The 136,562-nt window shown below is 54.7% G+C and overlaps 10 protein-coding genes and 1 non-coding gene across 15 annotated transcripts; 7 read left to right on the top strand and 4 right to left on the bottom strand.

The window, feature by feature from the left end:
• Positions 1 to 13,722: 13,722 nt before the first annotated feature.
• On the bottom strand, positions 13,723 to 15,414 carry ZNF579 (zinc finger protein 579). Its single transcript, XM_065899619.1, has one exon. It carries the CDS (start codon positions 15,412 to 15,414, stop codon positions 13,723 to 13,725), a length of 1,692 nt encoding a protein of 563 aa, XP_065755691.1.
• Positions 15,415 to 24,760: 9,346 nt separating this feature from the next.
• On the bottom strand, positions 24,761 to 27,177 carry FIZ1 (FLT3 interacting zinc finger 1). The gene is made up of 2 exons (XM_065899471.1): positions 26,878 to 27,177; positions 24,761 to 25,960 (listed from the first exon to the last, which is right to left on the bottom strand). Exons 1-2 carry the CDS (start codon positions 27,175 to 27,177, stop codon positions 24,761 to 24,763), a joined length of 1,500 nt encoding a protein of 499 aa, XP_065755543.1.
• Positions 27,178 to 29,041: 1,864 nt separating this feature from the next.
• ZNF524 (zinc finger protein 524) lies at positions 29,042 to 32,285 on the top strand. Of its 2 annotated transcripts, none has more exons than XM_065899491.1 (2): positions 29,042 to 29,276; positions 31,230 to 32,285. In XM_065899491.1, the coding sequence occupies exon 2, from the start codon at positions 31,269 to 31,271 to the stop codon at positions 32,052 to 32,054; it is 786 nt and encodes a 261-aa protein (XP_065755563.1). In that variant the 5' UTR covers positions 29,042 to 29,276; positions 31,230 to 31,268; the 3' UTR covers positions 32,055 to 32,285. The 2 variants fall into 2 exon arrangements, with proteins under 2 accessions (XP_065755563.1, XP_065755564.1); XM_065899492.1 differs by having other exon boundaries at positions 29,271 to 29,650.
• An 8,108-nt stretch (positions 32,286 to 40,393) lies between these two features.
• ZNF865 (zinc finger protein 865) lies at positions 40,394 to 43,546 on the top strand. Its single transcript, XM_065899739.1, has one exon. It carries the CDS (start codon positions 40,394 to 40,396, stop codon positions 43,544 to 43,546), a length of 3,153 nt encoding a protein of 1,050 aa, XP_065755811.1.
• Positions 43,547 to 47,133: 3,587 nt separating this feature from the next.
• Positions 47,134 to 49,332, bottom strand: ZNF784 (zinc finger protein 784). The gene is made up of 2 exons (XM_065899628.1): positions 49,255 to 49,332; positions 47,134 to 48,024 (listed from the first exon to the last, which is right to left on the bottom strand). Exons 1-2 carry the CDS (start codon positions 49,330 to 49,332, stop codon positions 47,134 to 47,136), a joined length of 969 nt encoding a protein of 322 aa, XP_065755700.1.
• Positions 49,333 to 54,760: 5,428 nt separating this feature from the next.
• Positions 54,761 to 54,867, bottom strand: LOC136141587 (U6 spliceosomal RNA). The gene has a single exon (XR_010657760.1). It is a non-coding gene; the product is annotated as a U6 spliceosomal RNA (small nuclear RNA).
• A 19,237-nt stretch (positions 54,868 to 74,104) lies between these two features.
• ZNF580 (zinc finger protein 580) lies at positions 74,105 to 75,979 on the top strand. The gene is made up of 2 exons (XM_065899556.1): positions 74,105 to 74,325; positions 75,018 to 75,979. Exon 2 carries the CDS (start codon positions 75,030 to 75,032, stop codon positions 75,546 to 75,548), a length of 519 nt encoding a protein of 172 aa, XP_065755628.1. The 5' UTR covers positions 74,105 to 74,325; positions 75,018 to 75,029; the 3' UTR covers positions 75,549 to 75,979.
• A 1,056-nt stretch (positions 75,980 to 77,035) lies between these two features.
• Positions 77,036 to 77,629, top strand: ZNF581 (zinc finger protein 581). The gene has a single exon (XM_065899601.1). The coding sequence runs from the start codon at positions 77,036 to 77,038 to the stop codon at positions 77,627 to 77,629; it is 594 nt and encodes a 197-aa protein (XP_065755673.1).
• A 2,040-nt stretch (positions 77,630 to 79,669) lies between these two features.
• Positions 79,670 to 83,690, top strand: CCDC106 (coiled-coil domain containing 106). 2 transcript variants are annotated; one of them, XM_065899514.1, is made up of 6 exons: positions 79,670 to 79,746; positions 80,382 to 80,460; positions 80,592 to 80,699; positions 80,786 to 80,962; positions 82,080 to 82,292; positions 82,809 to 83,690. In XM_065899514.1, exons 2-6 carry the CDS (start codon positions 80,427 to 80,429, stop codon positions 83,123 to 83,125), a joined length of 849 nt encoding a protein of 282 aa, XP_065755586.1. In that variant the 5' UTR covers positions 79,670 to 79,746; positions 80,382 to 80,426; the 3' UTR covers positions 83,126 to 83,690. The 2 variants fall into 2 exon arrangements, with proteins under 2 accessions (XP_065755586.1, XP_065755587.1); XM_065899515.1 differs by lacking the exons at positions 79,670 to 79,746; positions 80,592 to 80,699 and having other exon boundaries at positions 80,427 to 80,460; positions 82,809 to 83,125.
• Positions 83,691 to 85,307: 1,617 nt separating this feature from the next.
• On the top strand, positions 85,308 to 100,911 carry U2AF2 (U2 small nuclear RNA auxiliary factor 2). Of its 2 annotated transcripts, none has more exons than XM_065898955.1 (12): positions 85,308 to 85,356; positions 89,144 to 89,279; positions 89,895 to 89,939; positions 90,230 to 90,333; positions 90,664 to 90,815; positions 92,137 to 92,253; positions 92,427 to 92,565; positions 96,753 to 96,832; positions 96,911 to 97,033; positions 97,332 to 97,418; positions 97,686 to 97,934; positions 100,777 to 100,911. In XM_065898955.1, exons 1-12 carry the CDS (start codon positions 85,308 to 85,310, stop codon positions 100,909 to 100,911), a joined length of 1,416 nt encoding a protein of 471 aa, XP_065755027.1. The 2 variants fall into 2 exon arrangements, with proteins under 2 accessions (XP_065755027.1, XP_065755026.1); XM_065898954.1 differs by having other exon boundaries at positions 97,332 to 97,430.
• A 4,358-nt stretch (positions 100,912 to 105,269) lies between these two features.
• Positions 105,270 to 115,069, top strand: EPN1 (epsin 1). Of its 2 annotated transcripts, XM_065898833.1 has the most exons (10): positions 105,270 to 105,497; positions 109,207 to 109,456; positions 110,654 to 110,778; positions 111,152 to 111,226; positions 111,781 to 111,864; positions 112,485 to 112,788; positions 113,142 to 113,252; positions 113,351 to 113,437; positions 114,520 to 114,777; positions 114,861 to 115,069. In XM_065898833.1, the coding sequence occupies exons 1-10, from the start codon at positions 105,270 to 105,272 to the stop codon at positions 115,067 to 115,069; spliced, it is 1,731 nt and encodes a 576-aa protein (XP_065754905.1). The 2 variants fall into 2 exon arrangements, with proteins under 2 accessions (XP_065754905.1, XP_065754906.1); XM_065898834.1 differs by lacking the exon at positions 111,152 to 111,226.
• The last annotated feature ends 21,493 nt before the right edge of the window (positions 115,070 to 136,562 follow it).

The raw sequence follows: 136,562 nt of genomic DNA, 5'->3' as shown, positions 1-136,562 counted from the left end.
ATCTTCCTGACACTCAGAGATATCCTTTGTCCCTCAGCTTCTCAATAGCATCCCCTGGCTCCTTGTTCGTTGCCTTTGGGAAGGAATCCAAGCTCCCCAGCCTGGCCTCTGAGCTCTCCCGCAGCTGACACCGGCCCCATCTTATCTGCTGCTACACCCATCTCACCTAACACCTCAGTCACAAGGAAGGACTCACAGTTCCTAGGGGCACCCTGGATTCTCTCTCCCTCTCCTTGGGAAATGTGCATAGGGTGAGGAGGTTGACGGATGGCCGAGTGAAGGCCGTGTGTCATGACTTCATAAATCCCGTGTGCTTAGCGATAATTATAGCTAGTACTTACTGAATTCTGTGTATTACCAGACCCTGTGCTAATCCTCGCTGCAGCGGGGAGAGGTAGATCCTATTATTAGCTCCGTTTTATAGTTGGGGAAAGGGAGGCTTGCCGAGATTCAATCTCTTGCCCAGTGTCCTGCTGGGGGTCACGGCAGAGTCGGGACTCACACGGGGACAGTTGGGCTCCACGCTTCACACTCTGGGCCTCTCTGCTGGGCTGTGTGTCTGCCGGCCAGGAGCTGGGGACACGTGTGTGTCTAGTGTGCTGACTGTTCTTGTTTCCAATCAAATGCAACACGCATTTCCTGCGGCCTGAGGTGAGCAAAGAGCAGCAGATAGATTCTGTCCTTGCCGGGAGGAATCTGGGAGGAGTCTGGAGGGTGTCGAGTACAGGGATGCAGGCAATTATGAGGCAGGGTGTTACCTGCTCTAACGGAGGTAACTCTGAAAGGTGCTGATGGGACAATGGGTGGAGGAGAAAGAGGCTTCTGAGCAGAAGCCAGTGGTGTCTGGGACTCAAACAGAAACAGATTAGTTAAGGGAATTCCCTGGCGGTCCAGTGGTTAAGACTCGTGCTTTCAACTGCCGTGGGCCCGGGGTTTGATCCTGGTCGGGGAACTAAGATCCCACAAGCCAGGCAGGGTGGCTAAAAAAAAACAAAAAGGAAAAGAAAAGAAAAGAAAAAACAGATTAGTTAAATTTAACTATGGAGCACCTGCCCGCTAGGGTGTATCCAACAGGGTTGCAGGTTCTGGGGACACATCAGAGAGCAAAGGGAACAACTCCCACCCTCAGAGGCAAATCTCAGAGATGGGGAGGGGATGAGTTGTCGCCCAGGGGATGGGTCACTGGCGGGGGGTGGGGGTGCGATGCCTAAAGGGTGTGGTGCTTCTTTTCGGGGTGATGGAAATGTTCTGAAAGTGATCGTGCTGATGGTCACACAACTCTGTGACGGCACCAAAAGCCCCCAAGTTGTACATTTTAAATGGGCATGTTGTGAGGTATGGGTATTATATCTCAATAAAGCTATAAAAAAAATCCCTGTCCCGGCAGAGCACACATTCTAATCAGAGGCCCCAGCGACCTGACGTATTGGACACCCAGATCATTTTAACACCCTCCCCCTCCTGTACGTAACAGAAAGATTTTCAGTCATTATCATGCATCCTTCTTGATTTGTGTTTTTTATTTCTCTTTTTAATTAATAAACTTATTTTTTGGAACTTTTAGGCTGACAACAAAATTGAGTGGAACGGGCCTTCCTTGGTGGTCCAGTGGTAAAGAATTGCCTTCCAATGCAGGGGACATGGGTTCGATCCCTGGTCAGGGAACTAAGATCCCACATGCCGCAGGGCAACAAAGCCTGCGCGCCACAACTACTGAGCTTGGGCGCCTCAACTAGAGGGCCCGTGTGCTGCAAACTACAGAGCCCACCTTCTCTGGAACCCATGGACCACAACTACAGAGCCCACATGCCCTGGAGCCTGCATGCCACAACTAGAGAAGAGAAAACCCTCATGCCACAACTAGAGAGAAGCTGGCGCATTGCCATGAAGACCCCATGCGCCTCCACGAAGTTCCCGCATGCTGCCACGAAGACCCGATGCAGCCAAAAATAAATAAATAAAATAAATAAATAAATAATAAATCTTAAAATAAAAATTGAGTGGAAGGTACAGAGATACACCCCCTCACCCCACCCATCATAGCCTCCCTGTTACCAACATCCCCATCAGTGGTACATTTGTTACAATCGATGAACCTATATTGATACCTCATTATCACCCAAAGCCCATAGTTGACATTAGGGCTCACTCCTGGTGTTGTACATTCTATGGGTTTGGACAAACGTATCATGACATGTATCCACCACTACAGTATCATACGGAGTATTTTTGCTGCCCTAAAAACCCTCAGTGCTCCCTGCCATCTCCTGGCAACCCCTGATCTTTTTACAGTCTCCATAGTTCTGTGTTTTCCAGAGTGTCATATAGTTGGAATCATACAGCACGTAGCCTTTTTAAGATTGGCCTCTTTCACTTAGCTGTATGCATTCAAGATTCCTCCATGTCTTTTCGTGACTTGATAGCTCATTTCTTTTTCGTTTTTAAATTTATTTATTTATTTGTTTGTTTTTGGCTGCGTTGGGTCTTTGTGGGCTTTCTCTAGTTGCGGCGAGCGGGGGCTGCTCTTCATTGAGGTGCGTGGGCTTCTCATTGCGGTGGCTTCTCTTGTTGCGGAGCATGGGCTCGCGGCACGCGGGCTCAGTAGTTGTGGCTCGCGGGCTCAGTAGTTGTGACTCACGAGCTCTAGAGTGCAGGCTCAGTAGTTGTGGCGCATGGGCTTAGTTGCTCCGTGGCATGTGGGATCTTCTCGGACCAGGGCTTGAACCTGTGTCCCCTGCATTGGCAGGCAGATTCTTAACCGCTGCGCCACCAGGGAAGCCCCCTCATTTCTTTTTGTCACTGAGTAATCTTCCATTGTGTGGATGTAGCACAGTTTATTTATCCATTCATCTCCTAACAGACACCTTGGTTGCTTCCAACTTTGGGCAGTTATACATAAAGCTGCTATAAACATCCATGTGCCGGTTTTTGTGTACATGAGTTTTTGACTTATTTGAGTGGATACCAAGGAGCACAATTGCTGGATCATATGGTAAGATGATGTTAAGTTTTGTAAGAAACTCTCCCATATATAACAAATAATTTATCATCCTTTTCTGGATTTGTTACATTTTAAATGTATATATATGTGTGTATTTAAATATATGTATTTATTTTTGGCTGCGTTGGGTTTTGGTTGCTGTGTGTGGGCTTTCTCTAGTTGTGCTGAGAGGGGGCTACTCTTCGTCGCAGTGCACGGGCTTCTCATTGCGGTGGCTTCTCTTGTTGTGGAGCACGGGCTCTACGTGCGCTGGCTACAGTAGTTGTGGCTCGTGGGCTCAGTAGTTGTGGCTCACAGGGTCTAGAGCTTAGGCTCAGTAGCTGTGACACATGGGCTTCGTTACTCCGCAGCATGTGGGATCTACCTGAACCAGGGAATGCGTCCCCTGCATTGGCAGGTGGATTCCCAACCACTGCGCCACCAGGGAAGCCCTAAGTATATGTATTTAAAACGTCATGGTAACATTTGCAGCAAATGCTCAGAACTTAGACCAACAAAAGATATTTTGCAGGGAAGCACTGACCTTGTTTTACCACTGACCTTGTTTGCAATCGCCCGTGTGTGGTAAAAGTGAAAAGCAGACCAAACCTTCAATGGGTTTTATTCTTGCTTTTATATCTTCTGGGTGCAATATTCCCTTACTACCTGCATCTAGGGCAGAACCCTTCCACAGTCCCCACCACGGAATGGCACTGAGGGGAGATTCCATTTGACACCAAGTGGATAGGCAGAAATTAGGAAGTAGGGAAATGGGGACCCTTAGGCAGCGCTGGGGGTGTGTGTAGACTGGTGTGTCCTTCGGGGGAGCGAGAGGGAAGACATTCCCAAGTGTGAGGACTCCCCTCCTGGTGAACACCCTGTGCTGGTAGCCTTCCGCTTGTCCATCTCTCTCCTCTCTGTCTGGGTCATTCCTGCTGACTGTGTTACCTGGGCTGCATCTGACTTCTTCTTGGGTTCAGCCACTGGAAGGTGTCATTAGGCTGTCGGCCAGAGGTGGGAGGAGTGCGGGACACGTGTTAGGGCTCCCAGGTCCCTCCTGGCCAGGCTGCCAGCGTGACAGTGGCACTGAGCTTGAGCAACTCGCTTCATCTTTCTGAGCCTCAGTTTCTCCCTCTGTCAAGTGGGAGTGAGGCGTGTTATAATCCTCCCTTCATTCACGTGTTGGACAATTATTTGCTGTGTATCTCTATCCCCACTTGAAAGACATGGAAAGAGGCTCAGAGAAAGAATTCGTCAGATGATTTAACAACAACAACAAAAAGTTAAGCACCTACTGTGTGCTAGGCTGTGCTCTAGGCTCTAGGAGCCCAGCGGGAAAACTCAGCCACAGTTTGCACCCTGGAAGATGACACATGTAGGTAGGGATGGTTTATGGGTTGAAGCCCTAACCCCCAACACCTCAGAACATGACCTTATTTGGAAACAGGGTCATTGCAGATGTAATTAGTTAAGAGGAGGTTGTACTGGAGAAGATGGGCCCTAATCCATTACTGCTGGTGCCCTTTCAGTAAGACGGCCAGGTGAAGACAGCAACACATGGAATAACACAATGTGACGAGGAAGGTGGCGATCAAAGTGATGCATCTACAAGCCAAGGAAGTCAAGGACTGTTGGTCAACCACCAGGAGCCAGAAGGAGGCAAGGAAGTCTCCCGTGCAGGCCTCCGACGGAGCACGGCCCTGCCCACACAGGATCTTGGACTTGCAGCCTCCAGAGCTGTGAGACAGTACATTTCTGTTGTTGTAAGCCACCTGGTTCATGGTACTCTGTTATGGCAGCCCTAGCAAACCAAATACAGATGGATAGACTTGAAGCAATTAAGTAATCAAAGAAACCAACTTACTTTGGCAGTGAGTGCCCTGAAGGAAACAAAACAGAGAGATTGTATTTGTTTTCTGTGCTGGTAACAAATTAGCACAAATGTAGCAGCTTAAAACAGCACCCGCAGGACTTCCCTGGTGGCGAAGTGGTTAAGAATCCACCTGCCAATGCAGGGGACGCGTGTTCGAGCCCTGGTCCGGGAAGATCCCACATGTTGTGGAGCAACTAAGCCCATGAGCCACCACTACTGAGCCCACGTGCTGCAACTACTGAAGCCCACACGCCTAGAGCCCGAGCTCCGCAACAAGGGAAGCCACCACAATGAGAAGCCCTCGCACTGGAACGAAGAGTAGCCCCCGCTTGCCGCAACTAGAGAAAGCCCGCACGCAGCAACGAAGACCGAATGCAAACACAGCACCTGCTATTAGCTCACAGTTGTGAGTCAGGAGCTTAGGCTGGCTTGACTGGGTTCTCTGCTTGGGGTAGACAAGGAGGTTCCCGCCTCCTTGCTGGCTGTGGGCAGAATCCGCTCTGTTTTCAGAGGCTGTCTGCATTCCTTGTCGTGGGATCCCCTCCACCTTCCAAGCCAGCAACGGAGAATCTCCCTCCTGTAGAACGCCCCACATGCTTTGAGTCTCTTTTTCCAGGAAGAGCCCCATCTCTTTTGGAGGGTCACATGATGAGGCAGGCCCACAGAAGACCCAGTTCCTATCTGAGATTTGGAACCTTCATTCCAGCTGCACTGTCCCTTCATAGCAGCACCTAAATCAGCGTCTGGCTGAATAACTGGGAAGAGGTGTGTATTCACCCAGGGAGCAGGGATCTTGGGGCCCTCTTACCTGGGCCTATGACAGGGGATCGCTAGAGAAACATGGCATGTAGGGTGGGCCTCCTGGAGGAGGGGTGAGGGGGTCATCCCAGGCAAAGAGGCTCGCCCGTCCCAGGCCACGAGGTGAGATAGCTGATCTGTGCTAGGAACCAGCAGAGTTGTTGAGGAGATGAAACCAGAAAACGCGTGTGAAGTGCCTGACACCAGCGAATGGGCAAGGTAATAAATAGTAGCTACACTTATCCCATTATTAGAAGTCTGGAGGCCGCCCAGCTCTCTCTCTCTCTCTCTCTTTCTTTGACCCTCCCTCTCCCGGTGACCTTGGGTGGGTCATGTCCCTGATTCCACATCGGGGTCCACCAACACCCCCCTCCCTCTTTGAGACGAAAGAGCTGGTTCGGGAGGAGGGCAAAGGAGGGCAGCTGGGGCTCGCGCAGCCGGGTGAGTGGCAGCAAATATTTATGGAGGCGTTTGGTGCCAGGCACAGTGCTGGGCGTGGCGAGATAAGGGGCTGTGGAGGGTGGGGACTTGGCCTCGGAGGCTGAATTCCAAACTGCCCGCCCAGGGGGCCAGGAACAGGGGGTAGAAACCGCTGTGGGGCTGGTGCCTGGGAAAGGTGGGTGTGGCTCTGCGTGGCTGGATGTCCACGGGCAGGTGGCTGTCCCCTTGGAGCCTCAGAGCCCCTCACGTGCTCAGGTCCCTAGCTTCTCTGGACCAAGTCTTCAAACCCTCCTCAAAAGCCCTCCTCGGTCACCCAGCTGAAGTCACATCTCCCATCACACGCTGGCCAGAAACTCCTGCTTGTTGCTCAGTACTGCTTCTCTCTCTCTATTTTTAGTTTTGGTTTTATTTTTTTACTGACGTATAGTTGATTTACAATGCTGTGTTAGTTTCAGGTGTACAACAAAGTGCTTCAGTTACACACACACACACACACACACACACACACATCTATTCTTTTTCAGATTCTTTTCCCTTATAGGTTATTACAAGATATTGAGCCCCCTGTGTTTGCTTCACTAGCTCTTGATGGCACCTGGCATCCAAACACAGGTGGGCTTCAAGGAAATACATAATGTGACATTGGACTATAATATAAACTATTTATATGAGATAATGTTGTAGTTGACTATCACCCAAAGTATAAAAGAAACGTCTGTGGATCCATACGGATACAAATAAATGATTGGGAATTCCCTGGCGGTCCAGGGGTTAGGGCTCCGAGCTTCCCCTGCAGGGGAGATAGTTTCCATCCCTGGCTGGGGAACTAAGGTCCCGCAAGATGCGTGGCGTGGCCAAAACGAAACAAAACACACACAGAAAACAAACAAATGATTGAATAGATAAATAAACAGGGTAAGGAGAAGGGACAGAATTCGCCAAAAGTGTATCTGGATACTTCCCCTCCAGAAGGGGGGGAGCTTTCTTCCCCTCCCCTCCATGTGGGCTGCAGCTCAGCGACTTGCTTACAAAGAGTAAGAGTCTGGAACGGGGAAGGGGCCACTGCACAGCGTGGAAACCACCAGGTGAGGCAGGTTAACGTCTTCAGTGGTAGTCACGTGGGTAAGGCGCAGCCTGGGAGCGCTGGGCACGTGGGCGTGGCCTTTCTTCCAGGGATTCCTCAAAATGGTCGGGATCATGAAAGACCAAGACAAGCCTGAAAGGTGACCACAGACCAGTGGAGATTCAGGAGGCAGGAAGTAAGGCCACGGTGGTGTCCTGGGTGGGATCCTGGGACAGAAAGCTATTAGGGACAGTGAGTAAAATCTGAGGAAAGGGTTGCATCTGCCAGTATTGGTTTCTTGGTTTGGGATGGGAGGGACATGATAACATTTGGGGAACCTGGGTCAGGGGCACACAGGATGGCTCTGACCATCGTAGCAACTTCTCTGTAAATCTAAAAACGATTCTAAAAGAAAAAGGTTGTTGAAGGAGAAAGGCAGGCAGGCATAAGAGGACCTCTGCTCCCACTCTCCACCAGTCTGTCCTCCAAACAGAAGCCAGAGGGAATCTGTTAAATCAGGAGAGGAATTTGTGCTACTCAGGTGTTCTGTATCTCTCAGAATTCATCAGATGGTAAGGTCTCAGGCATGCATTTCACGGAATTTAAATTTTATCAAGGACAAGAAGGTTCAATAAATATTTGATATCTTGTTATGTTATTCATGCTGAAGTATTTAGGGGAGATGTGGTCTAATGTTTGCAAATTGCTTTGAAATGAATTTTTAAAGGATAGACGGATGGGGACCATCTGTATTTCCACTCAGTTTTTCTGTGAACCTAAAACGGCTCTAGATAGTAAAATTTATTTATTTTAAAAAGATGGAGGACTTCCCTTGTGGCACAGTGGTTAAGAATCTGCCTGTCAATGCAGGGGACACGGGTTAGATCCCTGGTCCAGGAAGATCCCACATGCCATGGAGCAACTAAGCCCATGCGCCACAACTACTGAGCCTGCACTCTAGAGCCCATGAGCCACAACTACTGAAGCCCGCGCGCCTAGAGCCCGTGCTCTGCAACGAGAGAAGCCACTGCAATGAGAAGCCCGCGCACCGCAACGAAGAGTATCCCCCACTCGACGCAACTAGAGAACGCCCACGCACAGCAACTGAGACCCGACACAGCCAAAAATAAAAATTTTTTTAATTTTAAAAAGAGTTTGCATGCCACAACTAAGACCTGGCACAACCCAATAAATAAATAAATATTTTTTAAAAAAAGGGGGAAAAGGCAAGTCAAATTATGCCAGCCTCTTGATGAATCCCTTTGGGGCTCTGTCTGCATTTCTTTGCTTTTTTTTTTTTTTTTTTAAGATTTTTTTGGTGTGGACAATTTATTTTTTAAGTCTTTATTGAATCTGTTACAATATTGCTTCTGTTTTATGTTTTGTTTTATTTGGCCGTGTGACATGTGGGATCTTAGCTCCCCAACCAGGGATTAAACTTGCACCCCCTGCATTGGAAGGCAAAGTTTTAAACCACTGGACCGCCAGGGAAGTCCCTCTGTCTGCATTTCATTTGGAGAAGAAACCAGAGTCTTTGCGAGTTGCTACTGGATCTGGACCCCCATCCCCGCCTCCACTCAGGCTGGCCTCTCTGCCCCCTGAACATGCTGGTCACATTCCCACCTCAGGACCTGTGCATGCACTGTGCACCTCCCCTGGGACACATCCCCAGTTACCTGCGAGGCTCCCCCCTTTGGCTCCTGTTTGGACAGGCCTGCAGTTCCCACCCGACCCCCACCTCGTCCTGCATCACCCTGCTCCATAGCATCATCCCCTCCCAAGATGCTTCATCACTTACTTGCTCACTGTGTTTTCATGTCTGTCTCCGCCCACCAGGATGGATGCCCCACGTGGGGAGGGATTTGTGTCTGTTTCATTAGCCGGTGGACGATCAACACCTAGGACAGTGCCCAGCCCAGAGTGGGAGTTCGGTAAGTATTTGTTGAATTGATGTCCTAAGTATATTTGTTTATCTGTATCCCCTACCAGAATGTAACCTTGTTTGCTTGTCCACTGATGTGTCTCCTACCTGTAAGCACATGTTGCTCAATGAATGAATGAATGAATGAGTGATGAGTGAACAAGGTTAGGGTGAATCCTTGTATAAGGGGTTAAGAGCACAGGCTTTGGCATGGGTAACAACCCAGACTTTGATTGTGTCTGAAATTGGGGAGGGAAGATGCCGTCTTGGGGGACTGACCCCTTCATCTGTGGGATCTGACGTCATCCGCAGGTAGTGTCAGGACTGAACCGAACTGCAGACACCCAGCTTTAGCTGCAGAACTGCTTGATGTGTGACAAATGTCACACACACATTTGGTGACCGGAAGTGTCAGAGGTGAAGTAGTCCATGAGTAGTGTTGTAGGAGAGTAGAGAAGAAAACCAGAAGAGTTTTTCTTTGCATACCTGGAGTAGTCATATTCATAGGGCCAGAAAGTAGAAGGGTGGTTGCCGGGGGCCGGATGGAGGGGGAACAGAGAGTTATTATTGTTTAATGGGGACAGAGTTTCAGTTGGGGACAATGAAAATGTTCTGGAGATGGAGGATGGTAATGGTTACAGGACAATAGGAGTGTCCTTAATGCCACTGAACTGTACACATAAATGGTTAAAAAAGGTAAATTTTATGTTATGTTTTACCTCAATAAACAAAGAACTGGAAAATGAAAAAAAAAAAAAAAGAAGAGCACAGGCTTTGGGACCACAATGCCCGGGGTCTTATCCAGATCTGCTACTTACTAGCCGTGTGACCTTGGGCAAGTCATTTCACCTCTCTGTACTTGAGTTTCCTTCTCAGGAAAATGGAGCCCCCTTGGGAAGCCCTCATGCATTGCTGGTGGGATGGTAAGTGGAAAATAGTCTGACAGTTTCTTAAAAAGTTCATTGTAACCTTCCCACACACTATGGCAATTCCACTCCTGGGAATATGCCCAAGAGAAACAGAAGCATACGTCTACGGGAAGACTTGTACACACATGTTCGTAGCAGCACTATTTATAACAGCCGAAGAGTAGATACAGCCCAAACCCCCATTAACGATGCACTGATAAAAAAAAAATGCGGTCTGTCCATATAATGGAATATTATTCAGCCGTAAAAGTAATGACGTGCTCTTACAATTTACAACATGGATGGACCTTGAAGACATCACGTGAAAGAGGCCAGATACAAAAGGCCACATATTGTATGATCCATGTCTATGAAATGTCCAGAAAAGGCAGATCTCCAGAAAGTACTTTAGCGGCTGCCCGGAACTGCAGGTGGAAACGGGACGTGATGATTAATGAGCACGAGAGATCTTACTGGGGTGATGGAAATGTTCTAAAATTGGATTGTGGTGATAGCTGCACAGTCCTGTGAACTTACTAAAAATCATTGAATGGGACACTTAAAATGAGCGAATTCTGTGGAATGTAAGGGATACCTCAACAAAGCTGCTTAAGAAGAAGAAAACAGAGCTCATAATAGTATCTATCTAATGATGCGAAGATTAAGTGAGCTAATCCACGTAAATCCCCCCAGAAGGAGATGTAGGGTAAATGCTCAAGAAATGTATTTTGTATTATTATTAACAAGTGTGTTGAGATTGTCCGTGTAAGATGCTCACCACAGGGAAAGACAAGCAATAGGGTTAGATTCATGAACACCACTACTATTGCTTCATAATAATACAAATTACTTGGTTATGTTACCATTTCCTGTGCCTGTCCCACATACGTGGGCCTCAGTTTTCTTATCTGCAAAATGGGAGAACTGGGCTCCATCTCTAAGGCCCTTTTCTTGCCATAAGTTCTGTATTTTGTTCTAGGAATGTTTCTCTTCGGATGTGGCATGTCAAGGTTGAGGAAGCGTATGGGGTGGGGGAAGGTGGTGGGCAAATCTGTAGTGGCAGGGGTTGCCTTGGGGCTTGGAAACCAGGATGTGTGTGTGTGTGCGGGGGGAGCTGGAAAGGTGGGTTGTGTGGCTGGGAGCTGATTGTGAAGGTCACATGGGCCTGATGTTGTGTTCAGGGCATGGAGCTGGTCCAGCCTAGGTTCAAATCCTGTGTCCACCAGTTCCTAGCCATGGGATTTTGGACAAGAGACTTCCGCTCTGAGCGCTGTTTCCACCTCTGGAAAATGGTGAGGATGTTTCCCATCAAGAACTAGGATTCCCTGAGATCATATTTATAGCAACCTGGGAGAATAATAATAACAAAGCAACAACAGCAAAGACTTCCTCCCAGGTGCCAACCATTGTCTTCAGCTCTTTCCACAAAGTAACCTTTTTTTTTTTTGGCTACGCTGCCCGGCTTGTGGGATCTTAGTTCCCCGATCAGAGATCAAACCTGGGACCTCGGCAGTGAGAGTGCGGAGTCCTAACCACTGGATCGCCAGGGAATTCCCCAAAGTAACCCTTTAATGCGAAGGACTCAATTCATATTAGTGATCACAGAAGTAGGACAAGTGCCTTCTTAGCTTTAATCCTCAGTTTGCCCCTTCTATAAATGGGGCTATATAAACGTCTCCCTCAATGAGTTCTGTCCATGAGATTGTGCTGAAAAGTTTTCTGGCCCACATTGGGATGTGGTAATAGGGAGGCACTGAAGGTTCCTGGGCGTGGGGGGAGGTGGCTGGCCTGTGAAGAAAGCATAGCCCAGCCCCCCTTCTCCCCAACACCCAAGGTTAAGTTACAGATTCCTGTAGGATCTAGTGCATTGGAGAACTCAGCTCATTTGGAAATCCTAATTTATTTGTGCCAATATTTGATTCTTATCCGTCTTCCCCACTGGTCTGTAAGCTCCATGAGGGCAGGTGCTCAGCTGGTCTTTGCCCCCAGCATCCAGCACTGGGTGGTAGTGAACACAGGGCTGATCAAACAGGCTAGCACGTGTTGAGTGCTTCCTACGTGCCAGGCACCGTTCCAAGGGCTCGGCTAAGATGTGTCTCGTTACCTCTTGGACAGAGGGAATTCTGCAAAGCTCTGGGTGGTCATCATCTCCCCTCCCTGACTCTCAGCGGCCCTCTTTGCAGCTTCCCGCCCGCCCTCCCTCTGCCTGTGTTTCATCACACCAGGGAAGCAAACTTCCCTCCTGAGCCTCCAAGACAACTCGGTTTGTTGCCCTGGGAAACAAGCATGATGTCACCCCTCTCTGGCCTGGCCTTACAGGTGTCAGGGTACCTAAGTAGTTAGTGTCATTATCTGCATAGAGCAAGGGAGAGCTGGGGAAGGCAGGATGTCAACGGGAGGAAAGAGAAGTTTAAGGAGGATTGGCTTGGAGACATCCTCCCCCCCCCCGCCCCTGCCCCACTACTAGGACCTAAACAAATGGGTTAAACACACACACACACACACACACACCTGGAGGATATGTAGAAAACGACGCTCCCCAACCCACCACCAATTCCTTGCGGTTTCTCAAACATGTAGCACCCAACCACCTCACACGCAGCCTTTGCCCCTGCTCTTCCCGCCCCTCCACCTGTCTTTGAAGGTCAAAGGTCAGATGTCATCTCCCCAGAGGCCCCGCCCTCCCCACGGGCTCCCTTTTCACAGTGCCCTGTAGTTTTCTTGGAAGCCCCTTACCAATACCTGATGTTATGTTGCAGATTGGTTTATTACCTAGGGCAGCAAGGTCCAGTGGAACTTTTTGCGATGTGGAATGTTCTAGATCTGTGCTGTCCAACAGCGTAGCCACCAGCCACAGGGGGATACTGGGCACTTGAAACAGTGTGACCGAGGAACTGAACTTTTAATCTTATTTCATTTTAATGTAAATGTATTGATATTATTCTCAACTGGGAACAGCCGCCCGGGGCTATTAGCTAAACCGTATCAGGCTGTGCAGAGCTACAATTCCAGCCCCTCACAGTGTGGCTTTCTGTGGGGCCTAGCACTGCGTCTGGTAAATGATGAATGAACACAAGCAGGGATTCCACGTAGGGATCCCTGAAGATGCCCAGGGCAGATGGCAGCTTGCCTTCTTCCACTCCTGTTTCTTGTGAGTTTCCTGCTTGGCTGAGAGCCCCATGGTCCCTGATGTGCTTATCTGCATCCTTCCCGCTCTGAACCCAAGCTCCGAGCCTGGTGGACTCTTCAGCCCTTTCCACAGCCTGCTCACCCAGATGCCCTCAGCCAGCCCTCACTCCCACAGACAGCCCCACTCTCTCCAGTTCCACGAACTCACATTTATTCACAGACAGACAAAGGGACAGGGACAGACCTTTGCTCACTGGGGACCCCCCATAGGGTCTGGCAGTTCCAAAGAGGTGATGGTGTCCAGTGTGTGTAACAGGGGACAGCCAAGCCGGGGGCCCCCGCCTCAGTGTCCATCCCTCTGGCCAGTGTCCCCCACCTCCTGAATCAGCGTCCTGCCTTCAGAAGTGGGGTGAGCAGTTTCTAACCAGCATCAGGGGGGTCTGGGGGTGGGCGATGGTGAGGGAGGGGCGGCCCAGCCTCCTCCCTCCTTAGTGTTGAGGGCTAGAAGGGGAGGGGTGGGTACACAGAGGAGGTTCCTCTCCTTCAACTTCCCTCCTTCATATTGCAAACCGGGAGGTCAAACGGAGGGGCTGAGGATGGGTGTGTGGGTCAGGAGGCCAGGCCCCCCAATCCGCGCAGGTGAGCCTTGCTGTCAATCTCTTCTTCCTCCATCTCGAAGGCCGAGTGGTCTTGGCTGTCAAAACAGGAGGCGCTGAGGAAGACGGGGGGTGCCGGCGGCGGCCGAGGTGGGGTCCCCGGGGAGGGCGGCTCCTCCTTGATGTGTGCGATGGGCAGCGGAAGCCCTTCCTCCTCCTGGCCAGCGGGGGGCGGCGGGGGCGGCGGGGGCGACGGCGGGGCCTGGGCCTGGAGCGCCTGCTGCGCGGCGGCGGCCCTCTCCAGCTCAGCGCGGTGGCAGCGTTGGTGGCGCAGGAGGCTATAGGCGCGCGAGAAGCGCCGCGAGCAGTGCGGGCACGGGTGCGGGGCCGGACCGCCCGCGTGGACCTGCGCGTGGCGGGCCAGGTCGGCCAGCCGCTTGAACTCCCGCTGGCAGCGCACGCACTGGAAGGGCCGCGCCCCAGAGTGGGTTACCCCGTGCTGCCGCAAGTGCGCACGGCGCCGGAAACCTTTGCCGCACTCGGGGCACCAGAATCGGGGCTCCCCGGCGGGGGGCCGGGCCGGGGCGGCATCCCCTCCGTTCTGCCCGCCTTCTCCACCCTCCGAGGCGCCCCCACACTCTGCCCCTTCGCCCCCCTCGGGCCCCTTCCCTGAGGTCCGTCCGCCCGACACCTTGTCGTCCTTCTTGCCCGCCGCGGGCAGCGGGGCCAGGAGGCTGAGCGCGCCGTGGACGCGACGGTGCTGGCGGAGGTAGGAGGCGAGGCGGAAGGCCAGGCCACAGTCCGTGCACACGAAGGGACGGTCGGTGGAGTGGACCAGCCGGTGGCGGGACAGCGACCAGGGCCTGGCGAAGGCCTTGAGGCAGATGGAGCACTGGTGGCGCTTGGGGCGGGGCGGGGGCCCCCCTTCGCCCTCCTGTTCGCCCTCGGGGCGCAGGCACGGGTGCGCTTTGAGCTCGCCCTTGGTGGCGAAAGCTTCACGGCAGCGGAGGCACAGCAGCGTCCAGTCGGCCTGGAGCAGGACCTGCTTCTCCTCCTGCCGTCCGGCCGCCAGCGCCAGCTCGGCCCTCAGCTCCGCCGCCCCGGCCTCGGCCTCCTCCTCCTCCGACTCGCGGGGCTCCGCGCTCGTGGCGGCCGCCAGCGTGGCCGGCTCCCCCGCGGACCACGTCTCGGGCCGCGCCGCCGCCTCCGCCTCCTCCTCCGCGGCGCCCGCTGCTGCAGAGGTGGGCTGCTCGGCGCCCTTGTCCTGCGGGCTCCAGCCGGACCCGGCCGCCTCCTTGGCTGCCCTCTCGATGGCCAGCTCGACCCCGCCGCCCGCGTGCTCCTGGGCCAGGTGGCGCCTGAGCTGGGCAGGCTCAGGGAAGGTGCGAGGGCAGGCGGCGCAGCGCAGCGGGGGCTGCGGCCCGTGGCCACGCAGGTGGCGCGAGAGGTGGGCAGGCCGGCGGAAGGCCTTGGGGCATAGGGGGCAGGCATGGGGCCGCAGGCCCGAGTGGCTCAGCCGGTGCCGGGAGAGGTAGTAGGGGAAGCGGAAGAGGCGGCCACAGGTGGGGCAGGGCAGGGGCGCCCGAGGAGCTCCAGCGCCCCCCCTGCCACGGCCTCGGCCTCTACCACGGCCTCGGCCACGACCCCGGCCCCGGCCACGGTGAGGTGGGCTGCCCTGGGCTGGTGGAGGAGGCTGAGGATCCATGCCTGTAAAGAGATAGGGAAAAGGTGGAGATTTGGGGAGGCAGGGGGGTGCAGAGAGAGACAAGGAGACACAGAGAGGGTCAGATATTTAGCCGGGCAAGGGAAGGCGAGACAGACGAAAAAGGCCGAGATGAGAGGCAGAGACCAGGAGAAACAGAAAGGATGGTGAGAGGCAGAAACAGGAGAGAGAGATGGGGACACCCAGCAGAGACAGAGATGAAGAGAAAACAAAGAGATTTAGGCAGAGATGGTGCAAACACAGAGATCAGAGGAACCATGGCAGGGTGGAGGGAGGGAGAACAAGACAGAGACAGTAGAAGAGACAGAGGCAGACAAAGTCAGTGAACTGCTTTTCCTCCAGGGGCCCCACTGGAACGTATGGGGAGGGGCTGGGAAACAGCCCTTGGTGCCGGAGTGGAGGGGGTGGGATTCAAAATCGGGAGGCCCCGGAAATGGAGTGTGGGTGCCCAGTCGCCAGAGTCTGGGAGAGGCCGGGAGTAGGAGGGCTCAGACTCTTGGGCAGGGAGGGGGCTAGGGAGGGAGGGGGCGAGATCCCGGGCGCTGAGGTTGGGGGTGTGTGGGGGGTTGGGAGATGACCGGGGTCCAGCCCCTAGACTTCTGTACGTGGTGGGTATGGATTCCTGGGTCCCAGTGGTGGAGAGGGCTGGGGGGAGGGGGCTGAGCCCCCAAGACAAGGGAGAGGAGGGGGCTGGGGGCCCAGCTGCTCGAAATCTCCAGCGAGGAGGAGGCTGAGGGCCAGGGCCCTGGACCCCCCCCCCCCCCCACGTCCCCGAGGAAGGCTGCTGGGGGTCGGGAGCCCTAGGTCTCCAAGGGGGGGCCGCGGTCTCCCCGCTGGGCCCAGCCTTTGGTTCCCCGCAGGCATGATCTGCAGAACTGGGGCCGCGGGCCGAGGCCTTGCAGATTTCTGAGCCCGGGGCCTGGGGCTCGCCCCGATGACTGGGCGCCCGGCTCTTACCTCCGCCTCCTTTGCTCCTTTCTTCCGTCCCCGCGGCCGGCCGAGCGCGGATGGTGGTGGCAGGGAGGGAGGGCCCCGAGCGTGGTGGGGGGTGGAGGAGGCTGGGCTCGGTGTCACCGCCTAAGCCTTCCCCCCGGAAACCCGGCTTTTCGTCCGAGCCTGAGAGAGGAAAGACTGGCTGGGAAGCCGGAAGATGGTGGAGGAGGAGACCCAGGGGGGGGGGAGGGGGGCGCGGCTTGGACTCCTGGGTTCTGTAAGGGGAGGGGGCTGGGGCCCCGTCCTCTGGGCTCCCGAGGGAGGAGGGGGCTGGGTCCGGCCCCCCTTCTTACCCTCCCCAACAGACACACATATTCATTCATTCCTTCAACAAATACACATTTATCAGGTCCTGTCTGTGCCAGGCACTGTGTTGGGCGAGGGGGGTGGCCGGGAAAGGAGATGAATGAGGCAGTGACAGAGGCTTCAGGGAAAGTACCGGCAATCTGGACTAAAACCTGACAGCAGCCTTCACGTAGGTGCCTGAGCAAGCGACTTTCCCTTCTCTGAGCCTCAGTCTCCTCCTCTGTGATAAACCCCGCGTATATCCACTTGACCCTAAGAGACCAGTTACTCATTTTGCAGCATATAGTCACTCGATCCTAAGCCACCAATATTAACTGAGCACCTACTATGTTCTAGCTCTGTCCTTGGTGCTGGAGCTGCAGTGGCAAAGACAGAGGCCGCTGGACCCTGTCCATAGGGAGCTCAGGGTCTGGCCGAGGAGGCAGACAAACACAGATCCAATGGCCCTTCTGGAGAGTGTGCTCTAAAGCCAGAAGCAGGATGCAGTGGGATTACAGGGAGCAGAGACAACACTGAGTGAGAGTGATCCCTGAAGGCTTCCTGGAGGCAACGATGTTTCCGCTGAAACCTGCAGGATGAAAGCCGAGGGTTAGGAATGGGAAGCGGGAGGCAAATGGAAATGGGAGAGAAATATACCAACACAGACACTATTCTTCTGATAGTTCTACTCAGAAACATGCCACAAACGCTGTCTGTACCAGGTTAATCGTTGCAGTATTGTGCATGACTTCGAAAGACAGGAAATGAGCTACCTGCCCATCGGTCAGGGATTTGAGTGATAAATCGTGATTGATCTACCCAGCAGAACGCTATGTGTCCATAAAAACAAGAATGAAGAAGTTCACTTCCATGTAAAAACATGGAAAGGCTCCAAATGATAACGGAGAAAACACGGAAGGTGGAGCACAGCCTGCAGCCTGTTCTGTCTGCACTTACCAGCGGGTTGCCTCTGGGAGAACTGGAAGGAGAGAGAAGGAACTGGCAACATTCTAGCTCCCAGGCCTGAAACTTACTACGCTCTGCCCTTTTGTACTTTTGGAATTTGAAACCACGGGAATGTGTTTCATACTTAACAAAGTAAAGGAAAAAGAAACAAATGATGGGGGATAATAAAAATAAATACAATGAAAATAAATGATAGCTTACTCTTGTAAGTGCTTTACAAATACAAGCCCATTTGTTCCTCCTTACGTTAAGAAGTGTGTAACATTCTCCCATTTCACAGAGCAGTAAAGTGAGGTACTGAGAGGTTTCAAAGTAGTGAGTCTAAGTCTTTGCATTTCACAAAGAGATGGGAGAAATGATGGTGAGGAGCATGATTTTTCAAAACATCTGGTCAATAATACTACATTTTCAAGGACGTATACATATAGAGCAGAAGTCTAAACACATCCATGGAAACAGTAAGCACCAAATTTGGGGTAAGAGTTACCTTTGAGAAGGGAGAGGCAATCAGATCTTGGAGGGGGGGAGGTCTATGGAGTCAGGTGTACCTCTTATGTTTTAATAAAACTGGTAGTCAATATATGGGTGTGTGTGTGTATACTTTTTATTTGTTGAAATACATGTAACATAAAATTTACCATTTTAACCATTTTGAAGTGTACAACTCAGTGTCATTAAGTACATTCTCGAGGGGAATTCCCTGGCTGGGCAGTGGTTAGGACCCTGCGTTTCCACTGCAGGGGGCACGGGTTGGATCCCTGATAGGGGAACTAAGATCCCTCCTGCCATACAGGGCGGCCAAAAGCAAACAAAAACAAACAAACAAACAAAAATTCACTAGTTCCACTATCTAGTTCCAGAACTTTTTCATCACCCCAAACAGAAACCCGGATCCATTAATCTGTCATTCCCCATTCCCTTCTCCCCCCATCTCCTGGCAACCAATAATCGTCTTTCTGTCTCTTTGGGTTTGTCTTCTGTGGATGTTTCATATCAATTAAGTCATCTAGTATGAGGTCTTTTACGACTGGCTTCTTTCACTTAGCATAATGTTTTCAAGGTTCATCCACATTGTAGCGTGGGGCAGCACTTCGTTCCTTTTTGTGGCTGAATAATATTCCACTGTATGGGTATACTGTATTTTGTTTATCCATTCATTTGTTCATGGACCTTGGGTTGTATCTACCTTTTGGCTATTGTGAGCAGTACTGTTATGAACATTTGTTATGTATAAGTTTTTCTTTTAATGGCTGTTTTCAGTTCTTTTGCGTATATACCTAGGGTGTGTGAGTGTGTTATTATTTTATTATCTATATTTTGAAGCCTTAATATATATTTTTTCCTAAATGAAAGAAACGAATTCAGGAATGAGGTTGAGGGGAAAGAAGTTTCAGAGAGATCAGCGTGTTGTATGTGTGTGTAGGCGTGGGCGGAGGTGGGGATCATGTCCTGGGGGAGATTTGGGGCCTTGGATTGGGGCATCAAAGGCGGCCACTGTGGTGGAGAGAGGCCGGAGCTGCACGAGCAACTATGCCCGGCGTCCTAGTCCAGGCTGAATGCTGGACGCATTCCGAGTGTACTGAGAAGCCATTGAAAAGGTTTTAAGCTGGAGAGTCACATGATCCGATTAGTGTTTTAGAGAAATTCCTGTGGGACCCGCGAGGAGGCCCGGCCGGATGCAGGGGAGAGCAAGGCGGGGAGCAGGAAGGAGGCGGTGCCCGGGTCCAGGTGAGAGATGGGGGGCCTGGGCGGGGCCGGCCTCGGGCAGGGGGCGGGACCTGGCGCTGATTGGCTCAGGGCTGCCCTCCTGGATGCCATTCCCACCGCCTCCACCTCCTCATTGGCTTCCCTGCTTCGGCCCCCCGCCTCCCTCGCGTGCAGTCTCCAGCACCTAGAAATCACATCACTTCGCTCCTGCGCTGAACGCCGTCCCGTGGCTCTCACCTCTTCCTCCCCACCTTCCTCGTCTGCACCCCACGCCCTACCGTCTGAACCCTGGAAGCTCCCTTCACGGATTCCTGTCTTTCTCCCTCTGCTTCACTCTGCTCCATCCACACTGCCCTCTCTGCTCTTTCGGACTCAGGGCCTTTGCACACATGCAGTTCACTGCCTGGAATGTCCTTCTCCTAGCTTTCCATAATTTTTCCCGTACTTCCCTCATTTCTTACAGATCTCCCCACAGACACCTGTCCCGTTCAGGTTACCTAAAACAACCCTCCTGGGAATTCCCTGGCGGTCCAGTGGTTAGGACTCCGCGCTTCCACTGCAGGGGCCATGGGTTCCATCCCTGGTGGCGGAACTAAGATCCCACAAACTGCGCAGTACGGCCAATAAATAAATAAATAAAAATAAAATAGCCTTGGGCTTCCCTGGTGGCGCAGTGGTTGAGGGTCCGCCTGCCGATGCAGGGGACACGGGTTCATGCCCCGGTCCAGGAGGATCCCACATTCCGCGGAGCGGCTGGGCCCGTGAGCCATGACCGCTGAGCCTGCACGTCTGGAGCCTGTGCTCTGCAATGGGAGAGGCCACAACAGTGAGAGGCCCGCGTAACGCAAAAAAAAAAATAAATAAATAAATAAAATAAAATAGCCTTCCTGACACCCTCTAGTCCTTGCTCTGCCCTAATTTTCAACTTTGTACTTACTGCAAACATTAGGCTACTTTTCCTATTTTGCCTGTTTCCCCTTCCACATGGAATATAAATTCCCAGGGAGTTTATATGCCAGGCTTCGCCTGTGTAACTGCTCTACCCTCAGCAAGCCTCGCATATCAAGCAGTATTTGTGGGTGAATAAAGAGGGACGAAGGGTGAGGAGGAGTGAGGCGAACTCGGGCCTCAGGTTTTGGAGTGGGGGGCGCCCTGGAAGGGGAGAAGACTGACGTGGTGGGGAGATGCGAAGCGCATCACATCAGATGTGAGCGGGCGGTGCGGGTGGCTGGCTCCACCTGTCCGCATGTGAGAGTCAGCTCTGCCCACAGAGGCGTCGGAGTCGCCAGCGTCTGGCTAGTAACTGATGCTCTGGACCGGTTGAGATCACCCCCAGGGTAAAATCCTCCCCCTCTGCCTTCCAGCCTCAATTAGCACATTGATAAGATGCGGCCACGAGTTGGGGACGAGGTCCAGCCCACCACCTGGCACTGAGACACTCGGGAAAGGGGACGAGTCCCTATTGCTACCCTCTCAGAAGAGAAAGGATTGGAGTGGAGGTGAGGTAGGCAGGAGGTCCTTATTCATCACCCCACTGCCTGGCGGCCATCTCCATGACAACCCTGGCACTTTTCCAGGCCCTCAGCTCTGGAGGCCGAGCCAGTCTCCAAGTGGGCAGGTCTTGTCCCTGGGGGCGGCACCTATATCTAAGGAGGCGGGTCTTGTTTTTCCAACGCGAAGGATTCCCCCCCCCCCAAAGGGGTGAGTCTGATCCCCCTTCCTGTGTACTGGTGGCAGAGTGGAGAAGAATGTCTCCAAGGTTGAGCGTTCCCAGGGGCCGACCTGGAGCCTTTTCAAATGGGCAATTGTGGATCTCCAGGCAAAAATGTCTTCCTTGAATGCCAAACTCTTACTTGTTTGCCTCCAAACTTATCTCCCTCCTTTAAATGTTTTTCCTTGTGAAATATAAGACGTATAGATGAAAGGGGCACGATAAAAACGCACAAGTTAACAAATAATTATAAAATAATCACCAGATTAAGAAACGGAATGTTGGCAGCCACCCCACAGCCCATAGAAGGTTCCACCATGTCCCATCCCGAATTTAACCCATCCAACTCCACTGTTCTGAGTTTTATGAAAAAAAAAAAAAAGTTTTCCTTGCTCTTCCTGATGGCTCACATCCACAAGGCATCCTAAACAATATTACAGTTTAGTTTTGCTTGCTTAAATGTTATAGAAATGGAATGGTACTCTATGTACCTGGTTTCTTGCGTCCAGCTTCTTTGTAACTTTCATTCATGTAATTTTGTGCATCTGTACTCATTCGTTCTCTTGCTGTATAGTATTCTATGGCACAATATACCATCATTTATTTATCCACTGTATTGTTGATGAATGTCTTAATCTGTTGGGGCTACTATAACAAAATACCACAGACCAGGTGGCTTATAAGCAATAGAAATTTATCGTTCACACTTCTGGAAGCTGGGAAGTCCAAGATCAAGGTGCCAGCACGGTCACCTTCTGGTCAGGGTCCTCTTCCTTGTTCACAGGCGTTCCTTCTCGCTGTGCCCTTACCTGGTGGAAGGGGCTAGGGGTCTCTCTGATGCCTCTTCTATAAAGGCACTAATCCCATTCATGAGGGCTCCACTCTCTTGACTTAAGCACCTTCCAAAGGCTCCACCTCCAAGTACCATCACATTGGGCCTTAGGATTTCTTTTATTTATTTATTAATTTATTTATTTGTGGGCTGCGTTGGGTCTTGGTTGCTATGCGCGGGCTTTCTCCAGTTGCGGCGAGCAGGGGCTACTCTTTGTTGCGGTGCGCAGGCTTCTCATTGCTGTGGCTTCTCTTGTCGTGGAGCATGAGCTCTAGGTGCACGGGCTTCAGTAGTTGCAGCATGCGGGCTCAGTAGTTGCGGCGCACAGGCTCTAGAGCACAGGCTCAGTAGTTGTGGCGCACGGGCTTAGTTGCTCCGCGGCATGTGGGATCTTCCCGGACTAGGGCTCGAACCCATGTCCCCTGCATTGGCAGGCGGAGTCTTAACCACTGCGCCACCAGGGAAGTCCCGGCATTAGGATTTCGACATATGAATTTGGGGTGACACAAACATTCAGCCCAAACCAATGGACATTTGAGTTGTCCTGAGTTCAGGGCTGTACATTTTGCTGCTGTGAATGTTCTTATATGAGTCTCCTGGTGCAGGTGAACATGAGTTTCTCTAGGATTCGTGCCTATCTTTGTCATATGGACATCTTCAGCCTTATTAGAGCATGCCAATCTCCCAAGCGTCTCAAATTTAAGAATCTCAAGATGGAACTCCTGACCCCTCTAGCCTCCACCCGAACTTGTTCTCTCTCCGTTTTCTGGTCTTAATACAAAGCAGCACCACGCAACCAGTTCCCAGCCCCGCCCCCATTCCTCCCTTTCCATTACGCAGGCGCACACATAACACACGCTCTCACATTCCACCTCCAGAATCCATCTTGGGCTCACCTAGTTCTGTCCATCCCTCTGCTCCAGGTCCCCACCCCTCTCCTGGTGGACTGCAGTAGCCTCTGCTACATTCACTGCCCCCTCCAGTCCCTTTTCCACTCAGCAGACAGAGGGACCCTTGGAAAGTAAGAGTGGTCACATCCCTTCACACTTACAGTCTTGCTTGCCATTGCCCACAAAGCACAGTAAAATGCCCATCTTGGCCCACCAGGGTCTGTGTACCCTGACCCCTGCTTACCTCTCCACCTCATCTCACCCCTCCCTCCCCTCCTGGGCTCATCCAGGTGTCCACCTGGCCGGCCCCTCCTCGACCTTCTGGTCTCAAATCAAATGCGACCTCTGCAGAGAAGCAACCCCCCCCAACCTCCTCCCTGCTGGACCACCCCACCTAAGGTGGCACAGCCCAGCCACTCGTTTTCTTAAAGAGTTATTTTGTTCACTGTTGGATACCCAGAGGGGGTGACAGCACCTGGCACTGGGTACCGGAATGTAATCTAGCCCTTAGGAGACAATCTGAGGGGCCCGCCCATCCTTAGATGGGCGGATCCTAATCTAGGGGAAGGATCTAGCGGCTAAGGTACAAATTTGGTTGCCTGGGAGACAGAGTCTAAGGGGCGGGGCCTCTTCCTAGGGGTAGGACGTCTGTAAAGAGTTTGGTTTTCAGGGGGCGTGTCCTATGGGATTGAAGGTTTCTAGGGGGCATATCCGTCCGTTGGAGGTGGATTTTGTAGTTAAGATGCAGGGTTTCACTTAGATGAGATCGAAACCATCTCTGATATTAAGAGGGTCATGCACTGTCTAAAGGACTCGAAGTTTCTCAGGTGGAAGGAAAGATCTGCCTCTATTTAGGAGGCCTGTCCTAAATCAGAGGGGGAGGAATCCCCACCTACCTAAAGCCAAGGATCAGAAAATGAGACGGCAGTGGCTGACAGGACAAGGTTTATTGGGGTCCAGGAGACACTGGGGAGTGGGATAGGGGGCAAGGTCGAGGCTCACAGGGGGAAACCCCCTAGCCAAATCCCCCTTCCCCTTGGGGTTGGGAAGAACACAGAGACAAACTGACAGAGATGGAGAGAAAGACCGACAGGTGCTACAGCAGAGTGGGAGGGATACCCCAATGTCCCCCACCTCCCACTCATGAGTTCACATAATGCGGAATGACGTGGACCTGCCCACACGCTAGAGGAAGGGGAGGAGTGCCTGCCGTATGCATTCTAAGGAGGGTGGGGCGCAGGTGGCAACCTGGAGCAGCCCATTCCAGTGGACAGGGCGTGGGGGTATGTGTATCTGGATCAGTCCATCCCACTGGGCGCAGGAATTTTGAACCAGGCTATTCTAGTTTTTGGGGGTGGGGGAGATCATTAGGGTCGATCCATTCCTTAGTAGGGGAGGGAGACCTAATTGGGGAAGGGGTTGAGGGCAGGGGGCAACTACCCTGGTCCTCTTTCCGCATAGGGAATAAAGTCGGGGGAGGGGAGAGGCAGATTCCGGCTATATCCTTTATCTGGGGGCACCAGTGACTCTGGTGGGTAGCATTTGGAGGGGATCCAGGGAAATCCGGCGACATGGCTCCCCCCCATTCTCCGGATCAAGGTCGTCGGAATGATGGCTCTTAGGGAGAGGGCCAGTCTTCCCTTGGGGGAGGGGTGCCCATCTTTTATTGTTGGGCCCGCAAGATGAGAAGTACTCGTGGAGACCCATTTCTCATTCCTAGGTCCCGCAGCTTAGGAGCCTGTTGATTTGGGGGTGCTCAGCACGCATTCCGGGGGCCTGGAGCTGAGGAATCTCTCCGTTTATTCGCTGCCCCCCAGCTCAGGGGCCCGTGTCTGGGTCTGGAGGGCCGGGGCCTCCCTCGTGGTCCCTAGGTCCCTTGGCCCGGGCCCTGAGTCCAGCCCTCGGGAGGGGTGGTCTAGCGGAGGGGCGCACGGCCTGGCCACGTCAGTCCATGCCCCGGTGCAGCTTCAGGTGCCTGGAGAGGTTGCTGAGCGTGATGAAGCCCTTGCCGCAGATGTGGCAGGGGAAGGGCCGCTCGGTGCCGTGCAGCAGCCGGTGGCGCTTGAGGTAGCACTCGTGGCGGAAGAACTTGCCGCACTCCAGGCACGGGAACGGCTTCTCGCCCGTGTGCACCAGCACGTGCCGCTCCAGGTCCCGCGGCGAGCGGAACAGCTTCTCGCACTCGGAGCAGCCGAAGATCTTCTTGCCGCGGCCCGAGCCGGACGCAGGCTCCCCAGACGCGGGCTCCCTCTCTGGGGCGGGCGCCGCCGCCTCCTCCGCACCGCCGCCCTCGCCGTGGCTAGCGCGCCGGTGCTCCTCCAGGGCCGCCAGGGCCGCGTAGAGGGCCCCGCAGTGGCCGCAGCCGTAGGTCGCGGGGCGCGAGTGCGCCTCCAGGTGGCTGGCCAGCGCCGCCGCCGACGCGAAGAAGGTCCCGCAGTCGCACTGGTAGAGGGTGTCTTCCGACGGCTCGGCCGCGGCCGCGGGCGCAGGGGCCTCCCCGCCGCTCTCGGGGAGCAGGCCCCCCAGCTCGGGCACGCCGCCCCCGGCGCGGCCCAGGAGCAGCCTGCCGTCCCAGGCCGTCTGAGCCTCGCCCGCCTCCGCAGCGCCGCCCTCGCCGGCCGTCTCAGGCACGGCGCCAGCCCCGGAGACCCAGGCCTGGGCGGGGGGCGCGCCCGGCCCCTGCAGGTCGTGGGTCAGCTTGTGCCTCTCCAGCAGCGCGGGGGCGTTGAAGTCGCGCTCACAGCGCGGACACTTGAAGGGCTTCACGTCGGTGTGCGCAGCCCAGTGGGCTGCCAGCTCGCGGCCCTGGTCGAAGCGCCGCGCGCAAGCACCGCACGCGAACGGGGGCAGTGAGGCCGCCGCCGCGGCCGCCGCCTCCGCCAGCCCCCAGCTCCCCGGGCCCGCGCCTGCCCCCTCTGGGCCCTCTCCGCCGCCAGCCCCCGCGCCCCCGCACACCGAGCAGGGCCCCACGTTGCAGCAGACCGAGCACGGAGCGCTCAGGGCGGGCAGGCCTGGGCCGGGCTGCAGGGGGGACGGGAGCACCCCACGGTGCTGGCGCTTGAGGTGGCGGCCCAGGCTGGAGCGCGAGGAGAAGCGGAGCTCGCAGACTAGGCAGCAGTAGGGCTTCTCGCCAGTGTGGACGACCTGGGAGGGCAGGAGGAAGAGCCCAGCGTCAGGGCTGAGGGTCTAGCCCGCGGGACAGATTCTTGGCCTCCCAGAGAGATGCGGAGGAAGCTCCCTGCCAGGTCCACAGGGCCAAGATCTAGCTTCAACCCTCTCATTCTTGTTCTCTGCTTCCGGCCACGTTAGCATGCTTTTGGCCCCTCCAGCCTCAGGATCCTTGCACTTGTTGTTCCCTTTGCCTGGAATGCTGTTCCATGGTGGACTCCTGCTCTTCCTTCAGGCCTCAGCTCAAATATCACCTTGCCCTGACCTCCCCCCCCCCCCCACACCGTGTGGTAGCCCATAGCTCTCCCCTCTTTACTCCTACATATCAGATGGTTATTATTGATGTTGTTTTAACTTCCTTCCCAACGCTTCTCCTTTCCCAGATCATCCTTGCCTGTGTACCTGCTTTCTTGCTGATTGTCTACCTGGCTATGGACCACTCGCAATGGAATGTAAGCTCTCCGAAGGCGTGGACTTTATTGATTTCACCTTGGTATCCCAGGTGTTGGGAGCAGGAAAAAACATTCAATAGGTAATTGCTGAGTAAAGGAATTAAGTACATACGTGGTAAATCTATGTTTAAAAATGGTAACGGAATGATGAGCACAAAGTTGCAGACGCTGGCATATGAGAAGAGGCATGGGAGAGGGGAGGTGCATAGAGGTGGGGCAAATTTACTGTGAATGTTTTAGTTCCTGGGTTGGGTGGAGCCTGAAAGAGAAACAACTCATGCTTTGACCGGTCAGGGTGCTTCGATGAAGAGGGAAGGAGGGAGGGAGGGAGACAGAAATTTTCTTAGGGGCCAGCTCTCTGTTGCCCATAGTGGGTCCCCGGGGCTCCAAGAGCGAGTCCAGCCCAGGGAGGCCAGCTTGGGGCCGACCTGCAGGACTCACCTGGTGGTGCAGCAGGCCGGTGGAGTCTCGGAACCCCTTGGGGCAGGCGGAGCAGCGGTAGGGCCGCTCGCCGGTGTGCGAGCGCAGGTGGTTGGCCAGGTTGAAGCTGTGCTTGAAGCCTTTGCCGCAGCGCGGACACGCGTGAGGTTTGAGCGCGGTGTGCCGAGCGAAGTGGCGCCGCAGGTCCGAGCGGTAGCGGAAGCTCTTGCCACACTCACTGCAGTGAAACGGGACGCGGGGGGCAACGGCGGGCGGAGCCGGGGCAGGGACCGGGGGCGCTGGCAGCGGGGCGTCATCCATGGTGGCGTGGTGCGAGGGCAGTGGCGGGTGGGGGCTCTCTCTGGAGCGGGGAGACATGGAGTGGGGTGAGGGGGCCACGTCCCCATCACCTCCCCCTATCAGGCTCCTTGGACTCACAGACCTGTGAGGCCCGGCCTACTACCTTATAAGCCACGCCCATCTACCCAAGCCACATCTACTGCTCTTTAAGCCCCCCCCACTCTCCTACAACCCCTTCCACCACTCATCTATCTTCCCAATCACTTCCAAGTCACTTCTAAGCCACTGAATGCTTTTAAGCTCTCCCCTTCTTTGTGAATGAACTCCCGCCCCGCTCTAAGCCCCGCCGAGTGTGGTTAAACCCCACCCACTCGTGTTCAGGTCCCGGCTACCCCTTCCAAAGTCTCCATGTTGTTCCTGAAGCCTCTTATATTCCTTGATAAGCCCCTTCCCCTCCGAAAGCCACTCCCACTCTTTTTTGAAGATGAAAGTCATCTTCACATGAAGATTGACGACATTCTTAGCCAATGACAGTATGAAAATTTGGGGCTAAGCGCACCTGAGTCAACCTTCCAGGGAGACCAGGACTAGTCCTGGAACCTTGGATAAAGCCAACTGATTCTCTTTCCATCTGCAAAATAGGAATAATGGGAGGACCTACCTCATGGAGTGGTGGTGAGGACTAAGCAAACTTGTGGCCATGCGTGCGGCGTGCTTACTGACGCCTGTGCACAGCAAAGACTCAACAGGTAAGCTGTTTTGATTACCACTATCTGCAAAGTTCCTCCGAGTTTCCTCTTGAAGTCCCCCATCTCTTCCCCACTAAGATCCGCCTCCTAAACCCCACTCAAGTTTCCCTTTAAGTAAACCCCTTCCTTTCCAAGACCACCTGCCACTCTACCTCTCTTCCCATCTCAGCCCTTCCTCTCTGACACCCTCCCCATCGTAAGTCATTTCACCTGCAATATAAAGACTTGCTATTTCCACTACGACGCCCCAAATTACACGCTTAAACCCCACCCCCCTCACTATGTCCACCACTTCCTGAAAGCCACATCCCTAGACAAACTCCACCCCTTCTACTCTAAGCTCCTCCCACCTCCACACCGAACCCCTTTACCCCCTCAGCCCCAATTAGGACCCTTCAACCTAGGGCCCTCCTACCATTCTCACTGAGCCACGCCCCTTTGTCAAACCTCGCCCCTTTGCCTAAGCCCCTCCCACTTTCTACCCAAAGCCCCGCCCATTTCCACTCTAAACCACGCCCACCCATTGCTCCGCCCCAGCCACCACTAAGCCCCGCCTCCTCCCCACGCAGTCGCCCGCGGGACTGAGCCCCCCTCCCCAGTCAGCTCGAGGACCCAGGCCCCTGGAGTCGGCCTTTTGTACCCCTCCCCCCTGTCCCTAAAAGGTGCGGCCCCGGGCGCCCGGGGCGGGGGCAGGTCAGGCTAGACCCGCAGTCGGGCGAGTCCACCTTGCTCGTACGGAGCGGGGGTTCTGGAGCCCTGAGGCGGCCCCGGGAGGCCGGGAAAGTCAGTCGGCTTTCCTCTTTAATTACTTACACCTCCCTCTGGGCGCCGACATTTTGGGCAGCGGGGGTAGCGTCACTTCCACCCGGGGGGCCCCTCGACTTCCGCCTCGGCTCCCTTCTCCCCCGCACTCCCCCTTTCTCCCGCCTTCTTGGCTTCCCTCCTCCCCGCCGCCCTCCCCTCTCTCTCTTTCCCGTCCCTTTCCTAGCTACTGGAGGTTCGAGAAGCCAGGGTGGCGCCATCTTGGGTGAGGGCATGGAGAAGGGGCGGGGTTTAGGGTGGCCCCCGGCGCCATACAGGCTAAGGGCAACAAGCTCAGCGCGCGCGGCCTCCTCCCTGCGGTATCGATGCTGGCGGGTGTTAACATAGATGAGGGCTGACATGATTCCCTTTTCGCAGCCTCAGGCTCCTCCTGGGTAGGATGTAGAGTTGCATCAGGAGAAGAGAGAAATCGAAGTTCGCTGATCTGCGATAGAGATAGGATAGAGCAGGCTCCATCTTGTGCTTAGGCTTCCCGTGGGCTTTGAAGCTAATCAGGCGCCATGTTACTTACGGGAATGAGGGGCCATTTTCCCGCTCTTTATCCTTTCGGTACCTTTCTTTGATTGGGTCACCCGGCTGGGTGCTTTGTGGGAGGAAAGACATTTCTATGTGTTTGGGATGTGTTGGTGGGGTAATTTCCCGTTCGGGGCTAGCGAGGGCGACGGGTGCGCAGGCGCGGCTTGCCGACGGGCATATGACCGGCCCTTAGGACCCAGTGGGTCCTCTTTGTTCCCCGCGGGCGCGGGCCCGAAGGGGAGGGGGAGGGGAGGGAGGGGCCGACCGGCATCCGCTCCGAGGGGCGGGGCAGTCCCGCGCGCGCGCGCCGCCGAGGGGCAGGGCCCCCTCGCCCCCGCCCTTTCCCACGCGCCGGCCCCGCGCCCCCGCGCGCGCACACTCGCGAGTCCAGGCGACATGCAAATGAGGTACCCGAGAGGCGGGGGGCCCGGGTGGGGGGAGAGGAGCGGAGGGAGGGGAGGCCCGGGGCCGCGCGCTCCTGGAGCGCGCCCCCCACCTGCTTCTGCTCTTGCGCTCGCTGAAGCGCGCGCGCCGACCTCGCGCCCCGCGGAGCCGGCCCGCCTGGGCGCGCGCGCGCAGACCCCCTTCCTGGCGGCCCTCGCCGTCCGCGGCCCGGCGCCGTTCATTGGCCGCCGCCCCCGCAGGGCCCGCCCCGCGCAGTCGGTGCTCACGGGCGCGCGCCTACACCGGGGTGGAGGAGGGCGGGGGTCAGGGGCACCGTTCCAGAGTCCCGTGTTCTAGTCCAGGCAACCCCAACCGAGCGAGCCGTGTGATCATGGAAAAGTGGCTGCCGTTCTCTGGACCTTAATCTGTGTGCTTGTTCCAGTGGGGTGCAGTGGCACCTGTAACCCCTAATCCTAACTGCACCTGTGCTCTCCTCCCCCTCCACTTTATTACTCCCCAGTCCCATGGTCCCAGGCTTTGCTGCTGATGGTGGTGTTGGTGATGGTAGTTCATTTGGTGCTTACTGTATATATGCCGACCGACAGCCCTTCTGTATCCATTTTACAGAGATGGAAACTGGCTCAGATAGGCAAAGCCACTTGTTAATGAACGGGAGAGCTGGATTCAAGCGCAGGACTAAGCGACCTATGATGTCCCTTGGGTCCATTACTTCTCACTCCCTGGGCCATTGGGGTCCATGAGATCAAGTCTTGGCCCTGCCGCGTACCGCCAGAGGGAGCTGGGGCAACTGATTTCACTTTCCTGTGCCTTGGTTTCCCCACTTGCAAAATGGGCGTGATATACCCTTATTCAGAGAGTTGGTGTGAGCCTTAGCTGCTCACCGTGAAAATAAGAGCTAATATCTCCTAAGCACTTCCGTGTACTGAGCACTTTATGTGCGAGTAGGTGGAAGTATTCATCCTGTTTTGCAAAAGGCTTAGCTGACGCTCAGAGAGGTGAGCACCTTGCCCAAGGGCACTACACAGAGAGTAACAGACTCAGGAATCGAACCCAGAACCTCTGGCTCCAGAGCCCACACTCTTTAACAGCTCTGATATATGTCCACATCCACAACTTAGGGGCAAACATCACCTGAGACCAATCCCTTTCTTCTTCCAGTCCTGACCCCCCTTCTCTCCCTCTGTCACTTCTGTCAGAAGGAGGGACAAAAACATTTCTGAGCCCTCTGTAGCTCTTCTGTTTGATGGGTTCTCTGTTTTGAGGATCGAAATACTTGCCTGCACCCTCAGTTGGACTCTATCCTCCTTGGAAGATTTTTCTGTATTTTGGCTCAAGTTGACCCTGAATGTCTAGGAGGGGTTAGGGAGGTCTGGGAGACACCTGTGGGGCTCAGGGCAGTGCCTGTTTACCAACTGGTACAGGATTATCTTACTATTTTACCCACTAGTGTGGCTTTGTGCGTCCAAGTGAATGTTGGCCACGCCCAGGTCGACAGACTCGGACCCAGGGATGGCGAGGTTTTGGGGGACAAGGGCGCTCCATACCCACCTGCACTGACGGCTACCCCTTCTCTCCTCTTAGCCCGGCTCCAGTGCCCAGACCCAAGCCCCCCACTGCTCAATGGACACGCCCAGCCCAGACCCGTGGCCTTCGCCTTTGCCCGGGGAAGAAGAGAAACCTCTGGCCTTACCTCCTTCTGTTCCCCGGGGCCGCCGAGGCCGACGTCCCGGGGGGGCCACCTCCTCGAATCGGACTCTTAAGGCCTCCCTCCCTCGCAAGCGGGGCCGCCCCCCCAAGTCGGGGCAGGAGCCCCCACTGGCACAGGGGGTGACAGCCCCGGTGGGCAGCGGCGGTGGCAGTGACCTCCTGTTGATCGATGATCAGGGTGTGCCCTACACAGTCTCTGAAGGGTCAGTAGCAGGCGGGCCCGAGAGCTCTGGCCCTAAGAAGGCCCCGCACTTCTGCCCGGTGTGCCTTCGGGCCTTCCCCTACCTCTCCGACCTGGAGCGCCACAGTATCTCACACTCAGAGCTGAAGCCGCACGAGTGCAAGGACTGCGGCAAGACCTTCAAGCGATCCAGCCACCTGCGGCGGCACTGCAACATCCATGCCGGCCTTCGGCCCTTCCGCTGCCCGCTCTGCCCCCGCCGCTTCCGAGAGGCGGGCGAGCTGGCCCACCACCACCGCGTCCACTCCGGGGAGCGCCCCTACCAGTGTCCCGTCTGCCGGCTGCGCTTCACCGAGGCCAACACGCTCCGGCGCCATGCCAGGCGCAAGCACCCCGAGGCCATGGAGGCACCCCTGGGTCCTCGGGACCCGGGACCTGAACCACCGTGGGACGACGAGGGTATCCCGGCCACGGCAGGGGCCGATGAGGAGGAGCTGGAGGGGAAAGAGCTGGCTTGACCCCCACCCCCGGCCACTGCTCCCCAGGCCAGGTTTAGAGCTGGGCGCTCAGCTGGCACTGAACCTGGGCAGGGAAACTGGGACACATTCTTGTCTGGTAGTCTTCCTGTTGTGGGAGAAGGTCGAGGGTGAGGACGTCCACTTCCGGGTCCTGCAGCCTTCTGCCACCCTCCCTCGGACTGACAGGCCTGTGGAGGCAGGGGCTGTGGAAATAAATATCTGCCTACTGGCTTCCTGTGTGTGTTCCGTGATGATCCCAGGGCTGGCGCCCCTCTTCTCCTCCCTTCAAATGTTCTTCCCCGCTGCACCACCCCCTTGTCATGTGCCTCGTTAGCTTGGCGCTAAAGACTGGCTTGGGGGAAGATTTTGACGCTTCTCCCATCTCCAGTGGACCTCAAAGCACTCCCTCTAAAGATCCACTCTTAACATTGAACCTTCTGTGCAAACGTGACTCTAGGTGCCCCGCCAACCCCCGGCGCCGTTCTAACCAGATTCCCGGAAATTCTGCAGCCACCACTTTGGCCCATCTCTGTCCTGGCACTGTTTGCAGAGAAACACTGAGTTGAGGGTTGTGTGCGGCAGTAACAACTTTGGTAGGGCCGGAGGGGCGGGGCTAAGGACTCATGAGGCGGGGCTGAGGCTGAGGGGCGAGGCTTGTAGGGCAGTTAGGTGAGAACTGTGGGCGGGGCTGGCTGAGAGCTGGCTTGGGGCTTAAGGAGGTGTAAGGGTTGACGGGCAGAAATTGAGAGCATTTAGAGGGAATGGATAGCGTTTATCTGAGGGGAGGGGTTTCAAGGGGAAACTGCAGGAGAGCAAGGTGTTAGGAGAGGTAGGACTTGAACTGTTAAGATGCTGAGCGGTGGGTATGACTGCTATGCAGGCCAAGGGGAGAAAAGGGGGTACCTAAGAGGAGTAACGAAGGAAAGCCCCTGAGGGAGGGGGCGCTTAGGAGGAAGAGCTGAATAGAATCGGGCTTAGCTGCTTGAGGTGGGGCCGAGTTAGGGGCGAGGTTTACAGAGAGTATACGGGAGGGACCGTGTAAGGTGTGGTAAAGCTGTGGTTCGAAACTTCAGCCTGCATCAGAATCACCTGAAGGGTATTTTAAAACCCAGGTCCTTAGGCCCTACCCCCAGGGTCTCTGATTCAGGAAGTCAGAGGCAGGGGGATCTGAGAATTTACTTTTCTAACAAATTCCCTGGTGATGCCAATACTGCTGGTCTCCAAACCATACTTTGAGACCCACTGACTTCAGAGAACGCTTTGGAAGTTCGAGGCAGAATTAATTTAGCGTGAAAGTCATGAGAAAGGTGGGACTTAAATGCTATGGACGGAAGGGGCGGGGCTTAGACGCAGGGGCGCGGTTCTGCCTAAGGAGCTCTGAGAGGAGGGGCTTATGAGGGAGAGCTGGAGTTCTAGAGATTAGGGGATTGGAGGCGGGGAAGAACAGGGTAAACTTTACGGGGCTGGGTCGAGGAGGACGGATTCTGAGACGACGGGTGGGGATTATGATAATTAACATCTGAAATAGGCGTGATTCGGGGACCAGGGCGGGGCTTAAATGTGAAATTTACATGAGGGGCGTGGCTTAACCGGATGTCCGGAGGATGTGGGCGGTGTCCTAAGAAGAGGCGGGCGCACAGGACGCAGGCGCACTATGCTCAGCTCGCCCACAGGAAGCGGCCGGGTCTTCCCCCGCCCGCTGTCCCGTGCCAACGCGCAGGCGCACTTCCCCTTCCCGGTCGCCGCCGCCGCCTCCTTTTTCCGCTGCTCCACGCCGGCGCCGCGGAGACGGGCGCGATTTCCGCTTCCGGGCGGACGGGCAGGCGGGCGGCGCGGGGCTGCCGGGGAGGGGGAGGGGGCGGCACTTCCGGTCGGGCCCTCGGGTCTCCCCGGAGCGGCGGCGCCTCCTCCGCCTCCTCGGCTTCCTCCCGGCGGAGACCCCGGCGCCGGTGAGTGACGGGGCTCGTGGCCCGGGGTCCCGGGGGCAACGTGGGCGGGGGGCCCCGCCCTGGCCCGCCCTGGTCCCCAGAACGTTCCCATCAGTGCTTCTCCCGCCGAGCCCGCGCCAGGGGCCCCCCAGTGACTGCTCCCCCAAAAGGCTACTCCAGATATCTCCCCATTAATGCCCCCATGTAGGACAGCTGCCAGAGCGCCCTCATTCGTGGCGATGCCCCCAACTGCTGCCAGGGCCCCCCACTGAGGCTTTCTCATAGGATCTCTTCTACATACCCCCCCACCCCGTCATTGCTTCCTCCAGGACAGCCCCCAAAATGCCACCGGCATTGCCCGTCCCCATGCAGGGCAGCTGCCCGTGAACCCTCCCTTTAGTATCCCCTGTAGGTTGCCTCCAAAGAGTGTGGCATTTGTGCTTTACAGCAGATCTGTCTCCCATTATTTCTGTCTACACACAACAGCCCCCAAAGCTCCTAACCAGCGCCCCCCCCAAAACGCCCCCTTCATTAGTGTAAAAATACTTTGCATTCTGGTCAGTGGCCAAGAATGCCTTCTTTCATTCTCCAATTCCCCCCCCAATAATTCCCCTTGAGAATAATCCTTTCAATCACCGACACCCCTCACCCGCCCCCCCCATAAACAGCTCCGTCTAGAGTTGTGCTCTCACACCCACATCCTCTCCCCCTTTAGGTAGAAATGGCTGCCAGTTTAGCCCCAGGCTCCCATGAAACACTCTCACCCCACCCTCCTCCGGGTCAGCTCCTGTCTGCCGTGCTCCCACAGAGCAGTGCCCTACGTGAGGCTTTACCTCTCAGGATGCTGTCTTCCCCTGCCCCTGGCAGCTCTCATCCTGACCTTCCACTTCTCACTCCCTTCTCCTGGACTCCCTGAGGAAGACTCCCAGCTCCACTAGGGCATGACTTTTTTCCCTAGACATTCATTCATTCGCTCTTTACAGAATGAATATACACTGTTCTAGGTCTAGGACGTACATCCATGAAAGAGAGAGACACACACAGTCTTTGTTTTGTGGGTCTTTACAGTCTAGTTGAGGAGACAGATCAAAAGCAAGCAAACAAACAAGACCAATGCTGTTTTCTGGGTTTTCTGAGTCTTATTCACTTATTCACTGAAGTTTCACTTCAGAGGTGAAACCTGAATTAGCAGAGGCAACTTCGCCATGTAAAGATGTGGGTGAACTGTTCCAGGCATCCAGGCAGAGGAAGAGCACGTGCAAAGGCCCTGAGGTGGCCATGATCGTGATGATCAGAGGGGCGGCAGGGGAGGCCAGTGAGGTTGGAGCAGAGGAATTGAAGGGAAGAACGAGGGGAGAGAAGGTTTGATCTCATAGGGCCTTAGAAGTGAGGGCATTGTGATCACTCACCTGGCCTTTGTCAGCTCTACAGAGCCCAGAATGTTCTACATTTGTTCATTCTTTCTTTTGTTCAACAACTGTTTGATGAACACCTATACACACTGGGGATGCAGCAGAGAACAAAACAGACAAAATCCCCTGTCTTGGTGGAGTGTATATGCCAGTTCATGGGGCACAAAATTAAAAAGCAAACTACAAATGTTTGTGTGAAGAAAATACAGTAGGATAAGGGCATAGAGTTACAGGGGCTGTGGTGTCAGAGGGCGTGGCAGGAAGGCCTCTTTCAAGAGATTCCTGTGATCCTCTTGTCACCCCCCCCAGAAAGCCACACACCAGAAAGTTACACCTGTGTGTAAACTCCTCTCTTGGACAGCTGTGGCCCACCAGGGGGCTGCCTTACTGCTCCCCTCCCCCGAGAGTGAAATGGTTACAAGGATGAGCCCTGGATCCCACCAGCCGTCGTATCTCTGAGCAAACTATTCCCTATTTCCCAGGCTTCATTCATTCACTTATTTAACAAATACTTGAGACAGGCCCTGTTCTAGGTCCTGGGGATAGAGCAGTGAACAAAACAGGTACAAAATCTTGACTGCTTGGACCCCGCCTCCTAGAGTGGGAGCCCAACAGCAAGAAGACAGACACAGACCATATGGTTTGTCAGATGATGCTGACAGGACAGGAGAGAGAGGAAGGAGGCTGGGGTGAGCAGGAATGTTGGTTTGAGTGACAGGTTACAGTGGTCTTGGAGCACCTCACTGAGAAGACAGCATCTGAGCAAAGACGTGGAGGAGGTGGGGGAGTGAGAGCCTTCCAGGCAGAAGCAACAGCCAGTGCAAAGGCCCTGGGGCAGGAATAGAGCTGGCACATTGGTGGAGCAGCCAGGAAGCTGCTGGAGCTGTGGAGGTCATCTCTGACGCGCTTTAAGATGGTGTCACTGAAGGTTTTGAGTGGAGGAGTGACAGTGACATGGTTTGGCCTTAGTCCTCCTGTCTACTAAATGTGAACAGTAGTAATGCTTATCAGATGAGTCTGTTGTGAGGTCTGCTTGAGACAAGCCACATAAGACACCTAGTGCGGTGCTGGTTAGCATTCAGTAAATGCCAGCGGCTAGTCCTGGGGCTGAGTGCCAGGGAAGTGGATAGGGCAAAGTATCTTTCCAGTATAAGGTGGAGAGAGGGCTCTCCTTTATTTTGGAGAGAGAAATACGCGAAGACAGCATGGGAATTCCCTGGCGGTCCAGTGGTTAGGACTCCACTGCTGTGGGCCCGGGTTCGATCCCTGGTTGGAGCTAAGATCCCACAAGCCATGCAGTGCGTCCAAAAATAAAAAAGGAAAGACAGGATGTTGTAGGGGTAACAGCGCGTACTCTGGAACCCCACTGCTTGCCTTCAACTCATGGCCTTGCCACTTGTTAGTGGTATGACTTTAGGAGATTAATTGACCTCTCTGGCCTTCAGTCTCTTCCTCTGTAAAATGGGGTTAATAATCCTAACCGTCTTCTAGGGTTATTGGGAAGATGCATTGAGTCGACACATGTAAAGAATTTAGGAGGGTACTGGACATGTAAAAAGCACTTGGTTCAGTGTTACGTGTTACTACTATTGTTATTACAGACTAGAGTTTCATCACAAGGCAGCTTTGTTGTACCAGAATGGCCCACAGGTCCTGGCATCAGAGAGACCTGGAATCTAATACTTGCTTTCCCCTCCACTGGCTACATGACCTTAGGGAAATGACCCCCACTTCTCCTCAGTTTCCCTACGTATAAAATGGGTCCAACATGGTACAGCACTATTATGAGGCATCAAGGTGATGGTACGTGTGAAACTGGTCAAACAATAAACACGAGTTGTCATGATTGTGATTGCGGTTGCTGTGGGACTCCGGCCCCTTGGGAGGGGTTCCCCCCATCACACCACTCTGTGCATGAAATCCATGGCACATCTTCCCTTAGAAAGATAGCAGTTTGAGGCTTGGGTCCCCTGAGAAAGGAAATGTCTCTCATTTACCATTGGAAATAGTTGTGAGCCTGAGCAGTTGTGTCCCCCAGGAACACCCACTGTGCCTCTCCCAGCAGCAGTCCTTCAGCATCTGCCCGCCTGCCCTTGGGGCCCTCTTCGTAACCTCACTTCCACCGAAATTCATTCTCCTGGGAACACCCTGCCAGTATCAGCTCCATCTCCACTAAATGTCCCCCTTCCTCCCTCAGGTAGTTCTGGCCAGCATAGTCTCATCCCGTCATTCATTCAACAAATACGTATCAGTAGACATCTACAGCTATAAATTTATCTCTGAGCACAGCTTTAGCTGCATTGCCTGTTTTGGTATTTTGCTTTTCCATTTCTTGTTCATCTAATTTTCCTTGTGATTTCATTGTAGACCCCCTGGTGATTTGGGAGGGCGCTGTTTAATTCCCACATTTCAACAAATATTTATCAAGTACCCACACTGTGCCAGGTGCTGTGCTAGGTGCTAGGGGCCCAGTGGTGAAAAAGACAGGCCAAGTCTTCACTGTCTTAGGTGAGGAGGCCAGACAGTAAATACACAGCAAAGGAAATATACGCAATAAGTTGGTGGCAATGACTGTGGTGAAACAAATGCGTCAGGATGAGGGGCTGGTGAGTGGTGGGGTTAGAGGTCTTCCCTCTCTTGGAGATAACATCCGAGCAGAGACCTGAAGGAGGCACGGGAGGGAGCCTTGAGGTCTGGGGAAGAATGTTCCAGGCAAGAGGGAACGGCCTTACCACATCACTTCTCCATCTGTTCAGGATGGTAAATACCTCCCCCAGCCACGTGGCCCCTTCTGTGAATGCCCCTCATAATGCAGAGAGCACCCACAAATAAGGCTCCTGTCCCCATAGTTCCACCCTCCCCTTCGTCCTCCTCAGGGAACAGTCCTGTGTGTGTGTGTGGTGGTGGTGGTGGTAGTGGTGGGGTCCAGCCACAAACTTGCTCTGTGACCTTGGCCAAGTCACTTGCCCTCTCTGTGCCTCTGTTTTGTCAAATGGGGATAACAAGAGTTGCCGTGTCAGTCTCACAGGACTGTGCTGGGGATTCAGTGAGTTAGTGTGCGTGACCTGCTTGGAAGGGTGCTGGCCTGTGGGAAATGCCCCGGCAGAGCTAGCTGTTAACATGTGCTCTGATGGAGGCGAGCCAGGGCGGGGCTTCCTTCCTGGGACCCCCTCCTCCCATGCCCCCACCGTAGCACCCTAACTGCTCCCCTACTCCCTGCACCCTTCTTCCATGTACTTTCTCCCTGTCCCCCAGCCCAGCCCAGCACCGTCTCCCAGACTCAGGTTCTGCCCACAGGCTTCCACAAGCACCCAGGCACTCCTCTGCTTCTTCCGGAGATCAGCTTAACTAGGGGAGTGTGAAGGCCATAGGATGTTGAGTCTCATCCAGGGACACCCAGAGCTGGAGGCTAAAAATACTGACCTCCGGGCAGGTGTGGAAGAGACACTCACCTTTCACCTGTCTGGGGAGACAGTCAGCCAGATGGATGGGGGTTGATGGGCCCTGGCGTTGGTAGCCCCCACTGCCCCCTGTGGTGGGCTGGGCGCAGAGCCAGCGAAGGGGGATGGCGGCCAAGAACCATGGCAGACCTTGCGGGCCCTTCTCCCACTGGCCTTCCACCTGCTTAGTGGAGGCGTTGCCCGAAGTCCCTGGCGGGTCTGAGGCTCAGATCAGTTGCAGGAGACGAGGTTGGGGGGTGGGCAGGCAGGCATGGACAGCTGCAGCCTGCAAGTGGGAAGTCCTGTAAAGGAGGTGCCCAGAGAGTAACTGCCATCTTGGACGGGGCAGGAACCCCGCACCCCCAGGGGCAAGGACAGGAACCCACACTCCCGGAGCATCTGCCATCAGGCTCCTCCTAGGTGTGCGATGTCACTGAAGGTACAGATAGCTCCAGGGGCTGAATGAGCTCTGCCAATGGCTGTGTTTCCTTACCTCCTATTTCAGCCCCCTGAAGCCCCCCTGCCTTCTGGGGGTCACCGCCCCCTTGTAGAAGTGGAGAGGGTGTGGGTCAGAAAGGAGACGGGACTTGAACCCAGGGCCGGGGCCCACGTGTTTCCTGCTGTCAGGCTGCCCAGCTGCACTGCTGTAAGTTGTTCCGCCAGGCAAGCAGAGTCTCTTCCTACCCAGTAAGAAGAGTAAAAGAATGCCCCCTCCCCACACTGCCTTCATCCCAGCTGTCCTCATGTGTCCTGATTTCCTCTTTGTGCTACTAGCAGTGGGAGGGATAACTAGAGTCCCGTCCAGTGTGCCGGGAAGCATCCACCGACACACATAGCTTGCTGGGTCCTCACAGCAGCCCTGTGAGGTAGGGATGTGCTCTGTCACCTTCATTTGTAGATGAGGAAATCCAGGCACAGAGAGGAACTTGTCCTTGGTCACACAGCTAGAGAATGGCAGGGCTTAGATTCAGATCTGGCATTCTGGCTCCAGAGGCCACCCTCTTAACCGCTCTGATGGAAACTTATCATTTGACAAAGGCAAAACCTGAGGGGATTGAGAGCAGGGGGCTGGGGATAGTGTGTGTGTGTTGGGGGTGAGGGGGCTACAGAGCAGAGGGCCTGGGCAGACCCAGAGTGGAGGCCTGAGAGAGTGTGCACAAGGGAGAGAGAGCAGAAGCCAGGGATGCTGGAAGAATTAGAATCTGAGGAGAGGAAGTCGGGGGTCTGCAGGGTGGATAGAGATGTGTGAGAAGCCTAGAAAAAAGGGGAGAGAGAGAAGGCATCCGAGAAACAGCAGGGAGACGAGGAGCGAAGAAGACTCAGAAAGGGGACAGGCCAAGGGGGAGAGGTCAGTGGGGCCAGCGGAGCCAAGAGGAAGGCTGGCCTGTGGGGTGGAAGGACAGAGGGACGGGTGAGCAAGGCCGGACGAGGAGGGAGCGGATCTCGAGCCGGTGGGTGTGCGTCTTCCAGTGCCCGCAGCTGGGGGACCCCGCGCGAGGCCCTGCCTCCTCAGCCCCGTCCTCCTCTCTGCAGGGTCCCCCATCTCCCACCCGCCCAGGATGGAGGCCAACGCAGCGGGCAGCGGCGCCGGGGGCGGCGGCAGCAGCGGCCTAGGGGGCGAGGACGGGGTTCACTTCCAGAGCTACCCCTTCGACTTCCTGGAGTTCCTCAACCACCAGCGCTTTGAGCCCATGGAACTGTACGGGGAGCACGCCAAGGCAGTGGCGGCGCTGCCCTGCGCCCCCGGGCCCCCGCCCCAGCCGCCGCCCCAGCCGCCACCCCCGCAGTACGACTACCCGCCCCAGTCCACCTTCAAACCCAAGGCCGAGGTGCCCTCCTCATCCTCGTCGTCCTCGTCGTCCTCTTCGTCGTCGTCCTCCCAAGCCAAGAAGCCCGACCCGCCCCTGCCGCCCGCCTTCGGGGCGCCCCCTCCTCCGCTCTTCGATGCCGCCTTCCCGGCCCCGCAGTGGGGCATCGTCGACCTCTCGGGACACCAGCACCTGTTCGGGAACCTGAAGCGCGGAGGGCCGGCAACCGGGCCGGGGGCGACGCCGGGGCTAGCTGCCCCCACGGGGACGCCCGGGCCGCTCCCCGCGCCCTCGCAGACGCCGCCGGGCCCCACCGCGGGGGCGGCCTGCGATCCAGCCAAGGACGACAAGGGCTACTTCCGGAGGCTGAAGTACCTGATGGAGCGGCGCTTCCCCTGCGGCGTGTGCCAGAAGTCCTTCAAGCAGTCCTCGCACCTGGTCCAGCACATGCTGGTGCACTCGGGGGAGAGGCCGTACGAGTGCGGCGTCTGCGGCCGCACCTACAACCACGTCTCCAGCCTCATCCGCCACCGTCGCTGCCACAAGGACGTGCCGCCGGCCGCGGGGGGCCCGCAGCAGCCAGGCGCCCCGCTCCCACCGCTGGGCCTGCCCGCGCCCGCCGCCGCCGCCGCCGCCCCCACCTCGGCGTCCTCCGGCCCCCCGGCCACGCCCGCCGCCCCCGCCGACGGCAACGCGACCCCCGCCGCCCCTGCGGGTCTGGGGGTACCCCCTCCGGCGGCGGCGGCGGCGGCGACAGGGGGCGGCGACGGCCCGTTCGCCTGCACGCTCTGCTGGAAGGTGTTCAAGAAGCCCAGCCACCTGCACCAGCACCAGATCATCCACACGGGCGAGAAGCCCTTCTCGTGCTCCGTGTGCAGCAAGAGCTTCAACCGCAGGGAGAGCCTCAAGCGGCACGTGAAGACGCACTCCGCCGACCTGCTGCGCCTGCCCTGCGGCATCTGCGGGAAGGCCTTCCGCGACGCTGCTTACCTGCTCAAGCACCAGGCGGCCCACGCGGGCGCGGGCGCGGCGGGGCCGAGGCCCGTGTACCCCTGCGACCTGTGCGGCAAGTCCTACTCGGCGCCCCAGAGCCTGCTGCGGCACAAGGCTGCCCACGCCCCGCCCGCGGCCCCCGACGCGCCCAAAGACGCGACGGCCTCTGTCCCGCAGCCCCCGCCCACCTTCCCCTCGGGACCCTACCTCCTACCCGCCGACCCCCCGGCCACAGACAGCGAGAAGGCGGCGGCGGCCGCGGCGGCGGTGGTGTACGGCGCCGTGCCCGTCCCGCTCCTGGGCGCTCACCCGCTGCTGCTCGGCGGGGCCGGTACCAGCGGGGCTGGAGCCTCGGGCGCCAGCGTCCCCGGCAAGACGTTCTGCTGCGGCATCTGCGGGCGCGGCTTCGGGCGCCGCGAGACGCTGAAGCGCCACGAGCGCATCCACACGGGCGAGAAGCCACACCAGTGCCCGGTGTGCGGGAAGCGCTTCCGCGAGTCCTTCCACTTGAGCAAGCACCACGTGGTGCACACCCGCGAGCGGCCCTACAAGTGCGAGCTGTGCGGCAAGGTCTTCGGATACCCGCAGAGCCTCACCCGCCACCGCCAGGTGCACCGGCTCCAGCTGCCCTGCGCCCTGGCCGGGGCCGCTGGCCTCCCCGCCAGCCAGGGCGCGACGGGGTCCTGTGGCCCGGGCGCTTCGGCCACGTCCGGGGGCGCCGCCGATGGACTGAGCTATGCCTGCTCGGACTGCGGCGAGCACTTCCCGGACCTCTTCCACGTCATGAGCCACAAGGAGGCGCACATGGCGGAGAAGCCGTACGGCTGCGACGCCTGCGGCAAGACGTTCGGCTTCATTGAGAACCTTATGTGGCACAAGCTGGTCCACCAGGCTGCTCCCGAGCGCCTGCTCCCGCCCGCGCCCGGCGGCCCCCAGCCCTCGGATGGCTCCAGCGGCACCGATGCGGCCAACGTGCTGGACAACGGGCTGGCCGGGGAGGTGGGGGCGGCCGTGGCGGCGCTGGCAGGGGTGTCTGGGGGTGACGATGCGAGTGGGGCGGCGGTGGCCGGGGGCGGCGGGGCTGCTGGCGCGGGCCCCGAGCGCTTCAGTTGTGCCACGTGCGGCCAGAGCTTCAAGCACTTCCTGGGCCTCGTGACTCATAAGTACGTGCACCTGGTGCGGCGGACCCTGGGCTGCGGCCTCTGCGGCCAGAGCTTCGCGGGTGCCTACGACCTGCTCCTGCATCGCCGCAGCCACCGGCAGAAGCGGGGCTTCCGCTGCCCGGTGTGCGGCAAGCGCTTCTGGGAGGCGGCCCTGCTGATGCGCCACCAGCGCTGCCACACGGAGCAACGGCCCTACCGGTGCGGCGTGTGTGGCCGAGGCTTCCTGCGCTCCTGGTACCTGCGGCAGCACCGCGTGGTGCACACGGGCGAGCGGGCCTTCAAGTGCGGCGTGTGCGCCAAGCGCTTCGCGCAGTCGTCCAGCCTGGCGGAGCATCGGCGGCTGCACGCGGTGGCCCGGCCCCAGCGCTGCGGCGCCTGCGGCAAGACCTTCCGCTACCGCTCCAACCTGCTGGAGCACCAGCGGCTGCACCTGGGCGAGCGCGCCTACCGCTGCGAGCACTGCGGCAAGGGCTTCTTCTACCTGAGCTCCGTGCTGCGCCACCAGCGCGCGCACGAGCCGCCGCGGCCCGAGCTCCGCTGTCCCGCCTGCCTCAAGGCCTTCAAGGATCCTGGCTACTTCCGTAAGCACCTGGCGGCTCACCAGGGCGGCCGGCCCTTCCGCTGCTCCTCCTGCGGTGAGGGTTTCGCCAACACCTATGGCCTCAAGAAACACCGCCTGGCCCACAAGGCCGAGGGCCTCGGGGGGCCTGGAGCAGGGACGGGCACCTTGCCCGGGAAGGATGCCTGACCAGGGCGCGCGGGGGGGGGGGGGGGTGCTTCCCATCTGCCGCTCCAATCAGGTGTCCTTTTCCGGACTCGCCCCTTCGGGAGGCTGATCAGACTCCTTCCCCTCCTCTCTTTGTCCCATCCATCCTTCAGAACTTCAGACAGACTAGCCTCCTTCAAGGCCCATGTCATGCAAACTCAAGACTGAACCACTCCCATCTGGACCTCTCTGGCCCCCTTCTCCTCCTATCAGACGCTGAACTTGATCCTCCGTCCAACCCCGTTTTGTAACCCTCATCAGTGCCCTGCCCCAGCAGCTGTTCAGTCCCCCAATCAGCTTGGTGGAGATGGGCCTGAACCGCCCCTCCCCCTTCCTTTGGAATCTGGCGGGACAGTGGAGTACAAGCAGTTTGGGAGGGCACAGGGGGGACTGGGCGCTCTTGGTTTGTGGGGGTGGGGGGCGGGTGGCAGACGCGGCTTGTACAGAGCGGAGAATAATAAATCTTATCAACAGGGCCGCTGGAGTCCTTTCTTGCCTCCCAGGGGGAGGGGATTAAGCACTGACAAACCGAAGGTTGAGAAGTTTTGTTCCCTGGGATTTTGATTTCCTGACACCTCCTGCCTCACCCTCGCTCTCTCTGCTTTTCCTCCTTCAGCTGGTAGTTACCAAGGGTTCACCATATCCAGGCTCTAGGCTTCCAGTCGGGCAAATGGGAGATGAACAAAGCAGGTAAGTCGCTGCTTTCGGGAACTGACGATGTGCCTATACTCCTTCCCCTTCAAGAAGCTTTTGGCATTTGTTCACTCAGCCAACATTTCCCCAAGGCCCCTGTCTGCCGGGTCCTTCGATGGACTCTGGGGAAACATGAATTGGACGTGTTCCTTGCCCTCGAGTGAGATGGAAAAGAACCGGTCAACCATTACTGTGTTCCAGCCTTGTGGAGATGCGTGTTTATTATACAGCTCGCTCGTAGTAACCTCTCCCTCCAGGGTGACTTAGGCGAGCTTCAAAAGCCCTTTCACAGCCCTCATTGTGGTTCTTGGAACAGTGAAACATATGACCTGCAAGGTTCATTTAGTTATCCTTGTTGGAAGAGGGTGCTGAGCTCGTAGAGAAGAAAGAGGCCCCAAAGATCCCTAAGAAGTTCGTGGTAGCACTGGGACTACAGTCCGGGGTCCCTCAATACTGAAACCTGAAGACAAAGCCGGCTCAGCGGGCACTGCCTAGGTGAGTCCGGTTTGACCCACGAGAGGGCGGCAGTGTGGCCACCATGCTCTAAGGCTGGAGATCCAGCAGGCGACAGACCTCGTACCAGGGCTCAAAAGTCACATGGATGTGGACCACCATAATATAAAGGACATGGAAGTTTCACCGGGGGCTGAGAGCATGGAAGAGTCACTTTATCAGACTAGGGGACTAACCAAGCTTCCTGCAGGAGGAGGAGGAAGATGCCCGAAGGACGACAGAGCCACAGGAGCTTGCCAGGTAAAGTGGGCAAAGAATTCCAGGTGGAGGGTTTTGTGTGTCTAACTCAACCCAGCTCTTCCAGAGAGTTTCAGATAGATTGGTACGGTTTGAGAGGCTGGCGGTAGGAGGCTGGATACTGAAGGGCCATGAATTCCCAATAGCGGGGCTTGGGTGATCTCGTAGGCCCGGGGCTGGCAGCTGGTAGCTGCTGGATATAAGACACTGACACATTTGGTTTAGCCCATACATTAAAAAAAAAAAAAAGGCTGAGTTATCTGCCAACATTTGAAAATCAAGAGATTTTACATAATACGAACTAATGGGACTTCTGAAAAATTTGGAAGATCTAGCAACACAGTCTGCATCCTCCCGGGGCCAAGTAGCCGTTGCTCTCTTTGGACGTGGCATATATCCTCCAGTTTGCTGCCATTTCCCCGGCACTGTCAAATCCCAACGCTGAGCCCGAGTGTCAGTGGTCCTATCTCACCTCGCTGGTCCTGGTGTTTCCCCTCAAAGCCGGCTACCTTCCTCACTTAGTTACATTGCCACCACAGTTCCTGTAGGCACTCACGTCTGGAATCCCTTCTCACGGCCACAAGGAGCTGTGGGTTGGTGACAAGGTTGGGGTCTGAGTTTTGGAAGGATGGATCCGCGTGGCCACAGTATGGAGAATGAAGCGAGCAGGGCGTGGACGTGTGAGACCACTGTCGGCTTGGTCTACAAGAGTAGTGATGATGAAAAGAAGCGTTCAGATTCCAAAGATATTTGGCTGAACAGCAGGAAATTGATAGGGAGTCAGACAAATGGATGAAGGAGGAAAAAGACTCAAGGAACCTGCCAAGGCTTCTAGCTTGGGTGGTGATGCCAGTGATGGGAGACATGGGCGTTTCCTTGGTAAAAACTGAATTCTGTTCCCCTTATGAGTTGTCTGTGGGACAACTTATGGGGGTGTTGGGTGAACAGGAAGGGGTGCAAATCCAGGGCTCTCCCACCTTTAGTATCCTGACACGGGAGTCCCTTCGTTTTGCCAAACTTCCCTGACCCCCAATCCCATAGCTGAACGACATAGCTTCTTTGAATAGCCAGACGCTGTCTACCCCATTCTGAAGATGAGGAAACAGAGGTTTGGAGAGAGTTGCAACTCACTGCTGGGGCCAGGACCACAGTGTGGCCCTTGTACCCCCAGCCCTGGAACACAAGACCAACATAGAGAAAACCCTTCATAAAGTCATTTAATGGGAACAGAACTGGAGGCTTCCCACCTGCAGCTCCTCCTCTGCCCAACACCCCAGTGACCCAACTCCTGTTCCCCAGCCGCCAGACACCAGCCAGGCCACCACACTGCCACCCACCAACCATTCCTTGGCATAGCTTGGGACCAGGCTGTAAGCCGTTTGCTTCAAATTGGGAGTGAAGGTAGTTAGAGAAACTTGAGGCTACTTTGTAGACCTGGGGGACCATGGGCTCTGAGCCTGAAGCTTTAGGAGGGGGATGTTAGGTGACTGTTCGTGGTCTGGGTTTTCAGTTGCCTTGGAAGAGGAGTCTGGGTGGCTTAGGGAGGGACCACATGGGAGCAGGGCTAGCAGCTCCTGCAGTCAAAATTCTTACGGTCAGGCTTCCATCCTTGTGACCTGAGCGCTCTTGGCTATGACTTGGGGACCCTCTGGCTTTGAGGTGATGGGGTCCCAGTCTCTTAATGGAGGACCCGGTGGGCGTCTTCTGCCTGAGGACGGGTAGGCATCCCATGGTCAGTGCAATGCAGTGAGGTAGGCAAAAGGTTCCATCCTGGTCCCCCCTCTGCAGTGCTCAGCTCTGCTGCCGCAAGCTGTGTCTTGCGCGAGGACAGCCCATCAGGGGGGCAAATGGGGCAATGAAATGGAGCCCGTGTTCCTTGCGTTTTGCTGGGCATCCACAGGGCTGCCTCTGTGCCTTCCTCTGAATCTCACGGGGATGCCGTGTGGCTCGTGAGCGTCCTGAGCCCGCTTCTCCCTCTGCTCGCCCACCCTGGCCGCTCATGGCCATCTCCGTGGGCTCTTACGTCACCTCTCCCCCAGCCTCTCCCCTTCCTCCCCCGCCTCCGTTTCCCACCCACCCCTCCCCTGCAACCTGCCGCCTACCTCCCACGTTCCTGCTCTCCCAGACTACTGGTCCATCTCCACCTTCACTTTGGCGGTCTCCCCACGTCCCTCTTCCAGAGTGTTTCCTGCCCCACACCCACTCCCTGACCCGTCGGCCCCCGATGCCAGCTGGCTTCCAGAGTCTCCCAACCCCGGTCCCGGCCCGTGGAAGTGGGTGCGCTGATGCTTTCGGAAGTTGGAGGAGTTGTTGAAAGTGCGATCGCAGAGGGTGCAGCGGAAGGGGCGTTCGCCAGTGTGGATGCGGGCGTGGCCGCTGAGCACCGAGGACTGGGTGAAGCCCTTGCCGCACACGCCGCAGTGGTAGGGCCGCTCGCCCGTGTGCACCCGCTCGTGGTCTCGCATGTCTGAGGAGCGGCGGAACGGCTTGGCGCAGAACCTGCAGGCGAAAGGCTTCCCCACCGCCGCGCCTGCGGCCGCCGCAGCCATCACCACCTCCGACCTCTCCTGGGGCACCCCGGGCCGCTGTTCTTGAGCCGCCGCCGCCTCCGGAGGCCTTTGAGAGGTCCCCGGCTCCACCCCGTGTCGGTGCTGGTGCCGCAGCAGAGGTGCCAGGGCCTTGAAGGCCCGGGGGCAGAGCGGGCAGCGGTAGGGCCGCTCTCCCGTGTGCAGGCTGTAGTGGGCACGGAGGCTGGCGGGGCCTGGACAGCTGTGGCCACACACATGACACCGGCTTGGGTCCCCACCCTGCCCACCACCCTCAGCCCCCGCCAGGTGGCCGTGTTCGTGGAACAGCAGCTCGGAGACCAGCCGGAAGACAGCCGGGCACAAGGCACAGTGGAGAGAACCTGGCTCCGGGGGCTCAGGTACCAGCGTGGTGTCCGTCACCTTCACCACCTGGATCTCGATGAGGTCACTCGGGGGGGTGGCCGGGCGGCTATCATCAGGCACCAGGACCTGGGTGAAGCAGGGGTGGGGGGGGAAGAAACAAGGAGCCTGTGGAATCTGCCTCAAGGCCTCCCCAACACGCCTTATTAAACACACTTACTAAAACACACTCTGTAACATACTGAGCGCCTTAATTTCTAGATTCGGCTCTCCTTCCTCTGAGATTCTGCCGTATGACCACCAAGACTTCCCCTCCTGTCCAAAATATATCACAGATCCAGCCATTTCTCTCCTCCACCCCACTTACAATTAAGCCAATCATTTCTTGCCAAGTCCCCTGACCCTCTGAATGACTCTGTTCCTACACCTGCTCCCTTATAACCCACCTCCCCAAAGCAGCCCGAATGACCTTTTGAAAACGGAAATCAGACGGCAGTCATTTTCCCACTCAAAACCCTCCCATGATTCCAACTGCTCTTAAAATCCCAAAACGCCATCTACTATCCATCATGATCTGGCTCCCGCTTATCTCTCTGACCCTAGTGTAAATATAAGCCAGCACACAGCTGACTTCTCTCTTCTAAATTTAGTTTCCCTACCCCCCAACTCTGTCAGCTCACTCTTTTTTATAGAACGTAACACAATAAGTCTCGTCTATTGTCTCTCTTCCCTACCCAACTGCAAGCTGCAAAAGAATACAGCTTATGTGTCTCATTCACCTCTCCATCTGTCTAGCCCAAGTAGGAGCTGAGTAAATGTCTGTTGAATGAATGGTTGTCCTCAGATACTCTCCCATCCTGAGTGGGGTTCCAAGGTCACCTGGAGCAGTCATTTCTCCCCCCAAATCCTCCCCTGGGCATCAGGACGCATCACTCAGACCCTTGCAGAATCATCTCCCCACCCCAACGTGCATGCCCCAACCATAACCCCACACCTTTGTCTTTCAGGGTCACCTTCCCAACCTTCCACCTTAGAATTTCTGAGGCCCCGCCCTCTGAAGGCTCCGCCCCCTAATTAGACAAACTTCATCCCTGGGACTCCTCTCTCTGGACCTATCACCAGCTCAGATGTTCCGCCCAACCCCCCTCCTCAGGCCCCACCCCCACTCAGGCCCCGCCCCTCCACCCTCATAGGCTCCGTGCTAAGCCCCACCCCTCGCCCACCCCGAGAAGCACCGCCCCCAGGGCCGGAGCGCTAAATACCTTCCCCGCCCAGCCCTAAGCCCCGCCCTGGCCCCGCCCACCCCTGCGCCCTCCTCCCGCCTCGAGCTCCCCGCCCAGGCCCCTTCCTCGCCCGCACCAGGTCCGGAGGCTCCGGGGATCTCGGCTCCGGGGCCGCTGAGCTCGGACTCCGGGGCTCCGGGCGCGCAGCGGCCATCTTGTGCCCAGGCCCCGCCCCCGAGGCCCGCGGTCGCTCCGAGAGGGGGCGTGGCCTGGGTTGGCGTCAGCGCCTCGGCGCAGGCGCACTGGAGGACGGGCCGGGGCTTCCCAGGAGCCGGGTCTCCCCTTCCCCGGGGAGAAAGTGATGAATTTCTTCCTAATTGCCTGTCACTTCCCGCAGGAGACAGCCTGCGTGGGTTACTGGGTGGCTGCGAACTAATTCGAATTTCTCTTTTTAATCTATATGAGTAAGCTCTGGCAGTCAGTTGACACTGACCAGAATTGAATAACCTTTGTTCTCCTTTCATGTTACACGTTTTTGTGGTCACCTCCTCTGCATGGCTTGTGATAACCCAGTGAGGCAAAGTTTATGCATGTAAGGTGTTTAAAGTCCGTTTGCAGAAAGATACTCAGCAAACAGCAACACTGGTGATACTGGGATTTATTTGCAAAAGACCTTAGGTGGTGTGACGTTTGGGAAACGCCTTTTTTCTCAGCCACGCGCAACGGCATGCGGCATCTTAGTTCCCGACCAGGGATGAACTCGTGCCCCCTGCAGTGGAAGTGCGGAGTCTTAACTACCGGACCGCCAGGGAAGTCCCGGGAAATGCTCTTTTGGAGGAAAGAGCCCAAAGACTGGCGGTTTTCGGCAGCACCAAGGACAGGGCTGAGGCCTTAGCCCTCCAACTGTTAATTTCATGGCCTGGCTGCGTGACCTTGGAGAGGTCAACATACTTCTCTCGACTGTGCCTGCATTTTCTCATGTACAAAAGTGTAGAGGGTTGTAAAACCTAATAAGAAAGAGATATGCAAGATCTTTGGAACAACCTTAAGTTGTTTTCTTGGCAGGGCAGGGTAGGAGATGCTAAACATGAAGGTCCTTCCTAAATGCTCTGTTTCTCCTCCTTATGGGAACGTGATTAAGATTGCATTTTCCTTTGCAGTTAGACGTGGCCATGTGATTCCCTTTGCCCAATGAACTGTAAGTGAAACCAATGTGTGTCAACTTCAGCACAAGATAAGAGCCTGCAAGCTGTTCACCACTTTCCATCCAGGCTGTTCTGTGTGTGGGGATCTGTTGGGTGAAGTGAAGTTTCCATCAGCCTGAATTCCAGAGTATGTATCTACAGTGACCAGAAACTGATGCTCATCTTCCTTGGATATATAGCATTTAAAATTATCATTTGTTTGATTAAAGCCACTGAGCTTTGGGGTTGTTTGTTACTGCAGCAGAAATCTATTGTATCTTGACTGATAAACCTAGGGAGTCTTTTTTATTCTTTTTCTTTTTTATTTTGGCTGCATTGGGTCTTGGTTGCTGCAGGTGGGCTTTCTCTAGTTGTGGCGAGCAGGGGTTACTCTTTGTTGCAGTGCGCGGGTTTCTCATTGTGGTGGCTTCTCTCGTTGTGGAGCGCAGGCTTTAGGTGCGTGGGCTCAGTAGTTGTGGCACGCGAGTTCAGTATTTGTAGCGCGTGGGCTTAGTTGCTCAGCGGCATGTGGGATCTTCCCGGATTGAACATGTGTCCCCTGCACTGGCAGGTGGATTCTTAACCACTGTGCCACCAGGGAAGTCCTAGGGAGTCTTTTCTTAATTTTATTTTGAACCATTTCTGTATACAAAAATTATTTGGAATCATGTAAATGGCTCCCTATCCTCACTAATAAACTTAGAAGACTATACAACTTTACAGAAGCAGTCTAAGCCCTCTGTGTAACCCCCCATCCATTTTCCTCCCTCCCTCCCCTGAGGTTATTAGATTTTGCATTTTCTGCTTATCATTCCCACGCATGCCTTCCTATTTTGCTACATATCTGATACAACAGGATATTGTTCTGCGTATGTTAACACATTTAGGATAAATGATATCATTTCAGTGTAAGCTTCTCTAACTTTTTGCCCCCTCGACATTGTTTTTTATATTTGTAAACATGGATACCTGTAGTCTAGTCACTCATTGTCAATGCTGGTGTGATAGCCCACTGGTGATGATGCCATAGTACATTTTTTCATTCTCCTGTTGAAGGACATTGGGTTGGTTCCAATTTTTTTCCTTTTTATTGAAGTATAGTTGATTTACAATATTGTGTTAGTTTCAGGTGTACAGCAAAGTGATTCTGATATACATATATATATACATATATATTCTTTTTTGGATAGAAATATTCCTTTAAACATTTTTTTCCGTTATAATTTATTACAAGATATTGAATATAGTACCCTGTGCTATACAGTAGGTCCTTGTTGGTTAACCTTTTTTTTTTTTTTTTTTTTTGCTGCAGAAAGCTTTATTGTTTCCCTTTGGCCCAGGGCTCGCAGAGGGCTCCAGGGCGGTTAACAAGCTGCCCAGTGGCTGCAGGGACAGGCTGCAGGCAGAAGCCCTGACCCCAGAGGGGCTCCTCACAGGCCGCTGGGCTCCAGGGGCTCCTAGTGGTGCCTGAGGCTGAGCCTTTGGAAGAGACACTCGCCCAGCCCAGCCTGGGGGCCGAGCAGCCTGTGGAGGTTGGTCAGGCGGTCGCCCATCTTCTTGATGAGTTTCACCTGCTCATCCAGGAAGTGGCTCCAGGAAGTCCAGAGGTGGAGTCTGCGCGGGCAGAGCCCAGGGCCTGCGGACCCACAGGGCCTGGCGCAGGTTCTTCTCCGTCAGCCGGGCGGCTTCCACGGCGTCCTGGGCTTTCCCCACGGCTCCTGGGACGGCTTCGGCACGTCCTGGAAGAGGGCGCGGCCACAGCGCTGCTTTTGCCTTTTCCAGTGAGCTCGGGCCGTCCGGCTTCTCCTCGGCCAGTTCGCGAAACGATGTCTCTGGCCCTCGCGAGCTGCTGCGTCGGGTCGGAAGAGAAGCGCAGAGACAGGTAGGTGTGGGAGAGCGGCAGATGCACGTTACCAGGTGGGTGACTGCGGCCTCCACCTGGCGGAGTAATCGTGACGAATCTGGGAGCTCATGCTTGGTCGGCAGTAAGGAGCTAAGCTCAGAAAATGGTGTTGGCTGGTCCCGGAGGGCGAGGAGAGCTGAGTGGGTGATTCCAAGGCTGTGACTGGAAAAAAGCTTGGAGGGTGGTCAGAGTCTGGAGGAAGGGGCGCCCTTGGGTCTGTTCAGTCCAAACACTGTGGAAGCAAGAGACACACGCGTGGCACCGCCCAGCACGCTACCGGTTATCTATAGTACTGTGCTTCTGCTATAGTACGACCCCATACTCCCCATTTATCCCTTCTCCCCATTTATCCCTCCCCCTACATTTCCCCTATGGTGACCATACGTTTGTTTTCTATGTCTGTGAGTCTGTTCCTGTTTTGTAAATAAGTTCATTTGTACTATTTTTAAGATTCCTCACGTAAGTCTGATACTGTATAATGTTTGTGTTTCTCTTACTTCACTTAACATTACCATCTCTAGTTGCATCCATGTTGCTGCAAATGGCGTTATTTCATTCTCTTTTATGGCTGAATAGTATTGGATCATAGATATATGATGGAATAGGTGATGGATATATGACGGATATATATGTGATGGAATACTACTCAGCCATAAAAAAGAATGAAATATATATATCTCACAACTTGTTAATCCCATCATCTGTCAATGGACGTTTAGGTGGCTTCCATGTCTTGACTATTGTAAATAGTGCTGCTATGAACATAGGGGTGCATGCATCTTTTCGAATTTGAGTTTTCTCTGGATATATGCCCAGGAGTGGGATTGCTGAATCATATGGTAATTCTATTTTTAGTGTTTTGAGGATCCTCCATACTGTTCTCCATAGTGGCTGCACCAATTTAGATTCCCACCAACCGTGTAGGAGGGTCCCCTTCTCTCCACACCCTCTTCAGCATTTATTATTTGTAGATTTTTAACGCTGGTCATTCTGACCAGTGTGAGGTGGTACCTGCATGTAACCAGTTTTTGATTATTACAAATGATACTGCCATGAAAATTCTTGCTTACATCTCCTTGAACCCAGATGGGAGTTTTCGCTAAGTTATATACCTGAGAGTTGAGTTGCTGGATCAAAGAACAGGAACATCTTCAACTTCCATCTTCAATTTGGTAGATATCACCCAACTGCTCATCATAGTATCTCCACCACCTACTAGCTGGGAAATCTTGGGTAAGTTCTGTTTTTTTTAAAGGAACATTTATTTATTTATTTATTTATGGTCTACGTTGGGTCTTTTTTTTTTTTTAACATCTTTATTGGAGTATAATTGCTTTACTATGGTGTGTTAGTTTCTGCTTTATAACAAAGTGAATCAACTATACGTATATCCCCATATCTCTTCCCTCTTGCATCTCCCTCCCTCCCACCCTCTCTATCCCACCCCTCTAGGTGGTCACAAAGCACCGAGCTGATCTCCCTGTGCTATGCGGCTGCTTCCCACTAGCTATCTGTTTTACATTTGGTAGTGTATATATGTCCATGCCATTCTCACTTCGTCCCAGCTTACCCTTCCCCCTCCCCATGTCCTCAAGTCCATTCTCTAGTAGGTCTGCATCTTTATTCCTGTCTGACCCCTAGGTTCTTCTGACCATTTTCTTTTTTTTAGATTCCATATATATGTGTTAGTATACGGTATTTGTTTTTCTTTTTCTGACTTACTTCGCTCTGTATGACAGACTCTAGGTCCATCCACCTCACTACAAATAACTCAATTTCGTTTCTTTTTATGGCTGAGTAATATTCCATTGTATATATGTGCCACATCTTCTTTATCCATTCATCTGTCGATGGACACTTAGGTTACTTCCATGTCCTGGCTGTTGTAAATAGAGCTTCAGTGAACATTGTGGTACATGACTCTTTTTGAATTATGGTTTTCTCAGGGTATTTGCCCAGTAGTGGGATTGCTGTGTCGTATGGTAGTTCTAGTTTTAGTTTTTTGAGGAACTTCCATACTGTTCTCCATAGTGGCTGTATCAGTTTACATTCCCACCAACAGTGCAAGAGGGTTGCCTTTTCTCCACACCCTCTCTACCATTTATTGTTTCTAGATTTTTTTGATGATGGCCATTCTGACTGGTGTGAGATGATATCTCATTGTAGTTTTGATTTGCATTTCTCTCATGATTAATGATGTTGAGCATTCTTTCATGTGTTTGTTGGCAACCTGTATATCTTCTTTGGAGAAATGTCTATTTAGGTCTTCTGCCCATTTTTGGATTGGGTTGTTTGTTTTTTTGATATTGAGCTGCATGAGCTGCTTGTAAATTTTGGAGATTAATCCTTTTTCAGTTGCTTCATTTGCAAATATTTTCTCCCATTCTGAGGGTTGTCTTTTCGTCTTGTTTATGGTTTCCTTTGCTGTGCAAAAGCTTTTAAGTTTCATTAGGTCCCATTTGTATATTTTTGTTTTTATTTCCATTTCTCTAGGAAGTGGGTCAAAAAGGATCTTGCTGTGATTTATGTCATAGAGCGTTCTGCCTGTATTTTTCAAAAATATGGAACGCTTCACGAATTTGTGTGTCATCCTTGCACAGCGGCCATACTAATCTTCTCTGTATCATTCCAATTTTAGTATATGTGCTGCTGAAGTGAGCACTGCATTGGGTCTTCGTTGCTGTGTGCAGGCTTTCTCTAGTTGCATCGAGTGGGGGCTACTCTTCCTCGCGGTGCGCAGACTTCTCATTGCGGTGGCTTCTCTTGTTGCGGAGCACGGGCTCTAGGTGCGCAGGCTTCAGTAGTTGTGGCACATGGGCTCAGTAGTTGTGGCTCTTGGACTCTAGAGCATAAGCTCAGTAGTTGTGGCGCACGGGCTTAGTTACTCCGCGGCATGTGGGATCTTCCCGGACCAGGGATCGAACCCGTGTCCCCTGCGTTGGCAGGCAGATTCTTAACCACTGCACCACCAGGGAAGTCCCTCTTGGGTAAGTTCTTTAACCGCTCATGGTCTCCAGTGCTTTCCTGGGCCCTGACATTTGTGCCTTTGTGGGCTCCTTCATTCCAAAACGTATATTTAAACTTGTATGTTATATCTGTGTTGGTATAAAGACAAACATAAGCTAGTCTGGATTACATTCCTTTTTCTTCTGATTTCAAAATTAAAATGTTTTTCCCGGGCTCCTAAGAGTGTCCTAGGCCTTAGGCATTGTATATACCTGCTGTGTCTAATGGAAAGTCAACCTTCTCCTTTACCTCATCTGCAGAACAAAAATTATAATAGTATTTACTCAACACAGTTAAGTGTCAGGTGCTGTGAGGATGAAATGAGTCATTATGCATAAAGTGTTTTATGGCACAAAGTAGGCACCATGTATTAGCTACAGTTGTTACAGTTTACACATCCACCACCAATGAATGGGCAATCCCCTTGCTTGACATCTTTAACAATACTTGTGAAACTGAAATTTTTGCCATTCTGACTTGTGTGAAATGGTATTCCACTGAGATTCTCTTTATTAAATGAGATCATTCACGGCACAGGGTTTAGCGCATGAAACTCATCCTCTATTCTCCCTTCTTCGAGGGCAGAGTCAATTCCACCTCTGCGTCCACAGAGAGGAGGCATATAAATACCTCAGCGAATGTTTGGTGAATGAATGAACAGATGAGTGAATGAGTAACTGAATTGATGGATATAGAAGATTGAGGTATTGAGAATATTAATCCTGAGAATATGAAATACTTGAAGAGGAGGGCATAGTTCAGTGGAATGGCCATAAGCTTTGAAGTCAGATGCACCTGGATCCAGATCCGTCTATCCACTTGCTATACAATTTTGGGCAAGTGATGTCCTTTCTCACTTTGAGAGTGCTACACTCTAGCATAATTCTGGGAACCAGATGGTGCTCAATAAATGTGGATTCCTTGCCTTTTCCCCTCGTGTCTGTTACCCTCAGGGGCTGGCACTACACTAACAGTCTGTTGCATGACCTGAGGCTACAAGTCTGGCTACATGGAACCACTAAGAAAATGGCAGTAAGGGTCTTGGACTTGGAATCAGAGGATGGGGTGGGTGGGTGTTAGCCTTACTTCTTTCTGTCCCTGCCTTGAGCACGTCAGCTCTCCTCTCTGGACTTGGATCTCCTGTCTTTTAAACGAATTGACTGATAGTGTTACCATATGACCTAGCAATTCCACTCATAGGTGTGTACCCCAGAGACATGAAAATATATGTCCACACAAAACCTTGTAAACAAATGCTTATAGCAGCATTGTTCATAACAACCGAAATGCCATTGACTGAGGAATGGATAAACAAAATGTGGTGTATATCCATAAAATGAAATATGACTTGGCTACAAAAAGGAAAGAAGTGCTGATACATGCTACAACATGGATGAACCTTGAAAGTATCATGATCAGTGAAGAAGTCCCTCCCCGCTTCCCTTTCCTGACTGGTAACCACTAGCTTGTTTTCTGTATCTCTGAGTCTGTTTGTATTTTGCTATATACATTCGTTTGTTTTATTTTTTATTTTTTTGTTTTATTTTTTATATTCCACATATAAGTGATATCATACAGCATTTGTCTTTCTCTGACTTATTTCACTAAGCATAATATTCTCTAGGTCCAGCCACGTTTCTGCAAATGACAGAATTTCATTTTTTTTTATGGCTGAATAGTATTCCATTGTGTATATATACCACATCTTCTTTATCCTTTTGTCTGTTGATGGACGCTTAGGTTGCTTCCATGTCTTGGCTATTGTAAATAGTGTTGCTATGAACATTAGGGTGCATGTATCTTTTAGAATTAGTGCTTTTGTTTTTTTTCTGGATATGTATCCAAGAGTGGAATTGCTGGATCATATGGTAGTTCTATTTTTAGTTTTATGAAGAACCTTGGTACTGTTTTCCACAGTGGCTCGACCAGTTTACATTCCCACCAACAATGTAGAAGGTTTCCTTTTTCTCCACCATTATTACCATTCTCACCATTTGTTATTTGTAGATTTTTTTTGATGATAGCCATTCTGACAGGTGGGAGATGATATCTCATCATTTTGATTTGCATTTCTCTAATAATTAGCCATGTTGAACATCTTTTCATGTGCCTGTTATCCATCTATATGTCTTCTTTGGAAACATGTCTATTCAGGTCTTCTGCCCATTTTCTGATTGGGTTGTTTAGTTTTTTAATACTGAGTTGTATAAGCTGATTATATATTTTGGATATTAATCCCTGTTGGCCAAATCATTTGCAAATATTTTCTCCCATTCTATAGGTTGTCTTTTTGTTTTTTTGATGGTTTCCTTTGCTGTGTAAAAGCTTTTAAGTTTATTAAGAGAGGGGCAAGATAAGTGTGTGGGATTAAGAGATACAAACTACTATTTATAAAATAGGTAAGCAACAAGGATATATTGTACAGCAGAGGAAAATATAGCCGTTATTGTGTAATAACTTAATGGAGTATAATCTGTAAAAATCCTGAATCACCATGCTATACACCTGAAACTGGTATAACATTGTAAAGCAACTGTGCTTCAATTTTTTAAAATAGTGAGTGAAGCTGACACAAAAGATCACAGTTTGTTGTCCCATTCATATGAGATGTCCAGAACAGGGAAATCTACAGAGACAGACAGTAGATGAGCGGCTCCTTGGGGTGGGAGGTGGAGTGGAATTGAGAGAGTAAGAACGTGACAGCTAAAGGGTACAGGTTTTCCTTCCAAGGGGACGCAACGTTCTAAGGTTGACTGTGGTGACCCTGCACATACCTGTGACGAATTGTACACTTTAAATGGGTGAATTATGTGGCATGTGAGTTAGATCTCAATAAAGCTGTGAAAAAAAGAATCAGCTGAGGGGCTTCCCTGGTGGCAAAGTGGATAAGAACCCACCTGCCTGCCAATGCAGGGGACATGGGTTCGAGCCCTGGTCCGGGAAGATTCCACATGCCGCGGAGCAACTAAGCCCGTGCACCACAACTACTGAGCCTGTGCTCTAGAGCCCGTGCGCCACAACTACTGAGCCCATGCGCTACAACTACTGAGCCCACGTGCCACAACTACTGAGCCTGTGCGCCACAGCTCCTGAGCCCGTGTGCCACAGCTACTGAGCCTGCGAGCCACAACTACTGAGCCCGTGCACCACAACTACTGAGCCTGTGCTCTAGAGCCCGTGAGCCACTACTACTGATCCCATGCGCCACAACTACTGAGCCCGCACACCACGACTACTGAGCCTGCGCTCTAGAGCCCATGAGCCACAATTACTGAGCCTGCGCACCACAACTACTGAAGCCCGCACGCCTAGAGCCTGTGTTCCGCAACTAGAGAAAAGCCCATGCACAGCAATGAAGACCCAGTGCAGCCAAAAAATAAATAAAATTAAATCTTAAAAAAAAAAAGAATCAGCTGAACATGATGGTCTTTTAGGATCAACCTCTAAGTGATATTTAAGAGTTATAAGCCTATGTAATAGATGTATGCATGTTCACTATGTGATTCTTTCAACTTTTCTCTGTGGTTGAAAATTTCTGGGAATTCCCTGGTGGTCCAGTAGTTAAGACCCCATGCTGCCAATGCAGGGGCCCCGGGGTTCAATTCCCTGGTCAGGGAACTAAGATCCCACATGCTGTGCAGTGTGGCCAAAAGATTAAAACAGAAAAAAAGAAAGAAAAAATTTTCATAATAAAATGTGGGGTGGAGAGAGCTTGTAGGCAATTTTTTTTTTTTTTTTTTGCGGTACGCGGGCCTCTCACTGTTGTGGCCTCTCCCGTTGCGGAGCGCAAGCTCCGGACGCGCAGGCTCAGCGGCCATGGCTCATGGGCCCAGCCTCTCCGCGGCATGTGGGATCTTCCCGGACCGGGGCACGAACCCGCGTCCCCTGCATCGGCAGGCGGACTCCCGACCACTGCGCCACCAGGGAAGCCCTAGACGACTTTTTAAATCTGATTTTTGAAAACGTCAAATCAATCCCATGGACAATTCTTATCAGACTGTAAGCTCCCTGAAGGCAGAGACCACGTCTGTATAATTTCCTGCTGCGTCTCCAGCACCCACACTCGTGTCTGGGCATTCAGTACTGAATACAGGTGTTCAGCAGCTGTGTATTGAATTAATGAGTACATAAGTGTGTGGATGAATAAGAAGATGGTGATTATGGCTGTCTGAAGTCATAAGCCAACAGTCATCCTTAGATTGTAGATCATCCTCAAGCCTTCCTATTGGGTCTGCAGATTACAATAATACGGACAATAATAACTAGTGTGTGTTTATTTATTTATTTATTTTAAAATGGTTTATGTGTTCACTAATTCAACAAGCATTTCTTTTTAAAAATAATTAATTAATTGATGGATTTTCTTTTGGCTGTGTTGAGTCTCTGTTGCTGCACACGATCTTTGCTGTGGCCAGCGGGGGCTACTCTGTTGCAGTGCGCGGGCTTTTCATTGCGGTGGCTCCTCTTGTTGCGGAGCACGGGCTCTAGGCGTGCGAGCTTCAGTAGTTGTGGCTCGCGGGCTCTAGAGCGCAGGCTCAGTAGTTGTGGCGCACGGCCTTAGGTGCTCCATGGCATGTGGAATCTTCCTGGACCAGGGCTCGAACCCATGTCCCCTGCATTGGCAGGCGGATTCTTAACCACTGTGTCACCAGGGAAGTCCCACTAATGTTTATTGAGAACACACTGAGTGTCGGAGCAGGGTCAGATCCAGGTTTTGTAGGGTGTGAACTTTGTACAGCTTAGAAATACAAAATTTTAACTACAAAAAAGAGGTATACAAGAGAACATTTATTTAGCATGAGAAAATAAGTTGCAACCAATTACAAAATTCAAAAGATGACAGTTGCCACGCACAACCCCCCAAATTGAAAAGCACATATAGATAGCATTTTAACTAGTTTACTACCTGACTCAGCTCTATAATGCTTTCCCTCTATTTTCTTTGATTGGCTTTTTATATGACAACAATATTATAATATCATTTTCTGTAGATAGAATAGAAAGATTATCTGATCTTTCCTGTAATGTGATTGATCAAAACATTTCTTTACTATTAACTTAAGAAACTTTAATTTCAGATTCACAGTTATTTTAGTATTGTTGTCAAGTTTGGGAAAATTCTAAGCAAGATTCCTTCACCTGTGAATTTAAGGTTGCAGAGTGTTGCAAGTTTTTTTTTAATGTTATTTATCCTTTAAAAAACTGTTTAAGTTGAAGCATAATTGATTTACAATGTTGTGTTAGTTTCAGTTGTACAGCACAGTGATTTGGATATATATATATTTTTCAGATTCTTTTCCCTTATAGGTTATTACACAATATGGAGTAGAGTTCCCTGTGCTATACAGTTAGGTCCTTGTTGGTTATCTATTTTATATATAGTAGTGTGTATATGTTGATCCCAAGCTCCTAATTTATCCCTCTCCCCCTACATCTTTCCCCTTTGGTAACCATAAGCTTGTTTTCTATGTCTGCGGGATCTTTTTCTGTTTTATATATAAATTCATATGTATCATATTTTAGATTCCACATAGAAGTGATGTCATATGATATATGTCTTTCTCTGTCTGACTTCATCTAATATGATCATCTCTAGGTCCATCCATGTTGCTGCAAATGGCATTATTTCATTCTTTTTTTATGGCTGAGTAATATCCCATTGTATATACATGGCCCATCTTCTTTAGCCATTCATCTGTCGCTGGACATTTAGGTGCAAGTTTTTTGTTTTTTTTTTAAGCAGTGACTAATCTTAAGCACTCTTTGAATTGTCAGCACTCACTACCCAGGGAAAGCCTCGTGCAAGTGAGAAGCCTTGGAAGCTTAAGGTTCACTAGCTTAATGGTGAACCCACCTCTGCAGTTATGCTTAACTACTTTTGAAGGAAAGAATTACATCTGCTTTGCTATGTGTTAAGGAGAATCCTTGTAGATCGGGTTGGCAATCAGACTGGAACCTGGATGTGATGGTCCTGCATGCCTGTTTTAGGAGCCTTGCTGTTACTATCTACGTCACCTATTTTAAAACAGAAAAACCACTGAGGTTCTGGGAACTGGGAACCAGGAGACCCTGGCTTGATTCCCATTTGGTTCCTGGTTGACTAGTTTTGAGCAAGTTCCTTCCCCATTCTTGGCCTCATTTTCCCCAGCCTGTGTAAGGAGGCGGGCATTTCCCGATTTCCTTGTCTTGTCTCTGACACCGTCGGAACAAAAATGAAAGGAGAGACAGGAAACTCCTATAGACAGTGATCCTTTTGGGATCCCACTTATTAGAGGTGGGCCCAAGTGCAAATTGGATCCTTCCTCTCTGGGCCTCGTGTTTCCAGCCAGGGCATTTTCGCAAAGGGCCTGAAATGGGCCGCTTTAGCGCAGGGTCACCCCTTAGAAGTGCGGGGTCCCTCCTTTGCAGGGCCTTCCCTAAAAGCACTTCGCCATTGGCAGCCGTTTCTGCTCGGCCTTACCAGAGAGGCAGCTCAGAGGCAGCATGCATCGGTATTGAGCGAGGGGTCGGGGGGCTGATGGCCGATATTGTGGAGTTTAGAGGAGGAGCCGATAAGTACAGAACTAGGGAGAAGGGGGACCATAGAGAAGTTGGCGGTGGATAGAGGGGCCAGGGTGGGAGGCAAACGAGAGGCAGCGTGTGGGTAGAGGGGTGGGAGGGGGCAACCATAGAGAGGCTGGCCTGGGCTAGAAGGGCCGGGGGGGGGGGGCGGGGGTCGGGGAAATGGAGGGAGGTGTGGGGAAGAGAGTTGGCCTCCGAAGTTGGGAACTGAAGACGCAAAAGAAAAGACTCTCTGGTCAAGGTTTGGGGGTTTTGGCGTATGGTGTGGGGTGTTGGGTCTCGCTTAGTCACTACCACCGTGCCCTTGAGCAATGGACTCTCTCACTGAAAACTGAACGGATTAACCTCTTAGAGAAATTAAATAAAATCACGTATGAAAGTACCTAGCACAATAATGTCTTTGCACGGACAGTATGTAACACGTGGGAAGTAATGCTAATATATTTTCGCATGTTGACTCCTTTCTGCAGCTCTGAAATTCTTGAGGGCATTAAAATCCGGCATTTGAGCATTAACACCAAGATTTTGGAGGGATTTCTCAATCCCCACCGCCCCTTCCGTAGCTCAAACCTCGTTCTTCCTCATGTAGATTTCAGCACCAGACTGTTCCATAGTCCCCCAGCTTCCACTCTCTAGCCCACCAACATAACCAAACAGACCTTTCAAAAATTTGGAACTAATCTTGTCCTTTCCCAGCTCAAAATCCTTCCACGGCAAGAGGGCTTACCGCAAGACAAAAATCCCAACTCCTCTGCCTGGAGTTGGAAGCCCTGCATGTTGTAGTGCCCGCCAAGCTCTCCAGCCTCCTCTCTCGTCATCTGAGACATACAACGTGTGTCACGCCCCCATTGAAACACTCACACTTTCATTTCTCCAGGTGCCAGGTCTTAGGCTGGTCTTGCCGCCCAGAGTAACCTTTCCTGGGGGATCCTGGCCATTTTTTCAGGCCTTATTTCCTCCAGAAAGCAACCTCTGACTCCTGCCTACCTCAGGCTCCCAGGCTGGGTGAGGCACCCCTTCAGGCTGCCAGTTCCACCGGAATGCCTGTGAAGCCCTCACATGATAGTTCCCTGACTAGCTCCAGACTCTCCTGTGATGCCTGCAGCACAAACTCCCATGTTCTTCAGTCTGGTCTTTGTTGTCTCCAGTCAGCATCGTCCCTGGCTGGGCACATGGTGCCGAGTCACTCTGAAAGAAGAATAGTTGGGCTGTTTTCTGTCCTGGCTAACTCTCTTGTCCTCCAAGACTGAACTCAGGTGTCACCTCCAGGAAAACTTTCCAATTATTTTTCTTTTAGTTTTTTGGCCGCACTGCACAGCTTGCGGGATCTTAGTTCCCTGACCAGCGATGAGCCCATGCCCTTTGCAGTGGAAGCACGGAGTCCTAACCACTGGACGGCTAGGGAATTCCCAAACTTTCCAGTTCTATACTCCTCCCCCAGTTGGGTCCTGAGCCCCTTCTGGCCCCCTGGAGTGCCCTGTCATTGCACTTACGACCTTACATTGTAGCTGCCTGTTTGTTAGTTGGCCTCCTCTAGATTTGTCTGTCCAGTATGGTAGTCACCAGCCATGCATCGGTATTGAGCGCTTGAAATAGGATTAGGCCAAGTGGAGATGTGCTGTAAGGTGGCATCTGGCCACTACTAGCAAATACTGTTTTGAGAATGGCTGGTGCTGGCCTTGAGTCTGATGCAGTTCGGAAGATTCAAGTTCTCAGTGTTGCAGGAACGTGTCTGAAACCACATCTACGATGGCCACCCAGCTTCATTTTGGATGCCTGAACCATGGTGACTCCATTTTGATTTTTTTTTCCTTTCACTTATTTATCTTTTAAATTAATTTTTATTGGAGTATAGTTGCTTTACAATGTTGTGTTAGTTTCTTGCTGTACAGCAAAGTGAATCAGTCATACGTATACATATATCCACTCTTTTTTAGATTCCCTTCCCATCTGGGTCACCACAGACCATTGAGTAGAGTTCCCTGTGCTATACAGTAGGTTCTCATTAGTTATCTATTTTAGACATAGTGGTGTATATATGTCAATCCCAATCTCCCAGTTCACCCCCTCCCCCCATTTTCATTTTAAATGCGTTCTTTAATGGTTAACGCAGCTGGGCAGTGTACATTTGACAGGCCATAAGACAGGCTGTTCTGGTTAGCATAAAGTTCAAGTCAAATCATGTATCAGCCAGAAGGACTTCCCCGTACCTCAACGTATGAAAATTTCTTCCATCATAACTTCCATCTCGATATAGAAAAATAAAATTAAAAGGAAAAACAAAGAATGGTGGCCTCTGCATGACAGATGGGGAAACTGAGTCACCAAACAGGGAATGGTGTCACACAATGTTCTTCAGATTTCCCTGGAGAAGGGACTTCCCTGGTGGACCAGTGGTTAGGGCTCAGTGCTTTCACTGCCTTGGACCTGGGTTCAGTCCCTGGTCGGGGAGCTAAGATCCCACAAGCCTCTCGACCAGAATTGGAACCCTACTGTTTCTAAGCTGCCTCATTAACACCTGGCGTTTGCTATGAAATCCGCATGGGATGCCTAATCCTTCCAGACAGTCTGTACTGAGGCAAGAAGGGGCTCTTCATGACTTTACAGGGCTCCTTGCGGGTGGGAGCTCGGAAGCCCAGCCTTCTGGTTTTCCCTTGCCAGCATCTACAGCTAGCCTTGAGGGCTGTTTCACACTCAGGCAGCTCTTTCCCTAAACTTCTTTTAGCTTCAATCCTGTAACTCTCGAGGGCCATAGAACAATTTCCCCATAATGAAGATATTAGAGTTTTTTTGTTTGCACAGCGCAGCAAGCGGGATCTTAGTGCCCCGACCAGGGAAGCACGGAGTCTTAACCACTGGACCGCCAGGGAAGTCCAAAATGAAGATATTGGGGTGAGATAGTGTAAAGATCTCCGCGCTTTAGGATTTAGGATGTAATCCTGGCTCTGGCACCCCCTTGCTCTGGGACCATCAGCGTCTCACGTAACCTCTCTGGGCCTCAGTTTCCTCATCTGCGAAGCACTAGGACTGAATTTGAGACAGCTTCTCGTTTGAAGTCCTCCTCTCGGGCTCAGTCAGATTCTTTAGGGACGCTGTCCGTCGTTGAGCTTGTCTCGTGAATGTCATCCCTACCTGCTTCTCCCAGGTGCTAAGGTGGGGGCAGACATTTCAATATTTTGGTCTCTGTCGCCCCCAGGAGGCTTAGGAGAGTTCCTTGTCGCAGCAGTTTGTGCAATACCTCTAAGGTATTTATTGGCCTCTAAGGTAGAGAAAGGCAGGGACTACCTCAGTCTGGTTGGTTCATGTTTTTACCCCCGGAAGCTGGCGTATGGGAGACACTAAACAAATATTTGTTGAATGAATGACAGAGATTCAGGCCAGCGGAACAGAAGGCACTTGGAATTCTTCCTTTGAGGGTTTGTGTTTCCGGCCGGAAGGCTTTCTTGTGAACCCCATCCCTCTCCTGGCTGGTCGGAGCGCTATGGCTCCACTTAGGGCTCCCGGAAGGTGTAATCTCTTCGCCTCCTGCGTCCCGGGATCAGATTCTCGGGAGGCCTCTCCTCATAACTCACGGACAGCAAAGGCCATCCCTGGAGGAGGGGTCCAGGAGCACGAGGACGGGTGGGCAGCCGGGTGTGTGTGTGTGTGTGTGTGTGTGTGTGTGTATGTGTGTCAAAGACCGGACCCGACTGACCCATTGCGGGGACGATTGGGGAGGATCGAGGAGGTTCGTGTCGGAGGGCCCCTCGGGGACAGAGAAAAGGCAGAAACCAGGGAGGCCTTGGTGGGCTTCGGAAAGGGATGGTGGGGAGGTGGTGGAGTGGGTCGAATACAGACTCTGGAGGCGAGAGACTTCTTTCTGGGCGGATGGAAACACTTAATGGTGTCGCAGGACCAGCATGAAAGGAAGAAATCTTGGATCTGGGCAGAAGAAGAAACTCGGGGAGTTTGGGGGAGGTCCTAGAAGAGAAGAGTGATACCCTGATGGGGAGAAATGGAGACAAAGGAAAAGGACACCCTGCCCACCAGGGGTTTGAAAGAGGAGACGGAGGACAATATAGTAAAGCATGGGTCCCACAGATTCTGGGGCGTGTGAGATGACTCTGAGTGCACATCATAGGAATCGATTGATAGATGCAAGAGGCCTGTGCAAATCCCAGGAGCATGGAGATGTGGTAAAGTTAGAAAGTCTAGGGTTTGGGCACATGGAGAGAGGCCCGTGAAAAGTCCCCCAGCCCCTCGGAGAGATGAGGGGTTTAAGGAGTAGGGGGTGGAGGATGACGTAGGTAAGCAAAGATTGGGGGATGCAGAGAGGTCCTCTGGTCATCTCAACCCTTAGCTTACCTCTCTGCACCTTCAATCAATGCAGTTTTTCCTTCCTTTAGCTGCTCCTCTGATTCAAGGATGACCATGACTCGGACTTCCCCGGAGGTCCAGTGGTTAAGACTCCGTGCTTCCACTGCAGGGGGCGCAGGTTCGATCCCTGGTCAGGGAACTAAGATTCCGCATGCTGCGCAACGTGCCCCCCCCCAAAAAAAAAGTATGACCATGACTTTTTTTTTTTAATTTTTTTTTTTTTTAGATGTTGGGGATAGGAGTTTATTAATTTATTTATCTTGGCTGTGTTGGGTCTTCGTTTCTGTGCGAGGGCTTTCTCTAGTTGCGGCAAGCGGGGGCCACTCTTCATCGCGGTGCGCGGGCCTCTCACTGTCCCGGCCTCTCTTGTTGCGGAGCACAGGCTCCAGACGCGCAGGCTCAGTAGTTGTGGCTCACGGGCCTAGTTGATCCGCGGCATGTGGGATCCTCCCAGACCAGGGCTCGAACCCGTGTGCCCTGCATCGGCAGGCAGGTTCTCAACCACTGCGCCACCAGGGAAGCCCGACCATGACTTTTTTCTCATCAACTGTGGGTTCCCCCGCCCCAGTCAGGTGCTCCTCCCACAAGCCACAAGTTGGCCCTTCAGCCTCTGGCCGGATGGGCATACAATACACCTACACACACACAGTGCGAGTGGAGAAGCCCAATGACAAGCACGAAGTTTTGCCCAGCGTACAGCTGTCCCGAGTGACTACAGGGCTTCCAGAATGCTGTCTGTCTCAAGGCCTATGGCCTCTCACATCCGGTCATCTGGGGCTTCATCTCAGACTTGTGGCAAGGCCTTCCAATGCCCCAGCAGTCTTTGCCAGCCTCCGCTCATCTACTAGGCTCCCTGTACCTGCTCCGTCTGCCCCTGGCTGGTCAGGCTTGCCAGGGACCTGGCTCAGCATGTCCTGGTGTATTAGGGCAGACTGAGTCTCCTAATATGGGCACAAAACTGATGCCTTTGGGGAGCCACGTGCTGGGAATCTTTCCCAAGTTGCCAGCGTCCAGCTTGAGAGATGACGGTTGCAGAGCTAGACCCTGGCATCTCTAGTGGGCAAGACAACACCCTTTTCTGGGCTATTCTTGTTAAGACTGAATGATCTCTAGCCTTGGGGTGTGCTGCAAGTCTATGGGTGGCAGGGGAAGCAGGAGAAAGTAGCAAGAAAGATGCCCTCACCTCCCAGGGCCATTACTGGTCTCCTTTTCCCCTTTAGCCTTACCCAAGAGGCAGGGACCCTGGGTTTTAACTGCACCGTGTGGGCTTTGTGACTGGTGGGTTCACTCTCTGGCCTCAATAACCCCTTTAAAAACTAGGGATGAATTCTCTCCTCCCTGTCAGCGGCCAGATGGTAGCAATTTGCCAAATCTGCTGAGACATCTGTGTTCTTGTCTGGTTCTTCTTTGTTTCTTCCTCTCAGTTTTAAAACTGGGAATGTCCCGGGATGCATCTCAAACTCAGTCACCTATTTTGTCCTCACCTGTGCTCGCAAGCTCAAGTGGTCACTTATTGATCACCACACACATCCTACTGTGGCTTGAGGAAGCAGCTCAGGGTGATGCAAAAAGAGACGGGCCAACTCCCATCACACTTCTGCCCCATGTGCTTACAAACGTGTAAGAGCCTGTTTTACCTCAGGTAGCATCACGTCCTGCACTCGGAACTCTGCCCCTAAGTGTGTGGCCCCAGTGGGAAGGCATTCAAGTGCTCCAGCCACCGCAGCCAGCACCGGCTAACCCACCTGGGGTGGGTTGACCACTTTCCAGGGGGTGGCCCAATGCATCCTGGTGTATTCATCAGGGCAGGACTTCCTGGCTGGCTGTGGAGACTGAGGCCAGGAGTTCAGGTGTTCTCTAGACCCGGGTGTCACTTCCCTCCACCACTCCAGCCCTGTGGAGGGACTGGCATCATACAAGCCAGCCCCGACTAGCTGTGTGACCCAGGGCCGGTGACTACCCCTCTCTGGCCTTGGCTTTACCACCAACACGGAGAATGACACCTGACTCCATTTTCTTGCCATGTAACACATTAAATCACAAGGCCTGGGTTTCCTCAGCTGTCCCACCGGCTGAATAATTCTGGCTCTTTGTCTTTGCTGTGTAGCAGCCGACCAGTCACTAGCCCTTTCTGGTTTCTGTTCCTATTTGTAGGTAGACGGTCTATTTTCTTTCCTATTGAAGAAAGTATTTATTTTAGGACGACTAGTTTCTTCTCCAGCCCAGAAGGATAAAGCGACTTTTTTGTTTAATGTGGAACTTTTTTTTAAAAAGTCTTTATTGAGTTTGTTACAATATTGCTTCTGTTGTTTATGTTTTGGTTTTTTGGCTGCCGGTCATGTGGGATCCTAGCTCCCAGACTAGGGATCCAACTCAAACCCGCACCCCCTCCATTGGAAGGCTGAGTCTTAACCACTGGACTGCCAGGGAAACCATAAAGTGACTTTTAAAGAAAAGTCACAACTTTTCGGACAAAAAGCCATCCCTTTTGTCTTCCCTCCCTCTGTATCTACCACGTCGCCAATGACTTTATATTGGCTTTTCTCCGCCTTATTGCAGAGAAGTCAGGCGGGCAGACACCCGGAACCATTGTTCGCGGGTGTTTGTTTCCCGCCGGGGCGGATTTCTGGGGCCGCGCCTGGCCGAGACGGAGGCAGGAGTGGGAGCCGTCTCCGGGCTCTCCGAGTCCACCACCCGGCGCGGCGGACCTCCTGGGGCCGCCCCTCGAGCCGCTTCCCACCGCGCTCGGACCCGAGAGACCTCCGCACCGCGAGCCGGCGCCGGGAGGTAGGCGCTGAGCTCCGGGCGCCCGGAGAGGCCCGAGCGGTGCGTCCGCTGGGTCACTCGCTTAGACTCGCGGGCGCGGGATGGAGAGGCTTTGAGCTGGTGAGTTCCGGAGAAAGAACTTAATCTACTCGCCCGTCTGTCCTCCCCTCAGCCTCCCAAAGTGTACCTTGACCCTGAATCTCTCTGGAGGCCATGGGCCTCTCCCTCCCTAGGGTGGTCCCCGCCCCTAAGCCGGCCCCCTCCTCTTCCTCCACCCCCGCCAGCCCCATCCTGCGGCCTCAGCCCGCCTCTCAGGGACCGTCACCTGCTCACTGACGGGAATGGTGTTCCCTACACGTGCACACGGAGGAGGCCCCCTGGCTGGAGCCCAACACCCCCCCACCCCCGCAAGGCTTCAGTTGTCCCCAGCGTTTTCAGGTCTTCAAGAGCTGCCCGCACCGCAGGAGCTACAGCATCTCCCACTCAGAACTCCGGCCCTTCGTCTGTGGCAAGGCCTTCAAGCGCCCCGGCGAGGTATCGCTTCATACGCCAGCTCCGGTTGGGTCGGGCTCACACCTGCCCGCTGTGTTCTGGCGTTTTCAGGATGCCGGGCAGCAGGCGCAGCACGTTCTGGACCACTTGGCTGGAAGGAATTTCCTGGACCATGGAGAGACTGCAGGGGCTCCATAGAATCTCGTGTTTCTGGTACAGAAGGTAGAGGCTGGGGTTTTGGCCTCACTGTTTACTTGCTGTGTGACCTGAGGCTGCCTCTGTGGGTCTCAGTTTCCTCATCCTGAAATAGGGAGTGGCTTGTGTTTCCCAGCCATCCTGGCTGGGGGTGAGAAGCAGGAGTCTCTTGCTGAATTCCTGACTGTGCCACAGCCTCTGTTTATAGCCTGAGTTAGATCACCATCCCATTCTGGAACTCAGTTTCCCAATCTGTAAGATGGGATAGAATGAAACATCCTTATCAGGGGAGCTGCAAACTCACCTAATACGAAGGTAGCACCAACTGCTCCATCACTTCTTTACAGCAACTCGTGGTGCCTGCTGAGACAGGTGCAGATAACGTTAGTTAGTTTTGATTCTTTTTTAATCGCAGGGGTGGGGCTGGAACACAAGTGAGGTGGGAGCCTCTCCTCTGCAGTGTGAGTTACTGGCTGGAGTGCTTTCCTAGGGCCACGTCCCTAGGTCCCATTAGGGGACTGTGAGATGCCATGTGGGGCTGGGATGAGGTGGATTGGCTGGGCCACCTCATGAAGGGCTTCAAATCCCAGGCTGAGGAACCTGGGGACTTGGTCCTGAGGGTCATGGGGGCCGTGACAAGATTTTGTGCAGAGGTTACATATGAGATAGCTGTGAGAGGAGTGTCAAGGAGAGCCGGGGCAGTCCTGGGGGCCAAGATAGCAGGGAGAAGGCTGGTGCAGGGGCCCTGCGCAGGAAGGAGGGGCCAGAGCTGGGGCTTGGGGAGCAGAGGGGAACATTCAGGATGAGGGAGGGATAGAACTTGGTGCCTTCTGGCTTTGGGGAGTGTAGAAGTGGGGGGGGGGCGGGATGAGGATGTTAGCGCTTCCAGACTGGTGTGGATGTGGGGCTTAATTATGATCCTGTCCCAGGAGAGAAGCAAGGCTTTTTGTTTTGGTCGGGGAGATGCTTTACCTTTGGACGGGGTGACTGAATTCATTCATTCAACCAATGCTGAACCGAGCCCCCACCCTCTCCCCAGACCTTTGCTAGGTTCCGAGGGTAGAATGTTGCCTAGGACAGAGCGGGAAAAGCAGGCAGTAAAGTAGCAAATCCAAAAACGAGCAAGACTGCTACGGACTGCAGTACGAGATGTGGAGGGAATGGCCTGACCAGACCAGAGCAGGGCCTCACCTGCTCACCAGCTTGAGCTCTGACACAACCAGCAGCCGCTTCAGTGACGAAGGATTACTCGAGTTGAGACCTGAATGGCCAGAAAGGGTGTGTCCTTGTGAGGGGCTGGGAGGAGTATTCCAGAGGGCAGAACAGCAAACACAAGGCCCTGGAAGTGGGCCGGGTGGGCTGGGCGGCACTGTGGTGGTGGCAGCTTCTGAGTTTTATTCCAAGTGCAGCAAGGAGGGTTTTAGGTCAGGTGATGACATGATTCTGTGGGTTAGCGTCATTATACTGCTGCAGTGTTGCCATAGAGAGAAGGGACGGGGGCGGGGGTGGGGGGTGGGGGTGGGGGTGGAGGCCGTCATGGTGAGCTGGGCCGGTGGCGGCAGTGGGTTGGGGAGAAGCATGAGGTGCTTGCAGACAGTGGCCATGAGCTCTGACTCGGTCAGTTAGAAGCACGTGCTGTCCAGCGGATGTGTGACCTCAGTCCCAATCACGTGACCTCTCGGAGCTTCTGTTTCCTCATCTATAAAATAGGCATCCGCATGGCACCTCCCTCCTGGGTCTGCTCTGATGGTTCAGTGCATTTAGTGATGGCTGGCACCATAGGAAGGGCCCAATAAACGTTGGTCCTTGTCATTATTTCCAGAGTTCGGGGTGGGCTGGGCTGGGCTGGGCTGGACTGGGCGTGGCTCTCATGGACAAAGTAAGTTTCATGGGTCTGAAACTCAAGAAAGGGATCTGGGTGGGAGACTCCTGTGGTAGTTGTGTGTGGAGCCCAGGATCTATGTTGCCCCCTTGGGAGACATTTGGCCAAGTCTCTTGTCACAGCTAGGGGGGGAGTGAGATTGAGGGGTGAGAGACGGTGCTCTTGGCATCTGAAGCGTGGAGGCCAGGGATGCTGCTCCATATCCTACAGTGCACAGGACAGCCCCCCACAACAAAGAATGATCCAGCCCCAAAATGTCAGTAGTGCCAAAGTTGAGAAGCCTGGTGTAGACAGAAGGTGTAGTTACCCCTTTAAACCGCGCACACCCTTTCAGTTCACGTTTCTACTCTCCCTACTGCCCCCACCCCATAAAATTACAAAAGAGGAAGAACCTCTAGGACAACAGTTTCCAGTAGAGAGCCATGCTTTAAAAAGTGAAGAGGAACAGCTGAAATTAATTTAATAACATACTTAACCCAGTCAGTATACCCAGAGTATCATTTCTAAATGTTATCAACATAAAAGTCATTCATGAGATACTTTACACTCTTTTCACACTCAGTCTTCAGAATCTTTTAGGTGTCTTGCATTTATGACACATCTCAGTTCAGACCGGACACATGCCAAATGCTTAAGAGCTGTCTGTGGCCGGTGGCTGCCCTTTAGGACGGCACAGTTCCGGAGGCTCTTTAATTGAAGCCTAAGATCACGGTTGTTGGGTCACTGGAGGTTTCTTGAAGGTTTTCTGAGAATGCTTCATCAGTTTCAGTTTACTGTTGCCCCATCTAGAGACTTTTTTCAATAGCTGGCAATGTGTGTGTGCATCTTCTGGCTTTTTACATATTGCCCAGTAAAACACTAAGACATATCTGTGATCCAAACCAAATATAACTGTGCCCTCTCTGGCCCGCGGGTCTCCAGTTTGCAACTGGTTGAGGGTGGTTTAGGAGCTGTACCGTAAGGTGGGCAGCGGTTAGCCACCTGTGGCTAATTTAGATTTAAATTAAGAGAAATGAAATACCATTTAAAATTCAGGTCCTCAAGCCCTAGCCACATTTCTAATGAGCAATAGCCTCACGCGGCTAGTGGCTGTCCCAGTGGACAACGCGCAGATCATAGAACTTTTTCATCATCCCAGAAAGTTCTTTTCAGCAGCTTTCTCGGACGCACCTGTGGCCAAGCCGGGGTCCTTGGTCTGGGCGCGACCGTAACGCCGGTTCTCTCCCTTCTGTGCCCCCAGCTGCCTCCCCTCCCCAGCTGCAGCGGCCGCCCCCCTCTGGTTCCCCCGGCGCCACGACCTGCTCGTGGACACGCGCAGCATTCGCTACTAGTTCACCGCGCAGCTGGAGGACGAGCTGCGGGCGCCCCCCGGCGCTGCACTCGACGTTCCAACCTTCCGCGTGCGCCGCGTGCCCCAGGCCTTCCAGCGCTCCGGCCACCTGGCGCGGCCTGGCGCCGACCGCCGCACTAGGTTCCGGATCTGGCCTGGCTGCCCTGCCTCTTTCTGGTCAACGCGCTCCTGCACCAGGACGCGGCCGCCGGACCTCGGCTTCCTCTCTGCGCGCGGGAGCATCGGGCCCACCGCGCTTTGTGCCGACACCACCCAGACACTGTCGCTGCTGCTCCTTGCGCCTCAGTCTCCCCCTTCCTCGATGGGAAGAGCCACTCTCGCCCACCTCTGCGTCTGGCAGGGTCTGGCCCTCTCGGGCCGTCCGTCTCCCCACCTGTCCGATGGGAAGAGCCACGCTTGCCCACCTCTGCATCTGGCAAGGTTTGGCCCTGTCTGCACCTCGGTCTCCCCATTTGCCCAGCCGACAGAAACTAACCTCTTCCCGCTCTCTGCCTCGTTTGGAAGGGGATGCAGGCGGGTCGGCCAGTGGGAAGAGGACGGATTGGGCGCGTCCGTTCCTTGTGGGACTTCGGGAAAAGACAGCCTCGCCTAGTCTCGTCTACTAATCAGTCTCTGTCCCAGAGAATGAACTGTCCCCGTAGAGGATGGGAAGGGAGCCGGGGGCAGGGGGCGGGCTGTGTGGTTCCCGCGCGCTCGGCCCCTCTCCTTTCTCGCGATCCCTAGATACTCAAAAAAAGCGGGCCGTCAGAGCGGCGGGCTGTGGGGTGGCGGAACCTTCCTTGAGGCGCGCGCGTTTCCGGTCGGCGCCCTTTCCCAGGGACGCCGCCGCCCCTCGCGCCCCCGCGCCCCCCGCGCCCGCGTCCCCGGCGCCGCCGGCCCGGAGCTCCCCCAAGCCTCGGTCCCGCCGCCGCCGGCACTCGCGAGGGGAAGCCCGGGCCGCTCGGGACCTCGGCTTGCTCCTCCGGACCCGAGAAGCCGCTGTACCGGGTACGGGGGCCGGGATGGAGGGAGGAGCCTGGCTCCGGGACGGCGTGAGGCCGGGCAGGGCTGGGGGAGGGGCTGGTGATAACGGGGGTGGGGGTGGGGCTGGGGCACGGCGGGGAAGGAGCCGGGGCTCGGGGGACAGGCAGGAGGGAGTGCGGGAGCGAGGGGTTCCTGGGGGCGTAGTGGAAAGGGGGACACAGGGGCTCTGGGGTTACAGAAGGAAGCGGAGCAGAGAAGTGGGGTGGAGGCGCTGTGCTGGTACAGCAGGGATAGGAATGGGGACATAAAGATGCCAGATGCATGCAGAAGAGAGGGAGAAGGGGGCTTGGGAGAGGGACTCGGGGTCCCTGGTGTGTGTCACGGGGAGTGAGAGGAGGCCCCGAGGGGTATAGAGAGGAACAGCAAAGATGTCAGTGGCTTATACCTAAGGGCTGGGGAGAGAGAGGGGCCCTTGGGTGGAGATGTAGCAGGTGGCAAAGTTCATGGGCCGTGGGCTACGTAGAAGGCCGGCAGTTGAGGCGTCCTAGGTACGCATACCTGAAATTTCGAGGACAGGTTAGGTCATGGGAGAGGATGTTGAAACCTTAAGGTGCTAAATGTAGGAACAGGATAGAGGAGCCCTGGGTGAAAAGTGGGGAATTGGGTTAGTGGGGCTCCGGGGATGTACCTAGAGAGGAAATTAAGAGAGGCTACAGCTGTATCCAGAGATGGGAGGCCTTCCAGGGAACCTAGTGGGGATGGAGATCTAGGAGGGTCTGGAGGCCAAAGAAAGGCTGCTGCGGTGGTCCTGGGGGGAGAGGATGCAACCTGAGCTGGAGCTGGGAAGAAGAGGAAGCGACCCATTAGAGAAATTCTGGAGGCAAGAGCCCTGGCGTGACATGAAAGAGGCTATGAAGATGTAAAGGGGGAAATAGAGTTGGAAATTGATTGGCTTTTGGGGTGGAGGAGGAGGGAAGTGGCTGGGTGAAGCCCTCTGGTCCAGCTGGGGGATGAGAGGAGGACCCGGGAGGAAAGGCAGGTCAGGGCCCTGAGATGCTGAGCTTAGTTGTAGAAGCCCCTGAAGCTGCTTGATGCAAGTAGAGCGATCTGGCCTAGAAGCAGTTTCTTTTTTTGTAGGGAAGGTAGGTCAGTGGTACAGAGAGGGTAACAAGCAGTGAGAATTGGTACACTCTCCCCAGGAAGTGGCGATTTTAATTTCTCTCCCCTCCGCCGCTCCCAGCTGCCGCTCCAGATGCTCCTGCTGCCGCCGCGGCCACCCCACCCTCGGTCCTCCTCTCCGGAGACCATGGACCCGCCGCCCCCCAAGGCTCCCCCTTTCCCCAAGACGGAAGGCCCTTCCTCCACTCCTTCCTCGGCGGCGGGGCCCCGACCCCCGCGGCTGGGCCGCCACCTGCTCATCGACGCCAACGGGGTCCCCTACACATACACGGTGCAGTTGGAGGAGGAGCCCCGGGGCCCGCCACAGTGCGAGGCACCAACGGGAGAGCCAGGCCCTCGCAAGGGCTACAGCTGCCCTGAGTGCGCCCGGGTCTTTGCCAGCCCTCTGCGGCTGCAGAGCCACCGCGTGTCGCACTCGGACCTCAAGCCCTTCACGTGCGGCGCCTGCGGCAAGGCCTTCAAGCGTTCCAGCCACCTGTCGCGGCACCGTGCCACGCACCGTGCCCGCGCCGGCCCACCGCACACCTGCCCGCTCTGCCCACGCCGCTTCCAGGACGCAGCGGAGCTGGCGCAGCACGTGCGCCTCCACTAAGTTCCAGACCCGGCCTGTGCTGACCGGCCCCTCTCTGGGCCACCACGTCTGACCCACACAGCGTCACTCCCACACACATTCCCTTACTCCGCTGAGGTTACTGCCTTACCCTGGGCCTCAGTTTCCCCAACTATCTAAAGGGAGAAACATTCCTTCCCTCCCTCCCTCTCTAGCTGTGTGATGTAGACCAAGTCGTTGCCCCTCCCAGTGCCTGGGAGCCAGTCGGAGCCCAGTTTCCGCCCAACTGTGCTGTGTGAGCCTTTGCAAGCGGCGTAACCTCTCTGAGCCTTGGTTGTCCGCCCCGAAGTGGTGAACTGTTGTCTGCGTGGAAGATTTGACAAAAGAGTACGGGCACAGTCTGGCTTATTTCTGTGTCGCCCCATTTCCACCCACCACCCTCACCCTTTACTCAATAAACATTCCGCACTCCATTTTAGGGCTCTTATTTGCTTATGGGAGCGGTGGGGGCGGACGGGGTGAAGCAGGCAGCGGGGTTGGGGGATGGAAACCGGACCATAAGCACCTGGGAACCTTCATCTCGGCCTGTGTTTCTGGCCGGAGCCGTTTCCTGATGGCCCAGGCGCCCCCGCCCCCACCGCCCTACCCTGGACCCTCTTCTCTTTACCCTGGTCTTCTCTCCCCTTACCCGGCGCCGCCAGCTCTTGGGGGATACCCTGAGGCCACCGACCCGCCGCCATCTGCAACCACGGGAGTAGCCCGGGGCCGTTCCGGAGTCGCCCGGACCCGAGAGGCTGCTGCACCGGGTACGGGGGCCGGGAGGCGGGAGGGAGCCGGAGCGGGCCGTAGGGAGGGGCGGGGCCGGGTGAGCGGGTACCTGTGCGCTGGGCGGGGAGGGGCTGTTCCGACGGCTCGGAGGGGGCGCTGCCGAGAACTTGCGTAGAGAGGCCTGAAGGCCCGGGCCGCTGGTGGAACCCTAGAGAGCGCTGGGACACTGCCAGGACTGGGGGGTGGATGGGCGCGGACTGGAGAGAACCTGCAGGTAGCCGGGCGAGGGGAGGTGGGCGGGTTAGGACGTGGGGTTCCCAACGTGACAACCCATTTGAGAAGGCCTGAGTGCATATAGAGGGGGTAGGAAATGCTTCTTGGTGGAATATGTAGGATGGACTGACACCCAGACTGGGATCAGTGGCGTGGACAAGGGAGAGGCCTGGAGGTCTATTAGGTGGGGCCTGCGGGCAACCTGTGACCTGAGGGGGGCACAAAGCGGAAAGATAAAGAGAGCCTGTGCGTACAGTCGGTGGTGGAACAGAATCGGAGAGGTTTTTCAAGGAGGGGGTGCGTAGGAGCCTTACAGAGGGTCACAGAGTTCAGGACCGAAGGACTGGAGAGATGGGGGATGGGGGTTGCAGAATTCCTGAGTAGGCTACATAGAGAGAGGAGAACAGAGCCCGTGGGGCTGAGCTTCCCTCCTCTACTGTAACCTTCTCATCCTCTCTCCCTCCACCAGGCCTCAGTCACCCCTCCGGATGCTGGTGCTGCCGTCCCCCTGCCCCCAGCCCCTGGCGCTTCCCTCCGCTGAGGCCATGGAGGCGCCTCCCCCTCGAACAGGCGGGTCCCCAGAACCCGGACCTTCCTCTTCCACAGGATGTCCCCAGACTTCGTCCCCTTCGAGGCCCAACCACTACCTGCTCATAGACACCCAGGGCGTCCCGTACACCGTGCTGGTGGACGAGGAGTCTCAGAGAGAGTCCGGACCCGATGGGGCTTCGGCTCAGAAAAAGTGCTACAGCTGCCCAGTGTGCTCCCGGGTCTTCGAGTACATGTCTTACCTTCAGCGACACAGCATCACCCACTCGGAGGTCAAGCCCTTTGAGTGTGATACCTGCGGGAAGGCATTCAAGCGGGCCAGCCACCTGGCGCGGCACCATTCCATTCACCGGGCAGGTGGCGGGCGGCCCCACGGCTGCCCGCTCTGCCCTCGCCGCTTCCGAGAGGCGGGCGAGCTGGCCCAGCACAGCCGGGTCCACTCCGGGGAGCGCCCCTACCAGTGCCCGCACTGTCCACGCCGATTTATGGAGCAGAACACGCTGCAGAAGCACGCTCGGTGGAAGCATCCCTGAGCCAGGCTGCGGGGTACCTCGGGTACCATGGGATTCTGTGGGGAGCGTGGACTCCCGTCGCCCTCAGACAGCCGGGAGCGCCAGAGGCTGGGCTGCGGGGGCCCTGGACACAAACACAGGACCCCCCCCCCCCCGTGGGGAGGCTGAGCCCTGCCTTGAGGAGTAATCTTCGGGTCCTCAATGTTTTGGAGATAAGGATGGGAAAAAGACCTCACGTTTACAGCGTGGAGTCCTCTAACCTCAGAGACATCAGCGAGTCCACGGCTGAGTCCTGACTGGAGGGGTAGGGAGCAGAGTGCTGTGCGTTGAAGTTCTCGGGCCTGGAAACCCGTGGTTGGGGGCCATCAGGAATCTGCAGCATCTTGCTGAGGCCCCCCTGCGAGGCTGGGGGAAGGGGCCCCAGACCTGCTTCCCACTCCCCAGCCAGGGTCTGAGACTGGACACTCACTAAACACGGGTTCCACTTTGAGCGTGTGAGGTTTTGGGGGACCGTGTCTCTGCCGACTGCCTAGCACAGAGACTGAGCAAGTGCCTGGCCCACTTGGGCCTTGGCTTGCCTGGGAAGGTTGGCCTGCACTGGGGTTCGTCCTACCTTGGCTCCTGACCACCTGTGTCATATAGGCCGAATGTTTTCAAATATTTCTTTTTTTTTTAAACCACGATCCATTGTAAGAAACATTTTATATGGCAACCCCGTATAGACACACAATATATGCAAAACAGAGGTTTAACAGTAGTTACCTCTGCCACGTGCAGATCTCTGTTTTTTTCCATCTACTTTTTTTTTTTTTTTAAGACTGCCAATTCCAGATTTCATTCTACCATATTATCTGCGCATGAACCTGTAGTTTGAAAAACACCGATCTAGGGCAGGTGCCTCCCCCTGGACGTTTTGACTGAGGCTGCAATTTATCCGTAGTGTGAAGTGGGTAGGAGGGGAGAGTGACACTTTCTAGGTGGCACAGACATTTAGGTTCTCCTGCTGCAGGGTTAAAGCACGACTCTCATAAGGGCTGGCAGAAATTCCAGAGCATGGAAGCTACCTGAGAATGGGAGGAGAGGCAGGTGGAGCTGGGCCAGAAGCTGAATAAACATCTGCCTTCTCAATGAATTTTCCTTGCGTGTCGGATTTGTGCCAGGCACTGTGCTGGGCCTCATTTCTTCTTCCGACCTCTTCTTGGGTGGAGGAAAAAATGGTCTCTACTTCCCAGAGAGGGAAAGAGCTTCCCACCATCTAACTTCAGATAACAGTAACAGTGCCCTGTCTTGAGCTCTCACTGCGGTCAGGCGCTGAGTTGAGCGTTCTGCGTGTCATATCATCCTATATACCCACAACAAACCTAAAAGGGATTATAATCTCCCCACTTTACAGGTAGACTGAGGCTGTGAAGGAGCGGCCAGGACTGGAATCTAGGTCTGAATGTTCCAAAGCCAGCTCTTAACAACACGGGGGTGATGGTACAGGAGTGGGGAGTGGTTTCTAGGCCTTTATTTTCGGGGAGGAGTAACTCTCCCTACCCCATGATCCTGGGAACCCTGGGGTCTGGCTGTGCTGAAGCCCAGTGGGAGATGAAGGAGCGAAGGAGCGGAGCGGGTTGCAGGGGTCCACACCGGCCAGTTCCCAGGGTATCTCTTAAGGGGATCCTCCCTGTGCTTCAACTTTCCCGGCTGTTTCCTATATTTCCCCGCCTCTCCCGGGCCGGACTCGGCGCGCCGTCGCCCCCCACTCCCCCACCCCTGAGGACCCCCGGAGCTGCCAGCTCTCCAGGAATTGGGAAATTCGTGACGTTCCCTGCCCAGGCTTCGCCAAGGGCGGGGGTGCGCTGCAAGGGGCCATCGCGCAAGTGCGGCCCCGGCCTCCGCCGCAAACGGCCGGCCTCATCTGGGGCCGGGGACTCCTGGAGGAGGCACGCCAACAGGCGCATCGGGCGGTCCTGGCGTCCCTGCCTTTCCCATCGCCCGGCTCCGAGATTCGCCGCCTCTGCCGCCCTGCCCGCGGGTGTGCGGTCGCTTCCCTCTGCTCCCCGTTATTCTTTGCAGACGCTCCCCGGCGCCGGGCATGGGCGCCGCCGCCGCCGCTGCCGTCGGTCCTCGGGCCGGATTCCGCGCGCGGGTGGGTGAGCGTGGGGCCCCGGCCAGTCCGACCCCGGGCACCTGCGGGCCGTGGGGGCGGTGGTGGCCGCGTCGGCACCTGCGGCCAGGTGCATCCCCCACTGAGACCACTTGCCACCGTCGCTCCCCCTCCCACCCGCGGGACAAAGGGCGGGGGCGGGGGCGCGTCCCCACTCACGACCTTCCCCCGCACTGCGCACGCGCCCAGCTCCCCAACAGGCGATCGCCTTGATCGCCCACGCGAGTGCGTGGGGTGACCGGGGGTGGGGAGGCGCGGCTCGTGGCTTGGGCCCCCACCCTGCCTGGAAGTTGGGGCACACTCTCCCTCCCCCGCACCTCTCACTTCTTTGGCCCCCCGAGGCGACCTGTGATGAGGTTCTGTCCTATTTCGGCCAGGATGTGCCTGCTCTGTCAACGCCACCGGTCCTTCTTCATCCAGCACCCTCGTTCTCTAGAGTCTAGGAGTTTGTAACCCCAGGGGTCCTCCCTCAGTCCTGAGGGGTCTGGGTCCCCTCCTCCATCAGACCCAGGAGTCCCAGCCCTCAGCACGCCCTCCCGCAGTCGTGAGCCCCAGCTCCCCCGGGATGTCCCCTAGGAGTCCGTCTGTGTTCCTTCATCTGTGGCTGCTGTTTCTGTCCAGTGCCCCTGAGGCTCTCAGCTGCTGGGGTCCGCAGGAGGCCGCACCATGAATGAGCGAAACATTAGCCGGAGGAGGACAGGTGAGGAACTGGACCTTGCTCCACCCTTGGTCCCACAGCTGCTGCCCTTTCCTCTCCAGGGCTGCGTGGTTGGGGGCTGGTCCGAGGCTCCTTGGGACTTCCCTGGGGTGACCCCGGCCTCTTTTTTCCAGTGAAGAAGGACAATGAGGCCTTCGAGATTTCCATCCCCTTCGATGAGACGCCCCACCTAGACCCACAGATCTTTTACAGTCTGAGCCCCTCTCAGGGAAACTTCGAGGGTGAGTTGGTTGAAGGGGGACTTGAGTCAGGCAGGGGTGCAGGGCCCTGAGGCCTGGGGTCGACCAGGGTCCTCTGCTGTCCCTAGAGCCTCCGGAGGCTGCGTCCCCGACTGTGGCCCTGATGAACGGTGTTAGGGCCCAGCTGCACATGGCCCTGGAGAGGAACTCATGGCTGCAGAAGCGCATTGAGGACCTGGAGGAGGAGAGGGACTTCTTGCGGTGTCAGCTGGACAAGTTCATCTCCTCTGCCCGCATGGATGCAGGTGAGGCCGCCAGTCCCCTCCCCATCTCACTCCTGGGCCCCGGCACCCAGCTCGGCCCTCCTCAGGGACACAGGACCCTTCTCACCCACACTCATCCTCTGGCGGCTCAGGGGGACCTGTCATTTTGCCCTCTCCTTGCACCTGTGGCCATGTCTGGGGCTTCAAGCCCAGCTTCCTTCCTGCTTGAGTCCTTCTGCTGCTGGACAGGACACTGTGCCCTGCTGGTCCATGTATTCTGAACACTGCCCCATCCCATTCTCTTATAGGGCTTTTCTCTGCCAAATCTTTAGCTGTGTTTTGGTGGATCCAGACTCTCCTCTCCCCTTCCTGCCGTTCAGCCCCTGGCTGGCTCCCTCAAAAGCTTCCGCTTCCCTCTCTGTGAAGTCAGCTGAAAGTCTGGGCAAAAGGCCTGTGTTTTTTCAACACCTACTTTACTGAGGACCCCTCTGCTCCTGAGCCACCTCTAGCCTGGGTTGCTGGGGCCTCCCACCATCCACCCATGCTGACGGGAGCCTACCAAGGATGGTCAGGCCCAGGGTGTTCTGGATTTACGCGGTGGGAACCCCAACACTGGACCTCCAAACCCACCCTTCGGAGGGCCCTGCATCAGAACCCCCGCTGCTTCCTCTGTCTGGGTGAGGGTGGGCGCCTGCCCTTCCCAGCGCACTAGACCCAGAGACTAAGGTTTCCCTCCGGGTCTGCACTCCCACCCCCACCCAGGCTTTGCCTGCCTCTCCGCTTATAGAGGCCTCACTGGGTCCCCAGAACACCCCTCCTCCACCGTGGGAACCCCACAAAGTCAAAGACTCTCTCTCGAGGTCCCCGGGACTCTCTTGGTCCACTGGGCCCCTCCCCCAGACCTCTTGCCACCAAGTTGAGGAGCATCCTCAGCCCATGCCCCCCCCCCCACAGAGATGTGGGACCTCTGTCCCCAAATCCCAGCTGCTTGTGGAACTGCAGCATCTACAGTGCACTTCCTGCCTGTTCCCTCCTTGGGGACCCCTTCCTGGGGACCTGTGTGACAGTGCTGTCAGTCCCCACCTGGCCGACTCCTCCTCCCTCCCTCCCTCCTGTTCGTGAAGTTCACGCATGCGCGTGTCTCCTCTCACCTCTCCAGAGGACCACTGCAGGCTGAAGCCTGGGCCCCGGAGGGCTGAGGGGGACGGCAGAGGCGGGCCTGGGGGCGAGGCCTCAGACCCCGAGTCGGCTGCCTCCTCACTCAGCGGAGCATCTGCACAAGGCAGTAACGGGGAGAGGAAAAGGCAGAAGCAGAAAGGGGGCACTGGCCGGAGGCGCTTCGGGAAGCCCAAGGCCCGAGAGAGGCAGCGGGGTAAGCGAAGCACAGGGGGTGGGGGTCTCTGGGGCTCTGGGCTGGGGACTTGCTGTGTGACCTCCAAGGAGCTCCCCCTTGTCCTCCCAAGCCTTGGTCTCCCCATCAGCAAAGAGACCAGACCTGGTTGTCTGTCCTGGCCTCCACGTGTGGTCCTGGTTTACAATCCTTAAATCTGTGTCCACCCTCACCGCCGCCTGGGGCTTGACCTTCCTGAGCCTTGGGCTCCTGTCAGTAACAGGGAAGGGGGCCATGGCCCAGGTGGGTTGGGAACTCCACCCTTGAACCCACTCCCTCCTTCATTTTTCCTCCTCATCCCCCTCCCTGGGCTTGCCTTCTCTGATTTTCCTCTGGTCCGACTTCTGTCTACATTTCTTCCGCCTCTTGTAACTCTCACTGCTTTTCCTCGTTCTCTGTTTTGTTCTCCTGATCTTCTGGCCTCCCCTTCCCACTTCCTCTCTCTGCCCCCGCCCCCCCCCAATGCCTCTCTCTCGCTCTCTCCCCTCGGCCCTGCAGTGAAGGACGCCGACGGTGTGCTCTGCCGCTACAAGAAGATCCTGGGCACCTTCCAGAAGCTGAAGAGCATGTCTCGGGCCTTCGAGCACCACCGAGTGGACCGCAACACGGTGGCGTTGACCACGCCCATCGCGGAGTTGCTCATCGTGGCCCCCGAGAAGCTGGCGGAGGTGGGCGAGTTCGACCCCTCCAAGGAGCGTCTGCTCGAGTACTCGCGCCGCTGCTTCCTGGCCCTGGACGATGAGACCCTCAAGAAGGTGCAGGCCCTCAAGAAGAGCAAGCTGCTGCTTCCCATCACTTACCGCTTCAAGCGGTGATCCCGCCCCACCTGGCCCGGGACACGCCCCCGGCCCCTCTTTCCCTCCCCCTCCGCCCTCCCGGCATTGGTCAAGCGTGTGTAGGAGTGGTGGGCCCTCACGAGGACATGGGGGCGGATGGGTGGCCTGCTTCTGCGCGTGCCTCTCTCCTAACCCTCCTGCGGACCGCCACCCGCTTCCCGGGTCCCTTGTATATAGATCTGCCCCTTTGCCTCTCTCATTCTTAGCATCCTCCCCGTCCCCCGCATTCCCTGGGGTGGGGGCGGTCCAAGAACTACTGTCCAGGGGCCGGTTTCTGCCCTTTCCTAAACACTGGCACCCCCTCCCACCTGAGCGGCACCGTCCTGCCGTCACCCGGCCCTTGCTCCTGGGAAAAGTGCGGGACCGCGAGGCGAGGGCACTGTACATACCCCGTGGCCGCCCCCAGCCCCAAGGAGAGGCTGGCCCACCTGCCCGCCCTGCAAGGAGCTCCCAAACCGCGTTCCGGGACCGCCTCGAGTCCACGTGAAACAGATAATTATTAAGTGAATTTAAATTAAAAAGAGATGATAAAATTTGGAATAAACTGGGCCCCGGCCTTTTCCTGGGAGGGGGTGGCCGTTGCCGCGAAGACGGTGACGGAGGCTCTGAGGGGTTCCGGGGCACGGACGGTCAGGCGGGAAACGGTGAGGTTGGGGAGACAGGGTGTAATTAGCTCCCCGGAGACAGGGGTGGGAGGGGAGAAGGAGCTGTGCCCTGGGGAACTCGGAGGGGCAGAGCTCCGGAAAAAAGGCGTGAGCACTACCCGCTGGGCTACTTGGACTAGAGGCACGGAGGCAGGAGGCGGGTCTGAATGAAACCTCTGGCGGAGGCGGCCAACGAGGGGAACGGGGAATCTCTGACCGTAGGCTTCCGCCAGGAGGCGGTAAAGCGAAATTATCTGCCTCCCGGAAGTGTCCGCTACGTCGCCTGCTGCGCCTGCGCGGCGGGTGGGTGGGTGGGGCGGGCGCGCTTGTGCGGTTGCCACGGCAACCAGGAGAGGGCGGCCTAGCTTAACGGTCGGGAATGCAGTACTTTCCCTGGAGGAAGGGAAAGACTCGCGCACGCGCTCTGGGGGCTCAGGAAGCGGGCACCCTTCCGGAACAGTTGAGAAACCTCGCCTCAGACCGGCTTCTACGCAGGCGCAGAAGCCCACCTCGCGCCCCGCCTCTTCCCCCTTGCGCAGGCGCACAAAGCCGCTCTGGCAACCTCCGCAGCGGCCGCGCGCACCCTTCACCCCGCTGGCTGATTTTTGTCTCGCGCAACCTTCTTAGGCCCTCCGCAAGATCAGCCCTTCTTTTCCTCCCCTTTCCCCACCCGGAGAGCCAGGTTCCGAGAGCCGGGACCCTGCCCCTTCTCCGTTTCCCTTCCCCTGACCCACCTCTCCTCTGTCCTCCCTCCCTTTTCGGTTCCCGGAGCCGGAAGGAGCCGAAGTGCCGACGGAAAAAGTCGAAGCTATCTCCCGTGAGTGAAGCCTTCCCGAAGCGGTGGCGGAAAGAGCCGAAGTTCTCCGAGAGGGGAGGAGGGTGCTCCTGGAATCTCCGGAAAGAGCCGAAGTTTGGAAACGAGCTTAATCTCTGGTTGGGTCTGAGGGCGAGCTCCGGAAGCCTCGGAAAGTGACGAAGTCCGGGACGGTTAGGCTTGTCGGAAGTAGCCGATTGCTTGGACAGGGCCGGCCGAGAAGAGCGGGGAGAATCTGCGCAAGCAGTCAAAGATTGGGACAATTTCAATTTTCGGAAGAAGCCGAATTCTTAGAGGGGGCTGGGTGCAGAGGAACGCGAGGATCTACGGAAACATCTGAACGTTGAAGAGCTAATATCCGAAAAGTTACGAAAACCTGGGAAGGCGGCGAAACCCTCGCTTCGGGTGTTTTCGGAAGCAGCCGTAGCTGCTGCTCCCGAGGCTTTCCTCTACGGTCCGGAAATAGCCGACGCGTTTCGGAGCCAGGCCCGGGGGGGAGGGGCACCTCGCGGGCGCGCAGGCGGGGAGAGGGGCGGAGCTGGGGTGGGGCGGGCGGCCCGGGCTTGATTAGGTAGGAGGCGGTGGAGCGCCGGCGGCGGCCGGAAGTAGCCGAGGGAAGCGGCGGAAGTAGCCGAAGCGGCCGGAGCGGGCGCGCGGCAAGGCGAGGCGAGAGCTCCACAGGGCCCTACGCGGCCGCCTCAGCATGTCGGACTTCGACGAGTTCGAGCGGCAGCTCAACGAGAATAAGCAAGGTGAGGGCGCCGGGGGTGTGGGACGGCGGGCGGGGCGACTCTTGGCTTCCCTCCGTGTCCCCCGCCATTTTCCTCCTTGCTTCCCCCTCCTCTCAGGGCCGCGCGGCGCCCCCCCCCACCAAGTGCCGCGGCGCGCGCCTCGCTCACGTGACCTCCCGGCGTGCCGCCGCGCAGGAGGGGAGGGGAGGGAGCGGCGAGCGCAGGCCCGGACGCATGCGCTCCTTTTTCCGCGCCCCACGTGGTCCCCGGCACGCGCGGCGGGCTCGCCGGGTGTCCCCTCGCGGACTTAGGTTTTTTTAATCTGGAAAGGAGATTATATAGATTCGGTCTCGCACCTCCTCCTTTTCTGCGGCTGCCTTGGCACTTCCGCTTCCGGCCGGGCCCGCGGCCCGGGTCTCCACGCCCCCTTTGTTCCAAAATGGCCGTTGTGGGACCCCCCCCCTTTCACGTGGGCACGGGCCGGGCCGCGCGGGGGGGCGCTTGTAGCACCGCCGCCCTTTGCGCCTAGTCCTGCGGACCGGCCGCCAGTGTCACGCCGGGCCGCTGCCGTGGGGCGCCAGGGTCGGCACTTGTGGAAGAGGCCTCATTGTGCGTGCTCTGTGTTCCTCTCGCACGCACGCCTGTACCCCTTCCTCGGGGCTCTGGCTCTCCCGGCGATCACAGTGCGGAATGTTTGCGTCCCATCGCTCCCTAGCTAGAGAGGCAAACCCCACGTCCTGTAGGATCGCAGCTCGGGACACCTAGACTCAGCCTCGTAAATCTCAGCGTGGAGGGGAGGAGACTGAGGCTGAGCGAGTAGGGGGATCTGGTTCAGTCGGGAGGGTGGGAGGCACGTCCCCCTCGGGTGACGCCGAGTCCAAGCACGGGGCCGTGCTAATGCTGATTACTTTGGGGGCCCCAAGAGTGTCAGCACTGAGAGAAGCGTTAGATAGTTAACAGGTTTCTTTTGTCTTCTTATTCCGATTTGAGAGTGAGGAAACTAGGCTGAGGGAAGGTGGTAGTCTTGAGGCTTAAGCTACCTGTGTTCGGAGGGCCCCATGGGGCGCTGGGATTCCCCTTTCGGCCCACCCTAGAGTGGGGTAGGGGGTGGCTCGATTAGGAGACAAGAAGTCACATTTCGGGGTGCCCACGGGGTGTCTGTACGTACATGATGTACCGTTTAACAGTACAGGCTCTGGAGATGAGTAGACCTGGGTTTTAGTACCTACTTCATTGCTCAGTAGCTGTGTGCTTATTTTTTTTGTACGTATAGGGTGACTTTTTTTGTTTGTTTTTGTCGTTGGGATGTTGGGAATAAACAGGGATGATAGGAATGATAGTTGCAGGTAAACTTTCAGCATGTGTCAGACACTGCTAAGCTCTTTTGCACAGTTTTTCTAAGTGGATCTTGTAACAGCCCTATGAGGCTGAAGTGATTTCCTGACCTTTGCAGAGGAGGAAACAGGCTCAGAAAGTAAAAACTTTCCCATGTTTCAGCTGATTAGAGGCAGAGCTGAGATTAAATGGGGTAACATATGTAAACTGTGTGGCATGGGGGTTGGCATACGTTGAGCACCCGATTAGTGACATTTTTTATTGTGAAATAATTCCTAGTGTAATTTCTTACTTAGGGAGGAAGTACAGAGGCAGGTTTGCAGCTCACTCAGAGATGGTGTTAGAGGTGGGGTAGGGCTGGGAAAGTTGCTTTCCAAACGTCCTTCTGCCCGGTCCCACACCTGGTGGTAAGCATGAGTCTCATTTAAAGAAGAGAAAAATGAGGTTTAAAGGTTTGGTTGCTGTTGCATGGTTTTATGCAGAAAAGCTGAAACCGATCCCGAGTCTGCCTGGCTGTTTGAAAGCCATGTTCTGCTAGGCTGGAAAGCCAAGTGGAACTGATGGAGCCTTCCTTGGGGCACTTGCAGGTGTGCTGCCTGCTTTCTCCCTGGGTGTTCCTACTGGTACTGGGGGGCCAGGCCCTCAGCCGGGGCATGTCCCTTGGGTTGGTGGAGTTGTTCCCACAGCAACGTGGCCACAGCATTTTGAGCAACTGTAGCTCCCTTTTCTGTTCTGATCTGTGCTGTATTATTGGGTGTGTGTGGGGGGGTGTTACTCTTGCCTCAGGGGGAAGCTTTGCCCATGTGTTGCTCTGCCCATGGGTCTTTGTGCCTGTGGGTCTTTGTCTGTGAGGTCCCGCTTCCTCCAAGTGTCAGTCTGCGTCTCCAGGGAATTAATTTCCTTTTCTGTGTCCCAGGCACCCAGCAGGTGCCACCGTTTCCTCTGTGTTCGTCGCTTTCCCTGCTTGTGTCTGTTTTAGAGTCTCAGCCACAGCAAAGGGTCTCCTGCTCACAGCCTGCCCATCTCACAAGCGTGGAGCCAGAGGCCCAAAGCCTCTGGCCAGGGCTCCTCCCCGGGCCCAGTGCCATGACTCTGTGCTTACCTCTGGCTTCACACTGCTTGCCCGTTCCCTCCTGTCCCCTCCAGGTGCCAGTTTTCAGTTTATTTTTTATGTTCAGTCTTTTTATCTCCAAGGAGGCAGTCCCACTGTCGCTAGTGGTTCCAGTGTTTTAGGAGTACTGTTCGCTGTTTAGCTGCCTTAGCTGACATTTCAAGGTTCACATTCAGGCTTCACCATTTTCAGGCTTTTTGGCTCTGGGTGAGTCACGTGATCTCTCTGCGCCTTAGGTTTCTCATCTCTTACGTGAGCAAGGCCCCCTCCCCAGTGTTTTCCCGAAGTAACAGTAAGGATCGAGTGCAAGTAAAACTAGCGCGGAATATGGTTTTAGGTGGCATCCCAATGACTGCTACAACGTTTTTTCCTTTTTAAGGTGCAGGTTTATCCTGTTGTAGTGAGGTCCATGGCATTCTCTTACCATCTCCATCCCCCCGCCGCCCCGTCCCCAGACACGTGGTAAAGGTAACACGTGTTTGAGGGGTAGTCGAGGATAGTTGAGGAATCAGTGGCGTCTTTGAACCGAGGAAATAGAGTACAAACAGCGTGGCACAGGAGCTGCACCTCCTTCAGAGGGGGAGAGGTCTGCTGGGAGCCAAGGTTTCTGTGCTTTGCTGGCAAGGCTGTGCTCTGTTCCTAGGCGCCGCCCCCAAGGCGAGTTGGGGGAGGCTGAAGGCGCCAAGGGGAGCTCTGGAGAAAGCCCCCGCCCCAGCTTCTGCTGTCCTTGGCTCTGAGGGAGTGTGGGAATGGGGGGTAGTGGGCCGGCACCTCCCCCTGCCCCCCAGATTCTGAAAGACACGCCTTTCTGGAGGAGGGGATCCTGCATTGTTCAGCTGGTGGGGTGGGGATGGGCTGGGTGTCCCTGCTTCTCAGCGAAGTGGGTCCTGCCTGGCGCCTGACCCCGGGGCCTGATGGTGGGGCAGTGGGGGCCAGCTGGTTGAGGAGGTCTCCTGAGGGGCTGCTGGGTCCCTTCAGGAAAACATCATTGGGTCTCTTGATTCCCCAGCCTCTAGCCCTGCCCCTCTCAGGGACGACCCTGGGGTCAGGCCCCTCAGCCCTCGAGGGGGACCAGGAGCCAGCCTCCTCTGTCTTCTCTGGCTCCCCAGCTCCTCCTGAGCATCCTCAGGTACCTTACACCCCGGGGGCACTTCCAGGCCCTGTCCCCTCAGGTAACCAGCTCCCTCCCCGGTCCCAAGGGTCTTTGGACTCGCGTGTGGACCCAGGAAGCCTGCTCTCCCTTCCTCCATCAAGCCCCTTCCCCTTGGGGGTGGCCTCCCTGGGGCTGGGGCGAAGCCAGCAGTGCGCGGGTGGGCTGGGCCGCGGCCTCCCTCAGCTCATCCTCTCCCCCGCCTTGCCCAGAGCGTGACAAGGAGAACCGGCACCGGAAGCGCAGCCACAGCCGCTCTCGAAGCCGGGACCGCAAGCGCCGCAGCCGCAGCCGGGACCGGCGCAACCGGGACCAGCGCAGCGCCTCCCGGGACAGGCGGCGCCGAAGGTAACAGGGCGGGGAGCGGGCGGCTGCGTCCCGGGGCGCTGGGGCTCCTCTCCGCGTGGACCTGGGGGAGGCGCTGCTGCTCACCTGTCTGAACCAGTCTCTTCCCTGTTCCTGGGGTTTCCTTCAGTTTCTGGTGGGTCGCTGGTGCGGCAGGTTCTTTATCTCCAAGGCGAGTCTGGTGACAGGGAGCCGCTCTGTCTGTCCCTTGGTGAGGGGCTCCCTCCCCTTCCCGGCCCTCTTGTGCCCACTGTGCGGGTCTCCGGGGTGCCGCCCTGGGAGGGGGACGGCGGTTTCCGCTCTAACGCCTCTTCCCTCCCCAGGCTCCCCTCTGTCCTCTCTGCCCCTTGGGTGAGGAAGGGCGGGATAGGTGGAAGTCTTGCCTCCTCCCACCTCAGTCTCTTCAGCTAGAAAGTGGTCTGTCTGGCCCTTCCTCCCTTCCTCTTGCTTGGGGGTGGGGGGCGTGGGGGAAATGGCAGGGCCGAGGGGGTTTGCCCGTTGCTTGTTCACCTCGGCCCTGCCCCAGCCCTGGACTCAGCGGCCTTGGGGGGTGTGGTGTGTGGGGAAGACGAGGGTCCCCAGTCACCCCTCCCCACACCTTTCCCTCCCACCCCCCAGCAAACCTTTGACCAGAGGCGCTAAAGAGGAGCACGGTGGATTGATGTGAGCTTCTCCTCCTGCCCCTTCCGCCCTGACGTCCGTTCCCTTCGCCTCCCTCCCCGCTGTGCACCCTGCCCTGTCCTTGTCCAGCCCCGGCCCGAGCACTGGGGAGAGCCCACCTGCCTTGCAATAGCACCCTCCCCGGGCCTGGGCACGGCCCTGACCCGGATCCTCTCCCTCCTGGAGAGAGCCGAGCTGGGCGGGGGAGCCGAGGGGAACCTGGGGGGACTTGCAGGCCCACCTTTGGTCAGACTGAGGTCGCCCTGCCCCGCTCTCCCCTCCCCCCCCCCCAGTCGTTCCCCCCGCCACGAGAAGAAGAAGAAGGTCCGTAAATATTGGGACGTGCCACCGCCCGGCTTCGAGCACATCACCCCCATGCAGTACAAGGCCATGCAAGGTAGGCTCTGGCCGCCGCCCCCCGCACCTGCTGGTCCTCTGGCTCCCTCACCCTCTCGTGAGCTAGAGTGGTTGTATACTGGGGTGGTCAGGAAGCAGAGCCTTGGTTTTGGGGGGGTGGCGGATGGGGTTTTCACCCTGGGTTTTCTGGCCTCTGCCTTTTGAAGCCCCTTGACAACAGCCCTTACTGTTGCAGTTGACAGCAGGGATGAAGCTGTCAACAGACCTGGTTTCGCAGAGGCGGTGGTTGCTCATGTCTGGGAGGGCGCTGCTGCTGAGCCACTCCACGGGCGCCCTGATGTCCTCTAATCCTCGTCTCTTCCTTTTGAAGCTGCCGGTCAGATTCCAGCCACCGCCCTTCTCCCCACCATGACCCCCGACGGTCTGGCTGTGACCCCGACACCGGTGCCCGTGGTCGGTAGCCAGATGACCAGACAGGCCCGGCGCCTCTATGTGGGCAACATCCCCTTCGGCATCACTGAGGTACTGCCTTCTCCCTGCCCTCCCCCTGCCCCTGCCTCTCCCTGTCCCCGCCACCTGTTCCTCCCCTTCCCTCCATTCCGTCCCCCAACCTGCACGGGTGAGACTCTGCTCCTGCAAGACCCCCCGGCCCCCTCCCAGACGGACCGATGGAGTTGAGCCAGCCAGGGGCCGGGCTGGGGGTGGCCCTCTCCCTCCCTCCTTTCCCTCTCCCGTCTCCCTTTCCCAACCTCCTCCAGCAACCCAGAGAGCAGGCACACACGTAACGTACCTACGAATCCACGAATCCGATTCCGTGTGGAGAGAGACAGAGAGGGAGACTCGGACACGCACACAGGCACACGCACACGCACGCTCCCCCTCAGTGTTTCTGACACGCCTCTTGTTCTCTGCCGCCTGTGTCCCCCATCCTCTCCCCACGTCCCTCCCATGGTCGCTGTTCTTTTATTTTGATCGCCCCGACCTCCCCTCACCTTCCCTACCGCTCCTCTCCCCTTCCCCTCTCCCCCACCCCTTCCCGTGACACCCCCTGAGAATCCCGAGATCAAAGAGTTGTTTCCATTTCTCTTTAAAGTGAAATATTGTGGGGCTGAGATCCCTCGTAGCAACAAAAAGTTTGCTACCGTCGTCGAAGGCAAGTAAGGTCCATTCTGACTTTCTCAACCTGCACTTTGCTACATTTGATAAACCAGCCCCCGGACTCCAGGGCCAGATTCCTCCACATCACTCTTTTCTCCTCCCCTCCCGCCCGCCCTTCCTCCCCAACCCTCTGCCCTGCGCTCCCCGCCTCCCGCCCTCTTTTCTCCATCCCTTTGCTTCTTTCTTTCTTTCTCTCTCTCTCTCTCTCTTTCTCTCACTCGGGTTTCTTCTATGTTCTGCCTGCTGCTGCTTTTCCACTTTCTTGCCATTTCTCTCTTGCTGTCGCCACTGGATGTTTCTTTTTCTCACACGTTCCGTTTCCTTGTTCTCTGTTTTATGTTTTTTTTTGCCTTTCCCTGTTGTTTGCCGCATCTTTCTTGAGCAATCTTTCTCTTTCCCCCGGTTGGGGCCCTGTGGCTCTCTCCACAACTCCTGTCCTGCCTCCTGGCCCCTGGCTGTTTCCTGCTGCTGCCTCCCCCACACTTTCTCTGATCTTTCTCCTGCTTTTGTTCCTACTGTTGATCTCTGTGCCCCCACCCATATTCCACTGTTCCCTTCCCTCCCCCCCGCCCCCCATCCCTCTCCCCTTACCCCCAAACCCCTCTGTGTCTCCCTCTCTCACCCTTCCCCTCCTCTCTCCACCTCCCTTCCCCCGCCCCCCCCCTGTCTCCTCTTCCCTCTGCAGGAGGCCATGATGGATTTCTTCAACGCCCAGATGCGCCTGGGGGGGCTGACGCAGGCCCCCGGCAATCCCGTTTTGGCAGTGCAGATTAACCAGGACAAGAACTTTGCCTTCTTAGAGGTGAGCCAGGCATGTGGTGGGGTCAGGCCCAGCCCGTCTGCAGCAGTCCTTGTTCCCACTGGGCTCTTCTGCAGTCCGTTCTCTACCAGGTTGCTGTCCCAGAGCCCTTGGGGGTTGGGGGGGCTGGCTGGCCACTCACCCTGTCCCTCACCACCTCCTTTTCTTTCCTTCAGTTCCGCTCAGTGGACGAGACCACGCAGGCCATGGCCTTTGATGGCATCATCTTCCAGGGCCAGTCGCTGAAGATCCGCAGGCCTCACGACTACCAGCCCCTGCCTGGCATGTCAGAGAATCCCTCTGTTTACGTGCCTGGTGAGTGGGGATCTTGCCCACCTTTCCCTCTGTAGGCCAGCTGGAGCTAACGGGGAAGCAGCACGAGTGCTTCAGAGGGTATGCGTCGTCTTATCCAGCCCTCGAATTTTTGGGCGTTGGGCGTCTCCCTGTTTGCAGAGGTGGCGCCCGGCACCCAGAGAGGGTGAGCTGTGGTCTGCTTGAGGACTCATAGCTTGTAAGTGGCGGAGCCAGGGCCAGACTGAATGTGTTGTGGGCAGTGAGAGGCCGCTGCTCTGCACCACGGGGTCAGTACGAGCGTGGGTGAGCCTGTGTGGATGGGCAGGTGGTCAGTAGAGCTCCTGGTGCGGGGTCTGATGTGGATTTTCCGTCGACCCCTGTGCTCCGGGCCAGCCTCCGCAGCCGTGTTTAGTACCACCTCAGGTCGGTAGGTAACATAGTAGACCTGGGGTCGGCAGAACTTTCTTCTGTAAAGGGCCAGAGAGTGACTGTTTTTTGCTCTGCAGGCCGCGTGGTCTCTGTTGAAACTACCCTGCAGTTGTAGCAGGAAAGCAGCCACGCGTGCTCCCTAAGCGAGTGGGTGTGGTTGTGTCCCGTATGCCTTAACATCCGTGGACCCTGATGTTTGGGTGCCGTGTAACGTTCACATGTGGTAAAATAACCTCTCAGAAAGCCTGCAGGCTGTACAGAAACAGGAACCTGCAAGGCTGTTTGCTGACCCCTGTGGTTGACTGCCGAGTGGAAGTGAGGATTTGGGCCTGTGAGGGGCCCTGTTGGGGGCCGGGAACGCTGTGGGGTTGGAGGGGCCAGTGCTGTGGTAGCCGAACTGGGGGCCCAGCTCTCAGGCAAAGGCAGGGTGAGCACCGGGTGCTCTGGGTGTGGGGGCCGTGAGCCCCACCCTTGGGGGCTGAGAACGTGGCGTTCTGCTGGCTGAGGCTTCACGCTGAAGGGCACCTTTTGGAAACTGAGTTGGCTCTTCACCTTGTGAAATGGGGGATGTGGAGTCCAGAGGGGGTGGCACCTTGGGACTCAGGGCTGGGTCCCTGGCTCATCCCCAGTGTTTTCCACCGTACCAGTTTGGGTAAATTCAGCACATCTCTCTAGCTTATAAAAAAAACTTGAGAAGTTGCTGACTTTCTGACGCTCTACGTGCACGTGTGTCTGTGGGGCCACCTCCCAGATCAAGCCACGGAACGTTCCTTTGTGTCTCTTTCCAGTGAATTCCCTGCATTTTAACTCATTCCTATTTACACAGGAGCCCACTGCTTCTCCCGCTTCCTGGGCCAGCACAGTCCCAAGTGTGCCCCGTGGATCAGGTGTTCGTCATCGTGACTGTCCTGTAGTACAGGGTCGGCAAGTGACAACTAGGGGCCAGATCTTTAAGATCTATCGGCACGTAGCCACTCGCACTGGCGCGTGGTTTGAGTTGCTTTCGTGCTGCAGTGGCCCTTGACTCCTGGGGTAGGTGCTGGGGCGCCCTCTCACCAAGGAGGGGAGTGAGGCAGGAAGCGAGCAGTGATGTGCTCAGAGGCGTGATTGCTGGGACCCCGGGTGGCACAGCCTGACCGCAGAGAGTCTGCCTTGCCGTCTCCTGTGCTGCCCCACTTGTCACCTCTCTCCTGTGGAACCAGAGGCATCGCAGGGGCAGGGACAGTGTTCGGTCGCAGGCTCTGTTACTACGGCTGACTTCCTTTCTGGGATTTATCTCCCCAGGGAGGCCGGGGGTCCAGCCACCAGTGACTGGGCGAGTCTGTTCCTTCCTTGGGTGCCGGGATGGCAGGAAAAGTGATGGTGGCTGCAGGTTAAACATTCTTTGCAATAAAGGTCGTATTTCGATCTCCTGTTCGATAAACGGGAGAAGCATTTGATAAAAGCGTTTGATAAAATTTGATAGACACGCTTGGTTGGAAAAGAAACAATGTAGGAACCTGGAAGGTAACTTCGTTATCTTGGTAAAAGGGGACTGACCTGAAACTGTAAGTGTACATCATCTGCAGGGGTGAGACCTTAACTGCGCTCCCTGACCTCAGGCCTGACTGTGCAGTGGGGCCCTAAAGACGAGATGGAAACTGGGAGCAGGAAGGCATAGCATCTTTGAATTTGTGAATTTAGCTTCACTCTGAGTGCCCGTCCTGGATCAGGCTCACCCCTCAGTTCAGGGGCGAATCTGACTCTGCCTCTGGAGGCCCCTACCTGTGGGGCTTCCTCCACTCCCCCAGGAGGATCCTACAAAGCAGTGCCGGGGGTGCCAGGGGCACAGCAGTGCACGAGGCGGTCACGGTCCTCCTGCCGAGGGGCAGGTGACGCTGCAGGTATGGGAAAGGATTGCTTGGCACCTGGGGGTCCAGGGCAGCCTTGTGGCGGGTGGTGAGGTTTTAGAGCTGAAGGTGAGAGGTAGCCCCTCTGGAAGAGAACAGGTGTGTGAAGCAGGGCGGCACCCAGAGCGTGCCGTCAGATGAGCTGCTCGGGGCTTTGACTTTGGGCATCAACACCGGCCTGGGTTCCCCATTTATCTTGTGCTTTCCTGGTCGTGCGACCCTGAAGAGCAGGCCCTTCTCCCCTGGCAGAACCGAGTGAGCACGGAGGGGCTGTGGTTGCTGAGGCGCCGACCCGCTGCTCCCTCGTGCTGGCGCGGCCTGGCCTTCGTGGGGTGGCGAACCTGGCCGCCAGCCCGCGTCCAGTGCTCGTGTGGCTCCGTCGTGCTCATCCACGTGCTCGGGGTGGGGGGTGCGAGCTTCTCCCCGTTCCACAGATGAGGCCACTGAGGCCCAGAGGAGCCTCACTCAGTCTCGTACCCCAGACTGGGGCCCAGGGAGCCCAACTCTGGTGCCCTCGGTGCCGTGCGCTTCCCTGAGGTGTGTGGTGGGGCAGGCTCCAGCCCAGTGCAGTCCGTGTCCTGTGGTGGCACCCTCGCAGAGCCCTTCCCTGCCTGTGAAGTTGGCGGTTCTGGAGTGTGTGACCTCACGTGGTGCCTGCTCCCTGGGCCTCAGTCTCCTCCTGTCGTGCTTTGGGTAGGGGTGGGAGAACGTGAAACGAGTAGCTGGGAGGAGTTGGGCCAGGGGTGCCCGGTGTGGAGTGCTCGCTCCGTGGCCCTGGCTCCCAGATGCTTCTGCTCATCTCTCCTTGCCCAGGCTGCGTCTCAGAGGATCGCATGCCCCACCCCGATGTGGCTGGGCTCTGCTGGTTGGAGTGGCAGGGCCGGAGGGGCTGGACTGGTGGGTGGTGGTGGGAGAGGGAGCCCTTCTGCGGGCGCAGTGTCAGTGTCTGAGGCTCTTTCCCATCCCCCGTGTCGCCTGCTCCTCTCCAAGGTCAGGAGGAGGTGGAGCGGGGCCACCTGGTGCCGGATTGCAGAGGAAGGCAAGGTGGTGCGTCTGGCAGTAGTGGGCCTAGTGGGCCTTGAACTCAAAGTGAACAGCAGGTCCTGCCGGGTGGGTGGTGGTCCACGTTTCTACCCTCTTTGTGTCCAGCCGGCGTCCTGGAGCTCTGTGTAGTTTACGCCCTGTGGGGAGGCTCCAGGAATTGAAGGACAACGTTTTGGAAGCGTGCGAGACGTTGGGCTGAGTCCTGGCAGGCACCCGAGTCAAAAGCTCAGCGGAGAGGGCAGGATTGGGGTGGACGCACGGTGGTCGTTAAACCTGCTTGGCTGATGTGGGCCCCGCCTTGCCAGGGTGCTGAGTGAGCCGGGCGTGTCCCAGCCCTCACGGACACCGAACAGCAGACTCCTCCGAGGTCGCCTGTGACTGAGGCCAGAGAGCGGCTAGGGACACCTGTAGCTGTGCATAGCGCAGGCCCACGGGGAAAGGTCGTGGAGGCTTCCTGGGGAGATCTGGTCTCAGCAGAGGCAGGTTGGGGGAGGGCTCTGAGTGGAGGCTTGAGGCTGAAGGAGAGGTTGTGTATCCCTATGATGCCTCTCCAGCAGGCCGAGAGCCGAGGGAACCTGCCCAGGTGACGCAGCAGCAGGTGGCAGGTTGGGGTGTGAGCTCGTGTCTCTGACCCCAGGGCCCCGATGTGCCGCTGTGCTGGGGTCGCTCTGCGTCCTGAAGAGTGCTGCCGGGGTGCGCCTCCGAGGCGGGGCTGGGGAGGGTGCATGGGTGGGAGGGACGCGGCCTGACCGGGGCTGCCGGGCCTCTCCCTGCGGACGTCTGCCAGGGTCTGTGAAACGACCTGGTGCTGGGACTCACAGTCCGTCTGCTCCCTTCTGCCCTTAGGAGTCGTGTCCACCGTGGTCCCGGACTCTGCCCACAAGCTGTTCATTGGGGGCTTACCCAACTACCTGAATGACGACCAGGTAGACCCTTCGTCTCTTCCCGCCCCTCCCCCGTCACAGCCTTCGTCCATACTCTCATGGCGTCTTGGCCTGCCGCAGGTAAAAGAGCTGCTGACATCGTTTGGGCCTCTCAAGGCCTTCAACCTGGTTAAGGACAGTGCCACAGGGCTCTCCAAGGGCTACGCCTTCTGTGAGTACGTGGACATCAACGTCACAGACCAGGTGAGCCCTGGGACCCTGCGCTGGCGAGTCTGTCCTTGCCCTCACCCTGCTCTGTATCCTCGCTGAGGTCTCCCTTATTCAGGATGGGTGGGAGGAGGCCACCCCGAAGCAGGGCTGGGCATAGGGGCCCCTTTCCTTCGGTTCTAGCTCTTGCCAAGCTCTCACCCCTTTGCCTTGCCCTCTTCCCTACCAGTGTCCAGCTATGGGGTAGTGGGGCTTGCGGGGGAGGTGTCAGGCTACTGGCCTCTGACCTGTACCTCTCTCCTGCGTGCCCCCATCCCGCGTTCTCCAAACGCAGGCCATTGCGGGGCTGAACGGGATGCAGCTGGGGGATAAGAAGCTGCTTGTCCAGAGGGCAAGCGTGGGAGCCAAGAATGCCACGCTGGTGAGCCCCCCGGCACGTCATCTTCCATTGGCTAGGGGACATCTGGGGGTGGGGGGTGGGAAGGGGCCGGGGGGCGGGCTGGGTGGGCCGTCCTAAGCTCTGCCCCTGGCTTTCCTGGCCAGTGTTGGGAGTGGGTGCCTGGGTCTTCAAGGGCAGAGCAGGGTCTTTCCCTGGGATGGCGTCTTGGGGGAGGACTCAGGGGAAGTGGGCACGGAGGGGGCGAGGGCGGAGCTGCCCCGTGACGCCCCTGCCCCTGCTGCCCCACAGAGTACCATCAACCAGACCCCCGTGACCTTGCAAGTGCCTGGCCTGATGAGCTCCCAGGTGCAGATGGGTGGTCACCCGACTGAGGTCCTGTGCCTCATGAACATGGTCCTGCCCGAGGAGCTGCTGGACGACGAGGAGTACGAGGAGATCGTGGAGGACGTGCGTGACGAATGCAGCAAGTACGGGCTCGTCAAGTCCATCGAGATCCCCCGCCCCGTGGACGGCGTGGAGGTGCCCGGCTGTGGAAAGGTGCGTGGGAGCGTGCTCTCGTGAGCGTCCCCGTCCCCACACGTGTGCGGGCACACGCACACCCACACCCTACTCTGACCCAGAGAGAGCGGGGCCTCTGGGGGCCCAGGCCTGCGGCGAGAGGCAGCGCGTGTGCTGTGCCGCTGTGGCTGAGGACTTGCCTCTTGCCTCTGTATAGAAGCAGCTTTGGTTCAGAACCTGGGTTTCATGTGATCTTGGGTAAGTGGTTTGGCCTTGTCTATGGAAGGGGGAGAAAAGTGCTAAAAGTAGTCCCCAAAGCAGCAAACCCACCTGTGTCTTCCGGCTGCCAAGGACTCTGCTGAGCCCACCTGTGTCAATCCTGAGTCCGAGCAGCAGCTCCGAGCCCTTCTCCACAGTTAGGTTCTGATTTCTGGGGTCTGATTCTGAGCTCACCGAGTCACGTTGTCTCTGGCACTGTGCCAGGTGCCAGCATCTCACGCCCCCCCCCCCCCCCCCCCCCCGGGATGCCTGCAGCCTGTGTAGCTGCTCGCCTTGTGGGTCAGCGGGATGCCCACGTTAAGAGACAGCGCGTGTGCTGCTTCCGGTGGTGGCTGGGAGGGGAGCAGCGTCGCACTGGGCCCTGTGTTCAGGTACGCAAGTCAGGAGCTGGTGAAGCCCAAGCGACACCCAGTTCTCGCGGCAGGCAGGTGGGGTCCTGGCAAGAGGCAGCGAGGTGGCTGGTGTAGCCGGAGGGCGTGAAGCGGAGAGCAGTGGGGCCACGTGGGTGCTAGGAAGCATGCTGGCTGTTCTTCCGAGTGAGGATGGGGGGAGCCTTCGAAAGCTCTTAAACGTGGGAAACACCTGGCACATCGAGGTGGTGCCTTACAGTGGGGGGGTGGGGTGGGCATGGAGTGCAAAGCAGAGCTGGGAATTTGGAGGGGTGGGGGGTGACAGCCATGTGATGTTTGGAGCTTTGGGAACTAACAGCTTGTGGTCATCTGGGTGAAAGACGGTGACCTGATTTAGAGCAGGCAGGAGGATGGAAAGAAGACAGTGGCCTGTGAATGCCAGGACCATGGCGGCTGATCTGGGTGTGCCCGGGGAGGGGGAGGAGCCAGTGAGATGCTCAGCCTTCTGGGTTTGGTGACCTGGCAGAGATGGCAGGTGAGAAGCAGGGGACCTGAGCAGGTCTGAGGGGAGGGGACGATGGTCAGTGTTGGGGGGCTGGCTTTGAGGTCCTGAGACCCCAGCAGAGATGTTGCGGGGAGCAGTGGGCTGGACAGAGCTGCTTCCAAGTTTGAGGTCTGGTAGGCACCCTGATCCCTGTTCAGGTGTCAGTCTGGACAGACTTGCCAAGGAGCAGTGGAAAAGCATTGCGGGTGGGGGCAGAGGGGGGTGGGGCGGGGGCAGGAGGGGAGGGGAGGGTGGGCCGCACTGGGTTTGGCCTGCGCTCCTACCTGCCCTTAACTGCTGCACTGGAGACACCCCGTCCATGACAGGTCAGTCTCCTTAGTGCGGTCGTGGCTCAAGAGAGGAGAGCCTGGAGGCTGCCTGGGGGCTGAGGACGTGTTTGGGGGGGACTAATTGAAAGACCCAGCCTGGTCTCAGGGATCAGTCTATGTAATTTGTTTTCAAACTTTATTATCATTCTTTTCAAACGTGAGAGTTGAGAGAAACCTTCATGGCGATAGAGTTAAGGTTATAGTATAATGTTTTTAAAGTCGTATTCTAGTATGTGTAGCAGTGTCTTAGTGGCCCGTCGCCCAGCTTCAGGTTACCAATATCTTATCATTCTTGATTTCTATATATTCAGCTTCCCATTCCCCCCCTTTTTTTCCCCCCTGAAACAAGATATATCGCATATATCACTTAAGTACAGTTCTCTATCTGAACTCCTGATGTCTTGGGCCTGGTCACTCTTGCTTTGGGGCCTGTGCTGTGTGCTGTAGGATGTTTAGCCCCATCCCAGCCTCCACCCACTAGATGCCAGTAGTGTTACTCATGCCTTTGTGACAATGAAAATCATCTCCAGACATTGCCAAATGTCCCCTGGGGACAAATTCACCTTGGTTGAGAACTACTGCTATAAACAGATGACTTTAAAAAATTATTTTAACGAAACCATACAGTACCATTAGTACATTAACAAAATTACCATTAGTATCTGTCTACCCAAGCCATGTTCCGATTTCCCTTCCTGTGTCAAAAATGTCTTTTTATAGTTGCTTTGATCAAAATAAGGAACCTTGCAGTTTGGTTTCAAAATTCCTTAAAATTTATGTTTTGTCACTTCTTGTTTTGTTTTGCAAGCCGTTTTGCTTGTTGAGGCATTAGGGGGCATGTGTTTATAGAACTCCCCATGTTCTGAATTAGGCTGGTTATATCCACCCCTCCCTCCACTTCTGTAACTGGTGGTTCAAGAAAGATGAGAAGCTTGAGCAGATCAAGGTTCAGGTGTTTTGTTTTTTTTTTTTTTTGAATCAACCTGGGTTTGAGTACTAATTTGTTAGCTTTCCTTACTTCATCCCTTGTCTGGGGGAGACACCCATGGCCCTTGGGGTGGCTGGGGGAGCACCCAGCATGGTGCCTGGTACAGGGGAAACACTCAGTATAAGTGACCGGTCTCCTTGAGCTCACCCCTGTCCCCTGCCCTTTGGGGCTCTTGACTTAAGCTTCCTCTGCTCTCATTCTCCATGCCTCTGCATGTCTCTGTCTTCTGTCATTCTTTGATCCTGGGATGCTGGAGGATGTTTGGTAAACCTCCCTCCCTCCCGCGGAGTTCTGGGTTTGGGTAGATGCTGGCTGGTTGCTGTGAGTGAACCGGCGCATCCTTGGAGGCCGGAAGGCCTTGGTCTTCACAACCTGTGTCTTGTTCCCACAGATCTTCGTGGAGTTCACCTCTGTGTTTGACTGCCAGAAAGCCATGCAGGGCCTGACGGGTCGCAAGTTCGCCAACAGAGTGGTTGTCACAAAATACTGTGACCCCGACTCTTACCACCGCCGGGACTTCTGGTAGAGGCGGCGGGGGAGGGCAGGGGCAGGGCTGGCTGGGGCTTCTCCCCCTCCAGCTCCCCCTCTTTTCCCCCTCTGAAGACGATGGGCAGAGGAGTGACAGCCGAATGACAGCCGGCAGCAACTGGAATGGCACCGATTAAGGGTGGGGGGGGGTTGGGGGCGGGGAGGGGACGGGGGAAGTGCGCACACAGACCCACACAGACACATGCACCCACAGACACAGAGGGAAGGGGTGGGGAGGGGGTGCACAGCAGGGCGGGGTCGGACCCCCACGGCCCTTCCCCAGAAGTCTCTCTTCCCTTATGCCCCCTTTCGCTCCCCTTCCCCACCGTAGAAACAGCGTGTTTATATTTTATGGCCAAATGATTTTGAATTTTGTTGTCCGGCCCCGATACCCTGCTCTCCCCTTTCAGGACCACAGCTCCTGTCCTTTTGGCCTCTGGTCCTCTCCACCGTGTCCTCCCTGGTTTCTTACATAGTTGATTCTCTCCTCTTTAGTCTCCCCAGACCTGCCCCCCACCCCGTGGCCCCTGTCCCTCTCCTACTCTCTGTGGCAGTTTCATATTTGCTAAGACGAATTTGCTCATTAAACATTTTGTTGTATTTTACTTTATGGAGCTGCTCCGTGTCCGGTGTGTGTAACGCCCTCCCTTCCAGTTCTCAGGGGTTCCCTTGGCCCCAGGCTGAGGCTCGGCCCTGGGAGGCCCAGCTGTCCACACTGTCGATCTGGCACGGGCACCCGTGCCCTTGGCACACCCGAGGTGGCACACCCCGCCTGCGTGGCCTGCTCCTCTAGGACGGGCGTAGGGCGTGGCCCCGGGGAGGAGGGTGCAGTGGACGGGCCTCCGTATGAAGTGGGGAGGGGCGCATCCGGGTAGCCCTGTGGGCGCAGGAGTTCAGATCGTCCCAAGGCACCGCGGTGGGGCATGGTCTAGCGGGGCTGGGGCTACCGCGCGGGGGCGGTCTGGGGACGACGATGCGGTCTCTTCGCGTTAGCCGAGCTCGCAGGCCGACCCCCCGCTGCGCCCCGCCTCTCGGTGCGCGTACCCGGGGCTTCGCGGAGGCGGGCGGAAATGAGGCAAGTGGCTCCTGGCGACGGCTCCCGCGCGCCGGAAGTGATGGCACGCGGGAGAGCGTGTCCTCGGAAGTAGCCACTGCGCAGGCTCGCCGCAGACTGGGCGGCTGGGCGGGTCGCGCGGCCACTTCCGCTTCCGGTCCGTCGCCTCCTCTGGTTGCTTCCCGTCCGCTCGGCGGCTCCCCTCCCCCGCCCGGTTCTCCGCGCCCCTCCCGGGCGCCGGGGCGCCGGGGCCGTCGGCGTGCGGCCCTCCGTGCGTCCGCGCGTGCGCCCAAGCGCGGCTCCGCGTCCGCCGCTCGCGGCTCGGCGCGCGCCCCGCGACACCGAGGCCGAGCGGGGGCAGGGGGCTGCCCGCCATGACCCCCTGGAGCGCGGCGTGAGGGGGCCGAGGTGAGCGCGGGCCGGGGCGCGGCGGGCGGGCGCGCTCGGGCGTCTCCGTGGCCTTCGTGTGTCTGCTCCCGGCCGGCCTGGGCCGCCCGCGGCTCTTCGTCTCTCCCGCGTCTGCCTGTGTCTGTGTGTCAGCGCCGCTGCCTCCCGCGGGCCTCGCCTGTGCTCATGTCCGTGTCTGTTTCGGCGTTTTTGCAAAGCATTTGTCTCCGTGTGTCTGTTCCGGTCTCGTTCTGCTTTTCTGTCACGTTTCGGCGTCTGAGGGTCAGGATTAATGTTGGTGTCTCCGTTCGCCAGGTGTCTCTAGTCTCTGTGCATCTCTCCCCGCCGTCTTCCCATCTCATTTTTGTCCTGGTACCCGTGTCCTCCAAGCCCGAGTCCCTCTTGGCGGGTCTGTCGTTTGGTCTAGGGTCTGCCCCTTCCCCCAGGTTCTTGAGTTAGTTTTGGTGAAGAACCCGGCTCTGGAATCAGAGGTCCACTTTTTGAGAGCCTGTAAGATTTGTCAGGTGATTTATCACCAAACCTTAGTTTCCTAGTCTTTAAAATTAGTGTGTTTATGTTTCCTGCGTAATAGGGCAGCTTTGCCTAATAACGGAGGTGATGCTTTTAAGTGCCTAACCCTGGCGCGTAGTAAGTGTGTAGTTAACTGCTGGCAGCTCTGGTTTCCATTATTATTTGTAGATTTTTTTGTTTCACACAGATGACGTTTGACATCGTTTGATATCTGACTATGCTTTGGAGAATTTTGCCGTATGATTTGTCTTTTATTCGATCTAGTAATTCTCTTTGGGCTAAGCAATTTTGAAAAACGTAGTCTTGTTTTAAGCAGTATCTGTGAAGTTTTAGTTTTGCTGTGAAGGTGGAATATATCTTCTAATGCCCGTTAATATAAATACACGGTGTTAAGATAACATTTTCTGATGGCCACCCTTTTGGAAATAGTTCTGTTTTTTCTCTGACAATAATAGTAGCCAACGTTATTGAACTACTACCCACGGGGCGCAGTGCCAAGAACTTTATGTATCTATCCATTGTATTTAATCAACAGTTCTGCCGGGTGGAATCTTTTCCTTCATTTCAGAGTTGAGCAAACTGAATCTCAGGGAGGCCAGAATTTGGACCCAGATTTCGTGTTCTTCTCCATTTTTCTTGTCTCTTATTTCCCTGTCCCAGGTTACTGCCTCTTTGCGTTTCAGGGTCTCCATCTTTTCTGGTTGCCCGCCTGCCTCACTCTCTTCCCGTGTTTATCTGTTTCTCGTGTCTTTGTCTGCCCAGCTTTCTCTGTGCCTGTTTTTCTTCTCTCTCTTTCCCTTTCCTTTCAGTCTCCTACTGTTAGCTGTCAGATCAGCTCTTCGTCTTAGTGTGTCTGGCTGAGTCCGTCTTGGCACCCTGGCCATCCTTTTTCAGCTGTTCACATCTGTCTCCCAAGTTCCTGCTTTCCTGTGTTCAAGACAGGGGCCAGCTGCCTCCCCTGGGACTCAGGTTGTAGGAGATCTCCGTAGGTCTCTGCCTGTGGCTAGCATGCTGGAAAGGTTGTGGACCGTGTGGTCAGAGCCTGCTCTGCAACCGGGCTGCTCCGGAGGTGAGGCCTGTGCCTTGGGTTCCTCCCCTGTGAGGTGTTTGTGAATCACGGCGCCATGGGGATGAACGGAGTTACTGTGTGTAAGGCACTCAAGAGCACACCTGGCACCGGGCAAGGGCTGTGTGAGTGCTTGCTGTGACGGGCCTCACTGGCCTGATCCCCTTCTCCTTTTTTCTGTTTCTTTCCCATCACTCTCCTCTCGGCACAGGTTAACTTAAAAGTGTATGTTCTGGAGCCCAGGGTGGCCTGGGGTGGAGTCTGTGCCGCCATGCCTAGTGTGTGACCTTGGCTGGGTTGTTTCACCTACGTGAGCCTCTGCTTCCTCAGCTGGTAGAACCCCGCCCGCAGTGTTAAATGAGATAATGGATGTCTCGTGCTCCAGGAGTGCCTGGCACGAAGCTGGGGCCTAGCCAGCGGGCTTGTTCCTTATCTCTCCTCCGCGAGCCTCCGCGTTGGGACACCTCGTCCCCCTGGCATACTCCCTCCTGTCTATCTCTGCTCCCTTTGTCGGCCTCCTCCCTGTGTGTCCTTGTTTCTGCAGCGGATTCTGCCCCCCTCACTCCTGCTCCAGAGGTCTTTCCTGCCCTCCCTCCTTCCCTTCCTTCCTGCACGGTTTATTGAATGGCTCTTCCTGGTCAGCTCCTCTGAAGGGAAAAGCCACGTCCAGACAAACGTGGTCTCTGCCCCCATGGGGCTCTCAGGGCGGCCTCAGCCACAGAGTCAGACAAACGAGTAGAAAATCACCAGGGCGAGTGAGCCTACCGACGAGGCCCCCTGGGGAATGGTGGCTGTGGTGTCGGGGTGGGGTGTTCCAGCGGAGCCCGCGGGTGGGTGCGAGGACCTCGTGAGGGGGACTGTCTCTTGACACCACCCACGTGGATAGCGCGTTTCCTGTGCAGCAGCCTCCCTCCAGTTTTCTGGACTCCGAATGAAGCGCCGTCTCACAGAGATCACTGCGCTGCGGGAAGTGGTGGCTGGGGTGCGCCTCCTTCAGGCCTGTGGCCTGCCACTGCACGCTCTGCCTCGCTGAGCCGCGCCCTGGCGGGAAGGATCTGGGCACGACTGAGGAACTGAAAGGTGGATGGGGTGACTAAGGCCGAGGTTAACCAGGGCCAGAGCCTCGCAGGCCACAGTGGGGACCTGGTCCTCCACCCCGCAGGCAGCGGGGAGCCGGGTGGCCGCAGATCCTGTTTGTGTTCCCAAAGGTCCTCTCCTTTCCCCAGATGCGGTGACCTGGCAGTCCCTGCCGCGGCCTCCCTCCGCCCCGTCTCTGCACGCCCCGGGGGGCCTGCCCCCCTCCCCACCGCCAGCCACCATGTCGACCTCCTCACTGCGGCGCCAGATGAAGAACATCGTCCACAACTACTCGGAGGCCGAGATCAAGGTTCGGGAGGCCACGAGCAACGACCCCTGGGGCCCGTCCAGCTCCCTCATGTCTGAGATTGCTGACCTCACCTACAACGTCGTCGCCTTCTCGGAGATCATGAGCATGATCTGGAAGCGGCTCAACGACCACGGCAAGAACTGGCGGCACGTCTACAAGGTCAGTGCGGGGTGCAGAGCTGGGTGGGGGCATGCCCACCAGGGGGCGTCCAGAGCTGGGCCGCCTTCCTGGTTTCCAAGAGGAGCTGGAGTTCTGTCTTTACGTAATTTATGTAAACTTCTCTCTTGTTTAGTGAAGGCAACAAAGAATTTTGGTCCTTGTGGTTTTTGAAGAAGTGGCACGTTCTCAAGACTGATCCACTTAGAAGGCCTAAGTGGGTGCCCAGTGTCCACCCCGCCCTCAGAGGCGGCCGTGTCCCCAGCTTCTGTCCTCTCTGGTGATCTGTGCGTGGAGGTCCAGGCAGGTGGGCAGCTCCGGGCAGTTTTGGGGGCCACGGACTGGTTCTGTATCTTCGTTGCAGCGGTGGTCCTGTGGCTGTATGCAGTTACCAGAGCGCTAAGCAGTGTGTAAGGAAGAGTGAATTTTACCGTGTGGAAGTCATTCCCTACTTTTAAAAAGGAAAACAGGCATACGTGTTAGGGATCGTTTCTCATCAGGATAACAAAGACTTGTCACTCTTTCTTTTTTTTAAACAATTTCCTGTCTGCTGTCTGCGTTGATCATAATTGACGTAGCCAGCTACCTGGTGCTGGAATTTTAAGTTGTTTGCAGTGTTCTGCTTTTACAAACAAGACAGCCATGAATGTCCGTGTATGTTTGCCATTTTCCAGAACTGGAATTTCTGGGCATGTGCCTGTGCCATTTTGATAAATGTGGCTAAAGTGCCCCCAGTGATACACACACACGCCCCGATCCAGTGAACGGACAGAAGGACAGACCACAGGCTTTGGGTAAAGGGAACTCGGTTGCAGGCAGCGCTCAGTGGGTGGGTTTCTCGTTTGACTGCTGTTCTGGGGACCTGGGGCCTGGCGTCTCAAGGTGGGTCAGGAAGTGGTAAAGGGCCTGGGCTGGGGCAGGTGGCGAGGCCCCACCCCCAGCACTGCGGCCTCAGGCCAGTCCCGGGACCTCCCTCTGTGGGAGAGTCCGACTCCTGGGGCCCAGGGGTGTTGGTGAGTCCTTCTGTCGCTGTTCCTTCGGTAAAATGGCAGTTGAGGGCCTGCTCTGTATGTGGGGGTGGGCAAGGTGGGTGAGGCCCCTGGTCTCGTGGACGCGGACTGGGGCATGTCTGTCTTCCGGAGGCTGGGGTGGGTCCCTGGTGGGTTCCAGAACGAGGAGCCTGAGGCCTGGAGAGGTGGCGCTGCTTATGTTCCAGCCGGGATCTGAGGCCCGTTTGCTCTGGCTCCTTTCCACGCCCCTCCCTACAAGCCACGCTTGGGTCTTGATCTTGGATTCGATTGAGTCATTTCTTGTGAAGGGAAAGGGCAGGGGGAGCTGGGGAGCCTTTGTGTGAGGTTGGGGGGAGGGGCAGAAGCTGGGTGGGGAGGGGGCCGGGCCAGGTGTGCGAGGGGAGGTGAGTCCTGAGAGGCCACAGGTGGCAGGTTCTTTGTGACCGGTGCCTGTGGGCGGAGAGCAGCAGAGGTACTTCTTCCAGGTGGGGGAACTGAGATGCAGAGGTTCAGGGCCGCCCTCGCTGTGGTGGGGCTGAGAGGGCCATCCCTGAGCCCACCCTCTTGACTCCGGGCTGTGTCACCTGACTTCGCTGAGGAGTGCAGGGTCTCAGTCTTTATTCCTGAAAGCAGGGGTCAGTAAAATACAGCCCACGCATCACACCTGGCCCTGCGTCTATGTTTGTAAGTAAAGCTTTATCACACGTGGCCTGGTGCAGGGCTGAGCTCTCAGGACCGGGAGTGCACGGCCTGAAATGCTGACGGGTTTATCACCCGGCCCTTTACAGAGAAAGGTTGCTGACCCCTGTTTAAGAGGATGCTCGCATTCTGATGGCCCGGGACATCCTGGACCAGGCCGTTTTGGAAACCTGTGATGTTTTCCATCGAGGCGCATGTTCTAAGTGCACAGCCCAGCTGGCTCTTAGGTGTGTGCACCCCTTTGTAGCCACTGCCCAGGTGGAGATAGAGTATGTGGCCCCGGGAGGCACCGTGCCCGGCCTTCCGTCTGCCGAGATTGTTCCAGGCGTGGAGTCCTGTGGCCTGTGAGCCTTGGTGCCTGCTGTCTTTTGTCTTTGTTCGCCGTCACGTCTGGGGGGTTGACGTGTTGGAGCAGCCACTCGTTCACGTACGTGGCTGTGTGTGTGGGGCTCCTGTCATATGAACACCCCACGGCTCATATGTGTGTATTTCTTTCCCCCCTGTGGGGTGTTTGGGTTATTTCCATGTTCACAGTCTTTAAACTGGAGTTCCAAAGTCCCCAGAGCTCTGAGAACGAAAGTTTTCAAAAGGCATTTGGCACCAAGGCCCCATCTGGACTGTGGTGAGGTGGATTACCTGGCATTTGAGGGTCCCACAGAGTGCGACCGTTGGTGTCACCCTCCTCTGGGGGACTTTCGTTACACGTGGTGTGTGCAGTCTTTATGGCGCGAACTCGTGAAAATTCTGAATTCCAAAGCACCGCTGGCCCAGGGGTTCTGGAGCCTGCCTTCCACACGCGGATGTGCTTTTACTTCTTTCCGTTCTCCTCTAAGGCGTAAACATCTCTCGGTCAGTTAAAAACTAATCTCTAATTACAGAGGTGAATAGTGTCAACACACCTTCAGGACCCATGCCAGATACAGGTCAGCCTCCCTGGGAAGCCTGAGGAGACGTGACCCTGGCAGATTCCCTGTTCCGCTGCGGTTCAGACAGCTTCCCCGGGGTGGCCTGCCCCTCCCTCTCTGTTTTGTTCTGCTCTAGACCTAGGAGCCCTGGGTGGGTCTGGGAACTCTGGGAGGCCCCTGGTGTCACCTGCAAAATCTAAGGTGTTCCCTTTTCCTGCGGACAGTGGCCATGGCCTCCCACAGAGCCTGAAAGGGGCCAGGACCCCTCGCCTCACTCCCCAGACTGCCTGGATTCCAGGCTCTTCAGACCACAAAGGCCTTGCCTGGGGTGAGGAGTGGGGGGGTATTTCCTATTAAACCTTGCTGAAAAGGGATTTGTTCCCATGTCATAAAATGCAGAAGATCCCAAAGGGTGTTCCCACTTCCCTGCCCGCGTGGTCCTCCCTCGGGGCCCCCAGGCCTGGACGGGCCCTGCCTGCACGGCATCTCCCTCCTCCGCCATTGTGTTCAGATTGTGCCCGGGTGGTGTGAAACTTTACGCGTGGGGTGACACTTTCCAGACTCACAGGTGCTAGAGAAAGCGGGCGGATGTGTCGTGCACTGGGCACCCTGAGCGGGACCTAACAAGCTGCCTTCCGGCTGTGCGACCTTAGATCTTCGTTTTAATGAACAAGGCAGGGTCTGCACCGATCGCTTGGCGATCCCCACGTGGGCTGCGGTGATGCAGCGGCCGTCTCCCCTTTCCCGGTGTTTATTGAGATGCGCGTAGGTCACGGAACACACGGTTCACCCTTTTAAAGTGCACAGTTTGGTGGTGTTGTGCAGCCATCACCCCACCTAGTTCCAGAATATTTTCGTCCCCCTGGACATAAGGGGGGATCTCCCTATCCCACTGAGAGTCACCCCCAAGTCCCCGGGCACACTTTGTGGATTTGCCCGCCCGGACATCTCCTGTGAATGGACTCCCGCACACTCTGCTCTTTGGGGCCCGGCTTCGGCCACCCCGCGTGGTGTTTTCAAGGTCCATCCCGGTGGCAGCTCGTGCTGCAGAGGGCGTGGGTGAGCTGGGCCTCGGGTGACAGTGCGTCCCCCCTGCAGGCCATGACGCTGATGGAGTACCTCATCAAGACGGGCTCGGAGCGCGTGTCGCAGCAGTGCAAGGAGAACATGTACGCCGTGCAGACGCTGAAGGACTTCCAATACGTGGACCGTGACGGCAAGGACCAGGGTGTGAACGTGCGCGAGAAGGCCAAGCAGCTGGTGGCCCTGCTGCGCGACGAGGACCGGCTGCGGGAGGAGCGTGCCCACGCGCTCAAGACCAAGGAGAAGCTGGCACAGACCGCCACGGGTGAGCCAGGGTGTCCGGGCCCTTCACCTGCGTGCCCCCTCTGGCCTGTGCCCGAGAGGGGGTGCGCGGCCCGGAGGAGGTTGCTGTCACCGCGGGAGCTGTGCTCAGGCAGAGGGCAGGGGGCTGAGGCCCTAGGTGGCTGCACAGGACGGAGGAGGGCCAGAGCGGTGGTGAGGGGGACTTGGAGGAAGTGTAGGTGCTGGGTGGCGACCAGTGATTAGGAGGACAAGAGGTGACATAGAGGAGATAGAAAGGGCGTCCTCCGTGATGGGAGGTCCAGCTGTGTCGGGAAGCTTTCAGTTTTATATATGGGTGTGCAGGATCCTGAGTGCTCCTGGGAAGGGCCTTTTATGCTGGGACTGGCTGGGTGTCGAAGGTAGAAACATTCCCCAAGTGGTGTCGTGAGCGCAGGTGGAAGCCGTCTGTGCGTTTGAAGCGGGAAGGGTAGAGATGGGAGTAATGCCGAGAGGTGGGCCTGGCAGCTCTACCTGGCAGCTCTTGGATGGGGGTGGGGGTGGGGGTCTGGGGAGGCGGGACCGTGTAGGAGGCCCAAGCAGTTTCCAGGTGATGGAGGTGGTGTCTTGGTAGGTGGTCAGGATGGAGAGGCAACGTGTGATGGCGAGCGCTCCCTGGCCGGCAGGAGCGAGCCTGGCCCGTTGAGGGAAGGCTGGGCGCTCCCTCCTGTCTGGGCCCATGTCTTGTCTCCATCCTTTCCTCATTCGCCCCTTGTCCCGGGATGGGGCCCCGGCCCTGGAGACCAAGGCTCCAGGCTCCCCACTGGGGGCTTTCGCACCTGGGGACCAGGGAGGAAGGCCCTCCGTCCCCCTGGGGCCTGAGATGGGGCCCTGAGACAGGCCACAAGGCATCTCTGACCCGGTGCAGGAACTTAGCTCACGGGCTCAGAGGTTCCCCAGGGCCCTCCCTCTTTATCAGCAGACTTTTGTCTTGGGCCATCAGGGCTGTCCTCCTTTGACCCTGTCCTTCCTGCAGGTAGGGCCACCGCACCCCTCCGTGGGTTTGCATGCACACCACACCCCCTCCCTGACCACGGAGCCTGGGGTCTGGGTCCCACTGGGGATCTTGGGGGAGGGAGGCCAGGCCCGAGGGGAGGTGGGGGGTTTCAGGCTCTGCCAGCCTGGCTGCCTGGGCCGTGGGGTCCCCTCTTCCATCTGGGCCTCAGCATGTGTGTCCCCTCAGCCTCCTCCGCAGCCGTGGGCTCGGGGCCCCCGCCCGAGGCAGAGCAGGCCTGGCCGCAGAGCAGCGGGGAGGAGGAGCTGCAGCTCCAGCTGGCCCTGGCCATGAGCAAGGAGGAGGCCGACCAGGTACGGCCGGGCCACAGGGCACGGGGCTGACCGCCGTTCTGCTGTCCGTCTCCACGCCTCGCCCTCAGCCTCTGCCTGCCCCTCCTCTCCCGGTCTCCCTCCTCTCCTCTGCTCGCCCTCTGCCCCGTCTTTCCCCGCTCCCTTTCCTCTCTGGGTGCTTGGCCTTCCTGGCCCTGCCCAGCCCGGCTCCCACCCACACCCCAGGCTTGTCTCTTTGCTGTTCTTCACCAGTTCGGGGACTACGTCTGTGTGTGTGTCTCTTGCTCTGCCCGAGCCTGGCTCTCTGTCTCCATCCTTGTGTGTGCTCGTCTCTCTCTCCCCGCCTCTGGGCCCCACCTGTCTCCCCCAGCCCCTCACACTCTCTCTCCCCCAGCCCCCGTCCTGCGGCCCCGAGGATGACGTCCAGCTCCAGCTAGCCCTTAGTTTGAGCCGTGAGGAGCACGATAAGGTCAGAGCAGCCTCCCCACCCCGAGGCTCCCCTGAGACCCTCCCCAGGTCCCCGCCTCCTCTCACCTTGAAGGGCCCCACCCCCACACATCCTTGCTGCAGCGTTTTCAGTGGGACCTTGTGTCTAATGGGTCCCCGGAAGGATACCCGGCATGTGAAGCAGATGCCTTGTGGCTGCTCTGGGTGGTGAGGGTGCCCTTCTCTCTCTCCATCACAGCCCCAGGGCTCCACCACCTTCACCCCCTGCAGAAAACACCCAGAGTCAGGCACCCTGTGCTTCCCCAGCCCGTTAGAGCAGCCCGGCCCGGCCCAGCCCGTCCTGTCCTGGCCCCTGCACAGCACCCAACCGTCATCGTCCCCCCCGCCCCGGCCTGAGACCCCGTGTCCCACCCCATCCCACACATCGTCCGCATCCCATTTTAATTTTCAGTCGCCATTGTCTGGGTGGGAGGGTTCGGGGCTGTCCATTTCGGGGTGGGGTAGGGGGAAGTGCAGTGTCAGCCCCGTCGCTCAGAGTCTGACCCCTCCCCTGCCTGCTGCTTCTGGCCGGAACAGGAGGAGCGGATCCGCCGTGGGGATGACCTGCGGCTGCAGATGGCCATCGAGGAGAGCAAGAGGGAGACTGTGGGCCAGGAGGAGGTGAGTGTGGGCGCCAGGCCGGGCCTGGGTGGGCGGGCGGACTGGCGGAATAGCGTGTCCAGGCCGGCCTTGGCCAGAGGCCCCATCAGTGTCCGACGCAGCCCAGGAGGATCTCGGTCCTGCCCTGCCTGCTCCCCTGCCCCGGGAAGGGGTGTGCAGGGTCTGCGGAGGCACCTCCCACCCAGAGCGAGCTGGGCTACCCCTGGGACGCGCGTGGTGAGCTGCGGGTGCGGGGCCGAGGGCGGCGGCTGCGGCCCTTGTCCTCACTCCGTCGGGGACTGGTCAGTGACCTGGGCTGGGTGGGAAGCGGGTGTGTGGTGTTGCAGAGCCAGCCGACTGCTGTGCGGAGAGTGGACGGAGGGGCTGCGGGGAGGAGGGCCGGGGCGGGTGGGGAGGTGGACAGGGTGGAGCGTGTCAGAGGAGCAAGCAGCTGGGCGTCTGCCCCCGCTCCCGTCCTCTCTGGGCGCTAGGAGGTCCCCTGGCTAGGTCTGCCTCACCTTGACACCCGGCTCCCACTGCCCTTTCTGCTGTGTGGCTGTCCCGTCTCCTCCGGCGTTCTCTCTCTCGGTCGGGGTCTGCCCCGCTCCGCATTTTCTCTTTGTCCTCTTTCTTCCCTGCAGTCGTCCCTCATGGATCTTGCTGACGTCTTCACGGCTCCGGCTGCTCCGCAGGCCGCGGATCCCTGGGGGGGCCCAGTGCCCGTGGCTGCTGCCCTCCCCGCGGCGGCCCCCACCTCAGACCCGTGGGGGGGACCCCCTGTGCCTCCCGCTGCTGATCCCTGGGGTGGTCCGGCTCCTACACCGGCCTCCGGGGACCCCTGGAGGCCTGCTGCCCCCGCGGGGCCCCCGGTTGACCCTTGGGGTGGGACTGCGGCCCCTGTGGCTGGAGAAGGACCTACCCCCGACCCGTGGGGGAGCTCAGATGGTGAGTGCCCACTGCCTCCCTGGCCCTGCGTGTGGCGTGCAGTCCTGGGGTGCCTGGGGGGTGGGTGCCCAGCGGCTGTGGGGGCTGTAGGAGGCAGGGGGGGGCCTGGGTGAGAGGCACACATGAGACCCCTCACCCCACCCTGGCCGGGGGCCTCTCGGGGGCTTTCTGGAGGCCTCAAGGCTGAGGGGGGCTTTGCCAGAAGGGGGTGCCTGGCAGTGTGAGCCGCAGGGCTGGAGAGTGGGGACATGGTGGGAGGGGCCAGCTGGGGAGGGGCCTGAAGCCTCAGGGCTGCCTGGCTTTGGGGGGCGGGGTGGGCTGCCAGCCCCTCACCTGCTTTCTTCCTCACGCAGGCGGGGCCCCAGTCGGCGGACCCCCAGGCTCCGATCCCTGGGCCCCGGCCCCGGCTTTCTCAGACCCCTGGGGGGGGTCCCGTACCAAGCCCAGCGCCAATGGCACCGCAGGTACTGGGGGGTGGCCCGGGGGGGCCGGGCCTCGAGTGTGGGAGGAGTCGCGTCACCTGGGCCCCTGGGGAAGCTGAGGGCACACCCTGACCCCACAGCGGTCGGGGGGTTTGACACGGAGCCGGACGAGTTCTCCGACTTCGAGCAACTGCGCACAGCCCTGCCCGCCTCTGGGAGCAGCACGGGTGAGTGTCCCCGCCAAGCCCAGGAGGCCTGTCCTCCAGGCTGGGCGGCTGCTTGCGGGTTGAGACACAGCAGGATGGCTGCAGTCCCCAGGTGGGCCCGGCCCCCAGGGCTCCCCCAGGGCTCTTAAAACAGCGTGACCGAGGTGGAGCTGGTCGTTCACCCATCGTAAAGAGGAACTTCTTACTTTGTTTTCAAATAACTTCAGACTTAGAGAAGAGGTGCATAAATCGTACAGAGATTCCCTTTCTCCAGTTTCCCCAAATGCTGCTGTCACCCTGGAATGTTTCTTGGAGTGCAGTGCAGACTCTGGGGGCCTCCGGGCGGTGTGGCGCCTGGACTGGCCTGATGGCTGCCCCTCCCTCTGGGGACCGCACGCCTTTCCTCACCTGCCCACCGGCGTCCTGGGGCAGGGGCGTTTGTGCGCCCCTCTTCCTGGAGCTCCGAGCACCTGTCTTCCGGCCAGAGTCCGGGCTGGCCCTTGTGTCTGCAGGTTGTCCCTGGGCTTGTCCTCGAGGTGAGACCCCGAGTCTGTGTGGTGTTGGGGGCTCTCTTCATAGTGCCCACCTCCCCGCCCTGGGTAACATTCCTTCTGGGCCCTTGGTTTTTCTGCGTCTTCGAGTGCAGCAGGCTTTGTGGAGGGAGCAGGCCTGGTACTAGTGCCTCCCCCACCCCAGGCTGACCGTAGGTTGCCATCCAGTCTGCAGGTCTCACTCTTCCAGGCTTCTCTTCAGCTACATGTGTGCATGTCTTTCAGTAGCAGATGGGGTTCTTTAATCTTAAGAAACAAAAAATCAGGCCTCACGCTAATGGCACATCACCCAGTCTCCTGGGACGGTGGGCACCTGCCACTGTCCCCCCGCGCGTCCCCTCGGCGCAGTCGTGACCTGTCGTGTGAGCTTCCCGAAAGCGGTGCTGTTCTGCTGTCACCCGCTGGGGTCGGTCCCCGACCTGGAGGCTGTCAGAGAGCGGTCCTCCCGGCTTTGCCTCTTGGCCTCACACCCGCATGGTTTGACTCTGGGGCCGCCTCCTCAGGGTCCCCACGGCAGCCTCTCCCCTGAACCCCCTCTGCGGCCCCTTTCAGGGGAGCTGGAGCTGCTCGCTGGAGAGGTGCCCGCTCGTAGTCCCGGTGCCTTCGACATGAGTGGGGTTGGGGGCTCTCTGGCCGAAGCTGTGGGGAGCCCCCCACCTGCAGCCGCCCCGACGCCCACGCCGCCCACGCGGAAGACCCCTGAGTCGTTCCTGGGGCCCAATGCCGCCCTGGTAGACCTGGACTCGCTGGTGAGCCGGCCAGGCCCCACGCCGCCAGGAGCCAAGGCCTCCAACCCCTTCCTGCCGAGCGGTGAGTGTGGCCCGGGAGCAGGGGTGCTGGCCCACCCGGCAGACCCCTGACTCAACTCCGCTCCCTGTCGTCTCCCCCTGCAGGAGGCCCGGCCACCGGCCCCTCCATCACCAACCCCTTCCAGCCCGCACCCCCCGCGACACTCACCCTGAACCAGCTCCGGCTCAGCCCCGTGCCCCCGGTCGCTGGAGCGCCACCGACGTACATCTCTCCCCTTGGCGGGGGCCCTGGCCTGCCCCCCATGATGCCCCAGGGACCCCCAGCCCCCAACACTAATCCCTTCCTCCTATAATCCAGGGCGGAAGGGGGCTTCCCCCATTCCTGCTCCCTGGGCCACCAGTGTTGTGAGTGCATGTGAAGTGGGGGACCCCTGCCCCCACCCCAGCGTCCTTCCCCCTCCTGGGGCCCACTCACACTACACCATCTCCCCCCATCCCCGACCCTGCCTCCCCGGAGAGAAACTGGACCTGGGGATGGGGAGGGGTGCGGCCGGAGGGGGACCCCTGCCCACGGCATTAGAAGGGGGAGGGACAGCGGGGGGGGGTCCCCCCACCCATCTCCCTCCCTCCCAACTCCTGACTGGCCCCTCAATCAGTGTTTGAGCCTCCTCGTCCCCTCATGCACCCCTCGGTGAATCCTTGGTGATGATTTTGGCAACTTCGGGAATAAATGGCAATTCTTACAGGCATGGTGCCCCCAAGTTCCCATTCATGGTTTCTGTGACTCCTTCACCTGGGGCACCCAGGGCTCCGAACCCATTGTCCTCCTGGGGGCAGTTGGGAGCTGGCACCTCGTGGAAGCCTTGATTTCCCTGATCCTCTGGGTGCCGTTGGGTTCTGTGCTGAGGGAAGGAGGGGGCACTGAGTCCTGGTGGAGCTGTGGCCCACTCAGGGCCAGTTACCCTTATGAGGGTCAGGAGTCCCTCTGGAGAGCTGACGGGGCCTGGGGCTGTGCCAGCGGACAGCACGTTGAGGTTGGGGTCCAGGGCTCATGAGTTGGCGGTGAGGACGGGGGGAGTCCTTACCGAGGCGGCACGCACTTGACACACCTCAGACACACTCCAGCCATCCTCCTGTGTCCAGCGTGGCACCGCTGGAGCCCCGCTTCGGCTGCTGCTGGCTGAGCTCGGAGACCACAGGTGCCTCCTGCCTGTTTGTTCCCCAGGGGGTCTGCAGGCCAGCCGGCGAGGTGAAGCCACTGTCACCCCTAGGAACAGCGAGCGTCGCCTGGTCCAGGCCCTGTAGTCCCTCAGTCCCGGCTGGGTGATGGGGGCTCCACGTGGGACCCCTCCACGCTCGTGGGGTCAGGTCCCCGCCCCGGTTTGTTACCGAAGTGATTCCTTTTAACAGCTGGCTCAGGGGCACGGGGGTACTCCATCCCACGGGCCGGGCACTGCGGGATCAACTGGCCTTTGTTCTTTCCCAGGAGGTGCCGTGGCATGGGGCGAGCGAGGGCACAGGTACATGCAGACCACCGGGGGCCAGAGGGTGTGCTCCCCACTTCCCACGGTGTGGGGGGGGTGACTGGGGAACCTCAGACACAGCTGTGGCACGGTGGCCCCGATGGGTCCTAGAACAGGAGCGAGTGTACAGGTCAGAGGCGGGGGTTAGAATCAGTGGCCCTGGACTGGTGAGGTCAGGCGCACTCCTGCACACCTGCGGTGATTGGAGCTTTGTGGGGTCCGGTTAGATGGAAGAGGGGACCACCACCCTTCCCCAAGGAGGACGGGGCCCAGGGAACTTGGTCCAGTCGGTTGGTTCAGGACTCAAGGTGCTGTGTCTCTTGGGCTTACGGGGTGTGGGGGCGGGCTCCTGGCCACCTGGACTGTGGGAGTGGGGAGGTGGCCCGGGGGGGTGGTGGGGCAGTTGCCAAGGGCAGGGGTACCATTCCTGGGGGCCATCCTGATCCCTGCTCCTGACTCTCGGGCTCCTGAGCCTTCCCGTTGCAGCCCCTGGGGTCCCCGAGGACCCTCCCCCTCCAGACAGGAGCCAGACCCTCTGTTTCACTGGGCGTGATGCCGCAGAGCCTGCCCGCCACCTAATCTTAAAAAATGCAGAGCAAGGCAATGACGGGAATGTGGGACTTCGATTTCCGCTAGTGGAAGGATTAGAGGTTAGAGACTGCAATCTTTCTGGTGGTTTCCTTATTCGTCAAAACGAGGAGAGACCACCACAACCCGGGCAGCCACGTGCCCATGAGGCAGCATCACCTCCCGGGCGTCCTCCTTTTCGTTCCTTACAGCGTGAAGTACACGGGAGCTCCAGAACCTTGGGTCTCCTCATGTATCATGCTTTCCAGAGTGTTCCGGCCACCATCTCTCAGTGGGAGCTGCCGCCTGAGGGCGCCCGCCTCGTAGGCCAGAGCGTTTGGTCTGTAGTGACCCGTCCCTTCCTGGTGGTTCACGCCCGCCGCCCGGGCCGTTGTGCGTGCGCCTCCAGCCGGGCGTCTGTGTCCAGGGGGGTTGAAGGGACAAGCCCCCCACCCAGGGCTGTTCTGGTTTAGGGTCGGGGAGCGGCTTGTGCGCCTGTGGCCAGCAGGTGGCGCCAGAGACCGAGGGCGGCGGGCGCGGAGGCGACGCAGGGCAGCTGGGCGCCAGCGCGGGACACACTTCCTCTCCCAGGCACCCTGGTCCCGTGGCCCGTCCCCACACTCGCCTGCACCCTCCCTCCTACCTGCCCCCGCAGATGCCCCCTTCTCACGCAGGTGCGCGTCCGTACTGACCGCCCTGCGCTGCACAAGCTCACAGGTTTTCAGTCTCACCCCGTCTTAATTTTTCTCACACGGAAACTCCAGTTCAGGCCCAGACTCGGCCTCAGCCAGACTCTGCCTTTGCCCCACGTTTCCTTTAAAGCAGAAATACTTTTCAGAACGGTCTGCTTTCTGCAGAACGCCCGTCCGTCTCCTGCCACACTGGAACCAACGCCCTCATTCCTGCTTTGAGTCGGTGTAACCAGACCTTTACTGTGCGGGAGTGAAACCCACACACGTCAGCTGATGCCCCAATTCAGGGGTCTGTGCCTGTGGTCGGAGGGTGGGAAGGGACGCTCACTGTGTAAAGTTTTACTGGCATGCAGCCACACCCGTTGTCTAGGGCAGCTTCTACATACAAAGGCAGCGTTAAATAGGTGTCATAGAGACCCTCCGGCCTAAAGTATTTACTACCTGAGAAAAAGCTTGCTCCCAGCAACTCCTTGTACTTTGCGGGAATTCCAGTGCCCACCAACCATACCAGCTGAAAGCCCACAGGGCCCCCAACCCCCGGGACAACCATAGGTTTCCCAAGAGCTTTTCAGCAAGTTCTTCTTGCTGTCTTTCGTTTCCTATTGAGTGTGTCTTCCTGCTCTTATTCTACTTCTAGGGCGAATTCTTTGTTTCATCCACATCAGTTTACTTCTGTTCGAACACTTATAATTTCCAAGAGTACTATTTAACGTTTGCTCTTAAAATACGATTTTAATGGACGTTTTCAAGCACACAAAACTGTAGATAACAGGGTCATCACTTGCCCCCCCCCCCCCCCCCCCACAGCTGGGGAACTCGTGTCTACCCTCAACCATCGTTTACATCCAGGAGATCTAGTTTCATCTACACACCCCCTCGCAGCCCCTTCCCCTGGAGAATTTTTAAATGATAATTGTACCCTGGCTGGGAACAGTTTGGTGTTAGTGCATATATGGGGGGAGGGGACCGTGTAGCAGTTAACCCGACACATTCAAAGGGGTAATAAACAATGGGGGAGAGGTTCACGATAGGACTATGGCAGAATTGCTTCCGTGTTGCCTTTCGGAATGTTCCAACTGATGACTTCAAATCGCCTCACTTCAATCACGCAGGCAAACCTGATTAAGCCTCATTAACTTCAATCATTATAAAGGCAAATGACGATTATTTGAGAATTAAATAAGAAGACAAATTAAACAGAAGACAAATACTAAAAATGGCACCATGATGGATGTAGTTTAATCTCCACTCATATCCCCTTTCCCTGGATGGCACACCTGCAGTGACAGACTCACCAGTCTCTAAAGAACTGCGCCCCCCCCCCCCACTCCCACCCCGCCCATAGCAGCAAACTACTGACTGGTAGAAAATATTTGTGAATCTTATACTGAAAAGGATTTAATATCCAAAATATATAAAATACTCTGAGAAGCTAACAACAAAACCAACCCCAGGGTTGGGACTTCCCTGGTGGTGCAGTGGTTAAGAATCCACCTGCCAATGTAGGGGACATGGGTTTGAGCCCTGGTCTGGGAAGATCCCACACCAGAGCAGCTAAGCCCACGTGCCACAACTACTGAAGCCCAGGTGCCTAGAGCCCGTGCTCCACAACAAGGGAAGCCACCGCAATGACAAGCCTGTGCACTGCAACAAAGAGTAGCCCCCACTCGCCGCAACTAGAGAAAGCCCATGCACGGTAGCAAAGACCCAATGCAGCCAAAAATAAAATATACTATTAAAAAACCAACCCCATACAAAAACGTGCAAGGACTTGAATAGACATTTTTCCAAAGATAAACTGCCAGTAAATACTTGAAAAGATGCTCAACATCATTAGCCATTGGGGAAATGCAAATCAAAACACAGTGAGACAATGTTCATTGCACCACTATTTACAATAGCCAGGACATGGAAGCAACCCAAGTGTCCATCGACAGATGAATGGATAAAGAAGATGTGGCACACATATACAATGGAATATTACTCAGCCATAAAAAGAAATGAAATTGAGTTATTTGTAGTGAGGTGGATGGACCTAGAGTCTGTCATAGAGTGAAGTAAGTCAGAGAAAAACAAAATGCCATATGCTAACACGTATATATGGAATCTAAAAAAAAAGGTTCTGAAGAACCTAGGGGCAGGACGGGAATAAAGATGCAGACCTAGAGAATGGACTTGAGAACGTGGGGAGGGGGAAGGGTAAGCTGGGACGAAGTGAGAGAGTAGCACGGACATATCTACACTACCAAATGTAAAATAGATAGCTAGTGGGAAGCGGCCGCATAGCACAGGGAGCTCGGTGCTTTGTGACCACCTACAGGGGTGGGATAGGGAGGGTGGGAGGGAGACACAAGTGGGAGGGAGACACAAGAGGGAGGGGACATGGGGATATATGTATATGTATAGCTCATTCACTTTGTTATACAGCAGAAACTAACACAACAATGTAAAGCAATTATACTCCAGTAAAGATGTTAAAAAAAAAAAGTGAGATACCACCTCACACCTGCTAGGATGGATATAGTCAAGAAATGGAAAATAACAAGTATTGCAGAAGATGTGGAGAAACTGGAATGCTTGTTCATTGCTGGTGGAAATATAAAATATTGCAGCAGCTGTGGAAAAGTTTGGCGATTTCTCAAAAGGTTAAACATAGAGATACCATATGACACAGCAATTTCTCCTAGGTATATATTCCAACAAAACTGAAAGCAGGGATTTGACAGATACTTGCACACCCATGTTCATACCAGCACTATTCACAATAGCCAAAAGATGAAAACAACGCAAGTGTCCATCAGCGACTGAATGAATAAATGAAATCTTTTATGTACATAGAATGGACTAGATTTCAGCCATAAAAGCGAAAGTTTGATATCTGCTACAAGGTGGGACAACTTTGAAAACATTTCAGTTAGAGAGACAAGGTAGATGCAGAAGGACAAATACTATATGACTTCACTTATATGAAGTGCCTGGAACAGGCAATCCAGAGAGACAGTGAGTAGAATAGAGGGCCCTTTGGGCTGAGAGAAGGGCGAGTGATTCTTTTAATGATACCAAGTCTTGGGTATAGGAAGTGGTGATGGCTGTATGCATTGTGAATGTGTTTAATGTCACTGCATTATACACTTAAGGATGGTTAAAATCATAAGTATGAAGTTATGCATGTTTTATAACAAAGTTTATAACAATGGGTAACTGGTAAATGATGACTAAATGTAGTAATTGTGGATGTTATAGAAGCTGACATACACATTTAACATTTCAACCGTGATTTCAACAACTCCCAAGCAGACCCTAGGAGTTCTAGGATCCCTAAGGATCAACAGGAAGGGGGTAAAAGTGGGGAAACATAAAGCCAAAATATGAATGCCCTGCATTAACCACAGACGAGAATCTATAAAAGTAGTGGTATAAAAAACGAAAATGGAATTTAGCATGTAAAAGTTGACAAAGGTGACCACCAGCATTAGGATGGTGTGGGTGGCTCTGGTCTCCGGGGGACATTTGTGGTAGCCGGTGGGGGTGTGAATATACGGCACTCTCCTGTGCTGTCTGTGCAGGAGAAGCACCATGTAGCCACTGGACCAGATCATAAGGCCAATAAACATGGCGTCAGAGGTGGACCACAGGATGACAATGTCTGCAAAGGGACTGGAGGATGAACAGAACCACTACCCTTGGTTGTCGGTTTCATTTCCCATGTACTGTGGACCAGTGACTGTCACAGAAACAAAGATATTCATTAAGACCCTAAGCATCCAGCAGGTGCAACAGGAAGGACCAATGACCTTGGGGGCTCTACTTCTGAGCATCATCCACTCCACTCCCCTCCCCTGGGGATGAGGGTGAAGGACTGATAGGTGCTCAGGATACAGGTGGAGCACAGGGTGGTGCTGTGAGCCACTCTCTTTATATAATATACAAATTTAAACCCAAGACTGGACAGGGAGTTCCTTGAAACAAAAGCTGCCACTTTGTGGGGGAATCCCAGAGGTGAGAGGAACCAGGAAATTAGCCACAGCCATGCGGGTGGGCCTCTGCTTGTGGCCAAGCAAGATTGGAGAGACGCTGTGGAAGAAAATGATGACATTGGCCGGAGACCCAACCGCTATCTGTATAAGATACGTGGTTTCTCAGAGCTGCCTGGTTTGCAGTTCTTAGGACATCTTTCTGAAAAGACATGGAGAGGGCTTCAAAGTGGCCTGAAGCAGAAAGGAGGCTGTGCTGGCGCTGACATCAGCAGCCTTCTTACATAACCAACATTGGGAAGGGATTCTCACTCTTTCTTCTCCTGAGAAAGAAAGACACCATCATACTCCAGAGAAATGGCTTTACCTGGAGAACATACACCTGACGTCAGTTATAACTTTCACCATTATTATTTTGTACTTATTACTCTTCACCTGTATCAATATGCCCTGTTCTCCCCCTTCATGTAAGGTCCGTGAACTTAGGAACCATGTCTGTCTTGTTCAACAGCACTGTTGGCACATAATAGGTGTTAAATAAAATGTACTGAGTACATGAATAATTGACAGGAGACAAAGAACGTACTCTATCCCTCTTAGAATTCATGATCATCCTGAATATTTCAAGAATGTATCGGGATTCAAGATGGAAGAGGAGTAGGTGGACATGGAGTTCATCTCTCTCTACACTTGCAGCAGGAATACATCTATAGATGCAACAGTTCTCACAGAATACCGGCTGAAAACTAGCAGAAGACCCTGGACTCCAGAAAGGACTATGAAGATCCCTTCATAACTGGAAGGGAAGCATTTGAGGCCGTCAGGAGAGGGTGAAGCAGCCGGTCTATGGCAGACCGGACAGAGTGACAACTACACAGACGGTCCATACCACGGCCCTACGTGCCCCCAGACGGGGACGTGTGTTCACAGGCTGCCCCTCCAAGAGAGAGGACGTGTGTGCACCAGTCTGCATGGGGAAGCAGTAGGGACAGAGCCCAGCACCACCTCCTGGTTCTCCCTCCAGGGAAGCCAGGAAAACAAGAACTAGCAAGAGCTTGACAAATGCCTGGCTTCGAATTGGAGACCATTCACCTGCCTATTGCTTCATTCCTGGAAATTTCACTGCAACTAAGTGAGAAAAAAAAACATACCTGAAAGAAAGAAAACAAAGAACAGAAATACCCCCAGAATTCCTAAAGAACAGGTCTTGGTGCTCTGGCCGGGTGTCAGGCCTGAGCCTCTGAGGTGGGAGAGCCGAATTCCAGACACTGATCCACCAGAGACCTCCCGGCCCCATGTAATATCAAACGGGGAAAGCTCTCCCAGAGATCTCCATCTCAACGCTAAGACCCAGCTCCCCTCAATGACCAGCAAGCTACAGTGCTGGACACTCCATGCCAAACAACTAGCAAGACAGGAACACAACCTCACCCATTAGTAGACAGCCTGCCTAAAATCATAATAAGGTCACAGGTACCCCCAAACACACCACCAGACCCGGTCCTGCCCACCAGAAAGACAAGATCCAGCTTCATCCACCAGAACAGAGGCACTAGTCCCCTCCACCAGGAAGCCTACACAACCCACTGAACCAAGCTTACCCATTGGAGGCAGACACCAAAAACAATGGGAACTACGAACCTGCAGCCTGTGAAATGGAGACCCCAAACACAGTAAGTTAAGCAAAATGAGAAGACAGAGAAATACACAGCAGATGAAGGAGCAAGGTAAAAACCCATCAGACCAAACAAATGAAGAGGAAATAGGCAGTCTACCTGAAAAAGAATTCAGAGTAACAACAGTAAAGATGATCCAAAATCTTGGAACTAGAATGGAGAAAATACAAGAAACGTTTAACAAGGACTTAGAAGAACTAAAGAGCAAACAAACAATGATGAACAATACAATAAATGAAATTAAAAATTCTCCAGAAGGAATCAATAGCAGAAAAACTGAGACAGAAGAATGGATAAGTGACCTGGAAGATAAAATAGTGGAAATAACTACTACCACAGAGCAGAAAAAAGAAAAAAAGAATGAAAAGAATTGAGGACAATCTCAGAGACCTCTGGGACAACATTAAATGCACCAGTATTTGAATTATAGAGGTCCCAGAAGAAGAAGAGAAAAAAAAAAGGGACTGAGAAAATATTTGAAGAGATTAAAGTTGAAAACTTCCCTAATATGGGTAAGGGAGTAGTCAGTCAACTCCAGGAAGCACAGAGAGTACCATACAGGATAAATCCAAGGAGAAACATGCCAAGACACATATTAATCAACCTACCAAAAATTAAATACAAAGAAAAAATATTAAAAGCAGCAAGGGAAAAGCAACAAACGATGTACAAGGGAATCCCCATAAGGTTAAGAGCTGATCTTTCAGCAGAAACTCTGCAGGTCAGAAGGGAGTGGCCGGACATATTTAAAGTGATGAAAGGGAAAAACCTACAACCAAGATTACTCTAGCCAGCAAGGATCTCATCCAGATTCAACGGAGAAATTAAAAACCTTACAGACAAGCAAAAGCTAAGAGAATTCATCACCACCAAACCAGCTCTACAACAAATGCTAAAGGAAGTTCTCTAGGCAGAAAACACAAGAGAAGGAAAAGACTTACAATAACAAACCCAAAACAATTAAGAAAATGGTAATAGGAACATAAATATCAATAACCACCTTAAATGTAAATGGATTAAATGCTCCAACCAAAAGACAGACTGGCTGAATGGATACAAAAACAAGACCCATACATATGCTGTCTACAAGAGACCCACTTCAGACCTAGGGACACATGCAGACTAAAAGTGAGGGGATGGAAAAAGATATTCCATGCAAATGGAAATCAAAAGAAAGCTGGAGTAGTGTGGGAAGCCGGTGTTCTGCCATGGGAAGCCGTTGTTCTGCCATGTCGCAGATAACGCTTATCAGGGAGTAGCCCAAAAGGCTATGTGCCACACATGCGCCACGACGAGCCAATATGCTAATGAAGGATCAGAATTGCAACCAATAAATTGTGAACAGCACATATCTTGTTGAGTTAACCAGCCAACCACAGGTTGCCACGGGTTATAGTGCATTATAAAAAGCCAGTGTGAACAAGGCTCGGGGTCTTCCCTCCATCTGTCTGAAACCAAGCTGTACTCCAATAAAGTGTGATACGAGAAGAATCTAGCGTGTGGTGACTCGTCTTTCTGCTGGTCAGAAGCGGCTCGCCGCAAGTGGTGCCGAAACCCGGGAACTTCGCACCCCGCGTGGGGGACCGATTCAGAACTCGACACACGGAGTGGACCGTCGGTGAGTAGTCCAGGTATGTTATTGTCGCTTTCGTCCTTTTGTGGTTCTCGCATTTTTGTCTGCGTGTAGCTGCGGGTCCATCAGCCTGACCGAGTGTGTCTCCCCTGGTAAGTTGTTTATTTAGGAGAGTGAACTATGGGGAACAGTTTATCTACGGAACCGTCTGCTGGATTTCATGAACCCATTCAAGCTCTTTTGAACAGCCGAGGACTTAAGCTTTCGCACAAAACTATTAGTAAGTTATTGCAGGATATTGATGGTGCCGCTCCATGGTTTGCGGTATCCGGAAGCCTGACTGTTCCATCTTGGGAAAAATTGGGGAAGGACTTAGCTGATCGTCATAAAATGGGGGAGCTCTCTCGAGGCACGTTTCCGTTATGGAGGATGATACATTCGTGTTTAAGAGACGGGAAATGCGAGGATATTGTACAGATGGGCCGTAAAGCTCTTAGCATATATCAAGATAGTGCGTCAGAAAGTGAAAATATAGGGACTACGGTAGATAGGCCTAAGAATCCTAGGAAAAAGAGAGAAAAACAAATAGAAAAATCGGATGCAACGCCAGGATTGTATCCACTTTTAGATGAATTTAAAGCGCTTTATTTGTCTCAGGATGAGTTGAATCCCAAGGAGGAGGCGGATCTGGAAGAAGCAGCTGCCGAATATGAAAGAGGACGATATGGCGGTTCCCCATGTGCTCGTCCGCCATTTTGTGCTTCTGCTACATCAAAAGCTTTAACATGTACTCAGACTTCAAAGTGTACATTCATACCCAGAGAAGTCTGGTCTCAGGTACCCACAGCTTTTCCGGTGTTTGAAGACCCAGCCACGCGTCAAAGATGTTATGAGATGGTGGATCATAAAATACTTAAGGATCTTGCAGAGGCTGCCAGGGGATATGGGGTTACTGCTAATTATACCTTGATGCTATTGCAGCGCCTTACGCGAACTGCATTGACGCCCACAGATTGGCATGATATTGCTCGTGCTTGCCTGTCCGTGGGGCAATATTTGGATTGGAAATCAATTGTGGCTGACTTGGCGTACAGCCAGGCGAGAGAGAATGCCGCCAATGGGCAGCCTGCCTGGAATGCCGAGATGCTGCTAGGACAGGGCCAGTGGTTAAATAATCAGACGGTGTTTCCGGTAGAGGTTTATGGCCAAATAAACCAGATTGGCATGCAAGCGTGGCGTGCCCTCCCAAATAAAGGAGAAGTTACAGGGAATTTGACTAAGATTATACAGGGAAGCACCGAGCCATTTTCTGATTTTGTAGCTAGGATGATGGAAGCTGCGGGCAGGATTTTTGGTAGTGTAGATGATGCTTTGCCTCTAGTAAAACAGTTACTTTATGAACAAAGCACAAAGGAGTGCCGCAGGGCAATAACGCCTATTAAAGGAAAGTCTTTGGAAGCATGGATGAAGATGTGTAGAGAAATTGGAGGGCCTTTATCTAATGCTGGGTTAGCGGCAGCAGTAATGGCTGCCACCAATAATGCAAAGCCCTCTGGAAAATCAGGGGTTTGTTTCCAGTGTGGGAGGCCTGGACACATTAAGAGACAATGTAGAGAAATGAGCAAAAAACCAAATATGCCACCTCAAAAGACTCCAGGAACCTGTCCTAGATGTAAAAAAGGGAAGCATTGGGCAAATGAATGTAGATCCGTTAAGGATATTAATGGACAACCCATCCCGTCCGCTACAGCGTTTACAGACTCAGGAAATGCTTATGCTTCCAGTTCAAAAAACGGGATGAAGGGCCCCCGGTCTCAGGGCCCGAAAATTTTTGGGGCCCACGAGAATGTGAATTTCCAACCACCCAAACCCCGAGGCGAGCCACGTCAGGATCCGCAGGGTTGGACCTCCGTGCCGCCTCCAGAATGGTACTAACAATGACTATGGGTGTACAGCCCGTGGAGACCGATATGAAAGGACCACTACCTAAAGGGACGGTCGGATTGGTGTTGGGACGATCCTCCTCTGCTCTAAAAGGGCTCATAGTCTTACCCGGGGTAATTGATTCTGATTATACTGGAATAATTAAGGTCATGTGCCAATCCCCAAAAGGAGTAGCTATTATAAATCCCGGTGATCGAATTGCCCAATTGTTGGTGTTGCCATCTCTTCATGAAAAATACCCTGCTCGCTCCAAGGACCGAGGAGATCGCGGATTTGGATCTACTGGGGTTGATCTGGCCTGTCTATCATTGTCTCTTGATGATCGTCCTATGCTGGATTTAATTATAGAAGGAAAGGTATTTTCCGGTCTGGTTGATACCGGAGCTGATCGCAGTATTATTACTGCCACCTACTGGCCAAAATCCTGGCCTTTACAGACCTCCTCTCAGACCTTACAGGGTTTAGGATACGCCAAAGCACCCCAAATTAGCTCTAAAACACTGACTTGGCATTTTGAAGATCAGAAGGGGAAATTTCAACCCTTTGTGGTTGAGGGATTGCCGCTTAATCTGTGGGGAAGGGATGTGCAAAGCCAGATGAAATTGAAACTTACTAATGATTATTCCGAGACTGCACAGCAAATGCTGCTTAGGTCTGGTTTTATACCGGGCAGAGGGATAGGAAAAACTTTACAAGGTATTGCTACTCCTATAGAAGCTCAGGGAAACCCCAATCGCAGGGGGCTGGGTTTTTCTCAGGGGTCACTGAGTTAATGATTCCTATTACATGGAAGACCACGATGCCTGTGTGGATTCCTCAGTGGCCATTGTCTAAGGAGAAATTGGAAGCAGCGTCACAACTTGTGGAGGAACAATTACAATTGGGACACTTGGAACCCTCTCAATCACCCTGGAATACTCCTATTTTTGTTATTAAAAAGAAGTCGGGGAAGTGGCGCTTGCTCCATGATTTGAGAGCAATAAATCAACAAATGCAAGTTATGGGACCCATACAGCGCGGTCTACCGGCCTTGACAGCCATCCCGCAAGGGTGGCCTGTTATAGCTGTTGATATAAAAGATTGTTTTTTCTCTATCCCATTGAATAAGAAAGACAAGGAGAGGTTTGCCTTTACATTACCCTCAATTAATCATGAAAGACCTGATAAAAGGTATCAATGGGTCGTGCTTCCTCAGGGTATGGCCAATAGCCCCACCATGTGCCAGCTTTATGTTGACACTGCCTTACAGCCAGTACGGGAGAAGTTCCCGGGTGTTAAAATCATTCATTATATGGATGATGTTCTGCTGTCAGCCCCTAGCATGACACTGCTTGAGCAGGCTTTAGGAGATTTATCAATGAATTTGGAGACTAGAGGTTTATATTTGGCCCCTGAAAAAATTCAAAAGGGAGATTCTATTAGTTTTTTGGGAGCCCTTATAAATAAGACCACAATAATACCTCAGAAAATTGAAATTAGAACTAATCATTTAACAACTTTGAATGATTTTCAGAAATTGCTTGGGGATATTAATTGGCTTCGACCATATTTGAGTCTGACTCGCTTTGAATTACAGCCTTTGTTTGCTGTATTGGAAGGTAATCCTGATCTTAATTCCCCGCGTCAGATGACCCCGGAGGCCCAAACAGCTCTTCAGAAGGTGGAACAGGCTCTTATGAAAGCACAATTACAGCGTTATAACAATGCCTTGCCTATTTGGATGTGTGTTCTTCCAACCTTAGGATTTCCAACAGGTGTTCTTTGGCAAGATGGGCCTTTGCTTTGGATTCATACCAAGTCTCTGGGGATGAAGACGCTGTCTCACTATCCATCTATGGTTGCTGAAGTTGCCTTCTTGGGTATTAAACAATGTGTTTCCGCCTTTGCAATGTTGCCGGAAAAACTTGTAGTTCCCTATACTAAAGATCAAATAGAAATATTAACTGCCACTACCTCTGAGTGGTCTATACTTATGTTTACTTTTTCTGGAATTATTGATAACCATTTGCCCAAGAGTGAAATTTTGAAATTCATTATCCAGCAACCTGTCATTTTTCCAAGGGTCACTGTAGAGCGACCACTAAATGATGCCCTGACCATTTATACGGACGGATCAAAATCCGGAAAAGGGGCTTATATGGTTCAGGGTCAGCATCCTGTCGTTATAGACTATCGACCTGATGCTCCTCAAGTGGTGGAATGTCATGTGGTTTTGGAAGTTTTTCAACGATTTCAAGAACCTTTTAATTTGATCTCTGACTCATTGTACGTGGTTAATGCAGTGAAACATCTCGAAGTGACCCCCCATATTCGATCATCCAGCACAGTGGCATCCTTGTTGGCCGGGATAAGGTTTCAGATATTGCGCCGCCAACACCCCTTTTATGTTACCCATATACGGGCTCATTCCCTGTTGCCTGGTCCAATGGCAAAAGCCAATGAACAAGTTGATATGGCAACGCGTGTTTTCTTATCCTTGGATCAAAAGCAGCAAGCACAAGAATTTCATGAGCTATATCATGTATCATCTGCAGTGTTGAGAAAGAAGTTTTTCCTTACTAGAGCCGAGGCCAGGCATATTGTTAAGTCTTGTTCCACTTGTGCCCAATTTTTGCCGGCCCAAAAGACTGGTGTAAATCCTAGAGGTTTGTCCCCAAACGAGCTGTGGCAGATGGATGTCACTCATGTTCCCTCCTTTGGGAAGCTCCAGTATGTTCATGTGTCTGTGGATACCTACTCCGGGGTGGTACATGCTACCCCTCTCCCTGGAGAACGGGTTCAACATGTTATTACTCATTGCCTTGAAGCCTGGGCAGCCTGGGGCAAGCCTGCTACACTAAAGACAGATAACGGCCCAGCTTATAGTTCCAAGAGCTTTGCTCTCTTTTGTCAAAAAATGCAAATAGAACATGTTACGGGCCTGCCTTACAATCCACAAGGCCAAGGTATAATAGAGCGAACTAATCGCACGCTTAAAGAATTGCTTTTAAAACAAAAAGGGGGAATAGCGGAGAATTGCACCCCGAAGCAGAAATTGTCGCTTGCCTTATTTACTCTTAATTTTTTAAATTTACATGATGAGAAAGAAACTTCTGCTGAACGCCATACTATACATGAACAAAAGGAACATGGTATAGTGATGTGGAAAGATGTATTGACCAATCGATGGAAAGGCCCGGATCGCGTTGTTGCGCGATCCAGGGGATCTCTTTGTGTTTTTCCGCAGGATCAAGATCCAATTTGGGTCCCAACAAGATTAACAAGAGTCGTGGAAGAGGATCCCAAGGGCGATGCAGGGCGCTCAAGGGATGATGCTGAGCTGGATGGTGTTGATGGGCCTTTCCCTACTCAAGGCGGAGGACAAGATGTTTTGGGGAATTAGCCGGTCCTGGCCAGTTCCTCTACCGGTCCATTCCCATAGCAGAGTGCTTCCAATATTTTATTCCACCAGTTGTGAGATGAATACAGCCTGCACTGTATCGTTAGACGATAAATGGGTACAATATAATGCTACAAATTTTGTTTTAAATAATACCCTTTGTTTTAGTTGGAATGCCTCTGTGGACTGCATTCATTTAGCTCGAAAAACCTTGACTGCCTGGAATAACCCACTTACGGGAAATCAGGTTCCTCTGTCTATGCTAAATGAAGCCTTGACCAAAGTAGTACAGGGTCAACATTCTGGCTCTGGTACAGGGAACTCTAGCCAGGATGCAGTGAATGTTACCACCTTACTTTTGAGACATGAGGGCGTGGTCCCCCTACCGAACAATAAAAAGAATTGCACTAGGTCTAACCGGACCAGGATTGCTCCTTACTGCGCAGCCATTGTCAATTCACCTCCAATTTTTACCCCTTGCCAGGACCAAACTTATGCTAAGTGTCAGCTTACCTCTGGATTTCAGTTCTCCCCAGGTTTAAACTCTTATGTGGGGAGAAAAAAGAAGGGTGATAATAAGATGGTCTGGTACTATGAAGGGTGGCCTTTCTTTTCTTGGCTATTGAGAAATCAAGTAGGGGCAAGTACAGACATTTCCCCTTTTGCTATGTTACAAGATAGTAATGGCACCCTTTTTAATGCTAGTGGAGTGGCAAAAACGTCCAATGGGACACGATACAAGCTTAATGTGACCTCTTATGCATCTGAGTTATATAATTATTCCAGAGCAGTAGCTTCGGTTTGTGTACAGTCGCCATTTATGTTTTTATTAACTAATGATAGTCAGGGCTGTGGTAACGGCAGTGTATGCTGGCTATCACAATGTTGGAATGGCTCTGTGGCGCAGACTGCCTTATTGGTCAGGGTACCTACCTTTGTGCCCATCCCAGTCCAGGCAGACCCCAATAATTTTCCTCTTTTGAATTTACTGCGCGAAAAGCGAGACTTTGGCGTAACAGCTGCCATAGTCACCGCGGTCGCGATATCTGCTGCTGCAGCGGTCACCGCTGGAGTGACCATGGCTAATCAAGTACAAACTGCACAGGCGGTAAATACTATAGTCTCCCAAACCTCCCGGATTTTGGAGGATCAAAATAAATTTAATAACCATCTGATGAATGGGATTTTATCACTTAATCAGCGAGTAGACTTGCTGGAAGAAACCGTGGAGGATGTTTACAGCATCCTACAAGTAGGATGTGTACAAAAGCTGGAACATTTCTGTATCACGCCTCTTCCTGTTTCAGATGCCCTGAACCGGAGCAGGGAGATTGGCAATTTCCTGAGAGGAAATTGGTCCCGAGAGGCTGAATTGATGCTGTTAAACCAGAAGATACAGATTAAGACTTTAAATGCTACTAGGCTATACCCCGTTACGCTTGGGGACTTTACTACCTGGCTGTCCTCTACCTTTACCTTCTTTAAGGAGTGGGTCGGTGTAGGGATGTTTGCAGTGTGTTGTATGGCGGGACTTGTGGTGTGCCTGTGGTTGATATGTCGTTTACGAACTCGGACAAAGCGAGATAAGATGTTGTTCACGCAGGCATTGGTGGCCATTAGTAAAGGCGACTCCCCTGGCGCCTGGTTTTCCATCTTGAACGACCCGTAGTGATTGCCCTTGCACAAAAAGGTTTATGACCATTGCACTTTTGATGGGAATCACGAGGCAACATCAGCCCCTGCACTCCGCGGTCCGTGTGGACATTGCACGACGGGGAGGGTGATGAGCCAGCTTCTCGAACCAGCTCTTGCTCAGCGAGCATCCCATGGGGTGAGCGCTTGTGCGGGCATTGTTCGAGTTCAGCTCCTGGGTCTAAAAAAACAAAAAGGGGGAGATGTGGGAAGCCGGTGTTCTGCCATGGGAAGCCGTTGTTCTGCCATGTCGCAGATAACACTTATCAGGGAGTAGCCCAAAAGGCTATGTGCCACACATGCGCCACGACGAGCCAATATGCTAATGAAGGATCAGAATTGCAACCAATAAATTGTGAACAGCACATATCTTGTTGAGTTAACCAGCCAACCACAGGTTGCCACGGGTTATAGTGCATTTTAAAAAGCCAGTGTGAACAAGGCTCGGGGTCTTCCCTCCATCTGTCTGAAACCAAGCTGTACTCCAATAAAGTGTGATACGAGAAGAATCTAGCGTGTGGTGACTCGTCTTTCTGCTGGTCAGAAGTGGCTCGCCGCAGAGTAGCAATTCTCATATCAGACAAAATATTCTTTAAAACAAAGACTATTACAAGAGACAATGAAGGACACTTCATAATGACCAAGGGATCAATCCAAGAAGAAGAAGATACAACAATTGTAAATATTTATGCACCCAACATAGGAGCACCTCAGTACATAAGGCAAATGCTAACAGCCATAAAAGGGGAAATTGACAGTAACACATTCATAGTAGGGGACTTTGACACCCCACTTTCACCAATGGACAGATGATCCAAAATGAAAATAAACAAGGAAACACAAGCTTTAAATGATACATTAAACAACATGGACTTAACTGACATTTATAGGACATTCCATCCAAAACCAGCAGATTACACTTTCTTCTCAAGTGCTCATGGAACATTCTCCAGGGTAAATCATAACTTGGGTCACAAATCAAGCCTTGGTCAATTTAAGAAAACTGAAATCGTATCAAGTATCTTTTCTGACCACAATGCTATGAGACTAGATATCAACTACAGGAAAAATTCCGTAAAAAATACAAACACACGGAGGCTAAACAATACACTACCTAATAACCAAGAAATCACTGAAGAAATCAAAGAGGAAATAAAAAAATACCTAGAAACAAATGACAATGAAAACACGACAACCCAAAACCTATAGGATGCAGCAAGAGCGTTTCTAAGAGGGAAGTTTATAGCAATACAATCCTACCTCAAGAAACAAGAAACATCTCAAATAAACAATCTAACCTTACACCTAAAGCAATTAGAGAAAGAAGAACAAAAAACCCCCAAAGTTAACAGAAGGAAAGAAATCATAAAGATCAGATCAGAAATAAATGAAAAAGAAATCAAGGAAACGATAGCAAAGATCAATAAAACTAAAAGCTGGTTCTTTGAGAAGATAAACAAAATTGATAAATCATGAGCCAGGCTCATCAAGAAAAAAAGGGAGAAGACTCAAATCAATAGAATTAGAAATGAAAAAGGAGAAGCAACAACTGACACTGCAGAAATACAAAAGATCATGAGAGATTACTACAAGCAACTCTATGCCAATAAAATGGACAGCCTGAAAGAAATGGACAAACTCTTAGAAAAGCACAACCTTCCGAGACTGAACCAAGAAGAAATAGAAAACATAAACAGACCAATCACAAGCACTGAAATTGAATCTGTGATTAAAAATCTTCCAACAACAACAACAAAAATCTTCCAACAAACAAAAGCCCAGGACCTGATGGCTTCACAAGCGAATTCTATCAAACATTTAGAGAAGAGCTAACACCTATCCTTCTCAAATTCTTCCAAAATATAGCAGAGGGAGGAACACTCTCAGACTCATTCTACGAGGCCACCATCACCCTGATACCAAAAGCAGAAAAAGATGTCACAAAGAAAGAAAACTACAGGCCAATATCACTGATGAACATAGATGTAAAAATCCTCAACAAAATACTAGCAAACAGAATCCAACAGCACAGTAAAAGGATCATACACCATGATCAAGTGGGGTTTATCACAAGAATGCAAAGATTCTTCAATATACGCAAATCAATGTGATAAACCATGTTAACAAATTGAAGGAGAAAAACCGTATGATCATCTCAATAGATGCAGAAAAAGCTTTCGACAAAATTCAACACCCATTTATGATAAAAACCCTCCAGAAAGTAGGCATAGAGGGAACTTACCTCAACATAATAAGGGACACATATGACAAACCCACAGCCAACATCATTCTCAGTGGTGAAAACTGAAACCATTTCAACTAAGACCAGGAAGAAGACGAGGTTGCCCACTCTCACCACTATTTTTCAACATAGTTTTGGAAGTTTTAGCCAAAGCAATCAGAGAAGAACAAGAAATAAAAGGAATCCAAATTGGAAAAGAAGTAAAACTGTCACTGTTCGCAGATGACATGATACTATACATAGAGAATCCTGAAGATGCCACCAGAAAACTACTAGAGCTAATCAATGAATTTGGTAAAGTAGCAGGATACAAAATTAATGCACAGAAATCTCTTGCATTCCTATACACTAATGATGAAAAATCTGAAAGAGAAATTAAGGAAACACTCCCATTTACCATTGCAACAAAAAGAATAAAATACCCTAGGAATAAACCTACCTAAGGAGACAGAAGACCTGTATGCAGAAAATTATAAGACACTGATGAAAGAAATTAAAGACGATACAAACAAGATGGAGTGATATACCGTGTTCTTGGACTGGAAGAATCAACATTGTGAAAACGACTGTACTACCCAAAGCAATCTACAGATTCAATGCAATCCCTATCAAACTACCGATGGCCTTTTTTTCACAGAACTAGGACAAAAAATTTCACAATTTGTATGGAAACACAAAAGACCCCAAACAGCCAAAGCAATATTGAGAAAGAAAAACGGAAGAAAAGAAAGTATGGTACTGGCACAAAAACAGGAATATAGATCAATGGAACAGGATAGAAAGCCCAGAGATAAACCCACACACATATGATCACCTTATCTTGGATAAAGGAGGCAAGAATATACAACAGAGAAAAGACAGCCTCTTTAGTAAGTGGTGCTGGGAAAACTGGACAACTACATGTAAAAGAATGACATTAGAACACTCCCTAATGCCATACACAAAAATAAACTCAAAATGGTTAAAAGACCTAAATGTAAGGCCAGACACTATAAAATTCTTAGAGGAAAACATAGGCAGAACACTCTATGACATAAATCACAGCAAGATCCTTTTTGATCCACCTCCTAGAGAAATGGAAATAAAAACAAAAATAAATGGGACCTTATGAAACTTCAAAGCTTTTGCACAGCAAAGGAAACCATAAACAGGACAAAAAGACAACCCTCAGAATGGGAGAAAATATTTGCAAATGAAGCAACTGACAAAGGATTAATCTCCAAAATTTACAAGCAGCTCATGCAGCTCAATAACAAAAGAACAAACAACCCAATGCAAAAATGGGCAGAAGACCTAAATAGACATTTCTCCAGAGAAGATATAATACAGATTGCCAACAAACACATGAAAGAATGCTCAACATCACTAATCATTAGAGAAATGCAAATCAAAGCCACAATGAAGTATCATCTCACACTGTTCAGAATGGCCACCATCAAAAAAATCTACAAACAATAAATGCTGGAGAGGGTGTGGAGAAAAGGGAACACTCTTGCACTGTTGGTGGGAATGTAAATTGATACAGCCACTATAGAGAACAGTATGGAAGCTCCTCAAAAAACTAAAAATAGAACTACCATACGACCCAGCAATCCCACTACTGTGCATATACCCTGAGAAAACCATAATTCAAAGAGAGTCAGGGGGACTTACCTGGTGGCACAGTGGTTAAGAATCTGCCTGCCAATGCAGGGGACACGGGTTCGAGCCCTGGTCTGGGAAGATCCCACATGCCACGGAGCAACTAAGCCTGTGTGCCACAACTACTGAGCCTGCGCTCTAGAGCCTGCGAGCCACAACTACTGAAGCCCGAGTGCCTAGAGCCCGTGTTCTGCAAGAAGAGAAGCCACTGCAATGAGAAGCCAGTGCACCACAACGAAGAGTAACCCCCGCTCACCGCAACTAGAGAAAGCCTGAAAGAAGCAACGAAGACCCAATGCAGCCAAAGATAAATAAAAAAAAAAAGAGTCATGTACCACAATGTTCATTGCAGTGCTATTTACAATAGCCAGGACATGGAAGCAACCTAAGTGTCCATCAACAGATGAATGGATAAAGAAGATGTGGCACATATATACAATGGAATATTACTCAGCCATAAAAAGCAATGAAATTGAGTTATTTGTAGTGAGGTGGATAGACCTAGAATCTGTCATACAGAGTGAAGTAAGTCAGAAAGAGAAAAACAAATACCATATGCTAACATATATATGGAATCTAAAAAAAAAAAAAGGTTCTGATGAACCTAGGGGCAGGACAGGAATAAAGATGCAGATGTAGAGAATGGATTTGAGGACGTGGGGAGGGGGAAGGGTAAGCTGGGATGAAGTGAGTGGCACGGACATATATACACTACCAAATGTAAAAGAGATAGCTAGTGGGAAGCAGCCACATAGCACAGGGAAATCAGCTCGGTGCTTTGTGACCACCTAGAGGGGTGGGCTAGGGAGGGTGGGAGGGAGACATAAGAGGGAGGGGATATATGTATACGTATAGGTCATTCACTTTGTTATACATCAGAAACTAACACAACATTGTAAAGCAATTATAGTCCAATAAAGATGTTAAAAAAAAAAGAGAATGT

Source organism: Phocoena phocoena, chromosome 20 (assembly GCF_963924675.1).
Source record: "Phocoena phocoena chromosome 20, mPhoPho1.1, whole genome shotgun sequence".
In the NCBI taxonomy this organism is placed as follows: domain Eukaryota; kingdom Metazoa; phylum Chordata; class Mammalia; order Artiodactyla; family Phocoenidae; genus Phocoena; species Phocoena phocoena.
The sequence above is the reverse complement of the archived record's forward strand: the minus strand, read 5'-3'. Positions and strand labels throughout refer to the sequence as shown.

What these genes read in the sequence shown, in the direction of transcription:
- ZNF865 (XM_065899739.1), top strand. Translation starts at nt 40,394, where the DNA reads ATGGAGGCCAACGCAGCGGGCAGCGGCGCCGGGGGCGGCGGCAGCAGC.
- EPN1 (XM_065898833.1), top strand. Translation starts at nt 105,270, where the DNA reads ATGTCGACCTCCTCACTGCGGCGCCAGATGAAGAACATCGTCCACAAC. An exon ending in AGACTGTGGGCCAGGAGGAG is followed by an intron (nt 111,865 to 112,484) that starts GTGAGTGTGGGC and finishes TCTTCCCTGCAG; the next exon opens with TCGTCCCTCATGGATCTTGC. An exon ending in CAGCGCCAATGGCACCGCAG is followed by an intron (nt 113,253 to 113,350) that starts GTACTGGGGGGT and finishes CTGACCCCACAG; the next exon opens with CGGTCGGGGGGTTTGACACG.
- FIZ1 (XM_065899471.1), bottom strand. Translation starts at nt 27,177, where the DNA reads ATGGATGACGCCCCGCTGCCAGCGCCCCCGGTCCCTGCCCCGGCTCCG. An exon ending in CCGGCCTGCTGCACCACCAG is followed by an intron (nt 25,961 to 26,877) that starts GTGAGTCCTGCA and finishes CTGCCCTCCCAG; the next exon opens with GTCGTCCACACTGGCGAGAA.
- ZNF784 (XM_065899628.1), bottom strand. Translation starts at nt 49,332, where the DNA reads ATGGCCGCTGCGCGCCCGGAGCCCCGGAGTCCGAGCTCAGCGGCCCCG. An exon ending in CCCCGGAGCCTCCGGACCTG is followed by an intron (nt 48,025 to 49,254) that starts GTGCGGGCGAGG and finishes TGCTTCACCCAG; the next exon opens with GTCCTGGTGCCTGATGATAG.
- U2AF2 (XM_065898954.1), top strand. Translation starts at nt 85,308, where the DNA reads ATGTCGGACTTCGACGAGTTCGAGCGGCAGCTCAACGAGAATAAGCAA. An exon ending in AGAACTTTGCCTTCTTAGAG is followed by an intron (nt 92,254 to 92,426) that starts GTGAGCCAGGCA and finishes TCTTTCCTTCAG; the next exon opens with TTCCGCTCAGTGGACGAGAC. An exon ending in TCCCTCTGTTTACGTGCCTG is followed by an intron (nt 92,566 to 96,752) that starts GTGAGTGGGGAT and finishes TTCTGCCCTTAG; the next exon opens with GAGTCGTGTCCACCGTGGTC.
- CCDC106 (XM_065899514.1), top strand. Translation starts at nt 80,427, where the DNA reads ATGAATGAGCGAAACATTAGCCGGAGGAGGACAG. An exon ending in CATTAGCCGGAGGAGGACAG is followed by an intron (nt 80,461 to 80,591) that starts GTGAGGAACTGG and finishes TCTTTTTTCCAG; the next exon opens with TGAAGAAGGACAATGAGGCC. An exon ending in CTCTGCCCGCATGGATGCAG is followed by an intron (nt 80,963 to 82,079) that starts GTGAGGCCGCCA and finishes TCACCTCTCCAG; the next exon opens with AGGACCACTGCAGGCTGAAG.
- ZNF579 (XM_065899619.1), bottom strand. Translation starts at nt 15,414, where the DNA reads ATGGATCCTCAGCCTCCTCCACCAGCCCAGGGCAGCCCACCTCACCGT.
- ZNF581 (XM_065899601.1), top strand. Translation starts at nt 77,036, where the DNA reads ATGCTGGTGCTGCCGTCCCCCTGCCCCCAGCCCCTGGCGCTTCCCTCC.
- ZNF524 (XM_065899491.1), top strand. Translation starts at nt 31,269, where the DNA reads ATGGACACGCCCAGCCCAGACCCGTGGCCTTCGCCTTTGCCCGGGGAA.
- ZNF580 (XM_065899556.1), top strand. Translation starts at nt 75,030, where the DNA reads ATGCTCCTGCTGCCGCCGCGGCCACCCCACCCTCGGTCCTCCTCTCCG.